Source organism: Tiliqua scincoides, chromosome 9, assembly GCF_035046505.1.
Source record: "Tiliqua scincoides isolate rTilSci1 chromosome 9, rTilSci1.hap2, whole genome shotgun sequence".
In the NCBI taxonomy this organism is placed as follows: Eukaryota; Metazoa; Chordata; class Lepidosauria; order Squamata; family Scincidae; genus Tiliqua; species Tiliqua scincoides.
Window position 1 is genome coordinate 31,484,306 of NC_089829.1, and position 144,179 is coordinate 31,628,484.

Here is a 144,179-nt window from a genome sequence, read left to right on the forward strand (position 1 = left end):
GAGGAGTGGGGAGAGCACAGAACAGACCAGCAATCCCCCCTTTTTTTTTCCTCTTCAGAAATCTGATGCTGAAGTTGACTTTGAACCAACCAGACATAACACCCAAACCATGATTTCTCTCTTCTTCCTCTTTCTTCCCTGACTTCCTTTGCTGCAAATCTAGGGTTTGCCATGAGATTCAAACTAGGCAAACTATGGTTTGCACAAACCATAATTTGCTTGCAAACCAGAACTGAAAACCTCAATTAGACTGCAATTCTGGTTGGGAGGCAAATGATAGTTTGTTCAATTTAGATGAAATGACAAATTACAGTTTGCCACAGACCAAGCACTCCAGGAGGAAATGGGATGTGTGAAGGGAGGAGAAACGAGGAAAGAGATTGCCTAGCCCTAAGGCCTGGATGTGATGGTCAAAGCTATTAGATCCTAACCAGGCTGTTGTCTAGGCCAGGGGAAGGCAAACCACGGCTCAGGGGCCATTTGCGGCCCTCGGGTACTCCCAATCGGGCCTACAGGCAGCCCCCAGTCTCCAAGGTCTCTTTAGCGCATCGGAAAGTGTTAGAGCCCTCAGTGGCTCGCAACTGCCTGTCACGACCACTTTATGTGAGCTGCACGTTGCTAGGGTGTACAAGGGGGTGGGCCACACCAGGTGACACACGCGGGGGGTTGACACTATTACTGACCAAAATTTTTTAAATCTTTGAATATTTTCAAATAATACCATCATGTTATATCATTCAATACATAATTTCAGGCAGAATGCAATGAAACAAACCATGTTGAAATATCTCTATTCTATCAAAGTTATAGCCCAAAAAACAGTGGGTTGGGCAATGGAGCATCACCATGCCCACCTCCCAGGGCATTGCCTGGCCAACTGCACAGGAGGAGGTCCATCATGGAGATGATACGCTGGCCTCCTACACCAGGTGACACAAACCCTAGAAACACCACTGGTAGTGCCTAACTAGTTTTTATCCAAAACTTCCAGAAAGCTGAAGCATGCTTGTTTTCTGAATTAAAACAGAAGGGACACACTATTTTTATGTTCCAAAGAATTGGCTTTCAGCAAGTATAAGCATGATCTGCTGCAGAGCACGGTCTGTGGGCTTAGCCTATAACCACCTTGCTGAAGATGGGCAGCAACACCTGGATGGGTGACTGCCTGGGAACTCTTTGTTGGGAGGGAATAAGGGGCAGGAGGTGCGATCTGCTGGTTGAGCTTTTGCCTTGCCTGAAAAGCTATGCAGGATCAGTTTGGGTCTCGCCTTGGATGGGTGGCCAAAAGTCACTAGCAGGAGTGGAAGAATGTGGAGGAGTGTAGAATGTGGGGGAGTTTGTTGGCAAGAAAATGGATCACATCTTGAGAACCAGCCTGGGGACATCTTTTAAAGCTGCCTGCACACAAGAGCTGTGCAGCCAGGACAACAATTGCACTATGAAAGGAAACACCCAGAGAAATGGAGGGTTCTATGAGTGTTTGCATAGAATAACACTTGCAATAAACCCCATTTCAAAAAAAGTCTCCTTTCCATTGCTGTCACTGCCCAGAATGACTTCAGAGGTGAGGGGGAGGGGCCACTTACATGACGAGTTGAGTTGTCCGCACAACTTACTGTTTTGTGTCTGTCTGTTGTCCCCTCCCCCCCCCCCAGGAATGCCACTGGACTCACCTAACAGCCTGATCACTTTGGGTGCCCTCTTTTGCAACTTTTCCAGCTCCACAATATCCTTCCTGGAGTGTGACAAAAGAACGTAGCACTCAAAATGTGGAAGCGCCATAGACTTATGCAGAGGCAATACAATGTTTGCAGTCTTGTTCTTGATCCCTTTCCTAGTGACCCCTAGCATGGAATTTACCTTCTTCACAGCTACTGCACATCGGGTTGACATTTTCACTGAGCACTGCCCAAACATCTCTTTCCTGGTTTGTCACTGACAGTTTACGCCCCAATGTGTGCATCACTTTACACTTATTGACACTGAAGCACATTTGCCATTTGACTGCCCATTCACCAGTCTGGAAATATCCTATTGGAACTCTGAATAGTTCGGTGTCATCAGCAAACTTGGCCACCTCACTATTTACCTCTAACTCCAGATCATTTATCACCAAGTTAAAAAGCACCAGTCCCAATACAACTCCACTCCTTACTTCCCTCTGCTATGAACATTTCCCATTTATTCCTGCACCTTCCTTTCTGTTCTTTAAAGGTTATCAAACTATACAAGGACCCGTACTCTCATTCCCTCTTATCCCCTGCTAGGTTTACTCAAGAGCCTTTAATGAGGGACTTGGTCAAAGCTTTTTAAAAATCCAAGTATAAAATGTAAACTAGGTTGCCTCTATCCATGTGTCTCATGACATAGTAGAGACTTACTATCAAACAAGGGACAGAGGGGATATAATTTTTAATTAATTAATTTAACTGTCCAATCCTATGCGTATCTACGCAGAAGTAAGTCTCATCTGTTTCACTAGGACTGACTCCCAAGTAAGTGTGTATATGATTGTAGCCTAACTTTCCCTATTTCTAGGATTTGTAGAACCTTGTAAAACAAACCAGGAAGATAGTCCAATCCGGAGCTGCCTGGCACACGAGGTTGCCATGGTGCCAAAATGGCTGCTGCAGTATCCAGCGCGCAACCAGGCCGCCACCGGCAGCTCCTTGAGGGCAGGAGGGGACTTTAGTCCCCTTCCCGTGGGTAAGGCAAGCAGCCCCGCAATGGGGTTACTCGATTCTACGGCAGCTCTGAAGCTGCCGCAGAATCAGAGTGTCCCATGTCGGACTGTGCAATTTGACACGGGGCTCAGGATCCAGTGGAACCGAGCTCCACTGGTCCCACCCTCCTCTAGCCCCATTCCTTCCCCCCGCCATGCCTCCTCCCTGCCTTCTGCCTGCCCTTTCCTCAACTCCCCCACCCTGGAGCACCTCCTCCCCACTTCTTCCCACACCCTCCCTCACCTCTCTGCCACTAGGCAGTCCTAGAGTCCAACCTCTGGGTAGCAGAACGCTGGCCCAGCACTGTAGCTGGCCCAGTGCAGGCTCATGCTGGACTAGCCCTGGCGCCGGGATTGCGATAAGGGCTTGCAAACGTGCCTTACGGCATGATTGCAACGGTGCATGCCAGCAGTGGGCCAGTGCGCAGGGCTCTGGATTGGGCCCTAAATGAGGTAAAAATGAACAAACAAAACACAAAACTAGAGACCATCAGTCAGACATCCACAAGCTCATTCAAAGCAATAAATAAATTTGCTCTTAAACATCTTTGAAGCCACTATGGTCCAAAATACCTCATCTTCTTGAATGCCTTATGTGGCCTTTATTTTCCCAAAAGCACATAACTACTCTTGATCTAAGGCCTTCCCAGAGAGAAACAACACCACGTGCTAACAGTCCATGACTGATCATCTTCTTTGGCCAGTGTCATGAATATGTACAGTTTAGGCCTAGTAACATGTAAAGCCTGAACCAAGCTAAAACAGTAACACAGAAGTGGCTTGCAATCCTAGCTGCTAAGAATTTACAACTCAATGGAAGGTGATTATGTAGCACCTAGGCAGCCAGAAAGACACCCATCAAGGATGGAATGCAGCTGTAGATCTCCAGGGGGGAGGGAAGAGCTGAGAGGGCGAGCTTCCAGCCCCACTTCCGGAGGACAGGTCTTTTGGTCTTTGTCTCTTGGTGAGATAGGTGGTGGGTGCACATCCTGCCCCGCCAGGACCATGTGGCCCATAGGTAACTGGCCTGAGGATCTACAAAAGAAGCTGACCCAGGTGAGAGTCAGAGAATAACAGCCAGTTAGCTTTGTTGTTTTATGCTGATATGTTTCCTAGAAGTTTTTATGCCTCTAGCATTTGCTGCCTTTGTAACTTTTTGTAACCCTATGTACTTAATAAAGTAAAATCCTTTTACCATGTTGGTTCATTGTCTGTTGGGGACAAAGGTTCAGAATCCTGCCTAGCCGTTCAGCAAGCTACCAAAAATCCTCATTGTGGACTAGAAACTTGAGGACTGAGACTTTAAGTAAAGAAAGTGCTCAGTGCCTACAAGGGATATAGTTAAGCCTAGAGTGTCTCGGTGTCCCTGGACTGAGGCACTGGTTCTTACAGGGTGGTGGCACTACTACCGAACAGGGATCTTTGAGGGCTCTAGTGTTCAGAACCAACAACTCTGAGCACCCAAAACCCTGGGAGTGTGAGACCAAGTATACAACAGCCAGTTAGAAAGTTAGTGAACATTCAATGAGATCACAGAAGGTCAGCCAATAGCTAGTGGGGGTTCACAATCTGGCAAGTAGGAAGACAGCTTGCAGCCTAAGATGACATGCTTTTCTTCACTTCTGTGGAACCCTCCACCATTAACAACCAACTCAAAAACAAAACCACGGGGGTGGATCTTGGTGGGTGGGCTATAGAACCGAGTTGTTGACTTGGCTTTTGCAAACTTTTTTTTAAATAAAAGGTCTTGAAGACCAAAACCTTTACAATGGTCATCAACATCTTTCTATGGATCCTTACTTTTGGAACTTTTTGGTAAAGATATTGCTATAAAAAGAAGCACTCAGTGTTGCGATCCTGAACTCAGTGAGGCTTAGTTATGAGTAAACATGCATTATCAAGCTACCAGGTGATCTTGGTATTGATTCCATTGAAATCTCTGGGTCTGTAGGGCTCAAAGAGAATAGGCCAAAGCCAAAATGGTTCATTGTGCCCAAAAAGCAATGGAGAGCCAGCACAGCCTTTGAACACTGATGTAATGTCTTCTCTGAAATCAACAGCAGGCTGCCATTTTCTAGAAGCTTCTAAACAGTCACCGATCAAGCTCAACCGAAACACTAAGCTCACATGGCACAGTTGACATTTTGTGCAACATTAAGCGTCTTTCTAAAGCCACTCGCCGCTGTTTCCAGCGGTGAGAAAGAGAGCGCGCAGACTGCGCCAATGACACCGGCAGCACTTATTTGTGCGCAGAAGACGAACCGAAGCATTTGGAGGAGGCGTATAAACAGCCAGGCCCCTTCATCTAGACAAGAAAGGTGTTCTGCCTCAGATCGAGTGCCACTTCGAATAAATACAACCACTGTCAAATGTCAGCAACATCTGAGGGCGACATCGTTTGGTGTGGCGCCGCAGACAGAGACGGGGGTAAGGGTGCCTTCAAAAAAAAAAAAAAACAGCCCCTAAAATCAAAATTGAGACCTCATTATTAGCACCACTACTGGCAAGATAAGTGGTGAACATCACCCCTGCCTTTCTTGCTATGCACACAGGCCAATAATTATGCAAGAGACACTTTCTTAAGATGTTAAGGAGCAAAGGAAAAGAGGAGGCTTATTGTTTTTCCACTTGCCTTTCTTCATACAAGGTTAGGGGTTCTTTGGGTCAAAATATTCTGCCTCAGCATCTCTCTCTCTCTCTCCCCCCCCCCAGCCCGCTTCAGTCCTTCTAGAAAAAAAACACCCAGAGCCATAATTTGTCTTAGAATTTCTTTTGAAACGCTACAAGAAAGCCTAACTATTGCTCTTTTCCCTCTGTTTCTTATTCCGGCAATCCCTTTATCTGGCTTTCATTTCCAGGCCCGCTTGGCCTCTTTTGTAGGGGAGACTTCAGGGAGCCCAGTCACTTTCGCAGGCCCTGTGATGTTCGCGAAGATTAAAAAGGAGCTTTGAAGCTTTAACAGTGCTCTGTAAGCCCCGTTGGTACAGGACCTCAGAAAGACCCAAGCCATCTGGCAAACTGACATAAAGACAAACTAAAGTGATTGAAACAGTTTCTTCAAAGGAACAATGGCCGGCTGGCAGGTTTGTTGATTTGGGTTTTTGTCTTTCATGTGTCACCCTCAAAAAGTCGCAAGAACACCTAGGCAATCGCAGACCGGAGAAAGGATTGGTGCAATCTGCTGCCACGGTCTTCTCATACCAGAAGTGGAGGGGGGGGGGAAAGAGGGACTCCAAGTCACCAAAGCAATTGGGGGAACACTAATGAATTTAACCCGAGGCCATCTGTTTAGTATTTATATAATTAAACACTTCGTTTGGAATTTCTGGAGCCTTTGCTGAGAGGAGCTGCTCTTCCTTGTTTACAAATCTGGATTTTTAACCATTTCAGCTGGCCCACGCACATGTGAGCAACACGCAAGGGGAAGGGAGGGGATTGGGGAAGGGGAGAAAGGGAAGCAATTCCATCAGAGTGCAGCACGATTTGCAGATAAAAGCCATCACTGGGTTCCTAATTGCTATTGTCTCATTTTAACAAACCAGCAACACAATTGTGTCAAAATCAGAAAGAAATATGTCCTCACAACATCATATTTCAATGATTGATGTTTTTTTTAAATAAAATAAAATAAAAATAACCAGAAAAGAAATCAAAAAGAGAGAAGGAAAAGAGAGACGCTGTGATCTGCGACTGCATTAAGTTCTTTTGTTGTTTTCCCAGGGTGATGTCAAACATTTCTAGAGAGAGAGGAAATATTAAAAGACGGATTTACATATTATTGATACTGTCAATCTGTGCTCCAGGGATCCCATGTGATAGTAGCTAAAAGTAGGAGCTGGGAAGGAAATACTGAAATGCAGTATCATTAGTAGGGTGCCACAGAGTGGGTGAGCTTCATGGCAGAGTTGCACTGGTTGGGCAACTGACTTCTGAGCAAATGTGTTTAGGCTTGGACTGAAAGCTTCCCTGGATTCTTGACACCCTGCAAAAAAGGTCACTGTCTCCCAAGGCCAGGAAACTCACTCAAAAAAAGCCCATTGAATCCCACCCCTTGGCAATAATCCTGCCCCTTCCAGGGGTTCTGCAAAGCCTGCTAGCAATATAAGGCTGCTGCTTCCGAACATATTCAATAAAAGATTCTGTGGCACTGGGAACCCAGCCAGTCTAGGACTCGCCTGTGATTGCCATTCCATGGATAAAGCTTCAGGCAGTGGAACTGCACACTGTTTCACCTGGGCTTTGCACCTCAGCATCCAGCAAGTAAAGGAAACCGTTTAGCACACGGTACTGACTACTCAGATAGGAAGAATGCATGTGCATACACTCTACTCCCACGCATGGGGTAAAAGGAATGTGGAGTAGGGATTAGCATATTTGGTGCTCAGCTCACCCAAATACCATTTTCCTGCCCAAGGTGGTCTGGCCATAGCTGGCCAGTGTAGACGTCACCTGGGACTACCAGACCATCACCTGGGACCACCATCATGGGACAAGCTGGATTTGGAAGAAGAACCACCATCACCAAAAAGTGGTGACAGGAGAGAACAAATACTCCAGCACCAAACTTGGAAAAGTGGAGCCAAGGAAAGCAGGGGAGGCCACAGGATGGCAGGGAAGGCAAAGCAAAGAGAGCAGACCCTAGAACAGTGGTGGAGAAAGAAGGTGGCTTAACTCAGCAGTCCCTGTTGTTTGTTTATATACCACCTTTTTCATTCTTAGAATTGTCAGATTTTATGTAAGGCACTTGGCAAAGACCAGATAAGGGTCTTTACAATATTGTTCTATTCATATATAGCGGGGTCCCCAACCCGCGGGTCACAGACCAATACTGGTCTGTGGCCTGTTTGGAACAGGGCTGCAGCCTGGGCGCGGGGTAACCAGGTGTGAGGCAGCCAGGGGGAACGCAGCGTCTGCAGAGGAGACGTGGGGCACTCCAGGTGGCAATGGCGGCTCCCCGACCACCTCCTAACCCAGGGACAGGGCGGCCACACCAGGCGCAGATGCGGCGGTCAGCGTGCCTCCTTCACAGGAAGCAGGGGGCAGCTCAGAGGGACTGAGGGCACTTGCGCCAGGCCCCATGGACACTGGGAGTCCCAGACACTGCCTGGGGCCACTCCGTGCTCAATGGGGACAGGCCCTGGGGGTGGAACCTCTGTGGGGGTCGTGGGGCTGCCGCTGGGGTGCCAGGCGGCTTCCGCCTTGCTCTCTCACCTCCAGATGGGGGAGTGAGGGTGTGCAAACCCCAGCCAAGCCCACTGTGTGTCGCCAGCAGGGCAGCGGGGAAGGGGCAAGAGGAGGACCTCCACCCAGCCAGAGTGAGCTGAGAACAGGGCAGGAAGGCCACATGGACCCTGAGCGGAGTGGGCAGGAGGCCCCTCGGATCATCAAGGAGGCTGGAAGTCAGCCACAGAGGACACCCTTTTAAGCCTGCTCAGGGAGGAAATAGTGGGGCAAAGGGAACAGCCCTGTGTGATGACAAAAGGCAGACAGGAGGTGGGGCAGGCAGCCTAAGTGGAGGCTGCTCAGCCATGGACCCAGGGTCAAGACAGTTAGAGGGAGGAGGACCAGGGTGACATGAACCTCCTCCCCCTCATAGGGTCTGAGGCCATCCTTGCCAGGGTGCCTACCACAGGGGATACCCGCAACACTCCTCCCTTCCCAATTTGGGTAACTGCAACACCCACCAGCCCATCGCACCCTTCCAGGCCCTGCCCACTGGGGTTCCCCCCCCCCATCCATGGAAAAATTTTCTTCCACAAAACCAGTCCTTGGTGCCAAAAAGGTTGGGGACCACTTCAAGTAGTCTCCAGATGTTTCTCTTTCACAGTGTAGTCATCTTTCTGGGTGCAAAGCACGTGCCTTCAAGCTTCCGCAGACGGCAACAAATAACCTCAGACAGGAGCTCAAGTTGTTAGATTGACTTCTAAGCATTCCATTCTGCCCTCTCACCGCGGCACACCAGCAACTCCTTTCCCAGCAGCCTCTTGTTCTGCACTAGATGCAGTACAGACTGCACCAGCGCCACTACATCACAGCATGGGACTTTAGTTAGGTTTGGGCTCTTGACCTCCTTGAGTCTCTTGGTTGAGGAAAAGCACAAGCATTCGAAATGCCATTTTTGTGCTTCTGTATGGATGCAAAAAAAAGAGTGTGCAATTATCTAAGTTTCCACCATGCCAGTCGCAGAGAGCGACAAAGGAAATTGGTCTGACCTGCCGCGTAATGCCGTTGATGGAATTCTATACACGCAAAAGTCCTCGTTTGAACTTTTTCTCTCCAACAACAGAAAACAAGAGTTGCAACGGCTTAGAAAAATGTTCTGTCACTTTCGGTGTCAAAGAGAGGGGGAAAAATATTAAGCATGGAGCTGCTATCATTAGGATGAGGTGCTGAAGAGATTTCCTCTCTCATTTTCTCTCTTCCCATCGCTTTCATTTCATGCTCTCTTCTGATCTTGGTATCACTAGCAAAGCCGCCTCTCTCTGCCCTTTCCTGCTCCAGACTGCCCTCCTAGTCCTACAAATCAACACAACTAAGCTCTGAGATTGTCAGAGTACTTTGGGAGAGAGCAGCCTTCTTGCCATTCTCTTTTTTCTCCCTGCAGACAGCAAGATTTAACTTATGGCAATTGCTTTGTCACGCAAACAGGGGAAACTGCCTTCTCTCTTGGGCATGATGATAGGGGTAATAGAGAAACTGATCAAAAGGGGGCAGGAAAGGAGAAGAAATGTTGAGGGGAAAAATACCCTTGGCCCCTTTCCTCCTCAAACAGACCTGCAACGCACATTCAGGCATGGGGTTGAAAGATGTAGTTCCACAGTGGGAGTTTTGGGCTGCAATTGTTGCCAAGGCCAGAGGCAGGCACCTGCTGGATGAGAGCCAGGAATCAAGAATCAGTTGCATCACTAGGGATTGCGTCACCTGGTACAAGAATTCACTACATCACTCCCACAATGGACGTCCTCCTGTACCAAACCGTACAGAATAAATGACAAGATTATACGTACAGCCTAAATGCAGTGGCATCACTAGGGTTGGTGTCACCCCCATTAACTTTGATTGTTTATTTTAATATATAACGGTAAAGGTCACCCAACAAATCAGAAACCCACAAAAAACCAGTGGCTTAGTGACAACTTAATAAGAGTTCTAGTTTTAGCTCTGATGCATGGAAATGAGAGCACCTTATTGGTTCCCTGCTATGTCATAACAACACCTCATTGGCTCTTGGAACAATCAGTCTCATTGGTCAGTACAGTGTCAGGGACATCCACTTTTTGTTACATAAGGCAGCTGTGTTTTCTTTTTCTGGTTGACCATAACTTTTGATAGAATACAGATATCTAAATGGAATTTGTTTCATTGCATTCTTCATGAAATTCTACATCGAATGCTACATAACACAGGCCTACAAAACTGAAGGTCAGAAAAGTTTTTCCCAAACTTTATGGTGGTTTGACATGAATTTGGGGTACCGATTCCAAAAATGGCATCTGTTTTGCCCTATCATGTCTAGTTTTGGAGATATAGTATAGCCTCATTAGTGAATGGTTCAAGCAACTTGCACTAAAGAGGCTATGCCGTGTCTCCAAAACAAGATATGATAGGGCAAAATGGATGCCATTTTTGGAATCGGCACCCCAAATATGCCCAGGAATTGGTGTAACGTTAAAAGGAAGCAAAATGTGTGTTGGCCTGTGCAACATGACATTATTATTCTTTTTCAAAAATACCAAGATTTTATAATTTTGGGCATTTTGATTGCTTGCCATTCTACCATGGAGATATAAAGTCTATAATAAATGTTATTTATATCTCTAAGGGCACAATCCTAACCCCTTATGTCAGTGTTTTCCAGCACTGGCAATGCAGTGCCAATGGGATGTGTGCTGAATCCTGCAGTTGGGTGTCACTCAGGGAGGTCTCCTCAAAGTAAGGGAATGTTTGTTCCCTTATCTCAGAGCTGCATTGCCCTTATGTCAGTGCTAGAAAGCACTGAGATAAGGGGTTACTATTGTGCCCTAAGGCTGCAGTCCTATCCACACTTACCTGGGAGTAAACCCCATTGGGTATAATGGGACTTACTTTTGAGTTGATATGCATAGAACTGGACTGTAAGATTCTACAGACTTTGACTGTGAACATGGGGCCCCACAAAAAAATGTTTCCAATTGGGCCTTGCAGCCGTCCTGCCTTAGTAAGTTGCTCTGCAATAAGTACACAAAGTCTGTGGGCACTGCAACCATCTCAGAGATCAACAGGGGGCCCTGGGCTCTTGGCAGCTGTCCAAAAATGCTAATCCCCAATGCTGTCAGAAGCTTAATTTGCCAAATGTACAGTGATGATAACAGGCAATTCTGCAAGGTACTATGTACACTGATAGTGGGTGATAAATATAACAAAAATGATGAGGATGAAGGGTTAGGTGTAATTTGTCACACTCCCAACCCATAAAATTTAAATGAACAAAGTTCCTAGGTCTCGTAGTTTTGAGAACTTCTTGAAGAGGCAAGAGCTGTTGGTAGGAGATGCCCAGACATCAAACTTTCATTGGGTGGAATAATATACTTATTACTCTCACAGAGAGAGAGAGAGAGAGAGAGCACAGAGCTCTGAACAAGACAGTGAAATCACCCAGCCAGCTATTTTAATACAGCTAAGCTCAAGGTTATATGTGTAGGGGTGAAAAAATCTGCACCATTCCTATGGTGGGGAAGCGCATAATCCTTGAAAGTAGTTATTTCAAAAATGGCTTAAGGTCATGGTAAGTAACAAACTTAACATGAACTCCCAGCAGCGCAAATGCTGCAGCTAAAGAAACTAAAATTACTCTTGGATCTATAAACAGAGGTATAACAAACAGGAACCAGAGGAGCTGTGCTTTGCAGGGGATTAATGAGATCATTTGTGGAATTTATCGTGGACTCAATTTGGTAAGCCAGTTCAGTTTAAAAATTGTTTTTACAGGGCGGATTTGGGGTCTATATTTGTTAGCAGTGAGTTGGGGGAGTTTGACTGAGGATTGGCTCCCTAGGACAGAAACCACTAAAACTAAACATTACCCCAAACACATGGCTACCTCCATAAAAAGCAACTACATATTTAACTTCCTTGGGGCTGGCATCACTGAGCAGTTGCCAAGGGCCCACGGCTGATTCCTGCAGACTTCCCCATCGTTAGAGGATTCCCTGGTCGCTGGAGCAAGATGATGGGAGAGGCAGGAGGGGGTGGTGGGAGGGCAGAACAGAAGTGGGGAGGGGGCAAAACCGGGTGGAGGAGGACAGGAAGAGTGTCACATGGTGGGGAGGGGAGATGGGTGGATCGGGTCCCAGGAAGGGGTGGGATTGGCAGTGCCAGTACCACCAATATCCTAACCCCCTTCCTCTGCCCAATCCTGTGGCATGAGTCAACATGGACCTACAGCAGCAACATTACTGTCATAGGTCTGAGTAGACCCACCCATGCTATGGAGGTTTACAGCTGTTCCCTTACCTAGAGGAAACCTCCTGGACTGCTCCCACCGTAGGATGCATCGGTCGCCATTTTGGCACTGCTGCATAGACAGGTGACAGAGGGAATACGATTGGGTCCTTCGTTCAGTTTCTGCTGCTGTGGATTTTGTTTTGTCCTCTGCTGCAGTGGTTCCCAACCTTATTTCCACTTGCAAACCCCTTGCCAGTCCATTTCCATAAATTGTACCCTTCATGTTAGCAAAATGTTTGTAATTAATTAGTACTTGAAGTTATTTCAAATTAATATGTTTTCAACTACTGATCCATATCTGATAATACACAAATTGATGACCAGAAACTAGCAGTAGCTGGGGCGTTCACAGTCAGCTAGCTGCCTTCCTTCCTTCCTACTTTGCCAGCCCCATTTTCCACCATTATTCACATTTTTTCCCCAAATACCTCTGAAGTCCCTGGCAAGTATCCCTGGGAGTACATGTACCCCAGGTTGGGAACCACTGCTCTCCTACTTTGATGTGACTGTTTTGCTTTTGCTTTACTGCTCCATTTGTTCTCGTATCAGTTTCTGCTGTTTTAAAGTTTTTGTTGCTATTATTGTTTTGATTTTAACATGTTGGAAATCATTTTGGGCAACTCCTGGTGGGAGGCAAAAAGCAGGATTTAAATATTTTAAATAAATAAACAACATGTGTGTGTGAGGGGTGCTGATCCAGATCAAAACTAAGCAGAAGATGGGGGCAAGATCATGATGCTTCCTCTCCCCTCCCCCTGGCACATGTTATTTGTCCCTGGGGAAAAGTTTCCATTGGAGCAAGTTAATAAAGTAGTATTTTTATAATGAATAACAACAAAGAAGATACTGATTTTCCAAAAGGCGCTGTATAACAATGCAAGCCTATGCATGTCTGCTATGAAGTAAGGGCCAAATCCTATCCAACTTTCCAGTGCCAATGCAGCTGTGCCAATGGGGCGTGTGTTGCATCCCGCAAGGGGAGGGCAGTCATGGAGGCCTTCTCACGGTACGGGAATGTTTGTTTCCTTACTCTGGGACTGCATTGTGGCTGCATTAGTGCTTGAAAGTTACATAGAATTGGACCCTAAGAGCCCAATCCTAAGGGCTCGGGTGCCGGTGGTACAAGCGCACCGCCAGCGCTGGGTGTAGCAAACATGCTGTAATGCACATTTGTGATACCAGGCGAGGAGGAACGCCAGTCAGCATGGGGCCTCAGCACTGGGAGGATCCCAGCAAAGAGCGACTGGGGGGTAAGTAGCACCACATGATGGCAGTGCGGCTTTTGGGAGTGGAGAGGAGTCATTCCAGGGTGAGGGGAGGGTGGAATGAGGGAGGAACCGGCCCTGGAGGGGGTCGGACCAGTGGAGCCCTCCTCCGCCTGATCCTACCCCCACGATGGAATCCAAAGCTGACGCAGGTCTTCTCAAGTCTGCGCTGGGAAAATAGCTGGAGCAGACCTGAGTAGCCCCACTGTGGGACTGGATCTTTCCTCGGGGGAGCGGAAGAGATGAAAGTCCCCAGCAGCATCCCTGGTCTGCTGGATACATCTTGACACTGCTGTAACCAGCAGCATTCTCAGCATATTCAGTGGGGCTTGCTCTCAGATAAGTGCATAAGTTTGCAGCCTGAATGTCTTCAAATAAAGTACACATCCATGAATTTTCATGGGTCTCCATTTGTATATATTTGAGCCAGGCTATGTGGTTACTAGACAACCGTTGAAATGGGTGTGGTGTGTTTTCAGAGCTATTTCCAGAAACTGTACCATCTGTGGTGATTAATCCTCTCTAAAAGAAACTGACGTTCAAAGGAATTCACACTGTGGTGAAGCCTTACACATGTTCCAGTGTCAACGGCGAATTTCTCAAGCTTGGATTCCCCGCTGCTGATAAACTAACCAAGAACTGCACGTCAGGTTTCCAGACTAGCAAGCTGATGATCTTCCTGAGTTACTGATACGTATCCCTTTCGGTATATACAGACCATTACTGCATGTATGCCTGAAACACATTTTAGCCTCCACTTTAAAAAAGTCTTCCATAGACCAAAGTCTATAGCATGAAATCAAAAGCAGTCTATAACATGAAATCTATAAAGTCTACAGCAGCCATTTTCAACCACTGCACAGTGGCACATTGGTGTACTGCGAGTGGTCCACAGGTGTGCCACAGGAATTTGGGGAAAGGTCATTTATTAGTAGGACCAATGGGGGATGTAAGCCCCCTACTGGCAGCATGGTGTGCCTTGACAATTGTTAAAAACCTGATGGTGTGCCTTGACAATTTTAGTGCCTTGTCAGTGTGCTGTGAGATGAAAAAGGTTGAAAATCGCTGGTCTATAGCATGTAATGTAGACTGTGATTAAATTGTTTGGCGGGGAGGGGAGGACAAACTGTACTGCTGTCAGCTATTTCTTATTATTAAATGGATCATTGCACACTCCAATGTGGGGGAACGAGGGCAATCTGTTCTCAAGGAACTAAGGGTGCAATCCTATGCAAGCTTTCCTGGGAATAAGCCCCATTGAATAGAATGGAACTTACTTCTGAGTAAACATGCATAGGATTGGGCTTACTCCCCCCCCCCCAAACACACACTCTCTGGTGCAGCTACACCAAGAATGGGCATATCATAACCAGCAGAAGGGGGGGGGGATCAAGAGGCTTCAGAGATGAAATGAGATTTAAAACCCCTTACACTTCTGTAAGCAATGGATCTCCTTATACCTGTGCCAGCAAAACAGCTGGAATAAGTCCAAGGAGGGAAAGAGAGCAGGGAGGCCACAAAAGGTAAGGACCCAGCATGTGCCATTGCTGCCAGATCACCCTCTCTGCCCCCATTCCTCCCCCTGCCCAGTTTTGTCCCCGCACTGCCCCTGTTGCTGCCTTACCTGCTCCAGGGGATAGCTGGTGATCTGCTGGAGGCTTGAGAATGTTTCCATCTCATACAGCAGCACTCCCAAAATGGCTACCAATGGACTGCTGTGCGCTCTGTTGGATGATATTTTGCAACAGCAGAACTCACTAGGATTGGACTGTAATTTTCACTTCTTCTCTCCCCCCCCCCCAAAAAAAACTGCATTAAGTTCACAGCAAGGATGGGGAATCACTTTAAAGAGATGGGAAGGGACAACACTGCTGAGGTCAGAGCCAAACTACTGAACCAATAGAATCATATGGTTTGGGTCTTGCTGGACTATGCCATTTCATGCTACAAATTGGGAATTCTGTGCCTGAATGCTTCCCTATGTAACATGTATAGTGACAATGGAAGCTTTCAATCCATGGTTAGTGGCACTTCTGCAGAGGTGGAGGCTCTTGTTGGGACTGTGGTGTAAGAGGAAAGCCAAGAGTTGGCGCCCTGAGTTGCCGGGGTCCGGGGGCTATCAGAGCTCCCACTTCTGAGACCTGAGGACCTACCCAGTGCCCATCTGTGCATAGTGACAGCACAACTCTCTCAGCTAAGAGAGTCACACGATAGCTGGAAGTCTGGTTTATTGGGGAACAATTTCCTAAAGCAGAGGGTATCCAGCATGGCCTAAACATTGGTGATTTTAGAGCCGGCTTTAAGCCAGTTGGCCCAATTGCTCTCAATTAGGCCGTGCACCTAATCTAGTTTTGTCAAATACACACAACAACTCGTTGCAACGAATATTTTGCATTTTTTTCTAAACAAAAAAATTAATATTTTAACTACATCATTTCACAATCACTAGTGGTTTTATAACTATTTACTTTCCAAAGGTAATCTACACATTGTTGGTTTACTTGTGAGCTTACATGTATGCAATTTTATGTTAATTTTCTATTATTTTATATCCATTTGGTGCATTCACTCACATGTGCTTTTTGAGTATGCATTTTGATTGCTTTCCATTCTACCATACAGAAATAAAACCTATAATAAATTGGATTTCTATCTCTAAGATTCTACAGACCTTGGCTGTGAACCTGGGGCCCTGCAAAAAAATGTTTCCAGTTGGGCCCCACCGCTCTTAAGGCTGGCCCTGCTTCTTAGCAATCTTAGGAAGGCTTACATATAAGCGGGCAATGTTACCTTTTTTCATTTTTTCGAAGGACAAAAGTGCATGTGTACAAAGAAGTTTGCAATGCATTTCTCAGCATTTTTCCAGACAAATGTTTTGTCTTAATGAAGTATCAATCTTAGCTGTAAAGTATCTTTGGCTAAACTCAGAGCTAAAGGCTACGGAGACTCCCAAAAGACTGTGGTTCGAAAGGATCTTTCTTCCCTTTTTACTTAATAATCCAACAGTTTTGCCAAGCTCCTAGCAAATTCCAGCATTATTAAATAATCCAGCAAGTTACATTATCTGAAATAGAAATCCACATTTCATTAATGCAGAAATGCTGAACATGACAAGTCTTTTTTTCCTTTGCATATTACACCACCAAGTGGATAGAAGCACAAGGAGATATGAGGTCATTCACTGATGGCTTTCTCTAGGGGAGAGGAAGAACTATATGTTGAGGAAAGTGGATTATTTAAAAAAAAAAAAAGACCCAGATTCTAGCAGAAAAAACATTTTAAATTTGTTGGTCCACCTAAAATGTCTGGCTAATCACAAAGTAATAGATCTATTAAGAAATCAATTTGGCTTTATAAGTGGATTTTAGCATTGCTTATACTGTGATTTTTTTTAAATTTTATTTCAGGCTAATCCATCTCACGTACAACCCTCATCTCATCCATCTTATATATAACCTGTATATATATAAACACTGTGTGTATACACACACACACACACACACACACACACACACTCTGTGTGTGTGTGTGTGTGTATAGACAAATTGTATATAGAGAGACACACACATTGTATAGATACATTCCACCAACGCAGCCATATCAATGGGGCTGTGGGGGGGAGTCATGGAGGACTCCTCAAAGTAAGGGAATGTTTGTTCCCTTACGTTGGGGCTGCATTGGCACTGGAACGTTGATAATAATAATAATAATAATAATAATAATAATAATAATAATAATAATAATAATACACCTTTCTTGGTCTTTATTCAAGACTTTATTCAAGGCGGTTTACATAGGCAGGCTGATTAAATCCCCATAGGGATTTTTACAATTGAAAGAAGGTTCTATCTTTCAAGAACCACAACAGTCCAGGTGTTTCACTCTGATCTGGTTTCACATTCTGGCCTCCATCCTCCCACGCTCAGAGCAGATGGAATCGCTTGGCTTCAGCTTGTCAGCTGCTTCAAGGTCGCAAGGTGCCGGTGGCCTCGAACTGGTGACCTTGTGGATGTTATCTTCAGGCAGACGGAGGCTCTACCCTCTAGACCAGACCTCCTGCCCAGGTTGATTAGGATCGGGTCTTCATAGCACAGTCCAGACAGTCTTCTACCAGCACAGCAGTTCCTGGACCAGGTGAGGGTGTTGCAAACGTGCCATAGAGCACTTTGCAGCACCCAGAGAGTGAGCAACGGTGGTGGAGAGGCCTGCACTGCCCTGTTAATGCTGCATCCAGGTGGAGGTAAGGGACATGCCAGGCAGTGGAGGGAGAATGAAGCTGAGGCAGGGAGGGGGAGTTTCTGGACACAGGGTGGAATGGGGGCTGATGAGGCCCAGAGGGAGGTGGAATCGGCAGAGCAGGCTTTCGCCGTATCCTGTCCCACCTCCCTGACCTGAACACCTTACACAGGGTTGTTTGGACTTGCATCTGTTATTTAGCAGGCAGATCCAAGTAGCCCCACGGGGAAGGTTAGGGTGTTACTCAGTGTAAGTGGACAAGAATCCCCTTACCCACAAGGAGACCTCCAGCTAGCTCCCAACTACAGCTGAATACAGTGGAGGCCATGCAGCCCCGCTGAGCAAGCGCTAGTCAGGATTGGACTATCTGTCTCTTAACAATTCCATTGCATGCTCCACCCAAACCTTTAAGGCTGAAAAGTGGCTTGCTTGTTTGACCAGCCATGTGAGCGGCTACAGGAAGAAGCTCAAACAAAACTTTGTATGCTGTCCATTTCTTCTCCACGCCTCCTGTGCTCATTGCTTTGCAGGGGTGCAGTTTAACTGGTCCATTGTGTCATGAACTTCTTTTTTGTAGGCAAGAGCAAACTTCATCACATACAAGTCACATCCCCTACAAAATAGATTTTTTCCCCCTTGTGTGAGAATTGTGCACCTTCAAGCACCTCTAGTTGCTCAGAGATTTGTTGGTTTCATTACAAACTCTGTATAGATCAATAAACGCTTGTTCTTACCAAAAATCAATGTGTGATCTTAACCACCTCTCCTGTAAAGCTAAGTTGGATAGGAAAAAAATAATAATATAAAAGTGTGTAATACTTTGTTGTTACGGCATTCCGTGACAGTCAAGGTCTGAGCTTATGCTTGATGTCACCTACAGATATAATAGACATATAGAATTTTGCCTAGAGTGAATCCAGGTTTTCTTCATATGCAGTAGAGAAGCCACTGCATACAAACATTGAGCATTTCTGTTTGGATAAGTACTATAGTTAGCCATTGGCATGTACATTTGAGAGAGAGAGGGAGAGAGACCATGATATTATTGTTCTTGCATGAATTTTGGACCTCTTGAGTCTCCCGGTTAGAGAGAAAAGCAGCACAGAAATACTTTTCTAAATAAATAAACATTGCATTGGACACATTATTATTATCCTGTTAACATATAATGATATTGTAGGATGAAGGAATGATGCTCAAGCTGCAAATATGATAAAAGAAGGCAGAAGGAGTGAACTGATGGTTGAGTTGCTGGTACTGTATGAAGAGCTAAGCAAGAGACTCTGTGGTTGTATTTTTAGATGGGAGATAGAATGCCAGGCTGTGACAAGCTGGTTTTTGTTCTTTCTTAATTGCTTAAACAGCAATTAAACAACAGTGCAATAAATTAAAATTAATTGATGTCAACTTATGGTTGAGGCTGGCCCTCAAATATTTTTTATAGCTATTTGGCATAGTTTTTAATTTTCTTTTTCAATTGCTATAAATTTGTTTTATTGCATTCCACTTTAAGGGTCTGGACCTTTAAATGAAGTACCATGAAGTATCACAAATGAAATATGAAACAGAAGAAGAAAATACAGAACTCCAATGAAGAAAGCTACACTGGATTTTGATTTTCTTTATGGTCTTGATGGGACATGCCATGGACTTGAAAATTCACCACTGTAAGGGACACTCTTATCAATGATGGCGAATGGCCATTGAAAAATATAGGTTCCTTCCAAACGGCCATAGATATGCTATGCATTGAATTCCCACATGGCTTTTGTAGAATCACCCTTGCATGAATTTTCTTTGCAGATCACTTTGAGAACCAGTCTTGGCTGTAATGGCGTAAATATAAAAGGGTTAAAGTAGAAATAAATCCCACAAATAAAATTTTCATTTTAAAGTGTTACACAATGTAGCATAATTGGGTTGCAGCAGTGAAAACAACAGGCTTCCGTCATCTTGAAAACTAATTATAGCAATTATTTTTGTTACACACACACATTTATTGATTTTTATTTATTTTTCACATTTTTATACCTCCCTTCTACAAAAGAGCTCAGGGTGGTGTACATTTCCCTCCTTGCTTCCTCACAACAACCCTGTGAGGTATGCAAGGCTGAGACATAGTGACTGGTCCAAGGTCACTCAGGAAGCTTTGTGACTGAGTGGGGATTTGAACCCGGATATTTGAGGTCTAACTCCCAAATCATCTAACTACAACCATCTGGGCTTATTGTACTATATACATCAAATTTGGAGCTTTTATGCTACAAAAATTTAACATAAATTAGGGGAACCCAACCCTTGTTCTCTCATTAAGCCTCCCTCCTCAGATATGCAGATGTACAAAATACAGTCATCATTTATATATATATATGACTTGTGTGTGCATACACATGCACACATACACACTGTATTTATATACACACACACTGTATATATATGTAAAGGTATACATATATAGACACTGTATATAGAGAGAGACACACACTGTATATATATTATTATTAATATATATATTACACACACACACAAATGACAAATGAAAGCCTGAACTCTCCTGGACAGGGAGCCAGGATGTGCAGGTTCTGCTGCAGTAGCCCCTGGGAGCCGCTGGAGGGCGCGAAGAAGGCGTTCGCAGCGCCGCTCTTGCTTCCCACAGAGCTGTCTCGTTGACTGGAGACCTCTGCGCGGGAGAGTAACATAGAGCCAGGAAAGTCTGTAGAGCTGTGAAAGGGCTAGAGCGATTTAGAGCTAGGAAAGCGCTTAGAGTGACACCGTCGCGTGATATTCCGGGTTTTAAACGTTCCTTAGACTGACGCGAGATGCACTATTCTCGCCCGCGGGCCGCCCGGGGGACCTCCGCCGTTGCGCGCGGTGGGCGAGGAGGCCGCCCGGGGAGCGCCGCGCCCGGACGCAGGCAGGCTGCTCACTTCCGGCGGGGCGGGCGAGGCAAGATGGCGGCCGCGCCCGGGGCGGAAGCGACCTTCTGAGGGAGTTGTCGGTAGCTCTCGCTCGCTCTCTCAGTGCCGCGGCCGTGGGGCTCAGCGTCGGGGCGTCGGTTGGGGGCAGCGCTGGCCACGCGGAGGAGCGTGCGGGGGGCGCGGGGCCGCCCCCGCCTGGCCATGGGCAAGAAGCACAAGAAGCACAAGGCCGACAAGTTCCCCTATGAAGGTGCCTGGGGGGGGCGCGGCCACGCAGGCGGCTCGGTGACGTCAGAGAATGACGTCATCGTGCCCCCTGGCTCAGGGCCCTTAGTGGGCCCCAGTGCTTGTCTGGTGGGACCCCTTTGCTTCCCAGGAGCCTCCAGTAGGGGCAGGTGGAGATCTCCCCCTCCTCTCTACACAATTCAGCTCTCTGCCCCGAGGGGCTCCCAGTCCAGTCCAGTCTCCCTCAAAGGGCGCCCTAGAAGCCCCAGGGAGCCTCCTCCTCCTTTCATGAGCCCCTCACTGCTTTTCTCTGCTTCTCTCACTGAACTCAGGCAGCCTCCCCACTCTGTGGATGGTCTCTGCCCCGAGGGGCTTCCAGTCCAGTCGAGCCTCTTGCAAGGTGCTCCCCTAGAAGCCCCAGGGAGCCTCCTCTTTCCCTGCTTCAGGGCCTTTCATGGGCCCCTCACTGCTTGCCTCTTCTTCTCTCACTGAATTCAGGTGGCTTCCCCACTGTGTAGAAGGACAGGTCTCTGCCCCGAGGGGCTGCCAGTCCACACACTTTGAGAGGGCAGATGCTCTCAAAGTGTGCTCCTAGAAACCCCAGGGTGCCTCGGGTTCCTTCCCTGTTTCAGGGCGCAGTACATTGTGCAGAATGGCAATACAGGTCCCTGCCCCAGGGGTCTTACAGTCTGGGTCAGACTCTTTCAAAATGTGCCCCTAGCAGCCCCGGGGAGCATCTGTTTCTTTCCCTTTTTTAGGGCCTTTGGTGCCCCCCCCCCAATTGTTTGCCTCTTTTTTTCTCTCAATAACCCCAAGTGGTGTCCCCACTGTGCTCTGTGCAGAATGACTGGTCTTTGCCCAGAGGAGCTTCCAGTCTTGGTCAGCATCTCTCAAAGTGTGCTCCTAGAAACCCCAGGGAGTCTCTTTCTCTTTCTCAGGGCCTTTAGTGGGCCCCTCATTGCTTGTCTGTGAGGTCCCCTTTTCCTCCCAAGGTGCATCCAATGTGGGCATGTAGAGATCGCTCCCCTCTCCCACTGTGCTTTGTGCAGAATGGCAATACAGATCTCTGCCCTGTAGCTGAGCAAAGAGCTTATGTAACATATGTGGTTTGCACTCTTCAAGAAAATTCCATCTCGCCTTTCTAACAAGATATCTTTACGCATGTACTAGACCAGTGGTTCGCACACATTTAGAACCAGGACCCACTTTTTAGAATGAGAATCTGTCAGGACCCACCGGAAGTGACATCATCAAGCAGGAAAATTGTTAACAATCCTAGGCTGCAATACTACCCACACTTACCCAGGAGTAAGCCCCATTGACTATCATTATTAAAAGAATATACATAACAGCTTGTTAAAAGTACAGGTCTGTAACATTTACCCAAACATAGTCATATTCCATGGTAGCCTCAAGTCTAATATATTAAAAATAAAATATTGAAATGAATGGGGACCCACCTGAAATTGGCTCGCGACCCACTTAGTGAGTTCTGACTCACAGTTTGAGAAACACTGTACTAGACAATGTAACATTGCTGTTGTATGTATTTTTGCTGCAACATTGCTGTTGCAGTCACACCTGCAACGTGTGACTATTAGTCCAATCCTATGCATATCTATTCAGAAGCGTGCCCAATTGAGTTCAATGGGACTTACTCCCAGGTTAGCGTGTGTAGGGTTGCACCATAGTACTGTACTGTCTTCACTTCTGGGCATTGTATGTATTGGTGAGATAATATACGTGAAGTGCTTTGTGAGTTTGAAATACAGTATATCATTCCGGTTTGGGGGACCTTTAAGGTTCACAGCTATTCAGTTACCTACTGTGTTACACTTGTCGCGTATCTAACAACTTCCTTGTTTTGACCAGACTTTCAATGAGTGATACTGAAATACCTTCCTCTCGCGCATTCAGTTATTAACAGTGCTAAACTCTATGAAATTCAATGTATTAATGTGCATCTTTAACAGGCAGTACCATCAGTTTGAGCCATTAAAACCACCTACTGATTTTTACATTCCTTAACTGCGCACTGCAAATCTATTCATCGATTAAGAAATTAATTTTTAATTATTTATAAGCTAAAGTGAGTGGTGCACTCTTGCATTGAATTGATTGGTGTGTCCATTCCAACTTATTTCTAAAGCTTATCCTGATTTCCTATTCTGTTTGTTTCTTCAAGAATATGTGGAAAAACCTTTAAAGCTCGTTTTAAAAGTGGGAGGAAATGAAGTTGCTGAACTTTCTACTCAGAGCACAGTACATGATCCAACTCTGTATGATGACAAAAATGAACATGAAAAACACAAAGACAAGAAAAGGAAGAAGAGGAAAAAGGCTGAGAAGCTTGTTCCAGGGGAGGAAAAGGAAAAAAAAAAGAGAAAAGTAAAAGTAAGTTCTAGAGCAGTGTTTTTCTCTTTCAGATGGTGTGCTTCAGTGACCTCTGGCACAGTCACCTTGGGAACTCTTTCTTTACATTTTGATTAATTGCATAAATAGGGTTTCAGTACAGTATTATTAGATTCCATAAATATATTTGTGGCTTTGTGCATGAATTCTTGAATCTGTGTATGTGTAATAGCTGGCACCAATTGTATGGGGGGATTTTTTTAAAAACCTATAAAACATTTTAGTCAGTTTTCATTTCCATTCAAAAACCTTTATTGGCATGCATAATACTCATATAATACAAATAAAAGGAGAATCGGAATCAATGCTTGCCCATGACTATATGCTGAAAGCATCTGAATTAGATGTGCTCAATCTATATCGCCTCTTAATAATTAAGTTATATATTTAGCAACTTTTTTGGTTAACTCCTTATTTACTCCCCTCAGCAAATAACAGATTTTATCCTTCTCCTTCCAGCCCAAAGAATTAGAAAGGATCAGATCTAGATGGTGTAAGCAAAGATCCCGATACCAATCACACTGAAGTAACATATGATACATAGATTCAGTAGCACCTACAGTACATTCACACTCTCTGACTTTGCCAGCTGATCCACTGAACCTGCCCGCAAAACATTAGAGGGAAGAACATTATATCTAGCCAGTGTAAAGGCCCGGAGATCTTGGGGATGCGCAGGGAAGCATGGATAGTCTGGCTCCTACCAAAAGAAATTGGGAGCTGGAAATAAAGAGGAGAGTAAACACTATGGGCCCCATTCATATTAAACTTGTCTCTCTGCATCCTGAATGCCAGTTCTCAAGATTCTAAACGCTTGGGCCAAAGGTAAGGAGACCAGCAAATCCACTGAAAGCGCTAATGTCTGAATTTTTCTAATAAAGAGTAATAATCCTGGTGAGAATAAGGAGTCAGATAAAATTCCTTTGAGCAGAACATCCTGATCCAATTGAAAACATGCTCTGAGCTAAAACTCAAATAATCGTATCCAAGCCAACATTTCCAACCTTTGCTGACCCACTTCAATGCAAAGGGTCTCATAAGAGGGTGGAAAGACAAAAAATCTTGTATAAAAAAGCCACCTGCACCTGCTCCACTGAGTTGTTGAAAGCTGACATCCAAATTGGGTTGCCTTATAAAAGAGTTGTGCAGTGGCTTTTGCATTAAAAATCTGTAATGCAGCTGGAATATATGCATTACCGCATGCGCTGAAAAAATGGGAGATGTCCTGAACAGACAGCTTTGCTGAAGTAACCATTGTGTTGTGATACATGACCTAAGAATGTCTGTAATTAAAAAAATGCCCAAATATTTAAATTCCTTTATCTGCTGTATGCTATTGCTTTTAAAACGCCAAGAGGAAAACTTCCAAGACTTTCCATGTTTTAGTCAATTAGTTTGTTTGCCCAAAAGGTAGCATCTACCTATTCCATTCATTATTTATCCAACTTGTAACCAGTACAAGAATGCAACCCCTTTCATGAACTAGTTGGATCAGAATCATTGTATTCCTTAAGTATTATGTCTCTCTTTAAAGTCCTGAAGTAGTGTGCCTTCCAGTAGGGGGAGTCAGTGGGTAAGAATAGATTTGTAGCATTCTGTGTGGCTCCCTAAAATAATTTCCCTAATTATTTTTTTTCTCTTCCTTGAGTAATTAGCAGTCAGAACTTGGCAGCTACTTTTAAGGATTCTTCACTGATCAATTTTACTTATTGTTCACATTCTCAGGAGGAGAAAAAGAAACGAGATAGGGATCGTGGTGAAAATGAAGGAGAAAGAGACTTGAAGTGTCCAACTCCTGTACGTCTGGAACTGCCACACGAAAAACCCCTGGCAAGCAGTTTGGCGAAACAAGAAGGTAATAATAATGATTTAAAACATAATCCTATGTGTGTCTACTCAGAAGTAAACCCCATTGAGTTCAATGGGACTTATTTCCAGGTACGTGTGTATAGGATTGCAGTCTTAACATACTTATTTTTTTTGTCAGCCTCTCAGAGCAGACAACAAAATTACAGTAAGAAGCACAAATATTCTGCAATAGAGCTAGCAGTATATAGTACCAGCAGCCATGACAGTTCCTCATTCGCTTCACCACTGAGATCTAATTGCGTAGAATCTGAAAACTGTTTGTTTGCTTGTGTCTGTTTTTGTTTTGTAAATTAAAATCTATTGTAAATTCTGGTATCTAAGACAAAAGAAGTTAATGTTTACAACCAAGTGACAAACACAGTGAGCTACTGTAGAGACTGGACATGCCTTAGACACTTACCCGTCTCTGGTCTTTCAGGAAGAGCTCCCTGGCAGACTTCCTAGAGACCATAACTTGTGAAGAGGCCTTGTTCCCTCAGTAACACCTAATGCTCATGTCAAAGTGTTAAATCTAGTTAGCCGATAAGTCTTTCCGCTGAGCAGATATGACAGAGTTAGGCTGGCTCCCGCCCCACCATAGCCAGCAAGATCTGGGGGAAAGAAAAGGAGAGAGAAATTATAGTCTGTCAAAACAAGAGCTCTGACAAATTCCTCTTTCACTGTGCAAGTCTGGAACTGAGAGTACCTCCTCCTGCAGGAAGAGGCAAAGCTCTTGAGATTTCTTATAGGCCTGCCTGGTTCAAACAGGAGGACTAACTAACTCAGGTAACCTGTCACTAATGGAGGTGTCATAAAGGTTAACAGGCGGAAGTGGCTTGGTATGTATGCTACTTCGCGTGTAAGATGATATATTAGTATTTCATATGGAAGCGCGCATTTAGGATTTTTTGGGTATTTGCTTAAGTGTTTGTGTGAGATGTTCTTCAATTTCTCTCATTTTGTTTGGCCTAGAAGTGGAGCAGACCCCACTTCAAGAAGCTCTGAACCAACTCATGAGACAACTACAAAGGTGAGTTCCCTGCATGTTTAGTGCTGGTGGTCAGAACAGCTAAGTGGTTTAGTGTACTAGATTAAGCTGGTCCCAAGACATGCTCTGAGGCAAATGATCCAGCCCCCTTTCTGAGGCCAAGCAGATCCAAGTCTGGTCAGTGCTTGGGTGGCTGCCTGCCTCAGAAATTCCCTGAACGCTGCCTTCAGTTCCATGGTGGAAGAATAGTGGCACATCAGTGTAATAAATAAACAAAAGCTGTTTGCCAAGTAGTCCTAAAAATGTTTACTTGGAAGTACAGGTTGGCCCTTGGTATCTGCAGGGGATGTGCTCCTGCCCCCCCCCCCGAAGATACCAAAACCTGCGGATAATGGAATCTGTGGGCAGGCCATCAGAGGACCTCTGGATGCAACTGGAATTTTCTTCCAGTTGTGTCTGTAGGTGTTCTGAGGCCAAAGAAGCCACACTACTCAGAAAGCCAACCAAAAGGCACTTCTGTCACACCCAGGAGGTCAGGTGGGGCCTCCAGCACAGGTTTGTAACCCACGCTGAGCCAAATCCACAGGTTTGGGATGTGCAGATAAAAAGGGTCCACTTGTAAGTCCTATTTCCCTCAGTAGGTTTTAGTGCCAGTAACAGTGCATAGGATTGCAGCCTTGTTCTTCTTTCTGAACTGAGGGTGTGTGGACGTTGTGCTGGTGTGCTAGAATAAGCAATTACACAGAGTGGCAAACAAGTGCATATTGGAACTGTGCCCTCAGCATAAAGGGGATGGCTAAACATACATCCCGATTACCTTTGTTCAATATTAGTTTTGACTTTTACAAATCCTGGAAAATTACTGGTATCTGGGCCTGTGATTCATAAACCACCTGCAGTTTTTATTGAGCCTCAATGTGAATGAGTGGTTTGTGGTCTGTGGTTTATCCTGCTTCAGAGGAATTTGGTGTCTTTTAATAGGAAGGACCTGTCAGTAGTATTCTCTTTCCAAATCCATGTAATCATCATATGACTGCCAGCAGAATAGACTAAGTATGGCAAGCATTGCAGCAAAGTTAATATAGATAATATTGCAATGTGTGTCAGGCTAAGCATTAAATAGGCAATAGCTGAAGAAGGGAAGCAAAGATCCATTTTGACCACTCCAGCTCTACGCTTCTTTGGTGACTGGGGCCAAAATCAGCATCTGCCTTTCAAATTAGTGCAGGATGGTGTGATTTGTGGCTGAAGATAAGGACTTTTCCTTTGCAACATGAAGGTATGCTGGAAAGAGAGGAGGAATGGATTTTAGTTTACACTTGATGAGATTTAGGCTACTGGGTGTGCCCCTTCTCTATCTATTCTGCATCTTGTCCATTTTAGGAATGCTGTTACTTTTGTCTTAGGAGCTCTCATCTGAGCAGTACCTTGTATGCATGCAGGGGCTTTGGGCAGTCAGTTTTCCCCGTTGCCGATATTGCATACCTTTGTGTTTTGAAAGAGAGGCAGAAAAATGTGATCACCGTGGTTTGTCTTGGAAATGACAAGCACATTTTAACAATAAAACACTGGCCATTGGGTCCTTTTTTGGTGGCAATGGAAAGGGCTGCTTCCAGGCAGCACCTCTGCAACTTGAAAGAAGAGCGAGCTTGCGGTGGGCCAGCTATCTCTTGTTTCAGTTCAGTTCTGTGGTTGCTTTCAAGTTGGACTCTTCCCTCTTGTTTAATACTATGCTCTGTCTGTTCTTTGTTATAAAAATGAAATGTAAAAGGCTCTTCTTTTCATTTCTTCACAGAAAGGATCCAAGTGCTTTCTTTTCATTTCCTGTGACTGACTTTATTGCTCCTGGCTACTCCATGATCATTAAACACCCAATGGATTTTAGTACCATGAAAGAAAAGATCAAGAACAATGGTTACCAGTCCATCGAAGAACTGAAGGTGCTTTTAATTTGTATTTTAACTGCAGAGGGGAGGACTGAACATTGACACTTGCTGGTACTTGCAATTCCATTGTGCAGGTTTTTTCAATTTTATTCATTTTGAGGCTGAACTTTCATAGTTATGAACACACAGAATCAAAAACTGGCACATCTGGCTTGAAGAGTGTTTTCTACTCACTTTCTTTAGATAAAGTGATTCTTTTGTGCCTGTCTTCAGGAGATGCTTTTTAACATGGACTTGTAAGATGTTAGTGATCAGTATGTCTGTTGCGGGAGGGGCGGAACTGAATGGTTGAAATGTGTTTTAATAATACTGGTATCTTGGAGCATCAGGTAAACATCTTCCTAGAGAATGTGTTTAGAATTGTGTTTTATAGTGACAAAATGATTTAAAGGGAACTGTCGGAAAGAAGCCATGCCATACAAGGCAATGGTAAGGTCTCATTCTCTCACCTTGCCGTGATAGGGGTTTTGCCTTCTCAAATAAAATAGTTGTTTTAGATAACAAATTAAGCATTTTTAAAAATCCAAACCTTATGGGTTAAAAATATGCAGCTCATCTCTTGCCTACTATTTGGCATTGCATTTCAAAATTCCTCTCCATCCCTCCCTCTATTTGTAGATTGTAAATAGAAGACTATAAGACCTATCTCGTTCCTTTTTTTCTGCTTCCAACCTGAAATACAACCCTGTGATCTCCTGGGAAAGCTGTCTGTATTGAGCTTCGCTTTCACTTGTATGTTAATATTATGTATCTGGTTGTCAGATGTCTGTCATAAGGATCTTTGGCCTTAGACAAAATCTGTCTTCTCTAACATATGTCAGCTGCTGGCCTGGTATACTGCAAGCTCATATCTAAGGAATGGGGCAGGAAGCAACACCTGGAGGCTTATGCCACACATAAGAGGCAGCATGGATTCAGCACTGGTGTCTCCCATCCCCTCTTTTCTAACAATAGGGAGACAGGGCAGCTGCTCAGCAGTCAAGCTCCTGCTTTGATGCAGAAGGTTTGAGGTTCATTTCCCGATATCTCCAGGAAAGGCCCTTGCCTACAGCCATGGAGACCCACTGTCAGTCAGGGTAGACAATACCGAGCTAGATGAATCAGTGGTTTAGCTCAACAGAAGAGAGCCTCATATGTTCAAATTCTTTTCTCCATCTTTGTCTTTTGCTTTTAGTAACAAGCAGCACTGTCTTTGGAGCAGGGATAAGAGAGGGACTATTGAGACTGAAGACAGGACAGGGATGTGGTGATGATGTACATTTTCTTATCTGTGTATACGCACAAACATACACTGCATTTGAGCTTTTGATGTGGCAGGCAGCATCTCTGAGTTGCAACATGGCACTCGTTGCTAAGAAATTGGAGGAGAGCTTGCCCGTGACTAGTGACTGACATCTTCCCTCATGATGTGGGAGGCTGCATTTAGCAGTATTCCATCATGTCAGAGTTCTGCTTGGTTATCTTCTTGCTCAGCTGTTTGTGCACCATTCAGATTTCCACACCTGTTTCATATAAAGTGAGATACATATTAGAATCTGCCATTTGTGAATACTATTGAGACAAGTTGTTAATTTCTTTAGTTAGTACATATGTTGGACAATAGGTGTTTTTTTAAAAAAAGCTGTTACAAGAAACAGTCCTATTCGTGTGTCTTGGTTTTTCTGTTGATTCAGGACAACTTCAAACTGATGTGCACCAATGCCATGATCTATAACAAACCGGAGACCATTTATTATAAGGCTGCAAAAAAGCTGCTGCACTCAGGACTGAAAATACTAAGTCAGGTAATAGACACGGTTGAGAGGGGAAAAAAACTGTTCCAGTGTAGCTTGAGGGATTTGTGTTTTGTTCTAAGCTTCCACCAAAACTTTTTGAAATCCTGTCTGTTCTTCTTAAAAAGAAAAAGGGGAAGTCCTTATTTTGATTTCTATGGGGAGAGGCTGTAACTCAGTGATAGCCCAATCCTAAGCTGCCTGGCATGTAGGGCTGCCACAGCGCCGAAAATGGCTGCCACGGCATCCTGAGCGCAACCAGGCAGCTGCTGGTGGCTCCTTGGAGAAAGAGGACATTCGTCCCCTTCCCCTGTTTAAGGAAGTAGCTCCACAATGGAGCTACTCGATTCTGTGGCAGCTCTGGAGCTGTCGCAGAATCAAAACATTCCATCTTGGGCCACGAGGCCCCACATGGAGCTCAGGATCCAGTGGAGCTGAGCTCCACCAGTCCCGCCCCACTCCCTCTCCCATCATGCCTCCTCCCCACCCTCCTCCACTGCCTCTACACTGCCCGGTGGTTCGGGCGACTGCCGAACAGTGGAGCACTGAGGAAAAGCAAACGGGCTTTATGGCACATTTGCAACAGTGCACACTGGTGGTGAGCTGGCGTGTACTGTTTAGGATTGGGCTCTGAGAGAGCACACATTTGGTATTCCAGCGGTTCCAAGTTCAATCCCTGACACCTCCACCAGTGAAGGTATGGGGAGACTTCTAGCGGAAATTATGGAGGGCTGCTGGTTTACTTGCTTACTTGACTTCAATTGATTTTGCCTCCAAGAATCCCTAAAACCGCTTTTTACAATATTCAGTTAGTGCAGAATTGAGCAATTGCTTGGGGATAAAGGCTTCAAGCCTTGCTGCCTTCTCTCCCCTCAACACTGCCTTTCCCCTTCTTTTTCCAAAAGCTCCTTGTACTTTCTCCTTGAAACTAAAAGGAAGGTGTTTAAATCACAGACTAGAAGTGTGACCATGTTTCGGGGGCAGAAGTGATCAAGTTCTTTTTAAAATGTGGTTTGTTTTTGTTAGGAAAGAATTCAGAGCCTGAAGCAGAGTATAGACTTTATGGCAGACCTTCAGAAAAGCAGAAAGCAGAAAGATAAAGCAGATCTACAGTCTGGTGGAGAAGATGACGACGGTGTTTTGAAAGATGCAGGCTCCACAGAAGCAGACCTCAGAGTCTTTAAAACTCCCAGCAAAGAACACAAGAAGTAATTACTCTGCAAGGGGCTGCGTGTTTCTTTTTATTTTAACAACACTGAATGTAGCGATAATCACTAGCTTAGGTCTCTTTAAAAGAGGGTTGGATCGATTCATGAAAGAAGAACAGAGGTCTGTCAAGGGCTATTTGCCAGGATGGCTACATGGCAGTTCTTTAGACAGGTAGTTCTGCTGAATATCTGTTACTGGAGAGGAGACAGCAGCAGAAAAGGGCTGTTGCTTTCATTTCCAGAGACCTCTGGTTGGTCACTGTGGGCAAAAGGGTGCTGGGATAGGTGGACCTTTGGTCTGATCTTCTCTTCTTTAAATGGTTATAACCTAAAGAACTTTCTGGAACTGATACACCCCAAAATCAGATTGTTTGGAAATACCTTGGAATTCAAGCACTCTTTCTTTGCTAGAACTGCCAATGGACAAAATTCTGGAGGATTGAAAAGGAAGTACAAGTCCTCACTTAAAGTCACTTCATTTTTAAGTTGTTTCATTATAAAGTTGATGAGAAAAAGAATTGATTCCCAACTGGGGCTGCTGCTTGGGTGGAGTTTGCCCATTCTGTATTGCACTCATTTAAAAGCAGTTTTTGCATAGGTGCTGTTAAAACGTTTTCATGCCCTTAAGTACACTGGATGAGAGCAATATTGCGTGTACGTTAAATTTTGTTTAACAATTTTTTTTGTTCAGAAAAGACAAGGATCTCCTTGAAGAAAAAATAAGGAACAGCAACTTAGAAAGGGAACAGGAGCTGATTGAACGCATCATTAGAGAATCGGGAGGAAAATTAACAAAGCGACCTGCGAATGCACAGGTAAAGAGGCACCTGCCCATCGCCCTGGAAAGCCGTGGGTGGCATTTCATGTGAATAAAGCAGTTCTTGATTTGAAGTTCATGCTGATGAATGTTGTTAATAAATCCAGATCATGTCTCCCCATATCCATTGAGGGAAGCTACGAGCAAAACAGTCTGTTTAAAGTATGTCTGGAAGTCTCCTAGTCACTTTGTAGGCTGTGCAAAAGAGACTCATTTTAATGGCTTGGTGTTGATTTCAGTGTGAGTTTGAAAGAAGAAAACCGGATGGCACAACCACCCTGGGACTTATCAATCCAGCCGAAAATAACGCAGCAGGTATTATGTGCAATGAACAACTTAATCTTTCCTCTTGGTGTGTGTGTTAGTGACAGATTTCCGCATCCTGTAGGGGCATTGCAGGCCTCTTGAGGCTGTGCCAAGCTCCTTTAGAAAGGGGGAAAACCTTCATTAAAACTCCCGTGGAGCACCTGGCAGTTTCTGATCTGTGCTTGAGTTAAACGGGTCCCTGATTGAGCAATTAATCAAGTAGAGCACCAAATGGCTTGTTCTTCATTAGAACTCGGAGGATGCCTCCGACGCATCCTCAGCATCACCTGGCAGGACAAAGTTCCAAACAACACAGTCCTGGAACGTGCTGGAATCCCTAGCATGTATTCACTGCTGAAACAGAGACGCCTGCGTTGGCTCGGTCATGTTGTGAGAATGGATGATGGCCGGATCCCAAAGGATCTCCTCTATGGAGAACTCGTGCAAGGAAAGCGCCCTACAGGTAGACCACAGCTGCGATACAAGGACATCTGCAAGAGGGATCTGAAGGCCTTAGGGATGGACCTCAACAAGTGGGAAACCCTGGCCTCTGAGCGGCCCGCTTGGAGGCAGGCTGTGCAGCATGGCCTTTCCCAGTTTGAAGAGACACTTGGCCAACAGTCTGAGGCTAAGAGGCAAAGAAGGAAGGCCCATAGCCAGGGAGACAGACCAGGGACAGACTGCACTTGCTCCCGGTGTGGAAGGGATTGTCACTCCCGGATTGGCCTTTTCAGCCACACTAGACGCTGTGCCAGAACCACCTTTCAGAGCGCAATACCATAGTCTTTCGAGACTGAAGGTTGCCAATATATTAGAACTCGGTTTGATTCAGGGAATAGTAACCTAAAATCTTGTAACATTCCAATTCTAGTTTTCTGTGGATACCTTGCTGAAGTATTTGCAGACTTATTCATGGTGTAGCTTAGTGGCGGAGCTCATCCTTGCATGCAAAAGATTCCAGGTGCTATCCTTGGCATCTTCTGCTGAAAGGACATTGGATAGCAAGGCTAAGAGAGAGGTCAGCCTGAGAAACTGAGGAGCTGCTGCTTGTCAGAGAGGACTGTACTGGACTAGATACACTGATTCAAACCAGTGGGTTTCATTCACTAGGATGCTGGGGGCCTCGGAGCAACGTCCTCCCACTGCCCCCTGCTGGTTGGGCACTGCTGCTTAGTGCTACTAAGGGTTCAAGGTTTCACAGGCCTGTGAAACTGAGGATCAGAAAAACCTAGAAAAACTTTTTTTTTAAATTTATGGTTGTTTTATATAAACTTAGGGTGCTGATTCCAAAAAAGGCATCAGTTTTGCTATATCTAGTTTCGCAGATACAGCATAGCTTTTTAGTGAATTGTCCCTCACAGGGAAGCTACTTGAACCATTCACTAACAGAGCTATGTTATATCTTCAAAACGAGACATGATAGGGCAGAACTTATGCTATTTTTTGAATTGACACCCCAAATAAACCCAGGAATAGGTCTAACTTTTAAGACAGCAAAATGTGTATTGGCCTGTATTATCGGTCTAGCCATGCAGGACTTCTGATAAGTGTGGTTCTTCGATCATTACCCATCCTGGCCAATTCCTGTCACCACTCCTGGGCAGCTTCTGATTATGATAACTGGAAATTATATCCTAAGTCCTGCCTTTGGCAGTTAGTCCTGCCTAAGTCTCATTGGTTTTGATGAGATGTGGTCATGAGTAACTAAACTTATTATATGGTCTAAGATGAATTAATTCTGATTCTTGTCACTTATAGTTCAAATTACTATTAGACTAGTTCTTGTTCAGTATTTAAATGAATGAAAAAAGTTGGAAAATTCTATTCTGAGGCTGGGTCTTAATGACTTGTAGCCAAACCAAGAACTAAGATGCTTCTAAGAAAAAATGGGTTTGTACACACAAAGGCTTGAGAAAAACCCTATGAATGCTGCGGGACGGAAATGTTTACATACACTGAGATTCCTTTGAAAAGAAAGAACCTTGTGAGTCGCATAACTGTTCCTTGTTCGTGTCTTATTCCCTTGGGTGGCAGAACTAGGTCACGGCTCTGCAAAGCTGGGGGTGACTGCCGGGAGGCTTCAGTCAGGTGTAAATACGCTGCAAGGGTTCAAAGAGGACAAAAGAAACAAAGTTACTCCCGGTAAGTAGTGCTGCTGCGGAGAAAAAATAAACAAACAAATGAAATCAAGCAAGCAAGTAAAAGTGGGCATGAGGATTGTTCCTTTTGTACTGTATTTTACACACACAAGTGCATTTATTCATAGTGCAACCCAGTTTAAAATAGATATTCTTATATTATGTATCTTTTGTAATAAGCTATACCCTGAACATATTAACAGCTTTGCACATTCAGTGCTTAAAATTCAACTGAGGGCCCGATCCTATCCAACTTTCCAACACTGATGAAACCGCGTCAACAAGGCATGTGTTGCATCCTTCAGTGGGATAATGGTCACGGAGTCTTCTTCAGTGTAAGGGAACATTTGTTCCCTTACCTTGGGTCTGCATTGCCGCTGCATTAGCACTGGAAGGTTGGATAGGATTGGGCCAGACTGCAGTTCTGTGCCCACTTCTGTATGAGTACGTTTCAGAGTAATCAAAGGACTTTAGATTCAAATAAATGGATACCGCATAAGCTGACCGTCCTGCATTTATGAAAGCTGAGTATAATCAGAAGATATAGTCTGATCTTTGCTAATGTGTTAAGTGAGACTAAACACTTTCTGAGTTACAGAAATCTGTGTACCCTGTATTCAAAAGCATAAACAAATGATTGATGACTCTTTAAGTTATCTGTGCTGTGTCAGAGTCGTGATTTCACTAACGTTTAAATGCTCAGGCATGAGCTTGGATATTTGTGCACTGTTAAACTAATTCTGATTTGCAGAAGCATATCCTTCCTTGAGATTGGGCCTTGTATTCTGGTTAAATCCAGTTGAGATGCCATTAACAAAAGTGGCTGTTTGAATGGATCAGGAGCTACTGAATGTAGCTCAGGTATGGTAGGATGCCCAGTCCCATGACCTTTTATGCAAGGCAAAAATGGGTAGGATCACGTGACCCAGCGCTGACAAACAAGGTCCTGCCACCTGTACTGGTGTGACATTGTGACCTCGAACTTGAGTATTACCTGAAGAATTGGACCTATGGCAGAGTAGAACAGATGCATGCTGCAATTGCACAATATCCAGGACCCTGTAGTAGATAGAGGAGGGTTTCTTCACCACGGCCAGGGCAGAAACAGTTTAAAACACTTCTAGGTTTTAGACACAACTAGAAACAGTCTTCCAATGAACAATGCCTGCGAAGAAAGAATCTGTTTTTCAAAGTTCTGCTGGTGGCATTGGAACATTATTTCTAAGCATTTTGAATGTGATATTCTGCCTCCTGCATAGAGACTACTGCCTGCTATTCTTTTTCCATTAGTGATGTACTTGAACTATGGGCCATTCAGCTCTTACGCTCCAGCTTACGATTCCACCTTTGCAAATATCAGCAAGGATGATTCGGATTTAATTTACTCCACTTATGGGGAAGATTCTAATCCAGGGAATTTTAAGTAAGTATTCAGCAAGCAAACAGGCCTGCTTCTCTTTTGGATGCTGGTGGCTTGGTTGAACTGAAAATGTATTTTGGAACTTTTTCATCTGGGGAAAAGAGTACTTGTTTTCCTGTAGCTAGCACTTCCACTAGCATAGGAGAACAGACAGTTAATCCAGGATTTTGTCTGCTTGTTTTTGACTAGTGACATTGAGAGAGGAAGAATTTTGTTTGATCACATTCTTTGCATGCCACCAAATCTAAATCTTTAGTTTTTCATGTTCTTTCTGAAGTAACACAAGTTTCTCAGTTGTTTGTTTTTACGTTTCATTCAACAGATGTGTGTAAACGCACACACATAGGAACAAGGGAAATATTTTGGCTTTCCTTTGTAAGAATTCTGCATATCAATCAGTCTTTTTCTTTTTCCTTTGCCGCTGTTGCTCTGATCGATTCCCTTAGTGGCTAACTTTGGTGAGAAAGTGGTTTTGGGGTCAGGGAACAGGCTGTAGTCATCAGCCTAAACTTTGTTGGGGGAGACTGTGGCTAAGAATGGTAGAGTCCTCATCTTCACTGACTGCAGACTGCACAAAAGGCCTTTTGATGCTGAAGATCCTGAATCAGCAGTTGTAAAGGGTTCAATCAGATCTGATCATGTTTGGACTTTTTTTTTCTTTTTTCAAGGATTAGATTCATGCTGCTAGAGCTCTGAATCTGGTTGCCTGGAGACCATTTTCTGGTTGTCAACAGCAGCAGGTGACCTATAAATGACACGTGTGATGTAAACATTAAGAACTATTAAAGAAGCCTTGCATCCTTTGAGGAAGCTAGATTACCTTGCAGCAGAAGCAGGGTCTTCTCTGCAACAGAAGAAGCGACCCCAGTGTCGTGGAGCTCTCTATTGAGGGATCTGTGCAGCCCTCTCATTGCTAGTTTTCCAGAAGTGAGGAAAAAAAAAATTTGTTTGAGTTTCCCTTTAAAAATTAATTGCTTTGGTTTTTTCCCTTGTCCTTACATGTATCTCTACTGTGATACTTTCTTATATTATGGATTTTGGTCAGATTTATTTGGTGTATTTTAATTTGTATCTTACTGGGTGTTCTTTTTGTTTTTGTTTTTACTTTGTAAGGAGACCATTTACCAAAGATTAACTAACTTTCTTTTTCATTGTTCCTTAGCATTAATGAGTTTTTGGCAAAGTCTCAAGACTACCCATATGTCATGGCTGACAGCTTGTTGGATGTCTTGACCCAAGGAGGGCATTCTCGCTCGCTCAGAGAACTAGAGATGGTGAGACTACTTGTGAGTTATTGGCTGCAAATGGCAAGGTGAAAATTACAGGGCTCATAACATAATGAGGAAGGACATTCTGGATCCATCATCTGACTCTAAGTCAGTTTCTTTTGTTCAATTTTTTTTCCTTTTTAACATGTTGTAACTAATGAGGGCATCTGGAAACCAATCATGTTTAGGCTTCCTTTTGTTCTGTTAAATGAGCTAGTTGCAGAGTAGGGATGGAAGGGGGACTTTCCAGCTATGGTTGGAAAAGGTTTAAACCTGCTATCGATGTCAATTCATTCTGTTTGCTCCTTCCGAAAGCAGATCTTGGAAGGAGCTCTTCTATAGAGAATGCCTTGCCTGTCATTTTTCCATCAGTTATGTAAAAAGTTGTGATCATAAACTTGGTAAGAAAAAAAATATAATGACTCTCAAGTTTCACTGGATCTACACTAGTATAGTGGTTTAGTTTCTTCACTGAATTGAGAATTTAAATGAAAATCTACCCACTGTAGACTACCAACTACCGTTACCTGGTGTTTACGCTAACTTACCAGACCTTTGCGTAGGCAGCTTCCCAGATGACTACCTTTGAATGTACCCTTCGGATAAGCATTGACTTGCCTCCCTTGACTTCTGCTGGGGTGCTACAGACAACCAACTTGTTGTATGATTCTGTGCATGCTGGGGCCAAACTCTGCTTGATTTCTTATCATTGAAAAGCAGCCTTCTGGCACCACTTCGTTACTTCTGCTTAACAGGGTGGCCAAACCGTGACTTGCAAGCCACATGTGGCTCTTGCACATGCACTGTGTGGCTCACAGAAATATGTTGGCTGCAGTGGCATTCCCAGAGGGGGGGCACAGTGCTAGGTTTTGCAGGGCACCTCTACGTGCTGTGTTAGCTGCCCCTCCCACTTGCTTTCAGAGCCATTCCAGGTGGTGAGAGCAACCTGGAGAAGATGCCTCCACTTCCCTTTTGCCGCCTAGAATGGCTCCAAAGGCAAGGGGGAGGAACCACTTACACAGCACATTGAGGTGCCTGCAAAACTTAGCACTGTAACCCCCCTACGCTACTGGAGGAACTATGCTCTTGTGAAGGAAGAGGGGGAAAATGGATCCATATCAGTGACACAACAACCCACTTTGCCTGAGTCCATAATAGTTGTTCCATTGAACCTTTTTATGGATAAAATCCAGTGTTTTGACATGTCCTAACCGCACCTGTTCCTTTACCAGATGCAGCCAGCAGAGGAGGCTGAAGGGTTGCGTGAAAGGGCAGACACAACAAAAGACATAGAGGTAAATATTCTGTGGAAGACTTTCTAAACTTGGGAACTACTGAAAGTGTCCAATGCAAGCAAGTTTACAGAGATGTGTTCTGTTGGACTGACTTTGTCTTCAAGCAAAAAGGCTTATGTGAAAGTGGCCAACTAGGATGTAACATACAGCATTGGGGATAATGTTTCAGCTCTGGGGATAATCTTCCACGTGTAGAAAACAAAAACTGGCCAAGTATGCATGCCTTATTCTGTCCTTAATTGCAGCAGCTAGGATTTTCCAAAACCTGCAATAAAATGGACAGTTTGTAGTGTGCAGGTGTTTTGTTTTAATGCCTTAGAGCTTTGCAAGTTCAGACGTTGTGCTTTCTATATTCTTACTAAGTTGTTGTAAGGAGAAGAACATTTCACATAAGAAAGTACTGCTGAGTCTGTTCATAGACCATCAGATTTCACTGGTGAAGGAGTGAGATTTTGGAAACTGGTTTTCAGGGCCACACTCTTCAAACATGAGGCACAAACATGTTGGTGAAATATCCATCTGATAGTGTTTTATGATCTACTTATTAACCCATTTTTGCCCAGCCCATAGGTGTACACATTTGTTCCCTGTTGCGTATATGCAATGTTGAGCAAAAAGGGTTTAAAGAGTAATAGAGAACCTTAAGGTAGTATTTAAATGATGCATGCTGTTCTTGTATACCTTGATTTGTAGTAAAGTTGGAAAACACATACTTAACATACAGTTGTAAAATTGTCTTTTATATTGTGATGCAAAAAGGAGCTTGGCCAACGTATGTCAAAGAACCGCAAGTGGCTCACGAGCCGTGGCTTGGCCAGCCCTGGTATATGTTCTTGCTCAGTCTTTAAACATGTATTTGCTGCTCTGCATAGATCATGGAAACTGATGCAACCTGCCAGTTGGACTCTTCCCTTACTAAGGAAAGGCTGACAGCACTGAGAGCAGTAACCAATTTTGGGATCCAGGCAGAGGAGTTTGACTCTGAAGGTGAGTGTGGAATTAACGTGGAAAGGTGCTGTTTGTCATGGTCTCTTAGCACATTCCAGCCCAATTGAGCTTTGCCATATTACATATGCTGAAGTATGGACAATTGTCCGCATCTTCTCTTTAAACAGAAGCAGAAGTCTTTCAGAGAAAACTTGATGAAACCACAAAATTACTCAGGGAGCTCCAAGATGCTCAGAATGAACGCCTGAGTACGAAACCTCCTCCAAATATGATTTGCCTTTTGGGCCCATCTTATAAAGAGATGCACTTGGGTGAGTTCACACAGCTCATGACATCTTTAATAAACCATACCTTTCAAGGACCTTCTGAGGCAGTCTCAAAGTATGCATTAGAAATGAGGGCTTGGAATGACTTGTGTATGCAACTTAAACCTTTGTCAAGGTGTAGTTGTGAACAATGCACCTTTTTTAACATATTCAGATTATGCTGCTAAGCACACACAAATAGAATCAGGTTTGTGTCTAAAATTCTGTAGTCAGTTTTTTGCAGAATAGCTTTCTGACTACTTTTCTTTGGACAACAGGTAGCAGATTCTTTACATTGCATACTGTTGCTTTTGCTAACTTATCTTATGGGTGTTTTTCTCTGCCTGCCATCTAAAGCAAGTTTTCTAATAGGGGAGCCACTTTCTATTTTCAGTGAGACAAGCTAAGAGAACAAGAGCAGACCTGCTAGATCAGACCTCTTGCTGCTCTTAGAGGCCAACCAGATGCTTCTGTGAAGTCCCCAAGCAGGACTTCATGACTATAGCCCTCTTCGCCCTCCTGACTGGTACTCTAGGTACTAGACATTTCAGACTGGTTTGAATGATGCTTCAGCAGTTGAACTCTCACAGTTGTGGGATAAACAGACTACAAGTGCACACACCACTCAGTGGCCTGCTGGGGCTATTTACTGGGGGAGAAGGGAGTTTTGGCTGATCCACCTCCTACATCCACTTCTATTATTACATTTAAAGTAGTACTAGGGTCCATTTGGACAGCCGCTGCCCCTGCAGGGAAAGGTCAGCAGATAGAGCATTATTGAGCCAGTCCTATTTTTAGAGTGCTCATGTCTAATGACCAGCCCTAGACTAAGGCTGTAATCCTGTACCTACACTCCTGGTAGTAAACCCTGTTGAATACATGTTGGCAACCTTCAGTCTCGAAAAACTATGGTATCGCGCTCTGAAAGGTGGTTCTGGAACAGCATCTAGTGTGGCTGAAAAGGCCAATCCGGGAGTGACAATCCCTTCCACACTGGGAGCAAGTGCAGTCTGTCCCTGGTCTGTCTCCCTGGCTATGGGCCTTCCTTCATTGCCTCTTAGCCTCAGACTGTTGGCCAAGTGTCTCTTCAAACTGGAAGAGGCCATGCTGCACAGCCTGCCTCCAAGCGGGCCGCTCAGAGGCCAGGGTTTCCCACTTGTTGAGGTCCACCCCTAAGGCCTTCAGATCCCTCTTGCAGATGTCCTTGTATCGCAGCTGTGGTCTACCTGTAGGGCGCTTTCCTTGCACGAGTTCTCCATAGAGGAGATCCTTTGGGATCCAGCCATCATCCATGTTGAATACAATGGGGCTTAGTTCTGAGTGGGCATGCAAAGGATTGTACTATGTTAATCTCTTTTAAAAGTCATCTATGCAAAACTACAACCAGAGCAGTACTGAGGTTTATAACACAATCATGACAATTATTGTAACTTCTTTCCAGCGGAGAGAGTGACCAGTAATCTAAAAGAACTGGCACAGCAAGTAGCTCCTGGTGATATTGTGAGCACCTATGGAATCCGTAAAGCAATGGGGATTTCAGTCCCTCTTCCAGATGTCGTGGACAACTCAGTCGACTTAACAGATGGTGAGTAACTACCCTGCATATTTCGACACAGGACAACAGTCTAGAAACACTCAGAAAGGGCTTGCTCCTTTGATTATGGGTAATACAGCCTGCAAGCTAACATTTAAGACTACCAGCCACATAGGAGATTAACACTTTTCTGTCCTTTAAACTTGGCTTCTGGAATATGAGGCACAGAATACAGTAAATAGAACAACTTATAATGAATCCAATTTCACCATAGGTGGGCTCGATAACACTCAAGTTGCAGGCTTGCAGAGTGCTTCCCTAACATGCTGCAAAGCATCGTTGTGCCCCAGACTACCTAGTGGAAGCGATCCCAAGGCATTCAGGGGCATGACAAGAACAAGGAAGTGGGTTGCTGGTAGCCATACAATGTTCAGTTGCAGAGGATTTTTTCATTTTAAAGTTGGTCAGCAGTTCTCAGTGTTGAATGCAACAACTTCATAAGGATTTGCTGTAGCTAATATATACCATTGATTAAAATGCTTAATGCTTTTTTTGATACATCTGTTCAAATAGCCAGAAAACTAATCTACATTCATTGGTTTCTTTTAAAACAAAATAAGGTTAATCTTGTTTTAAATACTGTTTTGCAGATATACAAGAAACTTCAAAAGCAACCACTTTTGTTGAAAATGAATGTGAACCAGTTGGTACATGATGCTTCAACTGTTTAGTTATGACAGTGTTTTTTGAGATTTGTCCCAGTGCATGCATGTGCTCTTTGTATAGTTTGGTGTTGAGGATTGTCTGTGGAATATTTGAGTTCTTAATAAAATATTTTAAAAATCAAATTGGTCCTGTTCTATTGTAAGTGCTGACTACAGAATATTAAGCAAGGGTCACAATCTGTTTCCACATTTTATAATAGCCAAACCACTGTGCATAAATCACTCTTGCCTCCCTTCTGCAGAATCCTTTGAGCCATGCAGGATTGAGCCTTGCCAGAAAATTTTAAACATGACCTTACAAATACTTATTTTCCTTAAACCCTTTTAAGAACAAGCCAGAAGAAAATGGAAACAAACACTCTAAATTTTTAATCTTGGAAACTCAATATTAAAGTAACATAGATAAGGCAAATTACCTTGAATTGCTCAACAATGTGAACAGAAGCAATTAAGAAACATTAATGCTTTCATTTCACACTTAGTTTGGCAGCAGTTGTGGAATTTTTTATGGCAGCAACAGAAACTTAAAACAGTCTCAACTAATAGACTGCATGGGGCCCATATGTAAATCCTGCATTTTAGTTAAAAACATGTAACAATAAAATGGAAAGCAACATACTATAATTCACATTAACCTGTAGCTATTACCAAAAAATACAAATTGTGTACGCTTTGTTTTTAATACTACCTAGGACTATCCTATCTCTCACCTTTCCAGTGTGACCTACTCTTGTTCACCAAGACTTTTTAAGAAGGCCTAAATATCTACAGTAGGACCCACCACTAGATTTGTTCCTGTCATGATACAGAGGAACCTGGGCCTCCACGTAAGTTAATTACACAGTAATTATAATTATAACTAAATATAATGCAACAGAGGTGCATCCAAGACAGCGCATGTTGAAAAAACTGCAGTCAAGTGCCACTCCAAAAACAAAGAGTTAAAATCCTCTGATCTAAAGAAGATCTTGGAAGTGGTCTTATGGACTTTATTATCCAGAAAATTTAGCAAAAATATAGCAAAATTTATCCAGAAACAAGTGGTTTGACAATTGTGCTTTTGCACAGGGCTATCTAAAAATTTTACACAAATGTAGCACATGGGAGGGAGAAGCAAATATTTCAGTGCTTTTTATCATCTTTGGATTCCCTATCTGTATGTCACTTCAATGCAAAATAATTTGTTTCTCTTTCCTAGAATATGCCCAGGTAATTGTTTAAAACTATTCGGCAACTGTACTTCCTAGTCAATACAATTTGCTAGTACTCAAGATGAAGTCTTAAGCTTTTTCATGGGGCACATGAGAGAGGGATATGTCCGCTAGTCACTTTGTCAACGATTTGCAGCTTCCCCAACCCAGCATGACATTGTGGTTTGTTCCTGGTCACTGATGCATTACATCTGTCAGGCAAAGGCAGTTCACTCCAAGTTTTAAGGTGACCATCATAATGCATACCTGCCACTACGCTGGTTGCAAGTGCTGAAGATTGTATCCAAGGAGCCTTGAGAAAAAGTAACATAGTTAAAACTATTTTGCAACAGTTGCTCATTAGTTCCCTTGGAGCTATAATAGCAGCGTCTATAGCAAATTTCAGTTGCACAAGCAGGAACTAATTGGATTTAGTTTCACTTTTCTTGTGCTGTGTCTTAGTGGGAGGTGCCAAACAAACAGCTCTTTTGTGAGCAGAAGACACCTGTCCACATCATTTAAGCAGATAACTGAAAAGAACAAGCTATGTTGGATAATTATTAAAATGACAGAGTATAAGTGATTAAACCAATGTTGAAACCAATTTTGCCAGGGCTTCTCCTGTTCTGCTGATCAAACATAATCCGTGGTGGCTAGCACTCTCACTCTGTTGTGAGAAAGTGTTCCCACCCTCTGTTCTGAACTAATCCGCATTTCTCCTTAATTGATTATAGGCTGCCAACCCCAGGTTGCTCTGCATTAGTTAAGTTTAAAAACAAAAAAGCATAGTGTGAAAAAATACATGGACAACAGAACGTGAGGATGGAGAGATTTTCAAAGCTTCAACTAGTACTGGAAGCATAAGCCCATAGGCTGCCCATAATTGCTGTAGCAAGATACAAGATGTTCTAAGTTTGTCTCTTGGTAGATACGTTTATAGTCCAGTGAAATTAGCATTTTATCCAGACATTTAGAATAGAAAGTTAAAAATTGCAGGGTGTATGCATTTGGTAGCTGTGACATACACAAAGATCCTAGAGAGTATAAAATTGTTTCCAGAATTGTTCTTTGAGGTCTTCTGACCATTTTCAGTTCAAAAATGTCCCGTTCTGTTGATTTTTTAAAAATAGCAATGTGTGCTTTTAGCTCCTACTTTTTTTTCAAAATGGCAACTGTCACTTAAGTTGGATTTTTTTGCATTAGCATAAAATGTGGCCGATTGCACTGGACTGTTAGCTCCATTCTCTCAAAACCACATGAACCAGTCTGTAACATCTTAACAATGAGCAGGCTCACCAGTTTGAGAGAAAAGGCTTCATTTACTATACAAAAGCTTGCACAGTACTTTCCAGTCCAGTTCTACATGTCTTATTTCTTTAACACTATCACTCTACAGGCTGCTTTAGACAAACCAAACAAAAAAACAGAGGTCTATGTCCCTAGCAGCTCTCTATTAAGATAGAGAATGGAAATTCTGTTGAATGGCTTTTCGCTGCCATTGCCATAACATTACAGAATCATGCAGAACCTAATTCTTCTGCCAGGACCTTGTAAGAGCTTTCCTTGCTGGATCAGACCAAAGGCCCATCTAGTTCAGCCTCCCTGGACTACAATCAGGAGATGAATGGATATCTCTTTCCTGCTATAGTGGAAGCAGTTCACAGACAAGTGTGAGCAGGGTTACAAAGTGTGGCGTTCCATTCTTCGCACAAGAATCCACGCTTACACAAGCAATGCTGGCGTTTCTGTCACACTGCCATGAGGAATTGACACAGATGGTCATGTGACTCCTACTGAAGCACACACACACACAGTACAGCATCAGCAAAGAAGGGGAAACCCCGTCCAGGAGTTCCCACGAAGAGTGGAAGCACACTTGAGAACCAGCGCCACCAAATGTTTGCTCCCAAACTCGCGTAACAAACCTCGGAAAAACTTATCTGCATTAACTGGACAAAGTCACCCTTGCATACATTGTTTCTCTCTACTCAAGACTGCAAAAACAGTGGTCAAATAGGTAGGAGAGGTGGTGTAAGATCCAGCAGTGCGATGGAACTGCCACAAGAAACCAACCTTCTCAACCAACCTATAACAAAGAGGGTATAGAAAATAACTGGCAGTGCAACATTGCTGGTATTGAAAAAGTTATTACAGAGTCAAGTTGTGGCACAAATTAGGGAAGGGGTGATAGCTCAGTATTAAGACACATCCTTAGAGTGCAGCAGATCCCAAGTTCAACCCCTGGTGGCACTTCCACACTTAAGAGGATCTCAAGAAGCAGGGCCCCAATCCGGCTGTCTCCAGTCCCAGAGAATGTACATACTAAAGGTAGTGCTGTCCCTCAAACGGGTTCTCTCAAAGTCTGCATCTTTCCTTCTGCATTACAAAAATACCGTTAGCAGGTCCAACGAAGGACAAGACAGTAAGACTGTTTTAACACAGCAATTAACTTGACTGCAACTCCACAGAGACATGCACTAAAGGCATTTCAAGCCTTGCGCATGGCAGAGAAAGAAGAGTATAAGATCCATGGTTGAGGATTCCACAAACTCTCCTGGGGCAGGTGCAGCTGCAGATATCTTTGAAGAGCTTTCTTCTCTCTCTCTGGAGAAGTCAGTGGTACCATTCATAGTTCTTGTGCATTCCAAATAAGCTCCTTTCAGACAAGGAGGCAAAATGTTCAGGCTTCACGGAAGAGAAGTTGTTTTTTGTTCAAAAAACAAGACCCAAACCACATAAACTTTATGAGACAAATATTTGGAGTGAACCTCTCAGCAGAAGTCAGAGTGCTTGCACACAAAATAGGTAGTTAGTTCTCCCTTTCCCTTGACATTAATGAGTCCTCGGCATTCACAGGCATATCCAAGGCTCTCCAGTATTCGGCAGGTCTCTTCTGTAACCTGTGAGTGGAACAAAACAGTGAGAGTCCATTAGAAGATTCACAACCAGCATCTTATCTCTTGAGTTTGCCTGCTGTTTCTCAGCCACAGAGCCAGAAACTGCTTACAGATAAAAAGATTACAACGAATAAAACAAATTCTGTGTATGAAACCCTTCCCCCAATACAACAAAAAATGTCACAATGGCAGCAGCAAGGAACTAAAGAAATATTTCCACTTGTCGGTCACGTAAGTTACCAGCTGCACCTGCCTCCTCCCTCTCTGCAGTCCTGGAGGCAAAGGGAGCAAGGAGTGCAGTCAGACAACGGACCACCCAATGGCCAGTAGTCAAGGGAATGAGAAGTGATGGCGGGTGATGGGAACACAAGACCTGATGAGAACATGGGCCTTGGGGTCTGCAATCCAAGAACAACACTCACAATGAGAGGAGGAGCAATCACAATGCACATACAGTAGGTCCTAATCCCAGGCCTCAGAAAGCCTCCCAAACTCTTGCAAAAGGCACTTCTGGTTTGCTGGCATAGCCCCTGCCATCCCACAGTTTTTATCATCTGTGGGATTCAGTATCTGCGGGGGTTCCTGGAATGGATCCCCTGTGGATATCGGGGGCCCACTGAATTTCTCATTTTATGCAAGCGCCCTTCAAGACCAAAAGGCAGGATAGAAATCAAGCAAGAACCTACTCACTTTGGGCAGCCCTTTCTGAAGACTGGTTTTACAGCTCCAATCTATGCATGTCTGGGTCATCCACAGGACCTACTCGCAGGTAAGTGACTACAGGATTGCAGCTTTAATGTGTCATCTTTAAGATTTATTTAAAGAGTGAGCTGACCACATAGACCTCCTTGGGTACACAGAAAAGGCCCTGCACTTGGGAACCTTCAGGATACCCAGTGCCCAATGAATGAACCTCCTTAGAGGACCTTAAAGATGTGCGTGGGGCAGGAAGGGGGAAGCACTCCGCCATCCTCCAAGAGCATCACTAGTGTGCTTTCCTTCTAGAGTTTGGCCCCCAGTTTGGAGACTGCTGTGTCCAGGAAAAGCTCCGCCCGCCCCGGTAGATGCTCTGGGCAGTTGTATCTGTTGCCCAGTAGGCTTTGCATCAGAACGTCTGGGCGTATGTGACTTCCTGGAGTGTCCCTGTGCAGCAATTGAGCTGGGAAAGATGAGGTACCAAGGCAGAACAGTAAGCACCACTCATGGGGGGAAGGCTTTTTCCAAACTCCAGACCCAGCCTGCGGGCCAGGGTTTGGAGAGCCCTGTTCTAGAGGGACCCTTCAACATACGTTTTCATTACCTGTATTTTTCCCATTTCTCCTGTGCTTTCCATTCTGCTGGCAACATTGACAGTGTTACCCCAAATGTCATACTGGGGCTTGCGAGCACCGATCACACCAGCTATCACAGGCCCGTGGTTTATTCCTGTGTGAACAAGAAAGAAAACACTAAACCTCGCTTGGAGCTTGTGAGTCTTAATGCACAGAATGGAACTCCACACTATACACACCCTTGAAGAACAGTTATCCATGAATGTGAGCAGCTGACGTCATTCAAGCGCAGAAGAATACGGGTAGCAATTTATACACAGCGACGGCAGTGCAACACTTCTGGGGCAGCTATGAAGAAAACTCCCAAAAACTCCTTTTCAGGGCAGCAGAGCTCTGAGCTGCGAAGTTTCCCTTCTGTTTTGCTGAGCAGTTCAGAAGGAAAAAAGGAAGGAGTAGTTTTCTGCTAGATCAGGGCTTTCAAACATAAGGCCTGCAGGCCAGATGCGGCCCACAGAAGCTTTATTTGGCCCACGTGATAGTCGGGCTCTCCTGTATTTTGAAAATATGGTCAAGATTTGCTTATTTTCTCTTCTGTAATTTGCAGCTGAGTTCCTAGGTGAGAAAAATAGTGCACATTTCTGATCACCACCTAACGACATCATTTCCGGCCTCTACAGGTGCCATGAATGTTCTTCAGCCTGCTCAGTAAACTGGTAGGAATTTCATCACTCTTCCTCTCTCTTGCAGATTGGGTATAGCCAGAGGGAGGCCTCTGAAGGTGACATAACTCTACAGTTGACTCATGTTGACTCAAGTCAGTGGTTCCCAAACTTTTTTGACCGGAAACTTCCTTGACCAACTGGGCCATTGGCTGTGGCTCCCCATTAGGGCCACGATCCTATACATTGTATAGAGCAGTGGGTTTTAACAAGGATTCCACAGCTTCCCAGGAGCTACAGCTCACAGTTTGGGAACCACTGACAGGCTTAATAGCACCTTACTGGATGAGAACATGGGAAGAAGAAACACAGCAAAGTTCCTAAGATAGGCATGTTTGCTCCTTCCTTGTCTTTGGAGGGTGGGAAGCATCAAACTTACCAACTCGGAGGCGGAAATTATTGAAGGAATGCCTGTTGATGCCATCCAGTTTAGTCATCAGAGCCACTGCAAACTCAACCATGATGCCAATTTGGGCATGTTGCCTTTCTTGATCCTACAAGGAGATGGAAGGGACATGAATGCCTGTGTGTGAGATCACTGAGCAATACAAGTGAAACCAGCAGAAATCTAGGCTCAAGTCTCCAATAAAGCAGCAAAGAGATTTAACACAAAACAATAATTATGAGCTGGTATCACACCAGGTAACTTACCAGATTATTCTCTTGGCCAGGTATAACACAGAGTCCTGACGCCGCCATATATGTGCTCCCAATAGTTTTGATTTTTTCAACCCCACTGAATTTAGGCTTGAGCAGCAGCTGTTTGAAAGAGGAAGGAAGATGAATAAAGCTCAGAGTTTGTTGAGTCTCCGTTGCTCTGCAAGATTTTCCTGTGCTCCTTTAGCAGAGGGAAAGAGGCTCTACCTAGTCCGCAAAAGACCCATGTCTTTTAGTCACTTCAATATAATCAGTTCTTCCTCTGCATTTCGTACTCAGTACAGACATGGAGAAACAAAATTATACGCCATGGCCATGCTTGTGTAAGATCTGGCCCATGTTTCCAATGATGTTTCATGCCATGCGTGTATACACACCTGTTTGAAAGGGGCAGATGTGCACAGCATCACATGAAATAGACTCAGAACAACTGACATGCTTCCACCCTTGATAGTTTTACCAGTTTCCAAATGAGATTGTACAACTAAAGCAAAGCCTGCTATCCTGTAGGAATATGGAAATTAACTCTTTAAATTGAGATAAAATGGAGACTATTTTTATTATATAAAGAGCACCATCTGTGTACATAGTGCTTTATGAAAGGTGAAGAGACAGGTCCCTGGCTTACCAATTTATTTCAGCATTAGCTTTCATGAAGGTCTACATCATCCCAAGTCTGTAACTCAGGTCCACAAAAGCTGATGCTGAAATAACTAGTTAGTATTCTTGGGACTACAAGACCTTATCTATGCTGCACAGGTGACTCCTCTCCGTCATGTGAGGCTCTGCCAGGTATCCTACTGAGTGGGAAATGGAGGGGAGGCACACTGAGTATAGAGCACCTTGTGGTACTGCAGAAAACCCCAGGTCCAATTCCCAGTCATCTACTCCAGGTAGAACTAGGTAAAACCTCTGGTCGAAAAACTGGAGACTAGCACTAGTCAACACAGACAATACTAAGATGGACCAATGATCTTTTTTGTCATAAAGCAATATAATATGCTCTTTTAGAAGCTGTCAACCACCAAAGCTCTTCCCATCGGGAAGTAAGAAGCAGACTGTTTCACCAGCATCTGCATAAGTAGAGCTCTTTTTCAATGCAATGGAGGTCTGAGGTGCAACGGGAGGAAGAACCCTTTCTCTTGGCTTCTCAAGAGGAAAGACAGACCCCCCAGCATCCACACAAAGTACCTCGTCAAAATCGGCAATGATTTCGTTGAGCAGCCGGAGGCACTCCAGTCCTTCCTTGTTGACATCGCATTCCGTGTAGAACACCTTGAAGTCAGGTACTGAGGCAAACAGGACACAGACACAGTCATAGGATTGATGGTACCAATCCTGTAGGAAATGCAACAACAGTTTCACAGTATCACTGCTCACAACCATCATTTCTGCCTTGTCTCTGTCCCCCGCCCCCCCCCCCCCGCCCAGTGCAACGAACAAGACAACATGGCACTAAGTGCCATTACTTTTGCTGGATGGATAGGACATGCTGGATGTATTTGTCAGTGTTTTTGTATCTGCACTGGCTCCAAACTCAATTGAAGGGGCTTTCTTAAACAGGTAGGAGCTGGCTACCACAAAAACCACCTTCCCTTCCATTCCTTCTTCCTGAAGTGTGATCATCAGAAGTGCAGGAGACTGGACAAGAAGCACAGTCTTTCAGCAATGGCTATGATACTTTGTAATGCCCTCCCTGGGGAAAGACTGCCTGCCCCCATAATAACATACATACTGCCGGCTGGTTAAAACTTGTAGGAGGACTTCAAGGAAGATGGCTTGTTAAGACCTTTCTGTGGGCTGCAGTTATATCAGCTAGACCAGTGGTGTCCAAAATCTGCTGCAAGATCTCCCTCATCACCCCTCCTACTGGTACTCCCAGGCCTCGGGTCTCACAAAATCCTATGAGATCCAATATGGTAACACTCAAATCTTGCATGATTTGGTCACAGCCATCTTGGATCTCAAGAGATTTGGGTGCCACCATCTTGGATCCTGTGAGATTTTGCAAGACGGTGGTGCCTGGCTGAGCTCAGAAGAACAGCCTGCAGAGGTACCGTGACCCTGGTAAGTTTGGGAACCACTGGGCTACACTATTGATCATTTTATTCTATTTGCCTTAGCTTCCTGTTCAAGATGCTTTGGGATCCAGAATGGAGTAAAAATGGGATGTTAAAATAAATAATCATATCCTAGATGGCAGGGGCTTCTCAGTTATCTTTGTTCCCCAATGCACCGGGGATGCCACAGCATATGAGCTCTTTAAAAAATTAGCAGGCATCCAGCCACACTGAGCAAAATAAGAATCATGAATTGTCAAAGATCCTGTTCTGTACCTCATTTAATTTGTCCCCAATAAAATGAGCAGCAACGTGAGCGGGAAGAACATTTTCCAGCAGCAGCCTGTTGACATTCTCCATGGTTTCAAACTCTTCATGTTCTTTTTTAAATTTATTCTTTTGTAGGCAGTCCAGCCGGCAATAATAGTCTATCTGCAAACAAGCAAAGGAGTCATGGAATAGATCAACACATCATCAACCTGCAGTTACTTATCCTGTTGCTTTTGTAAACACTATAAACAGGAGATGGAGTTTTTTTACCAACTCTCTGGATGGGTTTATTACCTGCTTGCATTTATAGTATGCAATCAGTTGAATCATACTTGCACCCCATTATTTCTGTTCCTGAAACTATGGACTTTACCATGATTTTATTCTGAGGATCTTGGGCCTACAAAGTGGAATATAAGCATTTTAATTCAAACAAACGAACTATTGGTGTCTAAAACATGGCCTTGTCTAATTGAATGCCTCTGTGACAAAATTTTAACTAAGAGCAGGCAATTAAATTAAGAATCTGTGAGAATCTCAATAGTAACAGAAGGGGAATATGCTTCTTCATATATTTCCTGGGAATCTTCATAAGAGGCAGGTGGGGCTATAGATTCATTTTATGACACTCCACCCTTTTAAAGTGAGAATGTTACACACTCTCTTTAAAAAAAACTGATTGACGAGGTTCCGGCACACACTGGCAGTATTTGACGCGTTGGGGGCAGCCTCCAGTGACAGGAGGTCTTGGGCGAGCCATGCATCAAGACACTATTCCTCCTTCATAAGAACAAAGTTTAAACTCTATAACACGGGAGATCCAAATGAGAAGTGCAGGCGGGCATCTTTATCCATGGGGGTTCCATCCTGGAACCTAGCATTGATAGCTGAAAATGCGGATATGGGCGAAAGCAATTGCGGGGATATTGTCCCCGCAATCTGGACGCTCTGGAGGCAAGGGGAGCTCAGCTATCCTCTCCTCCAGAGGGGCTTCTAAGCCACGCAGAGGTTGCGGACATCTGCCCGTGGCCTTGGTGGGCCTCAAAATGGTTGTTTTTGGCCAAAACAATCACTTCCTATTTTCGACTGAAAACTGGAAATGACATTTTCCAGCCAAAAACAGCCATTCTAAGGCCTGCCAAGGCTGCAGGCAGACATCCACGGCCTCTGTGGGGCTCAGAAGCCCCTCTGGAGGCAAGTGCAGCTCCCCTTGCTTCTGGAAAGTGGGGGGCGCAGAAGGGGGCTGCCTGTTTCTGTCGATTCATGAAATCATGGATACGGGGTCTGCGGATACAGGGGGGGGCCCTATACTTGGAGGATTCAAACTTCCCTTGCAGACATTTCACACACATACACAGCAACATACACACACACACACCAGCATTTTTGGCATGAATGCAACATTATTACAATCTAATTTGCTCCCAAGTGCAACATTTCTATTTTAAACGGTACTTAATTATTTATCCTAAATCACTGCGCTGTGTTTCCCAAACGGCCTCAACAGTCATTAGGCACCGTCGTAATTATAAATAGAGTAGCAAGCATGAGCTGCGAGCACACGTGGGGCTTTCCACTGTAGGCAGCACATGGGAAGAAAGCCCCTTGCGTTCCGCGGAGTTGTACGAACCAAACTTATACATCAAACTACTCATCTAGCCCAGTATTGCCTACTTGACTGGGAACAACAGAAGTTCCCCATCACTCAGTCCTTTTAACTGGAGATGTCCAGGCTTGGACCTGGGGCCTTCTGCACACAATGTGCTCTATCACTGAGCTATTGGCCCTTTCTAGGCCACTGACTGCTTAGGCCTGGCCTACACATGAAACAGAATCAGGTGGCAGAATCCCAAGGCGATTCACTGTGCAATCCTAAACCCCCGCCCCAAGCTGGCGCAAGTCCCTTGAGTGGGCTCCAGAGTGTTGCAAATGTGACGTAAAGCACGTTCGCAGCTACTCAGGAGTAGGCTAGGCCAGCACATGGCCTATGTACAGAGAGGGTGAGTTTGAGACGGGGGCTGGAGAGAGTGGTGGGATGGCACGTTGGAGGTGGTGAGGGGGTATTTTGGACTAGGGAAAAAGGGGGAAATGGGAGACAAATTTGGCCAGGATGGGGGTGAGAGTGGCTGCAGCAACGCAGGCTGGATTCTAACCCCCAGCCCATCAGTTACCCCATAGGTCTGGCTGGTGCATGACACAGGGTATGGGGAATCCCAAGTAGGAAGATGTCATTTTTTAGTAACCCCCTGCCCCCCCATTTAAAAGGCTCCCTGCAAATAAAGCACTAGCACATCAAGGAGGATCTAATACAAACCACTCTGTACTGTGCTCATTTTCTATTTGCAGGGAAATTGTTTCCACAGGAGAAGCATTCAATAATTCAATATCCCACCTATACTCGGAAATTTATTTTGTAATACATTTTTTTATTCCAACATACTTTCCAGGAGCTCAGAACGGCTTACGTGGTTGATGCCCCAGCCACACATTTTTTCCTAACAACCCTGCAAAGATGAGCAAGGCTGAGAGGCTGTGAGTGGTTTAAGGGGACCCAGTGAGCTTCAGTGACCCAGTGGCTAGGAATTAAAAATCAGAATTCCCGACTTCTAGTCTAACCGCTACACCATATGGTTGCTCCCAAGTTTCAGCCACTTCATGTCGCTGGATGGATACATGAGGCTCTGCAAATAAGGGCTGTTCAGACATAAAACTAACCATGTATTTGCGAGAACAGTAACAGTTTCCATACCTGCTTGGAGAGTAGTACCAGAGTAATATAAAAGAGGGCCAGATACAGGTTGGTCATTATGTGTGGATCTTTCATAAAAAACCTAAATTTGAAAACAGAACAACATGTGAGTAAAACCTGTGAGATACACGTTTAGCAAGTTAAAAATGCTTAAGACTCTTGTTCCTTTCTGGAGGCAATATGGGACTTACTAACAAGGGTTGCCACAGGATGTGGTGATGGCATCTGGCCTAGATGCCTTTAAAATGAGATTAGGCAAATATCTCGAGGAAAAGTCCATCAACGAGTCACGTTATGAGCCATGATGGATATGTGCAACCTCCTGATTTTAGAAGCAGGCTACCTCAGAATGCCAGAGGCAAGGGAGCACACCAGGATCTGGGTCTCTTGTGTGCTCCCTGTGGCACCTGGTGGGCCACTGTGAGATACAGGATAGGACTGAACCCTTTATTAATTAAATTACATTAAATTTTTCCAGCAGCTGGTGGGGAAAACAAAAATAGACCATGAAAATATATCAGAGCTGATAAGGGTTTGGTTAGGAGGCTGATTTGTCTCCTATACTAGGAGATGCACAGATCAGGCCTATGAATGCCTACTCAGAAGTAAGTCCCACTAGAATCAATGGGGCTTACTCCCAGGATAGGATTGGGCTGGAAATCACTTCATCAATGGCTGACAAGTATTCCCTCCAAATAGCAAGATTCATCACTTTAAAAATACAACCTCTACTCTTCAGTCAAACAACAAGATTTATAAATCACTTTAAAAACTGTTCCCTTTTTCTGCTCTTGGCCAAGTAAAGTGTGTGCTTGTCTCTCCTCCCCCCCCCCTTTGCCAACTGCATGGAAACAACTTTAAGAGCCCTGGTGACTGGTCAAATAGGAAGCATTTTATTTGGGGAGGGGGGAGGGAAGAAAGCAGGACGGTTTGGAGATCAAAAGGGGAGAGTGGAAGAGGGAGGGGGTTGAAAAGAGAGATTTCACTTTGATGAGAAGCAATCTTCTGCTTTAAAAAAAAAACGCAGAAGACGGAGGGGCTCACATTCTGCCCAGGAAAGGTGGTATGACTGTATCGCTGTGAGAGGACTTCCTGCGCTCCCCCCCCCCCGTGCGTTTGTGGTGCGTCCCCAGGGAGCTGAGCCTCACAGTTTGAACAACACTGGCTTATGTGCTTCATGCCCCAGACACACATTTTCTCCTAACAACCCTGCAAAGATGAGTAAGGCTGAAATATCAAGATAATAATGTTCTCACATCTTACAATTTGCTGGAACGATAATAGCATTGCAACTTACGTGACATACCCTGAACTTTTAAAAGCACTATAAAAATGCTTTCCCCTGGGGAAAATTTCCCCTGGGGGCTGGGGCTAAGAATAGGCCCTCAGTTTGGCTGTACTTGTCGTAAGAGGCGACTAAACAGCCACCGGGTAGATGGGACTCGTCAGCCTAGGAAGGCAGCTCATCTAAGAGAAGGAAACTCTGACCTCAAACCTCCACTGCCTTGTGGCTACATCCAGTTCTGGAAAAGGCTTCAGGAGTCAACCTCGAGGCAAAATCAGGAGCCGGAGTCCCTTAGGCAGTTCATGGCTGAACACAGTCACGTTCTGGCAACTCCTGCGACGCCGCTGGAACCAACCGTATTGGCTTCTGCCTTTCCATTGGACCATTCCAGCGACGTGGAGAGGGGGGATTTGCTGCATGGGTAACAGCCTATCCTCCATACCTTCTTTACCCAGGCTTCGCGCACTGGAGAGGACACTCCAACTTCGCCATACGGCGTCGGCACAACACGGGAAGCAGCAGTTTACCGGTTATAAGTCTTTGCTCGATTGGCGTAGAGCATGACGCCAGGGGCTGCTTCCGACGGTGGGAGAGATCATTGCATCTCATTGGGCAGCTACCGCCCGCCTTAAGCTGGGCAGTCCCCAGCCAGTAAGGTGTTGCCTCGCCACGGTCCGTTAACCTCATGGGGTGCGTGGGGTTTAGGGTGAAAACCGACAAGCGGATCGACAACTCTGCACCATGCAACAGAAAACAGAAAACTACTGCCCTAAAGCTGGGCACCTGGAACGTTAGGACAATGACACCTGGCTTCTCTGATGACCTGCAAGAAATAGACGACGCACGCAAAACAGCTGTCATCGACATGGAGCTGAGCAGACTGCAGATGGACATCGTCGCCCTTCAAGAGACTAGGCTGCCAGATTCCGGATCTGTCAAGGAGAGAAATTTCTCATTTTTCTGGCAGGGAAAACCACCAAACGAAACCAGGGAACATGGCGTTGGCTTTGCGGTCAGAAATACCCTGCTGAAATCCATCATCCCACCTACTGTGGGAAGTGAAAGAATTTTGTCCCTGCAGCTCCAGTCATCAGCAGGACCTATCACTCTCATCAGTGCTTATGCACCGACTCTGTCGTCTCCAGCAGAAGCCAAAGACAAATTCTATGATGACCTGGCCACCACTGTCAAGAAAATCCCTGTAAAAGAGCCATTGTTCATCCTCGGCGATTTCAATGCTAGAGTTGGTGCTGATAACAGTTCATGGCCCACTTGCTTAGGTCAGTTTGGCACTGGGAGGATGAACGAAAATGGCCAACGCCTGCTAGAGTTTTGCTGTCATCACGGTCTCTGTGTCAGCAACACGTTCTTCAACACAAAGCCCCAACATAGAGTCTCTTGGAGACATCCAAGATCAAAGCACTGGCACCAGCTCGACCTGATCCTCACCAGACGCTCCAGCCTTCCCAGCATCAAGATCACACGCAGTTATCATGGTGCTGCCTGCGACACTGACCACTCCCTGGTGTGCAGCAGAGTGAAACTGCAAACAAAGCGACTGTATCACACGAAAAAGGAAGGAAGACCTCGCATTGATACCAGCAAGACCCGGGATCAGAGAAAAGTGGAGGAATTTGCACAAGCGCTTGAGGAATCTCTTCCAGGCCCGGCCGACGCAAACGCATCCAACAGATGGGAACATTTCAAGAATACCGTTTACAACACCGCCTTGTCCATATTCGGCAAGAAGACCAACAAGGCGGCAGACTGGTTTGAAGCCCACTCTGAGGAGTTGACACCAGTCATTGAGGAAAAGAGGAGAGCTCAAGCAGCATACAAGGTCTGTCCCAGTGAGCGCAACCTGCAGGTCCTCCGAACTGCTCGCAGCAAAGTCCAACAGACTGCCAGGAGATGTGCTAACGACTACTGGCTCCAGCTCTGTTCCGAGATACAGATAGCAGCTGACACGGGCAACATCAAGGGGATGTACGATGGTATCAAGCAGGCCCTAGGTCCAACACAGAAGAAAATTGCCCCTCTGAAGTCTGCCACAGGCGAGGTCATCCAGGATCGGGCGCAGCAGATGGAACGCTGGGTGCAGCACTACTCTGAGCTATATTCCAGAGAAAATGTAGTCACCGAAGAAGCACTGAACAACATTGAGTGCCTGCCTGTGATGGAAGAGCTTGACAGTGAACCAACCCTAGAAGAACTTCACGTGGCCCTGGACTCCCTTGCCTTTGGCAAGGCACCTGGAAAAGACAGCATCCCTGCTGAAGTCCTAAAATGCTGCAAAGAGATCATCGTCACTGAGCTGCATGAAATCCTCTGTCTCTGCTGGAGAGAAGGTGGAGTACCTCAAGACATGAGGGATGCAAACATCATCACGCTGTACAAGAACAAAGGTGACAGGGGTGACTGCAACAACTACCGCGGCATCTCTCTCCTTAGCGTTGTAGGAAAGCTGTTTGCCCGAGTTGTACTAAAGAGGCTCCAGGTACTTGCAGAGAGCGTCTATCCAGAATCGCAGTGTGGATTCCGAGCCAACAGGTCCACCACTGATATGGTATTCTCCCTTAGACAACTGCAGGAGAAATGCAGGGAACAACGACAGCCACTCTTTATAGCCTTCATAGATCTCACAAAGGCTTTCGACCTGGTCAGCAGAGACGGCCTCTTCAAGATTCTCCCCAAGATTGGATGTCCACCCAGGCTCCTCAGCATCATCAGATCCTTCCACAAGGACATGAAGGGCACTGTTGTCTTCGATGGCTCCACATCAGACCCTTTTGACATCCGAAGCGGAGTGAAGCAGGGCTGTGTTCTTGCACCAACCTTGTTTGGGATTTTCTTCGCTGTCCTGCTGAAGCAGGCCTTTGGAACTGCAACAGAAGGCATCTATCTCCGGATCAGATCAGACGGAAAGCTCTTCAACCTCTCCAGACTGAGAGCAAAATCCAAAGTCCAGCTGAAATGTCTGCGTGACTTCCTCTTTGCCGACGATGCAGCTGTCACTACCCACTCTGCCAAAGATCTCCAGCAGCTCATGGATAGTTTTAGCAAGGCCTGCCAAGATTTTGGACTGACAATCAGCCTGAAGAAAACACAGGTCATGGTTCAGGATGTGGACTCACCTCCCTGCATTACAATCTCTGAGCATGAACTGGAGGTTGTCCATGACTTTGTGTACCTTGGCTCAACGATCTCCGACACTCATTCTCTCGATGCCGAGCTAAACAGGCGCATCGGTAAAGCAGCTACCACGTTTTCCAGACTCACAAAGAGAGTCTGGTCCAACAAGAAGCTGACGGAACATACCAAGATCCAGGTCTACAGAGCTTGCGTCCTGAGTACACTTCTGTACTGCAGCGAGTCATGGACTCTTCGCCCACAACAGGAGAGGAAACTGAGCGCTTTCCACATGCGCTGCCTCCGACGCATCCTCGGCATCACCTGGCAGGACAAAGTTCCAAACAACACAGTCCTGGAACGTGCTGGAATCCCTAGCATGTATTCACTGCTGAAACAGAGACGCCTGCGTTGGCTTGGTCATGTCGTGAGAATGGATGATGGCCGGATCCCAAAGGATCTCCTCTATGGAGAACTCGTGCAAGGAAAGCGCCCTACAGGTAGACCACAGCTGCGATATAAGGACATCTGCAAGAGGGATCTGAAGGCCTTAGGGATGGACCTCAACAAGTGGGAAACCCTGGCCTCTGAGCGGCCCGCTTGGAGGCAGGCTGTGCAGAATGGCCTTTCCCAGTTTGAAGAGACACTTTGCCAACAGTCTGAGGCTAAGAGGCAAAGAAGGAAGGCCCATAGCCAGGGAGACAGACCAGGGACAGACTGCACTTGCTCCCGGTGTGGAAGGGATTGTCACTCCCGGATTGGCCTTTTCAGCCACACTAGACGCTGTGCCAGAACCACCTTTCAGAGCGCGATACCATAGTCTTTCGAGACTGAAGGTTGCCAATATACTAATAAAAATGCTAAATGTTATATGGTCATGTAAACTGCCTCCCTCCCATCCAGAGGAAAAGAAATCTGCATTTGTGGCACTGACTAAGATAACACAGCCGCTCTCAACTTTTGGGTCAGTTTACTACATTCCCAAGTTTTACTTCAGAAAAGTGGTGGGACTCCAAAAGGGTCTCAGAGGAAGAACCAATTCATTTATTGTAATGTCTTTTTGGGCTCCTAAAAGGCACACAGGTTCCTGTAAAGAAAGGGGCCTGTATGATAGAAGTGGATGGGGTAAATAGCAGATACCTGAGTGGAAGGTGGAGGAGAAAAATAGCAGATACCAATGTTACTGAATAGATTTAGAACATAAAAAGAGCCCTTCTGGATCAGGCCAAAGGCTCTTCTAGACCAGCATTCCCACAGTACCCCCCATTGCCTCTGATAATACATAAGAAGGAGATGAAAGCATCCTTGCCATTGCAATTAGCATTCAGAGGCATCCCGTCACTGAACTGGCAAGCAGCATCACAGTTCAGCCACTGATTTGGGAAGACACGGTCTCCAGAGCTTGGAAAGCAGGAATCACAATTTCCAGAAGGGATAGAAGGAGGAATTATAAAGAAATTGACAAGGGCAGATTGTTTCTCAAAACAAGGGGAAGGAAGGGCTTGTGTCATTTACTGCAGGGACGTCAAAGGACATGCAAAAAGTGCCCATGGCATTAGCACAACCACGATCTACACAATGCCTGCCAACACAATCTTTTCATTTCTCAGAAGGTTTCCTGAAGCCATTTTCAATCATCACTGGGTTTCGAAATGATGGGGTCTGTTCTAAACTTTTCTTCTTCTTAAAAGGGTCACTTCCTGACATTGCAAATCCACCATTACAATGAGCTTACCATGAGTTTACACATTGTGTTACTCTTGGAAAAATGGATACGGTACCTTTCTTTGGTACTGCTGTCATTGCTGTGGTTAGCCTTCCAAGGCAGGCACATATTAAATACAATGAAATATCCAACAACAGCCCCCGACAAAAGCATCAGCTTCAGTTCAAAGCTCATCCGAAGAAAGACAGAGCAGGCGATGAACCCCAGGAGGCAGCAGTAAGTATAATACTAGAACAGAAGAGTTAACAAACCAGACTGAACAAACTGCTTTGTACATGCCTACAAACAGGAGTTAATGTTAACAAGCTGCACATAGAGGTGTCTATAGAATCTACTTCAGTTAGATTCCTCTCCAGATTCTACTTTACTGGATAGGATTACCAGAGGGAAGTTCAACATGTTGGAATCTGCAATTCGCTCAAAGGCATTATTTCCAAAACTTAGTGGAAACTTTCAAGTAAGAGCTGTAGGTAATCACCTGCTTCCAGCCTACACTGCCCAGCAACTGGTATTCACTGGTTTATCATAATTAGAAGGATTCAGATCCCACTTTTCCTGCAAATGCAGGCCTAGGGAAGCTGGCCAAAAAGAAAAAACAAAAACAAAAGAATCTGCAACCTGGAGATTCCATTTAGTGGTGACTACAAGTCATTGAGAGAACTGTTCCATGCAAATGTGTCTAATCCCTTTTTGAAACCATCCAAATCAGTAGTGGTCACCACATCTTGTGGTGGTAAATTCCACCATTAAATTATACCTGGGTCTCCTGCCAGTCCATTTCTGCCTAGCCTCACCCCTAGTCTCAGTAAAATTAGCTTTGTACTCACCGAGACAATGAGAGAAGTACTCTCTTTGATGCTGTAATTGTGTGCAGTCTAAATGGAAAAAAAAATATTAGAAGTATGTAAGAATGTTGGCTTTTCAAAAAATTTTTTACATGTCACACTCAGAACAGGAATAGAGCCTTCTACATCACTTGTTCCCAGCCTGTGGTCTATGGACCACAGGTGGTCCTCAAGACCCTGACAAGTGGTCCGCAAGGTCTCAGGGGAAAAAAAATCACCTTTGATCACTTCTAGTGTCTCACTGAGCAAGAAATCTCCCATGGACCACCAGAGTGAGCAGAGAATGGACCACCTGCAGCCACAGGTACTGAAGTGTCAGCTGTCGCTGAGGGCAGAATTATCCATTCTCTTTGATAGTTTCTGGGTGAGCACTCAGGAGATGGACTCCCAGAAAGGGCTGAGATCAGACTGCCCAAAGCTGCCTGTGGTCCACAACAATGCCAATTTTTGCCTCAATGGTCCACAGGCTCCTATAGGTTTGGAACCACTATTCTACATAGTAAGGGTTCCAACCCCCTGCAGGCCCCTTTTCGGTGAGGAACAAGCCACCCACTCCAGGTAAGAAAAGCCAGGATGGTGTAGTGCAGTGTTTCTCAAACTGTGGGTCGGGACCCACTAAGTGGGTCACGAGCCAATTTCAGGTGGGTCCCTGCTCATTTCAATATTTTATTTTTAATATACTAGGCTTGATGGCTTGTGACTGCTTTTGGGGAAATGTTACAGATCTGAACAGGCTATATGCTTTTAACAGACTATATGCTTTTAACAAAGGTAGTCAATGGGGCTTACTCCTGGGTAAGTGTGGGTAGGATTGCAACCTAAGATTATTTAAAAATCTCCTGCTTGATGAAGTCACTTCTGGTGGGTCCTGACATATTCTCATTCTAAAAAGTGGGTCCTGGTGCTAAAAGTTTGAGAACCACTGGTGTAGTGGTTTGGGAGTTGGACTTAGACCTAAAAGACCCAGAATCAAGTTCCAGCTCAGCAATGAAGCTTCCTGGGAGCCCTTTGGCCACTCACTGTCTCTCAGCCTCACCTATTGCACAAGGTTGTTGTGAGGACAAAAGGAGGGAAGGAACCATGTGCACCACCCTGAGCTCCTTGGAGGAAGAGTGGTAGAAAAATGTGAAAATAAGGCAGATTTTGTCCTCCCGTCAATACTAATCTAAAGTGCACACTCCACTTGTTCCTAGAGCAGCTATTTTCAACTACTGTGCCATGGCACATTGGTGTGCCGCAAACAGTCTGCAGGTATGCTGCAGGAGTTTGGGGAAATCATATATTAGTAGGGCCACTGGGGGTGTGAGCCTCCGGCTGGCAGTAAAATGTGCACTGTCAATTGTCAATTATCAAAAAACTGATAGTGTGCCCTGAAAATTTTAGTGCCTTATCAGTGTGCCATGAGATGAAAACAGTTGAAAATCACTGCCCTAGAGCAACAAATAGCAACCATTTGCTTACAAAGGAAAGAGGAGTTCCCAGAGAACACCAAAGGCTCAACATTTTTCCCTCTGCAGTTCTTGAGGGAAGATTCCATAATGTGCTGTTCGATAGCAGGGTTTGCAAATTTTGTTTTCTGGAACCCGGTACAACCGGTCATATCTTGTGTTATTGCCCTGCTCTTCGAACATTGCACAGTACTTTTTTAGATCCAATTTTGTCGGTCCTTTCTGGTTCACCCGATGATCTCTCGTGCTCCCTTCTGGAAGATACCTCTGGGGCTATCACAGATTTAGTCGCCGACTATTTGCTAGCTGTTATAAGGAAACTATCTTCATGCGTCCCATCATTTTAATTTTTTTTATGCTGTGGACAGAACCCTGTTGTATAGTCTGTGTTTTCTGTGTTGTTATTAACTGTTTTGATGCCAATAAAGGTTCTTGAAATTGAACACCAAAGAGACAGTAGTCATGCCTTCTCCTTCTCCACCATCTGCACAGCCCCATCTTGGACTCCAAAAGTTGGTTACACTGGAATGTGGCTGAATGTTGGCATTTCAGGGCATAGTTTCATTCACCCAAGTGACAGTGATGGGAACCAGCATATCCGGTGATCAAATCCCATTCAGAATTACCGAGAGCCAACCAGATTGCAAAAGATGAACAAATGGATTTTCTACTTTCTTAGAAAAATGCATTTAATACAGATATCAGTATGCTTTGCCCTGCTGATAAAATACCTCCAGGTACACATTGGGTGATCTGGATTAGAAAAACCGTGCAAGCTGGAAAGGAGTTTTAAAACCCTCTCCATCAGGACCACACTCCTAATTCAAAGCTTCCAATCTCCTCATGGCTGAGTTTGCCTCCTTTAAAACAACCCAGAAAAATCAGACCATACATCTTCTACCAATCTCATCTACTTTGGCCCAGAAAGTCAGATAAAAAGAATTCCCCCACTTTTGTGCTCTTTTTCTCATGCCATCTTCCTCTTAAATAAGTTCTGAACATTTATGGAAAACATGTGGCTTTATAGCCCTGTTACTCACCTTGTTGGAAGAATTACCAGTATCTGGTACAGTGTGGTTTCCATTGGGCTGGCACAGTGACTAATTAAGAATATTTGACACCAGTTAATGAACACAGAGGTGGGGATTCAAATACATAACATTGTTTCAAAGCACAATTGAGTCTTGGTTAAGGATATTAACTGCTAGTGGGAGGGGGAATCCAGAAAAAATTCAAGATAACCAAAATGTTTTCTGGGGTTGTTTTTTCCTAACATCAAGAAAAGGGAAAAGCAGGAAGAACTGCAATTAAATACACTTATGCAGCATTGTCTCTGCAAGACAGGCAGCATACTTAACATGATTCTAAAACTCTGTGTGTTTGAGCTGCTGTCTCACTTGATTTCAGAACAATAAAGCAGAGTAGCAGGTACATATATTAGCAAAAGGCTACTGAGGGGTGTGTTGGCAAGCCGCACACTCAACTAACACAAGTTCAAGCCCAGATGATAAAGTCTTCCTTTTATTTACTGCTATGCGGATTACTTCTATTTCCAGCATTTACTGTACTTCCAGCTGTTCCAAATCATATAAAACCAGGGGTGTCAAACATAAGACCTGCAGAATAATATGACCCGCATAAGTTTTTTACCTGGCCCCTGTGATAATTGGGCTCTTCCTTATCTTGAAAATATGATCAAGTTTAGCATATTTTCTCTTCTGTCAAGCTAATGAGTTCCTGAGAAAAAGAGAGCTTATTTCTGGTCATCACCTGCTTAATGATGTCATTTCTTGCTCAATGGCATCACTTCCAGCACTTAGCAGGATCTAATCCGCCCACTGGATGAAACAAGTTTGACATCCCTGGAATAAACTAACCATTTTTGCACTATATTCTCACCGCCATCCCCCCAAAAAGTCTAAATCTTTTTTTCCCAGAAAAAAATACAAGACTATCGCAACCCCCATGGCTCCCAAATCTCTTGGGTTCCTGCTTCAGACTACTAACTCACCAAGTAAACATGAGAATTTCCACAGGGACGAAGAAAGTTGCCTGGCACCAAGTGAGACCCTAGGTTCAGATAGCTCAATAGTATAGTCAACACTGACTGACAGTCACTCTTCAGGGCTTCAAGCAGGTGGTCTTTCACAACCCTACCTGAAGACACGGGGGGGGGGGCTTGAACTTGGGACCTTCTGCATGCAAAGTTTATGTTTTGCCACTGAGCTACAGCCTTCAGTGCATTTTGTAAAAAAAGGTTCAAGGTCACACCCAGAGGTCAGACAGAGTCAACACAAACTTCCTATTGAACAAAAAAGATTACCAGGTTGAAAACAGCTATGATTAGCAACGAGCCAATCGCAATGACAGCCAGCGGGAGCCTCACAAACGGCATTGTCTCCACTTTGTGAGAAAGCATGCGGAGATAACGTGCTGGGGGCCAGCGCTTCGAACAGCATCTCTGCAAAGAGAAGACAAGGTATCAGCACAACCTGCCAATGCACAGGCATCCTTACTCTTTCCATCAACTGCTTATGGCCAACAGAAATGTGCACGTTGTTTTCATTTATGAGAGGCCCACAATTTTGAAATGAGAGGGAATTTTTGCAGGGTAGACAGTGCTGAGCTAAATGGATCCACAGGAGCAGCATTGTGCGCTCATGCGAGTCTCTGCTTGTGGTCTGAAGTGGTCTAGTTCAGGCATTCCAGCGGGCTCTCCTTATCCATGGGCTTGGTATACGTGTGGAAGTTGACCCCTCAGGTGAAGGACCTCAGAGGACCTCTTAGACATGACTGAAAGGCACTTCCGTTTCTGTTTGCAAAGCAGAAGAGCCTTTCAGTTGCATCTGGGAGGCTTGGAGGAGGCCACGTGTGACCTGTGGAGCCCCAGGTAAGTAACTGCCGTGTGGGGCCCTTCATTGATTTTATTATCTGCAGGATTCAGTATCCACAGGGAGTCCTGGAAAAGATCCCCTGTGGATACCAAGGTGCCCACTGTATATTTAAGGCATATGAAAGAACTCTCAGGCAATCAGTTTCACCAGCTTTTAGCCTCTCAGATAGAAGTCTTGAATTCTAGCAGTTTCCAAAATGTTGCTCTGAACAGGAGCAAATCCCACATGCATTCTTGCACAGAGAGAGAGCACAAAACAGAACCATGAATTGCCAGCAGAGAATGTCACAATTGCTCCTGTCAATGAACATGCACGAATGGCACGTGGGTGGAAATAAGTAAATCCCACCCCCAAAATGACACCATAATTAGCCCTCTGCTTCAGCAATCCCAGAAACAACATCCAGGATCCAAGCAATGAAGAAGCAAGCTCGATGAGCCCATGGGGGTGGGGCTTTAATCTTGTTTATCTCAAACACCATTCTGCCACCCACCCCCACCCCCCACCCAACAAATGCCTTCATGCTTTTCTGATTTGGGGGGAAATGGTCCAACACAATTTGAATAGCCCCCAGTGGTTCCCAAACTTTTTCAACCAGTACTTCCCTTGACCTACTGGGCCATTGGCTATGGCTCTCCATGAGTGCTACAATCCTATAAATGGATAGGGCTGGTTAATTTTTCACAAGGATTCTGCAGCTCCCCTGGCTGGTTTCTGCAGCTCCCTGGGGAGCCACAGCTCACAGTTTGGGAACCAGTGGCCTATACTTGTCTATACTGCAAAGAAAATAAGTTTCAAAAACTCTAATAGGCTAGCGCATGCCTTGTATACACAGCAAGTGCACAGCACTTCAGCCCTAGTCCAAAGACCTTAAGAATGAATAGTATGTGAACATATGAAATTACTGTATACAAGGTCAGAGAATAGGTTTCTCTAGGTCAGTGCTGCCACTACACTCATTGGTAGAGGCTAACCAGGACTCCAAGGCAAGGGTCTTTTCTCATTTCCAGAGACTGAATCAAGGGTTTTCGTGCAGGCAAAGCATGAGCTGGGCCACTGAACTACAGCGCTACCCTCATGTTAAAAGTGCAGAGTTGTTGTTTTTTAATCTGATCAGTAGTACATTTATACAGATCTATAAAGCTACGCTGCCCCCCACCGTATCCATGGGGAATAAGTTCCTGCTGCTACTGCAGGTACTCAAAACCAAAGATACCAGAAAACCGGACTCAAATTCCCCCCCCCCCCATCACGTGCATGACTCACCTCTCTTCATTTGCAAAAGGAAGATTTTGCTTGGAAAAGAAAGCAATGAGGACCTAGAATTGTAGCTGCTAAGAATGCTAGAGGAGGCAACAGTGCAAATGCTAACAGGAGTCAGACAGCAGAAGAAGCAGGCAGGCAGTGAGAATGCTCTTCCCGTTAGCATCCTCACTGTTGCCTCTTCTAGTGTTCCTCTAGCAGCTACAAATCTACGTTCTCAACGCCTGCTTCCTTTTCCAAAGGATTCCAAAGCAAAAGGAAGAAAAAACTTCCTTTTGCAAAGCATTTGCAAATGAAGAGAAGTGAGTCATGAGCACAATGGGGGGGGGGGATTTGAGAACCACAGATAAGTGGAACCAAAGATATATGGGACACAGGGGGATGTCTGTATACAGGTTTAAGCTCAAAAAAAATGTGAACCAACTAGTCACCATCTAACATGCACTTATTTATACATTGGGAGGGGGGAACCATGTGTATTTTGGTTCGATTCTTACTCACCCAACAGTTATCAGCAAAACACACACACAATATAAGCCCCATGATGATGGCGACAGTCCCAAAAGAAATTCCTAATTGTGCATTTCTGGAAGAGATAAAGGAAGAGGGAGACTTAGAGAGGAGAGGCAAAGTGTTAAGGCGAAAACACTTTCCACAGTTTAGCAGTCATGGATTCTTGGGGGAAGCATGTTCCTTTTTGCAGAAAGTTGCAGGCAGCTTTGCATTCAAAGGTAAATGAGAAGCCATTTTTCAAAATATGAAATCTTAACAACTCAAAAACTATATTCAGAGAATTAAGTATTGCATTAAGCTGCTAGGAGCAAGAATGGTGCCCAGAATACCAAGAGGTAGTAACGGGGGGGGGGGGGGGGGTGTATCTGATTATTAGAAAGATTTGAGGTTTTGCACATAACAGGTTGAAAAAAGGAAAAGAGAAACACACTTACCTTGGCATTATGATGATCTGCACCAGAAACATGCACAGCAGAACAACACTGGCACAGGCAAAATAACCCCTTAGCTTTGGGATAGCTATTGTGCGATACTGGGGAGAGAGGGGGGAAAAAGGTGTCAGCACAGCTAACACAAATTTGATTTGCTCATAGGGACTAGAGAATTCTAGTGAATCACTTTACAAGGATCTTTGGATACATCCCACAAGTACCGATATGAATGTTGGACGTATGATATACAGAGAAATCAGGCACACCAAAGACAGAGTTTGGTCTCACAATACTACCAAGTCCTTTCTAGAAGGAAAGAAGGAAGGAAGGAAGGAAGGAAGGAAAATGCGAGGGCAGAGTGATGGAAAAAGAGGATATGGGAAAGAAAACATCAACATGCTCCATAGTTTTTTTGGTCATTGAACTGCTTTTTTTATTGTTGAGATGCCCAAAGTGTCCATTCCTGAGCAGAGGCACCATATAAATTTTTTAAAATGAAATAAAGTGGGTATTGTGCCTCTGATTGTGGGGTTCTCCTTGCCAGAAGAATGATATCAAGAGTTCTCTCTTGGTGATGACTCAATCTTTCAAAAGAAAAAGCCAAGAGCAAATCCCAGAAAACCAAGTGTGCACAGAGGATACCACATCACACCCTCTCACGGCCAACAGCTCCTTTCCCCAAACAAGCATCCGATTCGTCCTCTGGGGTGCTGATGGAAGCACCAAAGAGCAAGACTTAAGTAAGGAAGCTGACCTTCTATCACCACCACCCATGATTCTATGAACAGGAAGCCACAAAAAGTCCATGATGAACCGAGCTGAACTTGCTCCCCTTTGAAACTGCAAATCTAGAGTGAAATGTACTATCACCTCTATCCTTCTCTCACTTACCTCTTTTTCAAGCCCCTTTTCTACAAAAAATAGCAAAAATCCACATAGCCCACGGAAGTCCTCTGTTTTACCGCACCGGGGCCTGCATGGTAAAACAAAACAATGCTGTTAAGAGCCCACATTTTGAAGCAAGATACGCAGAATGAAACATCATGCTACAAAGTAAGAAAGAATAAGAATATACATGATAAGAATATACGTTTATAATAATAAGCATTTCTTTGTGCCAAATTCTTCATGTGTATCATCTTGATGGAATCTTGACTACCCTGTTAAGGTAAGCATTATAACTGTGCTGGAAGAGCTTGACAGTGAACCAACCCTAGAAGAACTTCACGTGGCCCTGGACTCCCTTGCCTTTGGCAAGGCACCTGGAAAAGACAGCATCCCTGCTGAAGTCCTAAAATGCTGCAAAGAGATCATCGTCACTGAGCTGCATGAAATCCTCTGTCTCTGCTGGAGAGAAGGTGAAGTACCTCAAGACATGAGGGATGCAAACATCATCACGCTGTACAAGAACAAAGGTGACAGGGGTGACTGCAACAACTACCGCGGCATCTCTCTCCTTAGCGTTGTAGGAAAGCTGTTTGCCCGAGTTGTACTAAAGAGGTTCCAGGTACTTGCAGAGAGCGTCTATCCAGAATCGCAGTGTGGATTCCGAGCCAACAGGTCCACCACTGATATGGTATTCTCCCTTAGACAACTGCAGGAGAAATGCAGGGAACAACGACAGCCACTCTTTATAGCCTTCATAGATCTCACAAAGGCTTTCGACCTGGTCAGCAGAGACGGCCTCTTCAAGATTCTCCCCAAGATTGGATGTCCACCCAGGCTCCTCAGCATCATCAGATCTTTCCACAAGGACATGAAGGGCACTGTTGTCTTCGATGGCTCCACATCAGACCCTTTTGACATCCGAAGCGGAGTGAAGCAGGGCTGTGTTCTTGCACCAACCTTGTTTGGGATTTTCTTTGCTGTCCTGCTGAAGCAGGCCTTTGGAACTGCAACAGAAGGCATCTATCTCCGGACCAGATCAGACGGAAAGCTCTTCAACCTCTCCAGACTGAGAGCAAAATCCAAAGTCCAGCTGAAATGTCTGCGTGACTTCCTCTTTGCCGACGATGCAGCTGTCACTACCCACTCTGCCAAAGATCTCCAGCAGCTCATGGATCGTTTTAGCAAGGCCTGCCAAGATTTTGGACTGACAATCAGCCTGAAGAAAACACAGGTCATGGTTCAGGATGTGGACTCACCTCCCTGCATTACAATCTCTGAGCATGAACTGGAGGTTGTCCATGACTTTGTGTACCTTGGCTCAACGATCTCCGACACTCATTCTCTCGATACCGAGCTAAACAAGCGCATCGGTAAAGCAGCTACCACGTTTTCCAGACTCACAAAGAGAGTCTGGTCCAACAAGAAGCTGACGGAACATACCAAGATCCAGGTCTACAGAGCTTGCGTCCTGAGTACACTTCTGTACTGCAGCGAGTCATGGACTCTTCGCTCACAACAGGAGAGGAAACTGAGCGCTTTCCACATGCGCTGCCTCCGACGCATCCTCGGCATCACCTGGCAGGACAAAGTTCCAAACAACACAGTCCTGGAACGTGCTGGAATCCCTAGCATGTATTCACTGCTGAAACAGAGACGCCTGCGTTGGCTTGGTCATGTCGTGAGAATGGATGATGGCCGGATCCCAAAGGATCTCCTCTATGGAGAACTCGTGCAAGGAAAGCGCCCTACAGGTAGACCACAGCTGCGATACAAGGACATCTGCAAGAGGGATCTGAAGGCCGTAGGGATGGACCTCAACAAGTGGGAAACCCTGGCCTCTGAGCGGCCCGCTTGGAGGCAGGCTGTGCAGCATGGCCTTTCCCAGTTTGAAGAGACACTTTGCCAACAGTCTGAGGTTAAGAGGCAAAGAAGGAAGGCCCATAGCCAGGGAGACAGACCAGGGACAGACTGCACTTGCTCCCAGTGTGGAAGGGATTGTCACTCTCGGATTGGCCTTTTCAGCCACACTAGACGCTGTGCCAGAACCACCTTTCAGAGCGCGATACCATAGTCTTTCGAGACTGAAGGTTGCCAATATAGCAATATATAACTCCCATATTGTAGATAGGAAGGTTGGAGTTGAAAGAGGGAGTGACTTGCCTAAGATCCATATACAATCAGTCCTCTTTATATGCTCATTTGTTCATCATCGTTATCCTCTAAAACTGTGCAGGTGCACTGGGGTGGGGCTTGGCTCAGCTACAAGCAGGTAGGCACAACAGAGGTTTCAGGAGGAGGTCAAGAGACAGTGGCTTCCTCACAAGCAGAAGGCAGCACCAGTGCCATACAGGGGGAAGAGGAAGAGACACCTATATACTAAACAACCAATGGGGGAGGGGGTTGTGGCAACTGTGTCCAGCCAACTGTACCCCTCGTTTCTTAGAAAGCTGGCTGGATTCTGTCAATTTTCCACATCAAACAGGCATTGGTATTGCTCCATGGAGAATTTTCGGATACATTTGTGTTCGCTTCTAGATTGGCCTCATCGTCTTGGGCGCCATTCTGGGGGCTCCAGCTGAACCTTCACAACCCTGGTGATGATGAGAGGCCTCTGGAAATCTATCTGAAGGCTGCTCTGGGGCTGAGGCAAGCAAGAAACAGGTGGAAGAGCTAAAAGGGTGAAGCAACCCCCTCCCTATCACTGAACTCTGAAGTTTTATTGTTGGGCTAGCAACTGTCAAAGAATTGAGGGATATCTAGCATGGAAGAGGAAACATCAAGTGCCAGAGATATTGAGGAGTCCTCACTATCACCTAGCCTCATAGACTTCAAAGTATGATTCAGGTTCACAAAGCTCATACAGTGTATGGTGAAGAGGGTCCCCTGGAACTTGACCCCATTTTCCCCACAGGCTCAATGCAGCATCTGCTAATTTGGTACCCAGTAGTTTTTCCAGAAACCTAACCTTAGCGGAGAACAAGAACTGACTGTAGTGAGTTTGTGGCAGAGATGAAAGTCTAAGTATGAAGATCCATATTCACAGCTCAGTCTCTTAACCACTAACACCAGATTTCAGATGAGTCTCAAGTTTAATGAACAATGCCCAGTTCACAACATGCACATAAACTCTCCTTATATCAGATATATAATATTATTTCTGGTTCCTAAGTACGAGAAGCATTTTTATAGATGGCCTGTGCCAGGATGGGGAAATACTGAGAGCCAGGTTGATGCTGTGGTTCTGGTGTTAGACTTAGACCTGGAAGATTCAGTTCAAATCCCTGCTCAGTCACAAAGCTTCCTGGGTGACCTTGGGTCAGTCACTATCTCTCAGGATTGTTATAAGAACAAAGAGAGGGAAGGAACCATGTATACTACCCTGAGCTCTTTGGATGAAGGGTGGTATTAAAATGTGAATAACAGATTTTCATCTGGGGTTGTTTTTTTGTTTTAAAGGGAACATGTGTCTGGATCTCTGCCAACTCTTATCTAGACAATTCCTGGTGCTCACACACTAGATACCAATTCTGATGGCAGATATTACACAATATATATATAACCAACAATCAATATAACACAGCAGATATCCTACATGTAAATTCCAAGGATTGTACTATATACTTATATAGTATTTTCCCTCCTCCACAGGCAGAGCAGATGTTTTTACAATTTTTTATTATTATTAACAGTACTTATATACCACTTTTCAACTAAAAGTTTACAAAGTGATTTACAAAAAAAAAATCAAATAAGCAATGGTTCCCTGCCCCAAAAGGGCTCACAATCTAAAAAGATGCAAAAGAACATCAGCAAACAGCCACTACAAAAGACACTGCTGGGGTGAGGAGGGCCAATTACTTTCCCCCTGCTAAACAAAAGAGGCATGCCTCCTTGAAAAAGTGCCTCTTACCCTGTTAGCATAAGTAACTGGGTTACCCCTGGGTAATCTAGCTTGATCCCCTGAATCTAATCCCACAAGTATCAACTCTCGAGTGTCAGTTTCCCCAGCTGAATATTAACAAGCAAATTCATTTTCCTGAACAGAGGAGCCCAGTTGGGAAGAGATCTTCCAAACTTGGGAGAGAACACTGCTGAAACTTTCATCAACCTGTATCTCTTCAAATTATTCTCTACTACATAAGACATCAAAGGCCAAAAAGAGTTACATGAGCACTTTCCTTCCTTAGCCTCTGCTGCAGGAATCTGAAGGAAATGCTCTCACCCTCAACTCATTTAATTTGCTAAATTCAGACACATGGTTAAGCGTCTGGAGTGCTAACTCTGCCATGTCAAAAAGGACATTTCTCAATTTCCTGTTTTTTCAGACTTTCATTTGTAGTTCTATTTTTACTTCTCCACTGCTGAAGCCAATGGGGGATTTCACAGCTCAACTGCAGCATAAAACCACAGCGGGTTGCATGCTTTCATACCATCACATCAATTTTGGGAGAGCACTGTCTCTCAAAGCTATGCAATGGCACTGGGCTTCCAAGACTTCATTCCAGGACCTGTTTTTCAAGGCTTAGGGTACAATCCTAACCAGGTCTACTCAGAAGTAAGTCCTGTGTTGTTCAATGGGGCCTACTCTCAGGAAAGTGTGGTTCAGATTGCAGCCTTAGCTTCAGAACCTGCATGCCACACTAAGGTCTGCCACTCAGCACTGAAATACCATAACCAGTCCACCTCCCTCCTCCCCACCCAAACAGAGACATGAAGGTTTCCATACAGGCTTCTAGCTTCATATTAGAGAAAATACCCAGGAGCAATTTTTCTCCTTCTCCCCATTCCCTTTCCATAGATGAGGGAAGTGGCTTTCTTACTTTGCTGAACTGAGGCCCTCAATGGTTGACAACATTTTATCGTTAATTTCTTCTTCCATCCTTCCCTTCTGAGAGGTATTTCTAAACAGACAGAAAATATATATATATTTATAGGGTCACAAGCTTTAATCCACAGATCAATTAAAAGCATTAGCAATCAACTAAGAGTTTTCTGCATTAATCAGGCAACAGTATTAAAAACATTACTTCTAAATACTTAAAAGAGCTGGTGGGAAGCCTGATCTTAACCATTCCTCTTTGACAATCAAGGAAACAATCAAGGAGAGATTTTAAGCTTTGGCTCTGCGGAGAAAAGCTCTTGGAATTGCCTTTTGGTTCAAGTTAAAAATGAAATTAGCAAGGAAATACCAAGTCACTCCATGGTTCAGAGTTCGCGAAACACACAGAAGGCAGTACGAGGAGAGAAAAGAAACTCACTTATAGTTTATAACTGAAGGAGGACACACTGGTTCTCGTCTAGGTCCTTGCAGACTAACATATGCACAGAAAAGAGAAGGAAGATGGGATGTAATGCAGCAGCTCTAGCGTGTTACAGACAGTAGCAATCATTCACTATACACGATGGTCAGCAATCTTCAGCGTGTTGTCAAAACACAAAAAACTGTCACTCCTTAAAAAAAAAATCTGAAAAAGCCCAGCAAGAGACTATTAAAGTGTAACTCATTCATTCAAACTAAAAGATATACTTTGTTAATTAACAAACCTGGAATACGGTTGCCACTTCTCCATTTTTCTACCCATGGGGCACAAAAAGTTAAGAATGTATTTAGCGTCCAGAGCAACTTTTGGCCAAGGGGCTTAAAGTACAGGAGAGGAGCAAAAAGGGCTGGGAAAATATTTCTTCTCCACTTGACCCTCGCACCTTGTCCAAAATTTGCACTTATCAGTTCCCTTTTTCCCAGGGGGCAGAGACAGAGAGAAAGGGAAAGAGAGATGGCTGAGAAGGAAAGGAGCAAAGAGGTCAGGACCCTGGTGTGCCCTCTTCAGCTGTCCTAATACCATTCGGTTTCCCAGCACTCGCACTCATGAGGCTCCACTTGGTTTCAAAGGCACCAAAGAAATGAGGAACCACACCAACATTTGGGTGGGGCTCTGAATAAGTCAAGCAACAGCAGAGGATGGAAGGAATAACACTGAGCAAACCAATCTCTCCTCCTTAGCCATCTACATGTCAAGATTGGAGTCCAGGCTCAACTAGTACTGTTTGATGTGGGGGAGTCAAGGCTCAACTAATCTACATTGTGGTTGCAATTGTGGCCAAGCAGCTACCTCTGAAAAATTCAGAAACCCTCCTCAAGTCATCTGTCCCCAGCATTCGTTATTCAGAGGTATCACAGGTTTGGACATGGGAGACTCCCTTAGTTAGCAAAGCTACTAGCCACTGACAGACCTATCTTCCAGAAACATTTCTGACAGTCCAGGGCTATGTGTGTCTACTCAGCAGCAAGCTTCATTCAATACAGTGGGCCCTAATCCTAAGTAAATGTGTATAGGATTGCAGCTTATACCTTTCTGAAGCTGTGTTTGGGTCTAATTAGATGTCACATGCAAATTAACAAATCATGCCTTGCTGATCATGCCTATTGGGAAAAAAACAGTTTCAGAAGGGGTGGTGGTGGTGGGAAGAGAAGAGGGCTTAACCCCTTCATTCTCTGCTGCCTTTCAACTGCATCTCTTTATCCTCCAAGCCACATACCTTTTCACCTGCAGAATGTTTTTTGTAAAGTTGGGAAAACCAAAAGATGACAACCCCACCACTACAGTGTGAGATGTTTGTAGATACATTCCAGAGAATGCTCCTCTACTAAAGAAAATACTCTGGAATCAAACAGAGCAAGGAAGAGAGAGAAGCATCAACAAGAGTTAATGCAAAGCAAATTCAAGCAACAAACATGCAATTCAACTGAGCTGAGGAGCTCTCTCACAGAAGTGAAAAACAGATGAGATTCTAAAGACCCCAGTGCCACAAAACTGATTCTGTGGCCCTCAACAGGGCAGCCCCAGTGTACCCAGCTTGCAAATAACTGCAGCTTGAAAAGCTTCGTCACTCAAGTGTCTGCAGACAGTATTGGCAGGCCAGTCAGGTCATGGGCATACAACCACATGTGTACGCCAACATGTGACACTGGCGCTCAGGAATTCGAGATGCTTTTCTCCACATTCCTCTTGTCATCACTATCCAAATATTTCCTACCACAGTTCACGCCCTCTTCATCAGGCCATTCTTGTGCCTTCCAAATTCTGCCTTCCAAATTCTCTGCCTTCCAAATTCAAGTCCAACACATTTCAGTTATGATATGAATGACTCACATTAGAAATGCACAATTCAGCTGTGCAGAGAGGTTTTTTAAGCTTAACGCTCCAATATTTTGGTTAACTACCTAACTGCAGATGTTGAAACGGAACCACTTCCCATCTGAACCTTCCTGTATGTTAGAACCTGTACGAGATGTTGCAGACCCTACTCTGTGTGCCCCCACCATCAGATGCTCAGTGACCAGCTATAGTCACTATAGGTAAAGTTTTCCCAACTTCTCCAAGACAGCAGCAGCAGCAAACCTGTGGAACTACCTCCCAAAGGATGTTTGGGACATCCAAGGAAAATTGTAGCTGTCACAAGAAGGCTGTTCTCTTCCAGAGAGCTTCTGGAGCTCACTGAACATCTGTTTTGATTACTGTTGAAAACCTCATACTGGTCTTTGTAGCTGTGCATGTTAACAATTTCATGTTTATGATGTATTTTACCTTTAAATATTTCTTGTAAGCCACCCTCAATCAATGCCGCCGAATCAATGACCAAAAGACAAGATTCACAGTACCAGTCCATGTCTAGGTACAGTTCAAAGTGGTGGATTAATTAATTTCAAAGCCCTAAATGGCTCAGATGCAAAAGGACTCCCTTGGTCAATGTGGTGTAGTGGTTAGAGCATTGGACTTGGATGAGGAACACCCACAGTCCAGTCCCCTCACAACCTGGCAGTTCAGTCACCATCTTACTCACAGGGCGGTTGTGAAAGCATAAGGAGGAGGACAAATTATGCACACTGCCTCGACTCCTTAGAGGAATTTAAATATTAAAAACAAAACAAATCACATTCCCCATGAACTGTCCCACCCACTAAAATCAAGCCAGGAGAGTGTTCTGCTTCTCCCATCTCCATTGGCAGTGGAACTGGTGAAAATGCATGAAAGGGTTTGCTCTACTGTAGTACTCAGAATGTAGAACTCCCTGCCACAAGGAATCCACTCAGTCTTCACTTTACCTGTCTTTGCTGCTTTTAGAAAACTCGAATGCTTAGCTGCCTTTATGAGTTGGTATTTCATTTACTGTCTCTCTGTTGCAGTTTAATGTCTTGATGTTTTCTGTAGCTTTATTCTTTTACAGACAGCGTTGTCACTGATGGTTTTAGGTCGTTTTGTTTTTGTTTTAAATGTACGCTGCCTTAAGTGCACGCTTCCCAAGTGCAAAAGCGGGACAGGAATTCCTTCAACAAATACATATTTCAGTTGATAAATACAAAGTAACAAGATGCAAACAGCATAGTAAAAAGATGCCACTTGCCTTTCTGAATTCCTCTGGCGATGAGCTAGATGCAGAGCTATCTCCTAGGCAAGAGGAAAGGGCAGGGAAGAACAACACCTTTTGTTTAAACATGTAAACAAAAAAACACAACAAGCCAAATATGTAGATTTGCTAGCGTAGTACAGAACAGACAGCCACACAACACCACCAGAAGACTACCTGTTCACTAGTTGGCCAGGTCTCTGCTTGGATAGTATACAGGGTGGGCAGGGTCAAGCAGCAGGATGAGGGGAGGGACCCCATATCATGTGCATTTGTAAAGAGACTGAATTTGTACTCCCGTAAACTGCTTACAGTCATCCCCCCATATCTGTGTCCTCTAATAGCCATGGATCCAGTTATCTGTGGATCCCCTGCACACACACCCCACAGCCATTACCTTCATTTATGTTGGTTACAGTCACACAAAGCAATTACGTACTTGCTTTAACCAGGTGCTATAAGCAGAAAACTTGTAGCAAGACAAGCGGGGGGGGGTAGCCTGCAACCAGAGGGGACGACTTAGTGGACGTTAACGAGGAACAAGAATTAGGAAGCAAGTTTGCTGAGTCATTCCCTCTAGATACAGGCTGTCCGCTTGTCTCGCTATAAGCTTTCAGCTTATAGTATCTGGTTAAAACATGTACATAACTCTTTTGTAGGACTGTAAACAACATAAACCAAGAAAATGGCTACAGGGGACAAAGAGACACACAAGCTGAGTAAACAAATATTTTCTTTTGTTTGTTTTAACTCTCCCAACATTCAATTTTAGTGGATGTCCCCTGGTTCTGGTGTTCTGTGAGAGTGTAAAGAGCAACTCTCTATCCACTTTATCCTTCCCCTACATAATTTTGTATGTCTCAATCATGTCCCCCCTCAGGAGCCTCTTTTCTAGGCTGAAGAGGCCCAAACACCATAGCCTTTCCTCATAAGGAAGGTGCCCCAGCCCAGTAATCATCTTAGTCGCTCTCTTTTGCACCTTTTCCATTTCTACTATGTCCTTTTTGAGATGTGGCGACCAGAACTGGACACAATACTCCAGGTGTGGCCTTACCATCGATTTGTACAATGGCATTATAATATTAGCCGTTTTGTTCTCAATACCTTTTCTAAAGATCCCAAGCATAGAATTGGCCTTCTTTACTGACGCCACACATTGGGTCGACACTTTCATCGACCTGTCCACCACCACCCCAAGACCTCTCTCCTGATCTGTCATAGACAGCTCAGAACCCATCAGCCTATATGTGAAGGCTATATTTCTGAAGGCATGAGAAAACACTTATATTCTAAAAAAGAGCATCACCTTCCTATGTCTCCTGTTTGGAGCAGAGGCCTCGCTGCTCACACTCTCTCTATGGTTCAGGTGAGCAAAAGGTCGAGCTGCTCCCCAAGACTCCAAGTATCGTGACATCCGGACTGAGGCCCTCATCTTCAGCCCATCTGGTGCTCTGGTTGGGGGTGGGTGATGGTTGGGGGCCCGCTGCTTGGACTAAGACCAGGGAAAAGAAAGAGAAAGCACACACACATTTTAGAGAACTCAATGGAACGCACCCTATGAACACTTGCAAGTATTCTATTGGGTAACAGTTTGGCGTCACTATTTTTTATGTTGGTATTTATTTTGTACCACCATTTACTGGAGACATTTAAGGCATCTCTCAACCAGGTTGAGATTAAATTAAAAAATTAAACCTACAATGTAACTAAATTATAAGCACACACAATCACCAGAACCACCAACCAGCCAACCTCACAGTATACAGTGTTCGCAATCTGTCAGCAGGTGCACATGTTCCTGGTTGCTACAGAAAATTCTGCTCTCGTCAGTTATGTGACTTTGCTTGCTCTGTGCTTCAGTGCTGTTCTCTATTGTGACAACAGGAGGCTGCCGTTTTGATCAGGTTTTGTGGTGCTGCTACTGCTGCTGCTTAAATACACGAATGTACAGTTCCATCTGTTGTAGACTTAAATTCAGCCATGCACCATCTTACTTTTAAACAGATGAAGCTGCCTCATACCATGTAAGGTCATCGGTCCACCTAACCCAGTATTAATGAGATCTAATCTCAAGAGACCTTTTCAATGCAGAAGTGCTTATTGCACTTGGGATTTTCCACATGCAAAACATCTGCTCTGCCAACAAGCTACTAACCCCATTTCCCATTGTAAACTAGTTATCCCTCGGTATCCATGGATCTAGTTATTGGTGGTCCTCTGCAATATAAGCACAAATTTATAGATGACAAGCAGGCAGGCAGCCTGCATGCGGGGGGCACACAAGCAGAATATTAACAGGCTTCCTGTTAACATTTGCTGAGTCACCCCCTCTAGAATGCAGGCTGCCTGCCTGCTTGTCATCCACAAGCTTCATGCCAATAGCAACCTGTAAAAACAAGAGACATTCATTCTTGACTGTACTGGTAAGAACAAAAACAAAGTTAATGGGTGCAGGGGAGGCATGGGATCCGCTGTTTCCGTATCTGAAGGGGGCCCTGGAAAGTATTCCTCATAGATATAGAAGGGGCACCGATATATTCTGCAAACTGGTTTGCAGAACCAACCTGATAGTAGGAAAGCATAACGCAGGAGAGGCATTAAGGCAGCCTAAAGGTCTCAGTCTGGTCTCTAGAACAGTTGTGGGTTACAAGCAACGTGCTTCAATTAGGGGGCTGAGCAGAGCAAACTGGATCACCGTGGAATGTCTTTTTCTTTTGCGAATCGTTTCTCCCCAGAATGCCAGTATAACTGCACTTAGACAGAACGTGGGAGGCATCGAGCCTATTCTTTTAATTACACACAGTTAAAGAACAGTCTTTTCTGGATACTTGCTGAAGTGCTCCTTGGAGACCAAACTCTAAAAGCCCATTGTTTCGTGGATCTGGGGTCCCTGGCAACTGAATACCTAATGCCTTTTAGCCTCATTATGTAGTTGCAGCTTCAGGGCTGCCCTCTCCTCCATTCCCAGACCGTGCCCCTATCTTTCCCCCATGCTTACTGCTTTCAGTGTCCCAATTTTCTCCCCTTGCACTAGTCTATGATTAAAACACGGAGCAAAGAAAAGATTAAGATGGCAATTATACAAAAGGAATTTTTAAAAGGATACATGATGGAACCAAATAAAACATGCAAGCTTGCTTACCTTATTTTGGTCTCACACACATGCACAGAGAAAGATTTTCAGATAGCAGAACTTGAAATAATCTTACTTAGGGTACAATCAGAAATCCCCCCCACACCCACACTCCTGTTTCCTCAGCTTTGTCAAATGACTATATACATGTACATGCATTAGATAACTGCTGATCAACATGAAGTTTAGCTTCACTCCCCATCAACTCTTTGGTTTCCCTGCTCCAGATCGTCTGCCTCCTCCGTCCAAAACTTCCTTCCTCCCAACAGCATGAGATTCTTTTCCTCTTTTGGTTTTATGGAATGTTTCCCCTCCACACACTCCCCCCCCCCCCACTTTCTCCATCTCTCCTCCTTTGCTCAACTTTAGCCCCCCTGGTCAGGGCTGGTTCCAAGTTTGAGGGAACCTTGGCAGGGTGCTTCCTGGTGGACTCCCTCCATCATGTGTGGCACACCCCAGGGTTCAAGGGGGGATTTAAATGGGCTCAATCACAGGGGAGTCTTCTTTGTTCACTGTGGCTGCAGTTCCCCCCCCCCCCCCACACACACACACACACTATGCCCTGGACTGCCACAACATCAGAGGTATTTTGGAAAGGAAGGGAAAGCAGGTAGGTCCAACCACCCCTTGGACACAGGAGGTTACGTCAGGTGTGGGCTCTGTCAGAGTCCCAAGAGCCACTTGAGGGCAACACATGCCAGTCCTTGCCTGTCTCCTCTGCCTCCCCCCAATCCATCCTCTGCCTATCCTTCTTGCTTTTGTAGATCATTGCTTCCTCATTTTTTCTCTTCAAACTTACTGTGTTCAGGTTTCCCAGCTCCTAGCTTTTTTTTGTTTTTTTTTAAACCATTTCTGCCCACCATTACATATACACAACAGGGATCAAATGTATACATCTCTGGGGTGGGCAAGAATAGGTTAACTTTCTGGGTTCCACTCCTATGATTGTAAGTCCATCACGGGTTACAAGCCATGATGAGTAAATGCAACCTCCTGATTTTTGAAGCAGGCTGCCTCAGATGCAAGGGACTGTGCAACAGGAGGCAATCTTGTCTTGTGCACTCCCATCTCGTGGGCCACTGTAAGATACAGGAAGCTGGACTAGATGGGCCTGTGGCCTGATCCAGCAGGGTTGTTCTTATGTCACGAGATTAATTTTCAAGCCCCCTTCACCCCCATTTCTGACTCCATTTCCTTAAGACAGCACATAGCTATGTACCCAGTTCCTGTGTGATGTTCATCAAGGCCAAGGTATTTTATTCCACTTCCCTGACAGATACGACACTGTTTGCAAACATTTTGTTGCTGAGAAGTTCGAATGTGACCTCACAGCACATAAATCATGGAAGGGGTCTCCTGGCAACACTCCGCTTTCAAACTGTGCAGAGACAGAGGGAGGTTGTGTAGGTTTGCCTGTGAGCACACCTGAGCATGTCTTATGGAAAGCACACCTACCCTTGGGTCAATCACCAAGTAGGTCTTAATATTCATGGCTTCGAGGTAGGGGTCTCGAAGGTGGCCATTCCCGTCTTCCACTTCGTAGGCTTTGCCTAGGTGATTGAGAGTCGCTTCAGTGATGTGTACACGGCTGGAGAGAGGGGAGAAAAAAGGCAGGAACACAAAAGACTTAAACACTTCCAGAAAGGTCACTGTAAGCGATTCATTTCCATATCAATGGTTCTTGTTGACATGCCTGTTCTTCTCTGAAGACTCTGCCTTGGCAGCCAACTCTAGGATCCTGGCAGCTGAATAGCTTTGCTTATTTGCAGTCTATCAAAGTACATTTGTTCACGGCATTCCTTTGTGACTGTGTACAGTGTCTATTTTTTTTTTTTTAATATCCAACTATATTACTTGCACAATTATCCATCCATGTTGGTATCCTTCAGTCTCGGAAGACTTTAGTATCGCGCTCTGAATGGTGGTTCTGAAACAGAGTGTCCTCTCCAGTGCGCAAAGCCTGGGCAAAGTAGGTATGGAGGATAGGCTGTTACCCATGCAGCAAATCCCCCCCTCTCCACATTGCTGAAATGTTCCAATGGAAAGGCAGAAGCCAATACGGTTGGTTCCAGAGGCGTCGCAGGAGTTGCCAGAACGTGACTGTGTTCAGCCACGAACTGCCTCAGGGACTCCGGCTCCTGATTTTGCCTCAAGGTTGACTCCTGAAGCCTTTTCCATAACTGGATGTAGCCACAAGGCAGTGGAGTTTTGGGATCAGAGTTTTCCTTCTCTCAGATGAGCTGCCTTCCCAGGCTAACGAGTCCCATCTACCCGGTGGCTGTTTAGTCGCCTCTTACGACAAGTACAGCCAAACTGAGGGCCTATTCTTATCCCCCAGCCCCCGGGGGAGCTTGCACAATTAAATATTATGGTTATAGGTGAAAGCGAGGAAAATTGAGTAAAGGCTGCAAAATAGAAAACTTCCTTCTACCATCAAACACAGCTCATTATCAACTCAAAAGTTCTTCAGTTTTATGCAACAATTTTCCAAGTGTGCCAAGTTCTTCACATGTATTATCTTGAGGTTATCCTAACCAACAATCATGCAAGGGGAGTATTATTATTAAGCTTGTACTGCAGATGGAAAGACTGAGAGGAAGTGGCTTGCCTAGGCCCACTGAGTGAATTCATGGCAGAGGTGATACCTGAACAGAGGTGATACCTGTTCTGATATTTTAGAGCAAACAAAAGAAATTTTTTTTAAACTTAAGAACATAAGAACAGCCCCACTGGATCAGGCCATAGGCCCATCTAGTCCAGCTTCCTGTATCTCACAGCGGCCCACCTAATGCCCCAGGGAGCACACCAGATAACAAGAGACCTCATCCTGGTGCCCTCCCTTGCATCTGGCCTTCTGACATCGCCCATTTCTAAAATCAGGAGGTTGCGCACACACAAGTAGAATTAATTTGTGGAACTCCTTGCCACAGGATGTGGTGATCACACCTGGCCTAGATGCCTTTAAAGGACAATTGGACAGATTTATGGAGGAAAATTCCATCACAGGTATAATAAGCCATAATAAGCATACCTCCTAGTTCTAAAAGTAGGCTACCTCAGAATGCCAGATGCAAGGTGACAAAAGGATGCAGGTGTCCTGTGTGCTCCCTGAGGCAACCTGGTGGGTCATTGTGAGCTACAGTAAGCTAGATGAGCCTTTGGCCTGACCCAGCAGGGCTCTTATGAACTGGGGAGTCCCATTTGCAGCTCCTTCAGTTTCTTAGCCACTTCACCATAACAGCTCCATTATGGCACCAACTCTGACTTGTAGTTGCTCTCCAGGTTTTCAGAGCTGGATCTTTCCCAGCCCAACCTGGAAATTTCAAGGACTGAACCTGGATTCTTCTGCATGAAACACACATGCTATATCAAAGAGCTCCATCCCCAGACTACACCATCACATGGAAGCATATAATGAACCTGAGGGCTGCGCTTAAGTGCTCATGCTGTTTTCAAGGACAACTGACAAATGTGCCAAGAGGTCCATCAACATTAGCTCACGTTTATTCAGAAAACACTCTACCCGCTTAGAACTACTTGCTGAATGCCACTTAAACACAAGCTGGAAGTTCTCAAGAGCAACATATGTACCTATTACACAGTACACAACCAGCCAAGAGTTTCTTGGCTGGATAGTATCACTGAGCTTCTCAGGCTGTGTTTGGAAATAAATGAAATCATAATACACTGTGCTTAGGAAAACACACACACACACACACACACACACACACACACACACTCCTTCCTTCTTTTAAACTAGAAACTCTTAATATGGGGTCCATGGGTTGTGTGGGTATTCATGTGCATTTTTCTGGGAAGGGGGGGGTCTCAGCTTTCATCAGATTCTCAAAAAGGTCTATGACCAACAGGCTGCAATCCTATGCTTGCTTACCTGGGAGTAAGTACCACTGAACTAAATGGGACTTACTGCTGATTATTAGGTATTGTGACACACAGTTTGGGAACCCCTGAATTAGACTGTTGATATAAAGGAAGGCTGGGGGAAAACAAGGAATGGGTTCAGTGTGATAGGACTGTGAGCTAAATCTGGTACTGAAAACAAATGCCTAGGCCCAGCACATCCTCAGGTGTACCTTAATTCTGCCCCTGTGTCACTATTTTGCACCTGACACTGTAAAAGGAGATCCCACAAGCCTGAAGTCTGCACATTTCAGTCTAATAGCCACAGATACCTAAGGCAAGAAAAGAATCCCTTAGTGTATGTAGTTATGATACACATTACTCAATGTTTGCCTATACTGCTGTCAGAATCCCCTCCCCAATAAAAAGCATCATTTTATCCACTTGGTTCCCTGTGAATTAGAACATCTGTAAAAAGCTCAGAGTGACACACGATAACAAATGCTCAGTTCCTCCAACACCACAAACCAAGCAGGTGACCAAGCTGTGGCAGGACTTACACAGAACACAGCGCTTCCGGCACCTTCGGGGAAACCGATAAGCTCAGGTACAGACAAGGAATAATCTATCCAGTTGAGGCCATAAAAGTGACTGAGAATACACCACCTGGCTGCCTCTATATAGTTTAAGGTCACTGCAATATCTTTGCCACGCTTACCAACAAGCTTTGCCAAAGTCAACAACTGAGCTGCATATATATAGCAAGTCCCCACTTAAAGTTGTCAATAGGTTCTTGCAAACTGCAATTTTAAGCGAAATGTCTTTTAACGAAACCAGTTTTACCTGGAGCTGATTGTTATACATAAACAAGAGTTAAGTTTCTACAGCATATTTCTGGAGAGATTTCTTGGAGACAAACTGAGGTTTGCAATACTTGGGCTTCGCCCAATTTAAATGTTGTTGCAAAGTATAGTGAACAAGAAAGTAAGGAAGATAATCTGAACATGGGAGGGAAGGAAGGAGACCATGACACATATGAGGCACGAGTTCAACAGCCAAACCATAGTTTACCTTGACCATCTGAACTGGGCCCATGACAACGACATTTAGTACCATGATACAGTTTCCATTATCCAATAGTTTGGATGCTTCCACATTTCCATTATCCATAATCAAAACAGTGCGATTCTGGTTTATTTCATATGACAACCTCATGAAAATCATGACAAGAAGAGAGAGAAAGAGAGCTTACCCAGGAACTCCTGCAGATTCCATACGGTTAGCTAAGGACGCATCGTGAGACCAAACATCGTACTGCCATTTCCGAAGCCCAATCACCCCGCTGTGTACATTCCCGGAATGAATGCCAACCCTCATGTTGATGTCCACTCCTGTGGCTTCTCTCACTTGTCTATGAAACAAAATCAGGAGATGATAAGAAGGCATCCAGTTTTTCATCTTTATGCCTGCAAGTCATTCTAGTGTTTACTTTTTTCTACTTACTGCAAAATGAATGAAAATACAAGTGCAGTTCTAATCGCACGACAGTGAACGGCAAAACAAGAGTGAAAGAGTTGGATACTGGTGAGAAGTCTGAAGTTGAAACCTGGGTTCAAGCTTACTGGGCAAGCCTGGGCCAGTTACTATGCTCTAGGTCTCAACAAGGTGCTTAACCTGCATTTGAGTTATACAGGATCAGACAGAAGGTGATGGCCCAGAGAATTGGATGCTCCACTCTACAAATAAGTACAGGAATTAGATGTCATGGCAAAGGGTAGCTCAGTGGTAGGACGTGTGCTTTAGATGCAGAGGTTCCCAGGTTCAGTCTCCACGTAAGGAAGAAAAAGAGTCCTGTTGAAACCTGGGTGATGCTACCAGCCTTGATGCTACCAATCTCTTTTGACAATCCTGAGCTATTTGGCCTGACTCAGCATCCTATGTTTAAAGGGTTACACCAGCAGTTCCCATACTTACCATAGTCACAGTGCCCTATAGTCATGGCACGCTGTCACGGTGCTGCCACTTCCCAGCTCTCCTAGGCGTCACCATCTTGAATCACGTGAGATCACACACTATTCCAGAAGGTGGCATCCAGAAGAGCTAGTTAGGTTGCTGGGGCCATCCCATCCCCCCGCAAATTCACCACAGCACCCTCAGGCATCGTAGCTTGGGAACCACTGGGTTACTTGCCTAGCCTTCTATTATGCTAGTTTACCATGTAGAAGAAATTCTAAAGTAGCATTTTAAAACACATACTTTATAGCTTCACACATGTCCAGCCCCATTTTCACACAGTTCTTGGCATGTACTGGCAAGGAAACAGGTAAGCCCGAGACACAATAATAACAGTCTCCCAAGATTTTTATCCTCATGCATTCATTTTCCTGCAAAACAAAAGCAGCATGGGAGTCATCAGAAAGACTGTAAATACAAATTAACAATAATCTATCTTTAAGCTACACAAATCACATGTTTCACTGTGTGGAGCAAACAGATTAGTCACTGTCCTGACTAGACAAGAAGTCTAGTTTTGACTAGACCAGACGACACTAGTTTTGAATGTGAGTTTTCCATCTCACATTCCAAGGATCTTCATGGCTCCTTGAAGAATCTCTCATAAGCTTCCAAAAAAGAAAAATGATTGACAAGCATGCCTGAAAGACAATTGTTGGCTTTCACCAATTTCTCCTGTAATGGGCACCTGGAAGAGAGTTAAATCTTGAAGGTAGGTCGATGTTGACAATCAATAGGGAAAGCACTGGGTAATTTCTGAGCTGCAGTACAACTTTAAAAAAACAAAACACTGCAAGACGATCATTTCCGCCTCCTCCAATGAACACAAAGTTTTAACAAGTAATGCACAAGCATTACATGAGAAACAGGAAGAAATCAGAAAGGGAGACTGAACTTTAAGCAATTATATGCAGTTATGCTATTTTAGCCTAAGTTGTTTCAGTACATTGAGTGATTCAATTCTACCGCGTCCATCAAGACTTAATTAAGTTACCTTCCCTTAGCTTCTTTGCCTTAATGAGATATAGTTCAATGACAAAGTACTTTTAGCCCATAATTCCCTCATCATTAGCATTCATAATTTTGCAATTGGAAGTGGTCGGAAATAGAACCTTCTATAAATAAAGGCAGGCATGCTCATATACAAAGTATGGAAAGCCCACATACTAAATACAATGAACATTTTCAGATCCTTCCTCTTTGGAAAGATGTGGAAGCTTCTTTAGTACTTGAACAATGCATTGTGAGGGAGGCTGGCCTAGACCTCCTGGGACCTGAGGCAGTGTACTCCCCCCTTACTCGCTGTTGAATCATTTGCCATCACTCCCTCTCCTCCCTACATTAAAAGAGGAAGAGGAGAACACAACTTAGAGGAAGCGCTGTTCCTATCTTCCTTTTCACACAGGGAGGGCAACCCCCATCAATCAACCACCTGAGACAAGTTTTTCTTGGTCTCAAAGCTGGGCCAGCCCTCCGTGAAAGAATTTCTGTTGCTAACCTATATACAGTGGCTCCCAAACTTACCAGGGTCACGACACCCCCCCCCCCAGTTTCCTCAGCCAAGCACCACCATCTCATGAAGATTTCTCATGAAATCTCACAAGATCCAAGATGGGGGAGCCCAAATTTCATGAGATCCAAGACGGTGGTACCCACAGGAACAGGTAGGAGGGGCCAGCAGGGATATCCCCCTACGCCCCTGTGAGTGTTCTATGACACCCTAAGGCAACACACAATTTGGGAATCCCTGCTATATAATTGGTTTCATATATTTTACAAATTAGAGGATTTTTTTTTTAATGTGATGGCATGTAACTTTTTAAATTTTACAAATACAAAGCAAAGTAAGGAACAATCTATGCTTGGCTTGGATAGCCAAGCCATAACTAGGCTGTTGGGTGCACAGGTTTCCTCCTTCCCTCAATCACTCTACTTTCTTCCCTGATTTGTGAAAACTCTTGTTTGTCACCATATCCAAAATTTAAAGCTCACTGATGGTGCTTGCCATTCAAGCCAAAACTGAAAACCAAAGATGGAAATGGGTTTCCAACTCAGATCTGAAGGGCAAACCATAATTTATCAATTCTGATCCAAAAGCAAAACGCTTTGCCCAAACTAGGAAATCCAGGTCAGAATCTGCATATAAGAACACAAGGCTCAGAGCTAACAGTCAAATCAGGTTTGGCTATGAATGTTCAAACCAGCCCAGAGTGTCTTCACTCTGGCTAACTGGGCTCAGTTTATCAGTGCTTGAACGGGCCATAAACTCAAATCGTCTCTAAAATTAAGATTTTTATGTAATGAGCACAAGTTTCTCCTTGATAAATATGACAAACACATTACTCACCTTTGCAATTTGATCAAATTTGCCAAAAAGTTCATTCAGCATCACCACCAGCTCTTTGGGAGAGCAGTCACTTGCCAAGCGAGTAAAGCCTACAATATCTGCATACAGGATACTGAACAGGAACAAAATATGCAATCAGACATTCATCTTCATTTCCTACTACAGAGGTCTGGGACTTTGTTGAGAATTCCCTTACTTTCCTTCTTCCCTTCACTGAAAGGACACCACTGTTTATGACAGTACAGGCATCTTCCAGTATCTGTGGGGTTTCAGGTTTTCAATCAGTGCTTGAAACTCTGGTTAGAAGGCAATTTGCTAACCTTGGTTTGGTATTAACCCAAGTGCAGATGCAATGCTAATCAAATTACAGTACAGATGCAATGCAGATTGTGGTTAACCTGGAAGAGGAGAAGTGGTGTGAGAGGGAGATGTTGCATCTGAAATAGGTCGCTGCCAACTTAGCACATGGCTGCCACTTTGTTTGGAAAACACAAATGGCAGAGCATCAGGATGAGTACAGCAGGAAGGGCTATTAGAACCAGTAAAAACTGGATGGTATCTCTAGGGTGCTGTCACCATTTTACAGGAGCCATGAAGGGTTAATGCTACTCACCTAACATTCCGATGCCGTCTCATATACAGGCTGTGGAAGTTGTTGTCGTGCTTTTTCCCATCACTGGGTTCTTTTAGGCGTTCAATAATGGCTAGTTTCATTTCCATGGAGATATGGGCTGGCAGTATCGACAAAAGCAAGCTTTCCTAAGAAGAAAGGGGAAGGTTTTTTTGAGAAATGCCAAAACGCAAAACGCACGCTCACCAATGTCACAAAAACACATGTGTCAATATGTGTGGGAAGGGAAGGATCAGCATTGGAAAGAGTGAACTCCGAAGCTGCGGAAATGATGCTCCAATGCTCAGCCAAGAACACTGTCCAAGGCAATGTAAACAATACTGAATTATACGGCCCAGTGGCCTGTCCCAGCAACTCAGAAGCGTGCCCACCTGCACTTGTTTTAAAAGAATCCCTGAACGGGTTCACTCACCTGTTGCCTCTTTTCAATCTTCAACTTCATTTGGACCTGGATGCATTTTAAAGTGTATCGGTACAAATCCCACGACGCATCCTGCATTTGATGCTTGTGAAATGCGCCCATCAAGTTACCGCAAAGGAAGATCAAAGCATTGGCAATCACCTGAGGATCACAAAGGAAATGGCCCAAATATCACAAACATTGTGATCTCCTCATCTTGTGTGACAGAGCAAACTGTTTTCACTTCCCCAGCATCCGAGACACACACTGGCCCAGGTTTCATTTTCGAGGAGCAGCCTCAAACATGCAAACTTCCCTCTGCCACTTCCTCCACAAGGGATCAGAAACCGCCTTGGGCCACATTTAGCTGCAGGGTGCCCTCTGGTTTGCCACAAGCCAGGATAGAAAACTCCTCCCCTACATGCAGACTATGAGAACGAGGCTGCCTGGCTCTTAAAGGGAAACCATGATTTGTTGTTACCTCGGAATACAGCCACAGACAGAGCCAGTTCATAAAGGAAGTGCATGTGATCTTTTAAATGATCTTGCAAGAAGCAAGATGCCCTGAGAAATACAAAGCCCTAGCAAAATGACTCCGGGCAGAGACTTCTTACAATGACAAAATTACACAGGCCAACACACATTTTGCTTCCTTAAACGTTACAGCAATTCCTGGGTATGTCTGGGGTACCGATTCCAAAAATGGCATCCATTTTGCCCTATCACGTCTAGTTTTGGAGACATGGCTTAGCCTCTTTACTGAATGGTTCAAGAAGCTTCCTCACGAGGAAGCTGCTTGAATCATTCACTAATGAGGCTATACTATATCTCCAAAACTAGGAAAGGGTAAAACGGATGCCATTTTTGGAATTGGAACCCCAAATTCATATCAAACCACCATAAATTTTGGGAGAAACTTTTCTGATCCTCAATTTTGTAGGCCTTTGTTATTTGTCAGAGTCAAGTCCTAGTAAGGAAGGCATTTTGCACGCAGAAAGCAAGCAATGAAGAAAGTTACACTCATCAGTGCCAGCACCCCAAACAAACATACTCAAACATAAGAACAATAGGTGATATAAATATTTCTATTATGCAACATAAATATTTACAATAAAAAACCTGAGGTGGCCAACAATACTGTAAAATACAATATCCATAAAATACAGGCAACCCCCATTATTTGTACATCCGGTATCTGTGGATCTAGTTATCTGTGGCTCCTTGAGCCCATTACCTTGGTTTATTTTCATTACAGTTCTGTGAAGCAATAATGTGTCTTTCTTTAACCTAAAGCTATAAAGCAGAAAACTTATAGCAAAACAAGGAGGCAGGCAGCCTGCAGCCCAGAGACTAAGAGCAATCTTAACAAGAAGCAGGAACTTAACAATGGTTCTTAGTCTCCATTCTAGCCTGCAGGCTGCCTGCTTCGTTGTCTTGCTGTAAGTTTTCTGCTTTATAGTGTTAAGTTAAAGCAAGATACATCATTGCTTCACACAATTGTAATGAAGATAAACCAAGGTAGTGGGTGCAGGGAACAACAGAGATAAAGTTTCCCATTATCTGCTGTTTCCAATACCTGCGGGGGTGGGGGGGAGAAACATATCCCCCACGAACGCTGGGGAACATCTGTACAATAAATCAATACAATAAAACAGCAAGCAAGCAAGAATCAGCAATCATAACAGTGAAAAGGCATGTGGGAATAAGATGAGGCATCTGGTGGGCCACTGTGAGATACAGGAAGTTGGACTAGATGGGATTTTGGCCTGATCCAGAGGGGCTTTTCTTATGTCCTTATGTAATCTCACACAGTGAAAGCCTTTAAAGGTCATCAAGTACACCATGAATTGTGCCTGAAAACAAACCAGCATCATCAACACAGAGTCAAGTCATCTAGCCCCTAGGATCACACGGGCCACCACGTTCTACACTTACGATGCAACACATTCATGTCATAACATCGCTTTGTGGGGAGGTCTTCTGTATTGATCCAACACAAACAGTACAATCAGAACAGCCTGCTCAGCATGAGATGTTCATTTTTTTCCAATGTCTGCAGCACTACAATTTTTCATCCTATTTGAACCTGAAACTAAGAACTCTCCATTTGTCTGGCAGTCCATGCAAAGTTTATTTATCTTTTTAACAAGTTCTTTCTAACAAAGGGCGTGCTTGCTCTGAAACTTCAATACAAGTGCAACAGTCATTTTAAAAAACTGCGCAGGAGGATGTGTTTGCTCTGTTGAAAGGTAATTGAGGGAAAAATTAATGAATGTATAAGCAAGTATTTACTTTAGTGAAGTGTTTGAGGGTGAAAATGTCGCTTGGAAAAAGGGCATGATTTAATAAGCAATATTAGCAAACTGAAGCAACAAGCCAGCCTAAGGAAATTAACTCATCAAGTGCATTTGTTCCAATAAAGATCCAATATGTACATTATCTCAAAGACCAAAAACAGAAATTGCATCTTTAAATAACTTTAGCAGGTTCAATTTCTTTCCATACACATGTCTATGGGGAGCATTAGAATCAGAAAACAGGAAGGTTCCATCTTTCTGCAAAACGTGCCCCTTTGCAACCCAGAAGAGAAGCAGACCGGAAAAGACACAGAGGATTGTGGGTGGGCTGCTAATTAGACAGATTTCACTTGGAATATCCAGGCTACAAAACTCACAGTACTGAGAGCTGCAGTGTTTTGAATGTAACAGCTTCAGGTGACCCAGGTATAGCTAAGGGTAGACTGCTAAGATAGCTAAGGGCAAGGAACGTACCCTAAAATCTTGATAGTTTGATTCAGGTGGGATTTTTTGCTTGCAATCCATACCTGAAAAACATCATGGAGACGAGAAGATACTTTCTTACAGATCAAAAGTTTCAAAAGAAAGTGGGGGGAAATTGAGGCTTTCCTTGAAGTATACAATGGGCTCACTGTATCCGTGAATTTGGGACCCACAGATTTCATTATCTGCAGGTTCCCAAACCAGCAGGTTGGACCCACATGGAACCTCCAGAGAGGACCAGAACTGCACTCTGGTCACCTCAGGAAGATGTTCTGAGGGCCAGGGAGGCTGTTCTGAGGGCCACGGCCTCTCCAGCCTTCAGAGGGCCTAAGAAGGTCACTTGTGGTTTTACAGAAAAACCAGAAGTGATGTTTTAAGGCCCTAAAAGGCTTTCAGAGGGTCAGGCTTTTCTGTAAAACTCAAAGTAACATTCTAAGGTTTCTCAAAGGTCTTGTGAGGGCCAGGGACGACATACACAGCCTTCCCAGCCCTCAGAACATCCTCTAGAGGTGACTGGAGCTCAGTGGGTTTTTCATTATCCATGGGTCTCCTGGAATGGAATCTCCACGGATCGTGCAGGAGACCCTGTACTATTTAACTCCTTTCAAGAGACATCCTCTTTGGGGCTTTCTGCTTTGCATCTATCCTGTCCATGGGTAGCACAATGTGTCTGAATTGTGCTGATTGAGGGAGGAAGTTCCTACCTTTAAGGCAGTGGTTTGGAACATGGTGCTGACTATAGTGCATCTGGAGAAGGCTGAAATTAACAATAAACTGTAAAGATAGATGAACACAGTTTGTGAACAACATTCCCCAATGGTGTTGCTTTGTAGAGAAAGTATGAAACACAGGGAAGAGTTTTTCTCTCTCCATTGACAATCAGCGGATGATACAATCCTCTGCCTTGCAAATTTACAGAACCAATTCCTTGTTAACACAAGTGTTTCCAAAGTCACTTGGGTTCAATTTAGAGATCACGCCAACTGAGGTCTTCACTGATGTAATTCAGAACTCAGGATGTGGTCAGAGTATGCAAAACATACAGACAAATCATGATTTAGAACTGTTAGTGTGGTTTTGTTTCCCTTCATCTCAGACTCTCCTTCATAAAGGTCACCCATGCCTTCTAAGTGACCTGACTGAGGCAGAACAATGGCCATAACTATGTTCTATCAATCCATACATCATGCCAAGCCATCATTAAGCTTCCCTTACACATCACTGAGTTAGCTAGCACAAGCCATCGTTCTCTAACCCACTTCAAACCATGGTTTCCGACTCTGGTTTTGCCAGCCAACAGGAAAGTGTAGTTTGTTCAAATCAGATATTACACTGAACCATAGTTAAGTTTCCTTACCAAGAAAACAGTGTGAAATCTAAAACTGAGCCTAAACATACAACTTCTTGTCCACTGTTAACATTCAGCAAAAAAAGATATAACTCTGAGAGCCAAGTAAGGAAGATAGAGTATTGTCAAGAGAAGTCTGCTATACTATGAAACAATTACAGTTTAGAATAAATAAAAACCTACAAGCACATATATTAGCTTATTCTAAGTGCCATGCACCCGCCCTTTTTGCGCTGCAGGGGTGATGTCTACAGACTTAATGTTGAGTCAATTTGTGGTTACTAACAACTAGAAAGGAATACATTTTAACTGTATTTGATCTTGAATCTCCTCTAAATCCCCAGATGACTACACAATGAGCTGGAAAAAACTTTTTAAGCAAACAAATGAGTACATGCATTTGGTGGGTTGATGATGTATTTGGGTTTATTTTTATTTATTTTTTAATCACACCACTCTCCCAAGTTGGAATTCAGCCCAAAACAGAAGGCTTAATTCAGACACTGTTCACTCCCATAGCCAAACCAGTAAGCCTACAGACAGAATGGGTTCTGAGCTGTCTGTGACAAATAAGGAGAGAGATCTTGGGGTGGTGGTGGACAGGTCGATGAAAGTGTCGACCCAATGTGCGGCGGCAGTAAAGAAGGCCAATTCTATGCGTGGGATCTTTAGAAAAGGTATTGAGAACAAAACGGCTAATATTATAATGCCATTGTACAAATCGATGGTAAGGCCACACCTGGAGTATTGTGTCCAGTTCTGGTCGCCACATCTCAAAAAGGACATAGTGGAAATGGAAAAGGTGCAAAAGAGAGCGACTAAGATGATTACAGGGCTGGGGCACCTTCCTGATGAGGAAAGGCTACGGCGTTTAGGCCTCTTCAGCCTAGAAAAGAGATGCCTGAGGGGGGACATGATTGAGACATACAAAATTATGCATGGGAATGATAAAGCGGATAGAGAGATGCTCTTTACACTCTCACAAAACACCAGAACCAGGGGACATCCACTCAAATTGAGTGTTGGGAAGGTTAGGACAGACAAAAGAAAATATTTCTTTACTCAGCATGTGGTCGGTCTGCAGAACTCCTTGCTGCAGGATGTGGTGACGGCATCTGGCCTGGATGCCTTTAAAAGGGGATTGGACAAGTTTCTGGAGGAAAAATGCATTATGGGTTACAAGCCATGATGTGTATGTGCAACCTCCTGATTTTAGAAATGGGCTACGTCAGAATGCCAGATGCAAGGGAGGGCACCAGGATGCAGGTCTCTTATTATCTGGTGTGCTCCCTGGGGCATTTGGTGGGCTGCTGTGAGATACAGGAAGCTGGACTAGATGGGCCTATGGCCTGATCCAGTGGCGCTGTTCTTATGTTCTTAATTTAACACTGAACCGGGCCACACTCCAGGGTACTTACTGTTTAATTGCAAATTCTACTTCCTTTAAAGAGCTCAGGGTAGCATACGTGACCCTTGCTTTTATTCTCACAATGATCCTACAAGATAGGCTAGACTAGCAACCGTTGCAAGGTCACCTGTTAAGGCTTGTCATTAAGCAAGAACTAGAACCAACACTGTCATCATTACACCACCCTGGTCTCATACATACAGGTATGTATGAGATGCATACAAGTATGCATCTACAGATCTAGGATCTTAGGACACACACACACAGGACCAGCACAATTGTGAGGTTCCACAAAGTACAAGTGCATTTGTTGCTTTCTGCGTGGCACAACATGGGCACTTGCCGTTTCCAATTCACTGGCTTTGCAAACCTGGAAGCATTCTTTGCAGGAGCCAGAAAGAATCTTGGACACACTCCCCAAGCAGTTAAAGAAATATGAGTAAGGGCATAAAGGGGGGGGGGTATTTTGTGCTCACAGTTTAACAATTTGGGTACAATCTCCAGAACACTTAAGCAGGCACCTGCTGAACTGCACCCACTAAAATTAATTCTCTGCAGCCACAAGCTAATCGTTTAAAAAAAAAAAAAAAGCTGAGCTGTGGGGAAGGGAATGCACAAACCTGAATTTGTATCAAGTTCCTTAACTAGAAGCAAATGTTTGCTGCAGGGAAAAGCCAGAGAACTCTTTTTGAGCCCTAGATTTTGTGCTAAATTCCAGAGAAAAATATTTGGCTGTTTGTGAAAAGGGGTGGGTGTGTTCCTAAACAACTTGGAAAAAGGAAAAAATACATTCCCTTGGTTTTATAACAATGAATAATATGCACTGATTTCCCTTTGCCAGTGGATTTTCACAACTGCTTGGCAGGCACTCAAAGTAGAGCCATGCAGCCTTTGAAACCTGATAAACAGCCTCCCTGTAAAGGAGAAAAGCCATCTTGAGTAGGGTGATCGTGTCTCCTTGAGTGAGGCAACTCACTTTCTTCCCACAGTTGAATGCCTTTGGATGGAGCGATGCCAATGATATCAGACTCATTTTTGGGGAGCACTGTCTTCATTTTAAATGCTCCCTCGTCACCTTAGACAGCATCACCCTACATTTCAGTCACCTCAAGAAAAAGGTTTCATAACTGTAGCTTTTTAAAAACCTGCTTGACTGAATATAGATGCTCAGAGCTGCTCTGCAAGATGTTGTGGGTAACACAAAAAGTTGGCCAAACTACACATTACGCAGGAAACCGGAATTTCCTTGGAACCAGTTGTGCTTTGGGAGGGGAATGTTTTACATTTTCCCTAATCTAAGATCCTTTGCACAGAAGCCATCATTAGCCTCCAAAGGGGAAATAATCCTAGTACTCTCCCCCTCCCCCAGGACTAACAACAGTTTCACGAAGGAGCATTTAGTTTAACAAAACGCAAGCAGGAGCGGGAAACAGGGAAAACTTCCTGCCCCTAAAGCGTAGCCATTCCAATCAAGTTTAGATTGGAATCCTCAGAACAAATAAAATTATTTTATTAAAAATAAACCAAAAAGAAGATTCAATCACAAATGCAACTCCATATAAGGCACTTTCCAGGACAGGGGTCTTCCAATTACAGCCCGGGGGCCACATCTAGCCCACCACAAGATTTTATCTAGCCCTCAGCAACCTTTTTTTTTGTCAGAGCATTTGCTAATTTTTGACATTTTCATTATATATAATTTCTCAGTATAACCACATCATTGTCTCTTTGTAACTGTCACATTTATCTTTTGTTCAGAATCATATCATGCTGATTGCAAAAAAGATCCAAGTAAAACTTATTCATTCATTTAAAATTTTATTCCTTCATTCATAAAACTGGATTTTTTTAGCCTGCAAAAATGTGTAAAATACACAATGTGGCCATCGTATTGAAAAGTTTGGAGACCCCTGTTCTAGGAGACTGAGTTGGAACTGGGACTACCCTGGTTCAAATCTTGTCTCTGCTATGAGTTCATTAGGTAACATTAAGCATCCGCCCCTTTCCAGCCTCAGTCTTCCCCATCTGCAAAATGGAGATAATACTTTCACCTTAAAATATTCTTATAAAAATTATATTTACTGACAAGGCCTTGACCCTTTTGCTACAAAGAGGAAGGTAGGATATAAATGTTTTTAAATAAATACACATATATATTTATAGCATGTTTTACATTCAGAAAGCATTGCATAAATGTTACATATTACTATTTACAATGTGTTGTCAAATTAATTGGAGGCACTTTTTTCATTCAACCAAAAGGTTTTCAAATCAATTTTATCAACAAAATGATCTTCTCCGTACAATTATATAGAGAAACTTTACCGGATTGAGAAGTGATATTTTATCACCACCCGCTCTGACGATGCTCAGGATTACAACATGGGATAGTGCTGAAACACTGCTGATGATCACCGCATCCCTCATTCCCAAAGGTAACATGGTATAAGTGGTGAAGATGATGAACAGAAAGAAGGGCACCTGGAAAAAAAGCAAGGAGATGATGGATCTTTTTTGAGGGCCCAAGGAAAATAAACTACTGATCTATTTTGTACCTTTTTATAAAGTTGCCTGTCTCAAGAGCACGGATGCCAAATCAGCCACACCTATATGTTCTTATTGCCCATTGCCATCAGTTTTTCCTTCTCTCTACGTTCACCATTACAAAACATTTCTCTCTGAAGGCACACCCAGATTTTCAACACTTGCTGGTGCACCAAGTTATTCATAACCCAAGCACAATTACTTGCTTAAACTTCATGTCATAAATGAATAATTTCCCACCCTGCAGAGATTAACCATACATGACCCTTTGCACAATGAGCCCTGATTAGGGAAAATTTTTGTTTTTATAGACTGAGGGAAAAGGCCATAGCTCAGATTGCCTGTTTTACATTTAGAAGGTTCTAGCCAAATCCCTGGAATATCCAGGGATGCCAAGCTTATCCTTGGCAGTGGCATCACTAGGAGGGTGCAGGGGGTGCAGACCGCACTGGGTGACATGCACGAGAGGGGGGTGACACCACTACTGGCCAAAAAAATTTAAAATATTGGTACTTTTGAATAATACCATCATGTTATGTATTGCTTGATGCATAATTTCATGCAGAATGCAATGAAACAAACCACATTGTAATATGTCTATTCTATCAAATGTTATAAAAGCAAAAAAACCAGTGGGACAGGGCAATGGTGCATCACCACACCCACCACCTGGGTGTTGACCCGTCCACTGCATGGGACGAAGTTCATCATAGGGGTGGTGCACTGGCCTCCCACACCAGGTGATGTAAACCCTAGTGACGCCACTGCTCCTTGACGCCTGATTCTTTCTATAAGGAACGGTTAAAAGAAACCTGAAGAAGACCAAGGGGAAGTAGTCAAGTATCTGAAGTGCTGAGTATGGAAGAAGGCAACAAAGAAGAGGAATTTCTCTCTCTTCCTGAGGGCAGAACTAGAAACAGTGGACTGAAACGACAGGCAAGTACAGTGGATTTAGGCTAGACATGAGGTGTTCTTAACTGTAAAACCTGTCCACACTGGACCAGTCTGCTCAAGCAGAATTGGGCTCTGCCTTGCTACAGGTTTTCAAGCAGAGGTTGGACAACCACCTGTCAGGGATGCTGTAGCAGAAGCCTAGAGTGAGCAGGGGATTGGACTAGATGGCCTCCAAGGCTACTTCCCATTCTAATATTCTATTATTCTATCTTGCTAGACCCCTACCTCAAACCCTGGAGAGCCACCTTCAGTCAACGTCAGCAGTGAGCTAGACAGGCCAATGGTCTCAATGGTTTCAAGTGTTCAAAAATTAGTTTATATAAAAGCAGGAAAGGTAAATATAGAGATATTGAGAGCTATAGGGGAAACAGGCTTAGAGCAGTCTGCTTAGCTATGAAATTAACTCGGTGACAATTGGTCAGTCACTGTATTTAAAGCTCAACCTACATCACAGAGTGGAGGACAGCAGCTAAGACCACATCCACGGCCCCAAACTCATTAGAGCAGTAGTTCCCAAATTCCTTCAGGCGAGGGACTATGGCAGCGACACAATCCTCAGGATTGTGCCACTGCTAGGGACAGAAGGGGGCATTTTACTTATCTACAGTCAGTGCCAGCCTCTGGGGGATGCGGGGAACCCCACTGGCACCTCCACAGGGCTCCCCAAGCCTTATTGAAAAGTGATCCAAAACTACTTCCAGTTTCACAATCGAAAACCAAAAGTGGGTTCCAATTGCTATTTCTAGTCATTCTGAAGCTTTGGGAGCCCTGTGGAGACATCCCAGAGTCCGGCACTGCTGTAGGTGAGTAAAAAAAATCCCCTTCTGTCCCAGCAGTGGCATGATCATGGGGATCACGTCATCCCTCTGCCCCTTAAGGGGCCATGGCCGAGTGCTTCCCTGGCTGATGGGTCACGACCTACCAGTTTGGGAACCCCTGCCTTCGAGGAAGGACAGGAAACTAGACTGAAAGTAAATACCTGCTCCCATGCCGCAAGTTGAGGAGTACTTCCCTTGTCAAAAATTGATACATATCCTATGGCAAGCAAGCAGACCCAAATCACAGCTGCAAAGAGCTTCAGTCGGCACCAGAAGAAGAATTCGATGTAAGCCAGGACATACATCACTATAAAAATCACAAGAGCCACGCTGACTGTGATAATGAAGGCAAGATGTTCAAGTGGCAGCACCTGTTTAAAGGCAAAGCAAAATATTATCCAGCTCAGAGTTGAATGCACACTTGTTCTTTAATAACTTCTGAATGCAATCTCAGGACCACCCGGACTTTCAAACCATCGGAATGTCACGGACCTTTACCTGTTAAAACAAGCAGTGTTTAAGGCAACATATACATGGCTGTATTTAGCACTTTAATACATGGAATCCGAAAGATGCTATCCAAATGCATTTTTTTAAAGAAAGAATTTTTTATTCCTAATGCTAGAGAGGCCATCTCTGGCCAATATGACCTCAAAACACTCTGAAGTCACATGTTCCTGGCCCACCATTTCTTTGGTTGACTGACTGCCGACCAAAGTTGGTTAAAAACTGATTAAAACCAGCAGATTGCTGGTTAAAAGGCTGGGGTTGCCTCAATAGCCGTTAATGGCAGCTGGGAATCTCTGCTCTGAAACATAGTACTGAACTGAGAGACGGTGATCCTTCCTCCCTCCAGCCAAGGTGGGTGGGACAGAAGCCCTATCCCACAGAGAGCAACAAATGCGCAGCACTTGCCTCACCTCCCATATTTTTCTGCAGACAGATGCTGAACACAGGAAGAGCTTCTCCCCACAACTGCTACCCTGGGGCAAGCGCTCAAATAGAGATAACAGCAGAATTCTGAGCATTGGCTGAGGCAACTGCCAAGGTGCAAAACCTTCTTCTCTGATGTGGGGTAGCAGATTTTCTACCGTGGAGCATCTCTATTCAGAGTTCTGCAAACCGCAGATCAGCCTGATTATTGGTGAATCCAACCCAACCTGACTGTTGGTGGATCGCGAAACTGAAACAAGCTGATAGCTGACAAGGAAAATGTAGAGCCCTATGAAAAGTGAAACTGAGTCACATGCACCCATTTACTAGTAAACATGCCTCAGCTCCTATCAAAAGTCAGGCAAGGGGGAATGCAAAGGTCACCAGAAAGGTCCTGATCTAATGAACATGGAGCTCAACAAATGCTCCAGAAGGCAGTCCCATCCTTATCATAGTAAAAAAGGTTTGAGCAGCTGGTAAGGTGAGACTTTTTTTTTTTAGTCTGGTAAAGCTAGGTGGGACCCAACAGAGTGTTGTTTTAAAAAGTGGGTCCTGGTGCTAAAAAGTTTGGATACTCTAGGTAAAATTCTAAATAAAGCAAATATGATAAAGACACCATGCATCTCCATTGTTCTCTCATCCAAAGGATACCTAGTCTGATAGTGCAACCCCTCTGTATAGCAAGACTTTGTACTGGCCTTGGAGAGATGAGTCTCACACTCTGCCAACCTTTAGAACAGCCATTTTCAACCTTTTTCAGTTCACGGCACACTGACAAGGCACTAAAATTGTCAAGGCACACTAAAGTTTTTTTACTTACATTAAATTACTACATTACAATTAATCTTAAATTAATAAAATTAATACAAATAAATCATTACATGATTAAAAGTTCACAAGCAGCTAGGAAAGGGAAGTATATGTGGTTTCTGAAAAGGAGGAAAAAATGTTTTGAAGTCATTGAAAACATTGAAAAATGTAGAGAAGAGGAGAGAGAAGTACCAATTGCCTGCTTGCGTATTTGAGAAAAAAGAGTGCAACCAAAAGCCCAATCCTATGCATGTCTACTCTGAAGTAAGCCCCATTACAGTCAATGGGCTTACTCCCAGGAAAATGTGGGTGGGATTGCAGCCCCAGAGCACAATCCTATGCATGCCTGCTTTAGAAGTAAGCCCCACTGTAGTCAATGAGGCTTACTCCCAGGAAAATGTGGCTGGGATTGCAGCCCCAGAGCCCAATCCTATGCATGCCTGCTCAGAAGTAAGCCCCATTGTAGTCAATGGGCTTACTCCCAGGAAAGTGTGGATGGGATTGCAGCCCCAGATTCCAATCCTATGCATGTCTACTCTGAAGTAAGCCCCATTACAGTCAATGGGCTTACTCCCAGGAAAATGTGGGTGGGATTGCAGCCCCAGAGCACAATCCTATGCATGCCTGCTTTAGAAGTAAGCCCCACTGTAGTCAATGAGGCTTACTCCCAGGAAAATGTGGCTGGGATTGCAGCCCCAGAGCCCAATCCTATGCATGCCTGCTCAGAAGTAAGCCCCATTGTAGTCAATGGGCTTACTCCCAGGAAAGTGTGGATAGGATTGTGGCCCAGCGCCCTTCCTCCAAAAGCCCCAAAGTGCAGGGAGGGTCACTTTGGAGAGTTGAAGGCAAACTGGCAAGGAAAAGGGACTTTCAAGGACCCTTTTCAGCCAGGCAGTCCTTAGGTTCGGGGTCTCAGCAGGCTCGATCACGATTTACCTGCTTGCCCACCTCTGGCTCCCTCTTCTTCCTCACTCAGCAGCTCCATCTCCTGGCTCCTCCAGTCTTCTCTGGTAATCCAATCAGCAGGCAGGCAGGCAACAACTGCCTTCTGCCCAACCCTATACATGTCTACTCAGAAGCCCCATAATAGCCAATGGGGCTTACTCCCAGGAAAGTGAGGGTAAGGTTGCAGCCTGAGTCGTGCACAGCAGCAGGAGCAAGCTCCAAGTGGACTCCTCAGCTGCTGTCTGGGATGCAAAGCAGCCTCGACCAGCCCCTTCACTGGCTGCTCCCTTCCTTGTGCTGCTTCTCCCGCAGGCGGGCGTGCTGCTGCCTCCCTCCTCTGATCCTGTGGCACAGCTGAGGCAGCCTCGCGGCACAGCGGTTGAAAACCACTGCTTTAGAACTCCACATCAAGGCCAGCCATTGACTTCACAGTCCTCCTGATCCAGTAGAGGAAGCAAACAGATGGAGCAAAGGAGATGAGGGCTGGCCTTCTGCACTGCAGCCAAGAAAGAAGCACAAGATTTTGTGCTCCATTGCCAGCGCGACTCTAAAAGTTATTATACAAATCAAGGCCCTGCACAAATATTCTGCTGTTGAGAGAGATAGCGTAACGTAGCAGTTAAAGCATCAAGACGAGGAACCAGGAGGCCCCAGGTTCAAATCCCTACCCAGCCATGAATCCTCCCAGTGGACTTTGGCTCAGTCACAGCCTCTCATTCTCACCTATCATACAGAGTGGTTGCACAAATAAAACAGGGGACATGGACAGGAACTCTTTACGCTGCCCCAAAGTAACTGAAGGAAGGGTGGAACAGAAACATAATTTTCTGTTAACAAATCCTTCCCACGGAGGGCCACATAAAATTAGGTCACATTTAGATTTAAGCCTTAGGCTGCAATCCTAACCACACTTTCCTGAGAGTAAGCCCCACTGAACAAATAGGACTTACTTCTGAGTAGACCTGGCTAGGACTGTGCCCATAAAATCGGATTCTAAAGTTGCTTTAAAATATGCAGCACCTCAGTGATGTCTGTCCCGGCATATCAACCAGATCCCACCCCCTAGCTTCCTACTTTGATTTAAGTTCCTTTAAGAGAACAAGCAGAGCTGTAAAGCAAAGGTGTTTCTTAAGCCTCTAATGCAACCGGTTACTATATATTTCCGTGCAAAGCGTGTCCAGACTTTGCTTCAGTGCTACAGAAGCAAAGGCAGCAATATATACTCACTTCCTTGCAGGCAAAGACCACAACCAGCGTGGCACAGTAGAGGACCACGATGAAGAGCAAGAAGAGAAGGAGAGGATGCTGCTGGCTTGCATAGCGGTACTTCTCATACAGCGGGTCTGTTATCTTACAGTCTTCATTTTCACTAAAAAAATATTTGCCTTTTGCTGGCATCTTAGTGCTGGTTGCTCTCTGCAGACCTCCCTCACAGCAGACAAGAGACAGACCCGCGCTGTTCCCGGGAGCGACCAATGTGCTGTCTTCTGGCAGTCAAGTAGCCGTCGGGTCTGCCTTGTTTGGCCACATCGGTAAACTCAGGCTCTGTGTCGACTCTCCTCTTATACGCATTAAGTCCAGATCTCAGCATAAATTGTACGGGAAGCGCCCTCCTCCTCCGCCACTTCGCAGCCATGTGCTACTCATCAACAGTTCCACGCATGTTTTCTTCCCCCCCCCCCCCAGATTTGATTGCCGTTTGTGCTGCTGATGGGAGGCTGTTTCTATTTTGCCACATTCAGTCGAATGTCTTTCAGAAGCTGTCAGCAATTCCCTTAGATTAGCGCTTCGTAGGACAAGCTGGAGAGACAGAGACAGACACACACATCAGGTTTTTTTTCAAAGACTTCAGTGTAGCAGGTGTGCCTTTTGTCTATGAAGAAGTGTATGTTCTTCAGACCCAAGGTAAATATTATTTAACAAGAACAAAAACAACCCCACCCCTCTTCTCCCAGAAGCATGAGTCACAACAATCCCTTCCACACTGTATGCTCCTCTGATGGCAACAAAATATTGTTACAATGTGGTTTCCAAAAGGGCTATTACTAGGCAGTTACCTTCCTTCAATATGCAATAAAAGTCGAAGTACTGTTCATGCATCCCACAATCGCCCGGGACCCAAGTGCATCGTTAAGGCTGCAATCCTATGCGCGCTTACACAGTGGACTTACTTCCAAGCAAATAGGTAGAGCAGTGGCTCCCAAAAGTACCTGGGTTACGACGCTCCCGAAGCCTCTTCTTCCCAGCTCAGCTGGCCACCACCATCGCGGATCTCCCGAGATCCAAGGTGGCAGCACCCAAATCTAGCAAGATTTCACTAGATCCAAGATGGCAGCGCCCAAATGATGTGAGATGGTAGCACTTGGGAGAACAAGGAGGACAGGCCACCGGGGACATTTCACAGCACCCCTGTGAATGTGCCGTGACCACACCTCAGGAACTGCTGAGGTAGATGACTGCCTATTAAGTATAGCGCTGAATGGGACAGTCACTCAACAAAGGATATCTTAATCGGTTTTGTTCGTAGGCCCATGTAGGAAAAGGTCCACATGTACAAGGCATACAGGCAGGAATGGGAAAGACCTTGGGGGCACAGGTGCCTTTCAGGCTCCCCTGAGTTCTGTTTTTTTGCATTTCAGACTGTAGAAGCCCACGGAACAGCTATTTATAGTGAAGCAAGACTACAGCAGCCTGTACAGAGAGGGACCGAAGTTGGTGGAATACTATGCGTTTAGTCATTAAGTCGTGCCTGACTCTTTGTGACCCCATAGACCACAACACAGGACCACAGCATGCCAGGCCCCCGGTCTTCCACTAATTTCCAGAGTTTGTCCAAATTCCAAATTCATTTTCATGTCCAAATTCATGATCATTGCTTCGGTGACACTATCTAACCATCTCAGCCTCTGCTGCGATACTATGACATTGTATTAAGGCAAAGTCCTTTAGACCTTCGGCAATAACTGCCTTGATCTTCTGACAATGCCCTGTTTGGGTTACCTGAAACCTCACTGTCAGCATCATACTTGAAAAGATGAAAGCAAGAACACCCTGGCATCTGCCTTTGGGGGGAAACAAACACCCACAAATCTTGCTCGATTCCAGCTCCTCCACCTGGCCACATTTCTATGCAATTCCACCCACTGGTTTGGAAACCAGTTGCAGGCAACAGTAAATCATTAAGCAGACCAATTAATCTGCTAATGGCGGGTTTGGAAATGTGGGTTCCGCTTTTCATAGCTGATGGAATGGTTGAGCATTGTTCATGCACAAATGACAATTCAGGCACACTCGAGTTATTCCCTGCACATTCAGGAGTGCCAAGGCATACCTAGAGATCCCTTGACCTTTAAAAGGCTCCTACAGTCGGTTCAATGGAGGCATAGCTCAGTGTGTGCTGGAACGCCATGTTCACATTGCCAGGCATTTAAGGTTGGTTTTTTCAAACCATTATATTTGTCTGTGCTACCTTCAAGAAAGCCTCTACCGGTCAACAAGAATGGAACGTTCGTTTTTCACATTTTATATCATGTCAGAAGATCCAAGGAGCTCAGGGTGGCCTGGGGGGGGAGGGGGGCTTGGATGCCAGGCTGCAGGGAGGTTTCCAAGAGGCTGCCCCAAGATGGCCACAGGGTGACCCTGGCCGCAGCCACAATTTGGCTAGCAGTGGCTGCAGATGCCCACAAGAGAAGCGTATTTATTGGTATGATTATATATATATACCAAGTTATATATAAATGCACAAACTTATAAAGTTAATGTGTATATGTGGGCATGTGCGAAAGTGCGCATGCATGGATATACACAGAGTTCAAGAAAATGTTCACAAAAATATGTAAACTCCAGGTGCCAAATGACCTTGACACGCATAGCAGGCTGGTGCGCATGGTTCCTTCCCTCCTTTCTGTACTAGGTGAGGCTGAGAGGTAAGGACTGGCCCAAGGTCACCCAGGAAGCTTCACGGCTGAGCAGGGATTTGAACCTGCATCTTCCAGGAAATCGCTCCAGCACTAGAGTCCTGTTGAGGCCCTGGATGTCAGCGATGTTGAACCAGTTGGAAGTAAACCTCACTCATCAACACGACCCACAAAGTTGCCGTATACAGAATGGGTCAGTCTAGTTCAGTATTGACCACTCTGGCTGGCAAGGGGTCTCTGGGGTGTCCAACAGGAGATTTTTCCTAACTCGACAAGGAAATGCCTAGGACTGTAGCTGGGATTTCAGAGCAAGAGATCTAACACAAGCTAAGACACACACACACACACCCGCCCACCTAGGCAATCCTTCCCCTTCACAAGCTGTAATTATAAGTAAGGTTTGAAGCAAACCAACATTCTATCATTATCTTGGGAAACCAATGCAGCGCAGAAGTTGGCCATGCACTGAGGGCGAGTGATACAAAGCAGTTGAGCCTTAGCAACTTTGTCTCTTCCCATCACCCAAAGCCAACCACACTGCTGGGCAAAATGAGGCATGACATTCCACAACACCTTTCCAGCGAGGGCACAAAACACATCTGGCATTTGACTGATGGGTTGATACCTGCCCTCTGTAACCATCTTTTGCTTCTGGCCCTCCCTCTGGTCCTCCAGAAGTTTCATTGTTGTTGTTTTTTTAAAAATTAATGATTTTACTCACTGTTTGCATACAGTAATTATGGAAGCTTGCAAGCTGCCTTGGGCATTTGTTCCAGCATGGGAAAGGCGGATATGTACAAATAAGTGCCAGGCTTTCTTCACCAAGCCATAGTTGCGATCACCTCTATAAGAGACCACCCTTCCTCGCCTTCATCCCACTTCCTTCCTGAAAGCAGAAGAGGAAAGCATACAGCTCAGCCATTTGCCCATGCTGAGCTAAGGCTTCCAGGACTCTTATGGCACGTGGTCAAAATTTGCACACCAGCCTCACCAGGCTGGTGGCAAGGATGGTGACCAAAATTGGGCAGGACTGTTGGGGCAACTTCTTCACTTATTACTTTTTTTTATTTAAACTGTACGGAAAGTGCCACTATGTGCAAAGGTTAATGTTGATTCCATTCTAGTCATAAGTGAACAAAGGCTGCCATCCTATGCACACTTCTGGGAATAAGCCCCATGGTAGGACTTACTTCTGAGTAACCACGCATAGGATGGTGCTAAAAATGCCTTCAGGATAGTCCTGCAGATACAATAACACTCTTTTCCTAAGTTGATAAAAGAACATTGCAATGCAGCTCTCCCCACTGCCCTCTATCTGTCTCGAGTGTTTGAGAAGGGAGGAAAAAGATGACTTTCTATTAAAATCCAAAAGCAGATGTTGTAACTGAAATAAATTCTGTTCCTTCTACAGCAACACACAACCTGGGTCTCAACAGCAACAACTCAGCTTGTATTGGCTAACCGTCCCCACCTGGAAGAGAGTGGAGGCAAAAGAGAAATACTCAATAATTCAGATCAATTGATTTACCAGCAATTAATTATTCTGGCAACACAGGTAAAAGCCACTTTCCAGGCTACGGCCACCCTTGTCAATCGAGTACTTTCTCCCCACCGTGCACCCCCCACCCAACACCTCTCACTTGCCAGACAAGAAAATACAATGCCCTGCAAGGTTTTAATTTGATTTTCAGTGCAGATCTAAATCCATTTGTCACACCAAATATTTCTCTAGATCTAAGTAACCAGCTTCTATATGACTCATGCTGAATGTGACCCTCTGTGACTCCCTTGCATAAGGCCACCTGGGTCATTCACCCATTTAGCAGGTGGGTATCTTAGGGACGAGTAGTGAATGTTCTCAATTTCAGGCATGGAGACCTGTGGCTGGAAACACTGGCTCCTTGCAACTGTCCAGTGACTTGGGTTGCCAACTAGCTTTGGACCAAGACTTCAAAGTCCACAAAAATCACACAGAATCATAAACAGCCCAATCCTAACCAGCGCTGGTACAGCAGGGCCGCGTGGTCCATGCCGCGGCCAGTGATGGGAAGGAGCAGGCTGGAGGTCTCCGCAGGGTAAGGGAACTTGTCAAGCTCCAGCCTGCATAATGGTGCTATGTGGATCTCCACCAGCTAAAACGTTGGCGCAAGTCTAAGAAGCTACACGTTGGGCTTTCAAGCCTGGGAGAGGGAACAGGATATGGCATAACCCTGCATAGCCTATCTTGCCCCTCCTCCCGGGCCTGAACCCCCTCCCTTGCGCCATCCACTGGGAGCTTACTCAATTGAGTTTACATCTGGATTCCGTGCTGGTGCAGGACTTCACACACCAGCACAGCCTACTGACCAGGTGCCGCAAACATGTTTTACAGTATGATTTCAACAACCTAGCCTGGTGCTGCAGTAAGAGCCACTGCACTGGTGTAAGGTAAGATTAGAGTTGCACCAAAAATATCACCCTTTTCATATCAAACTGCCTTCCAAGTCTGTTTGGATAACTTTGTAACCCTAGAGAGTTGCTCCCAGTCAGACAGGAAATTTCCTTTTGGGAGATGTTGGGGACTGAACCCAACACCTGCCTCATGCACAGCGGGTGCTTCGTCACTGAGCTAAGGCTCCTTCCCAAATGTTTGCACTGTACACATGGAGCCACTTTCCAGCTGCAAAGCACAAGCATACAGGAAATGTGGAAAGATGATTACAGGTCAACAGGGAACCGAGATTGAATTACCCAAGTGTTGGTGTAGATGACATCACTAGAGGGAGACCAGTTCAAATTAAGAAGGCATTCATGGGTATTTTGCACCACTGTTCCAAATCAGTCCAGGAAAACAGAACAAAATAATTGCTCTGTACTGGAGTGTCCCACTCTTGAGAGTAGACAATGAGGCTTTACGCTTTATTACTTAAAGGCCTTGCTCATTGTCACAAGGCTAGCAAAAACAGCATTTCTCTCTCTAGTCAAGACAAAGGTTGGTGCTAACCATAAAGCTCTATAAGGAGAGATCAAAGCAGATGACAGTCTTATAATCTTGGAGCACATCAGCGAAACAAACAAAAAACCAGCAGCTGAACAACAAATACAGTGGGTCCTCAGAATTCTCAGGGGATCCGTTCCAAGACCACTTCCCCCGGGGACACTGAAATCCACAGAAGCTTGAATTCACGGCGGCTACGATCGCAAAGACTCAATTACCTACCTCCAGAGATCACACTGGCCTCTCTGCTTCCTCCAAAAGCCTCCGTGACCAGAAATGACTTCAAGTTTGCACCCACGACTTCTGGTTGCATCCAGGAGATGCTCTGAGGCATCTCAGGCCAAGGGGGCCTCCCCACGCCTCAGAACACTTCCTAGACGTGACCAGAAGTCATGAACGTGAACCAGAAGTCATTTCCAGTCGTGTCCAGGAGACCTTCTGAGGCACAGGCTCAGAGCCCAATCCTTAGCTCACACCAACGGCGCTGAGTATCACAAATGTGCCATAAAGCATACTCGTGGCCCTCAGCACCGATGTTATCCCAGCGCCGGTGGATCACCGGTGCTCCGTGGCTCAGTGGTCGCACAGACCGCTGGGTGGCAGAGAAGTGAGTGGAGACATGGGGGGGAGTAAGAAGGAGGTGTTCTGGGGCAGGGGAGGGTAAGGAGGAGGCGTGCCAGGGATAGGGAGCTGGGCGGGAGTCAGGCAGGACAGGTGGAGCTCCCTCTCCACCAGATCTTGAGACTCAATTTTGGTCCGCGGGCCCAACACAGAGGCTCTTGATTCTACATCGACTCAAGGGTTACCATAGAATCAAGTAGCACCATTTGGGGCTACCTGCCTTACCCAGGCGAAGGGGACAAAAGTCCCCTTCTCCCAAGGAGCCGCTGGTGGCTGCCCTGTTGCGTGCAGGATGCCACAGCAGTCAGGCCACAATGGGCAGCTCAGGATTGGTCTGTCAGTCACCACGAATGCCAAGCCTGCAGATAAGGCGGGCCCACTGTAGCAGCAAGCAAACAACATGTATCAGTGTCTCCAAATCTCTTCAAGGAAGCTCTTTTTGTATGGTGTCACTGTTCAAAACAGCAGTGAGACACATTTTACCACAGCGAATGGTACAGGCGCACTTCGGTTCATACCCAGCGATGCTGGCCTGAAATAACCTGAAAAACACTCTGGTGAAACCCAACTATTAAGGTCCTGCTGAACTATACACAGTTAAGGCTGCTGTGCATAAGCTTCACACTTCAGAAGGAAAACCATTCCACCCGCTCACTTCACAATTTGTTCCAGACAAGAACAATATGACTTTCGTAACACTGATTTTCATAAGCAGGCTCGCTCCAGGGTGCGATGAAGGCTAACACAACTGTGTGGGAGTCTGCTGGAAATTTGTGCCTTTCCAAGCTCAAGACGTATGATTAGTTCATGATCACCAGGCTCCTTCATTATGCCTGGTGGATAGATTTTTCCCAGCCAACGCTAGCTTGCAACTGATCTTACCCACTGCCTAAATCAATACCCCAATTATTCCTTTAGGTTTCCAGTGACCTATTAAAAAAAATTGCCTCTTTTCAAAACGCAGTGCCCTGAAGCTTTTCATTGTAGATGCTGTCACCCAGTCCTTGCCTCAGAAGTGTAGAAGGGACCTGAAGTGTAGAAGGGACCTGAAGTCCACCGTGAGATGAAGGGGTAAAGGTACCCCTTCAGGTAAAGGTAAAGCAAGGGGTAAAGGTAGACTTTGAGTGTTGGGCGGGTTAGTACAGACAACAGAAAATATTTCTTTACTCAGCGTGTGGTCGGTCTGTGGAACTCCTTGCCACAGGATGTGGTGCTGGCGTCTAGCCTAGACACCTTTAAAAGGGGATTGGACGAGTTTCTGGAGGAAAAATCCATTATGGGGTACAAGCCATGATGTGTATGCGCAACCTCCTGATTTTAGAAATGGGTTAAGTCAGAATGCCAGATGTAGGGGAGGGCACCAGGATGAAGTCTCTTGTTATCTGGTGTGCTCCCTGGGGCATTTGGTGGGCCGCTGTGAGATACAGGAAGCTGGACTAGATGGGCCTATGGCCTGATCCAGTGGGGCTGTTCTTATGTTCTTATGTTCTTACCCTGAAATTGGGTCTAGGAAGACCAGGTTGGGGGGGAGAACTTTGGGGGGGATACAAACCATCACCACAACTGAACATTGATGGTAGCTCAAAGTTTTCACAATAAGCACCTCTAATGACGTGTTTCCTTGTTAAGGGGGTCTGTCCTTGTTATTGCTACCTCCTAGCAAGCAGTGCTAAGAAGCCTCTGGGCCCAATCGTCCAAGTCCCCTACAGCCAACATTTCCAGTTTCAGTCTTGGGGTGCCTGCATTCTTTTTTACAAGACTCTCAAGGTCCAGCGTGTTTATTTATTATATTATTTATATACTGCCTTGCTCACAGACAAAACGGATGTATTGCTCTCCCTTGCAATACCGGGTAGATGGGACTCGTCAGCCTAGGAAGGCAGCTCATCTAAGAGAAGGAAACTCTGACCTCAAACCTCCACTGCCTTGTGGCTACATCCAGTTGTGGAAAAGGCTTCAGGAGTCAACCTCAAGGCAAAATCAGGAGCCGGAGTCCCTGAGGCAGTTCATGGCTGAACACAGTCACGTTCTGGCAACTCCTGCGACGCCGCTGGAACCAACCGTATTGGCCTCTGCCTTTCCATTGGACCATTCCAGTGACATGGAGAGGGGGGATTTGCTGCATGGGTAACAGCCTATCCTCCATACCTTCTTTACCCAGGCTTCGCACACTGGAGAGGACACTCCAACTTCGCCATACGGCATCGGCACAACACGGGAAGCAGCAGTTTACCGGTTATAAGTCTTTGCTCGATTGGTGTAGAGCATGACGCCAGGGGCTGCTTCCGACGGTGGGAGAGATCATTGCATCTCATTGGGCAGCTACCGCCCGCCTTAAGCTGGGCAGTCCCCAGCCAGTAAGGTGTTGCCTCGCCACGGTCCGTTAACCTCATGGGGTGCGTGGGGTTTAGGGTGAAAACAACTTAGGATCAACAACTCTGCACCATGCAACAGAAAACAGAAAACTCCTGCCCTAAAGCTGGGCACCTGGAACGTTAGGACAATGACACCTGGCTTCTCTGATGACCTGCAAGAAATAGAAGACGCACGCAAAACAGCTGTCATCGACATGGAGCTGAGCAGACTGCAGATGGACATCGTCACCCTTCAAGAGACTAGGCTGCCAGATTCCGGATCTGTCAAGGAGAGAAATTTCTCTTTTTTCTGGCAGGGAAAACCACCAAACGAAACCAGGGAACATGGCGTTGGCTTTGCGGTCAGAAATACCCTGCTGAAATCCATCATCCCACTTACTGTGGGAAGTGAAAAAATTTTGTCCCTGCAGCTCCAGTCATCAGCAGGACCTGTCACTCTCATCAGTGCTTATGCACCGACTCTGTTGTCTCCAGTAGAAGCCAAAGAGAAATTCTATGATGACCTGGCCACCACTGTCAAGAAAATCCCTGTAAAAGAGCCATTGTTCATCCTCGCTGATTTCAATGCTAGAGTTGGTGCTGATAACAGTTCATGGCCCACTTGCTTAGGTCAGTTTGGCACTGGGAGGATGAACGAAAATGGCCAACGCCTGCTAGAGTTTTGCTGTCATCACGGTCTCTGTGTCAGCAACACGTTCTTCAACACAAAGCCCCAACATAGAGTCTCTTGGAGACATCCAAGATCAAAGCACTAGCACCTGCTCGACCTGATCCTCACCAGACGCTCCAGCCTTCCCAGCATCAAGATCACACGCAGTTATCATGGTGCTGCCTGCGACACTGACCACTCCCTGGTGTGCAGCAGAGTGAAACTGCGAACAAAGCGACTGTACCACACGAAAAAGGAAGGAAGACCTCGCATTGATACCAGCAAGACCCGGGATCAGAGAAAAGTGGAGGAATTTGCACAAGCGCTTGAGGAATCTCTTCCAGGCCCGGCCGACGCAAACGCATCCGACAGATGGGAACATTTCAAAAATACCGTTTACAACACCGCCTTGTTCATATTTGGCAAGAAGACCAACAAGGCGGCAGACTGGTTTGAAGCCCACTCTGAGGAGTTGACACCAGTCATTGAGGAAAAGAGGAGAGCTCAAGCAGCATACAAGGCCTGTCCCAGTGAGCGCAACCTGCAGGTCCTCCGAACTGCTCGCAGCAAAGTCCAACAGACTGCCAGGAGATGTGCTAACGACTACTGGCTCCAGCTCTATTCCGAGATACAGATAGCAGCTGACACGGGCAACATCAAGGGGATGTATGACGGTATCAAGCAGGCCCTAGGTCCAACACAGAGGAAAATTGCCCCTCTGAAGTCTGCAGCAGGCGAGGTCATCCAGGATCGGGCGCAGCAGATGGAACGCTGGGTGCAGCACTACTCTGAGCTATATTCCAGAGAAAATGTAGTCACCGAAGAAGCACTGAACAACATTGAGTGCCTGCCTGTGCTGGAAGAGCTTGACAGTGAACCAACCCTAGAAGAACTTCACGTGGCCCTGGACTCCCTTGCCTTTGGCAAGGCACCTGGAAAAGACAGCATCCCTGCTGAAGTCCTAAAATGCTGCAAAGAGATCATCGTCACTGAGCTGCATGAAATCCTCTGTCTCTGCTGGAGAGAAGGTGGAGTACCTCAAGACATGAGGGATGCAAACATCATCACGCTGTACAAGAACAAAGGTGACGGGGTGACTGCAACAACTACCGCGGCATCTCTCTCCTTAGCGTTGTAGGAAAGCTGTTTGCCCGAGTTGTACTAAAGAGGCTCCAGGTACTTGCAGAGAGCGTCTATCCAGAATCGCAGTATGGATTCTGAGCCAACAGGTCCACCACCGATATGGTATTCTCCCTTAGACAACTGCAGGAGAAATGCAGGGAACGACAGCCACTCTTTATAGCCTTCATAGATCTCACAAAGGCTTTCGACCTGGTCAGCAGAGACGGCCTCTTCAAGATTCTCCCCAAGATCGGATGTCCACCCAGGCTCCTCAGCATCATCAGATCTTTCCACAAGGACATGAAGGGCACTGTTGTCTTTGATGGCTCCACATCAGACCCTTTTGACATCCAAAGCGGAGTGAAGCAGGGCTGTGTTCTTGCGCCAACCTTGTTTGGGATTTTCTTCGCTGTCCTGCTGAAGCAGGCCTTTGGAACTGCAACAGAAGGCATCTATCTCCAGACCAGATCAGACGGAAAGCTCTTCAACCTCTCCAGACTGAGAGCAAAATCCAAAGTCCAGCTGAAACGTCTGCGTGACTTCCTCTTTGCCGACGATGCAGCTGTCACTACCCACTCTGCCAAAGATCTCCAGCAGCTCATGGATCGTTTTAGCAAGGCCTGCCAAGATTTTGGACTGACAATCAGCCTGAAGAAAACACAGGTCATGGTTCAGGATGTGGACTCACCTCCCTGCATTACAATCTCTGCGCATGAACTGGAGGTTGTCCATGACTTTGTGTACCTTGGCTCAACGATCTCCGACACTCTTTCTCTCGATACCAAGCTAAACAAGCGCATCGGTAAAGCAGCTACCACGTTTTCCAGACTCACAAAGAGAGTCTGGTCCAACAAGAAGCTGACAGAACATACCAAGATTCAGGTCTACAGAGCTTGCGTCCTGAGTACACTTCTGTACTGCAGCGAGTCATGGACTCTTCGCTCACAACAGGAGAGGAAACTGAACGCTTTCCACATGCGCTGCCTCCGACGCATCCTTGGCATCACCTGGCAGGACAAAGTTCCAAACAACACAGTCCTGGAACGTGCTGGAATCCCTAGCATGTATTCACTGCTGAAACAGAGACACCTGCGTCGGCTCAGTCATGTCGTGAGAATGGATGATGGCCGGATCCCAAAGGATCTCCTCTATGGAGATCTCGTGCAAGGAAAGAGCCCTACAGGTAGACCACAGCTGTGATACAAGGACATCTGCAAGAGGGATCTGAAGGCCTTAGGGATGGACCTCAACAAGTGGGAAACCCTGGCCTCTGAGCGGCCCGCTTGGGGGCAGGCTGTGCAGCATGGCCTTTCCCAGTTTGAAGAGACACTTGGCCAACAGTCTGAGGCTAAGAGGCAAAGAAGGAAGGCCCATAGCCAGGGAGACAGACCAGGACAGACCAGGGACAGACTGCACTTGCTCTGTGAAGGGATTGTCACTCCCAGATTGGCCTTTTCAGCCACACTAGACGCTGTGCCAGAACCACCTTTCAGAGTGCGATACCATAGTCTTTCGAGACTGAAGGTTGCCAATACATGCTCACAGACAAATGTCAGACTCAAGGTGGTTTACATAGGCAAGCTGACCATAACTCCCCTCCCTGTTTGTCCGCCCAATGGAGTTTCTACAAGTTTTATTCTATGAAAGAAACTTCACATAACCCTCCATTTCTCCAGATGTTTTCCCTTCTTGGTGAAGCTGTCATCCTGGCTGCACAGCTCTTGTGCTTTCCACGCTCCTACAGGCAGCTGCAAAACAGACCTCAGGTTGGTTCTCAGGATGTTATCCATCTCTAGCCAGTGGCTTCCAGTCTCCCATCCAAGGTGAGACCTGAGCTGATTCTGCTTAGCTTTTTCAGGGAAGCCAGCAGCTCTACCTCCAGATCACACTTCCGGCATCCAGAGACTCTGTTAACAGCTAAAGCAGTGGTTCCCAAACCTTTTTGACTGGCAGCTCCCTTGATCTCACCACATGTCACTGCCTCACAGGGTTGTTGCAAGAATAAAAGAGAAAGGGAGAGAAGCATGTAAATCACCTTGAGTTGGTTGGAGAAAGAGTGGGATATGAATTTTAAGAAGTGATCATTTAATTGTATGACTTGCAAGGCTTGTGAGCAGTTCAGCAAGAAGCTCCTGCACACTTTTCCTGAATGTTAGCATAAGCAAAAGAACTAGAGACATCTATATGTCTGGAGGCAGGAGGTCTGGTCTAGAGGGTAGAGCCTCCGTTTAGCCAAAGATAACATCAGAAGGTCGCCAGTTCGAGGACACAGGCAGCTCCCTGGACAGCTGAGAACTGCAAGACCTTGAAGCAGCTGACAAAGCCGATCTGATAGATTCCACCTGCTCTTGGTGTGAGCAAGAAGCATCTTGGTTGCCCTCCATGTGAGAGATGGAGCTGCTTGTCAGCCTACGTGGGAGAACTGGAGACCAGAAGTGAGACCAAACCAGGAAGATCCATTCTGAAACGTTGTTGGTTGTTGAAAGAGAGAACCTCTATGATTGTAAAAATCCCCTTGAGGGATTTAGAAACACCTGCCTATGTAAACTGCCTTGAATAAAGTCAGAGGAGTAATCCGATGACCAGAAAGGTGGCATATAAATACCTCGTTATTATTATTATTATTATTATTATATTTTTAAGCTGAACAGCTAAAGAACTGCTGTCCTATGGGGTATTATTCACAGGCATCAAGTTGCTAATGGTTTCATGTATTCAAATGTTTACCAGCATGGTGGGGTGAGAAGCTGCTCTTTTATCGTCCTGCCCCTGGCACTCAGTGACTTGAGCAGCCTTCTGCCTTGGAAGATTAAATCTCTTCACTGACAGTAGGTCAATACAGGCTGGTGTCTGGTACACAAACTTTTTTCAAGTTGTATTTGTTTTAATCACTACCACCTCGGGGCATTTATAGTCAATCAGCCTTAATATGGGCAACTGGCCTATCTGATAAGCAGTCTAATGATTCCCTGCACTGAACCGGAAGCGAAGAATTTCCTCCTGGGGGCAGAGCCAAAGGAGGTGTGAAAGTTTTCACCACTCAAAGCCAAAAAGATCTAGTTAACTTCTCTTTTTGCTTTGCAGGGTTTAATTTTCAGCAGGCAGTCGCAGTTCCAGAGTCGCTTATAAGATGCCCACAGTCTCATTCGCCCTTAGCCATATCCATCCCCTGCTGGGAGCAAAAATAATAAATCACATTTCTATAGTTCTTCTGGAGTGTGCAAAAGACTTCACATGTAAGGAAAACACCAAGGTCAGGCAACAATCCTACAACTGTCAGTGTTTCTCAAACTGTGGGTCGGGACCCACTAGATGGGCCTGGACCCACTAGATGAGCTGCAAGCCAATTTCAGGTGAGTCTCATTCATTTCACCCTAACCCCTGCTAATTGGGTAAGAGGCACTTTTTCAAGTGGGTGCTCCTTTTTTTAGCAGGGGGAGAGTAACTGGCCCACCTCACCCCAGCACTGTCTGTTCTAGTGACTGTCTGCTGGTGTTCTTTTGCATCTTTTTAGATTGTGAGCCCTTTTGGGACAGGGAGCCATTTAGTTATTTGATTTTTCTCTGTAAACCGCTGTGTGAACTTTTAGTTGAAAAGCGGTATATAAATATTGTTAATAATAATAATAATTTCAAGGTGTATTTTATTTTTAGTATAATAGACTTGATACCACCATGTTATGTAACTGCATTTGGGGAATGGTGACAGTTGTTTAATACAGGCTATTGTGTATATTCTTTTAACAATGACGGTCAATGGCGCTTACTCCCGGGCAAGTGTAATAGGATTGCAGCCTTTGAGATGTTTAGGGAATTTTGTTTAAAACAGATCAGCAACTGCTTGGGAAGGTTAGGAGGGTTCTTTTTTTAAAGTAAATTTTTAAGCTTATACTTATTGTAAACTTAGTTTACTTACTTACTAATTAATTTAGTTTGATTTTGTCATATGGGAGTGTCAAAAATTTTTCTGCTTGATGATGTCACTTCCGACCGTGACATCACTTCCAGGTTAATGACATCTCTTCTGATGGGACCCGACAGATTGTTATTCTAAAAAGTGGGTCCTGTTGCTAAAACGTTTGAGAGCCACTGCTTATAACATAAGTATTATTATCCCCCATATTGCAGCTGGATAGCTGAGGCTGACAGATAGCAGCTTGCCTACAGCAACCTCATGAGTTCACAACAGAAGCAAGACCCAAATTGGAGAAAGCTTAATTTGCAGTTTAGTCTCTCAGCAGCTGGACAACCACTGTTGGTTCATTTTGAATACAGTGGGCCATTGGTAGCTAAGGGGATCCGTTCCAGAATTCCCCACGGATATCAAATTTCATGAAAAATGGAATCCACAGTGGGCTTATGTGGCACCACAATTCCCTTACCTTGGAGCCATGCGCAGCCTCCCCACACCACTTCTGGTCGCATCCAGGAGGTCCTCTGAGGCTTTCCAGTTGCGAACTCAGTATCTGCAGATGTTCAAATCCATGGATGCTGGGCCCGCAAATAAGGAAGGCCCACTGTTTATGTCGAACACCACTTTTGCAGGTGGACACATATCATGCAGATCTGTTATTTGTAACACACTGACAGCCTTAAAAAGAGAGATGCACAGACCCTTTTTGTCATCTGTAGCAGTTTATTACCGGCTACTGGCAACCCACCTTAAGCTGCAGTAAACACTATCCAATTTTACCAGTTTGGCTAGCAACGCTTAAAGCACAGGGGCCTACGATTCTCCTTGTGACAGCAAGCATTGCTTCATTCTCTGGCAATAGCGAGAGCCCCAGCCTCTCTCCCCAACTCGGAGCTGAAGCAGGGCAGATTCAGTGTTTGTGTTTGGGGGGGGGGGACCATGATCACTACCAACTCCAGAGCCCAGGTCAACCAGGAGGGTAGACCTGGGCTCCTGATTTAACTTATGGCCTCCATGGCCAAGGTTCACTGGCTCAAGGTGGCACATGGGTTCCTGCCTGGACTTGGAGCCCAGATCTATTGGGTGGGTAGACCTGGGCTCCCATTCCAGACAATCTTGCTGACACCCTGCCCAGTGGGTGTTCCCCTGGTGCTCGATTTTGCTCCCAAGCCCGGCAGGCGCCCTTCCCTGCTGGCAGACAGTTGGGACACACACACACCCATGGCCCCCCTTGGATCTGCTCCGGAGCTAAAGTGAGGATCATCCCACAGTGGCAATGCATAGTGCGGTGATTCATTTTGCTTATTTATTTTTCACATTTTTATACTGCTCTTCCTCCAAGGATCTCAGGGTGGTGTGTATGGTTCCTCCCCTCCTTCCGTCCTCACAAGGACCCTGTGAGGTAGGTCAGGCGGAGAGAGAGTGAATAACCTAAGGTCACCCAGGAAGCTTCATGGATAAGCGAGGATTTGAACCTGGGTCTTCCAGGTCTAAGTCCAACTCCCAAACCACTGCACAATCCTCATCTCCCATCCCCAAGCTAGAGAGACAAAGAGGGGTTGCTGTTTTGGTGACAGGCTAATGAGAACACACCAGGAACTCCAACACTAAGACAAGACCCAGCCTTCCCCAAGTCTGGAGTTCAAAATTGGCAGAGATTATCCTTGCTGTCGTACTCGACTTCTGAAGGCCAGCACTACTGCAGGGACAATTCATTCCCAAATTTGGAATTGGGGAACGAACCAGGGGATTGTCTCCAACTGTACATAAAGATACAGCATGAGGAAACAAGCAAGGTCCTCGTGGTCACATTTTTGGGCTTGGCTAGCAAAGGCCACCTAACACTTAGGGAGTTCTGGGAGATTTCATCTCGCAACTGAAATCCACTTGTAGCCACAAGTATTACCCATTCTCATAATACCATTTGGCAAATCACAATGAAGAAAAGAGGGTCAGGGAGGCCTCAGAAATGAATCTGACCCAAAACAAAAGCAATTCTACCAGGAAGCCCCACATGCTGGGGGCAAGGACACAGTTGGCTTTAATTTACAGCTTTTATACTGAGCTGCTGGTAAGTGAATATGCAACTATCAAACTCCAATTGATTATTTTCTTTCCAACCATTAGGCAGCCTCAAGCTAATCAGCTGTGCTCAGCATTATGTGGCCTGCAATTTTATTCCAATAATGAGCACAATAAAAAGAAAAGACTACCTGTTGAACACTCTTTACAGTCCTTGATCATTTGGATTTTTAAATCCTTTAAAAAAAAATGGGAAGGGAGACTGTGCTGCTAAGTAGCTTGTCATTGTAAACCCCAAATACTATTTTCTCGTCTAATAATTATTAATAATTTATTAATACTTGCCCTCACGACTTTGTCAACATCCCAATTCTGAGGCTTTAATCTACTTGTGACACTAAAAACCAATAGTTATTGTGCCATTGTCAATATGCTTTCATTAATCTCCAATTAATAGATATAACAGATACTTATAGTATCCTATACGACTTTAAGTCAAACATTTCTGTAGGCAATGAAGAATTTCGCACCAAAACAAACTGCCAAAACATTAACCTTATCATAAGCTTCCAAATCCTCTTATTTCTCCATCACTCCTCCATCCTATTGCCTCCAGATAAACTGAGATAAGGAATTCAGTATGACATCAATCTCTATTAAGCAAGCTCTTCCCACCATTCAACTGGGTGCAAGCAAAGAGCTATCTTCTTCAACAACTGGGCAAATGCAAACAAAAGCTCTTTCACACTAAACGTCATACTTAGAAAGGTCAAAAAAAGTACCTTAGCATGAAGTAGCTTTAAAGCTTGTATCCTATCTTTAAGTATCAAAAATCCCAGAAAGTTCAGTTTTGCCAGCAATAATGAACACTAAGAGATGGGGGAAAAGGAAGCTGAATATTATCTTTTAAAAATGTAACTATAACACTCAACAACTATGCAATTCAAACCATCTTACTCTCCAGCAGGGTCTTCCTGTATTGTCAGGGCAAGTCAACTCTTCCATTAGACTCACTTTCCCCATCTATAAAATGGGAACAACGATGTTATAAGGCCTTACAAAATCAAGGTTGAAAAGTGACCCTGCAAACTGAAAAAGTCGGGTCAGCTGAAAGACAGCAGAAGAAGAAAAAAGTATCGGTACATCATAAAAGCAAGAAACCATCATTTTGCGACAGCAAGCTAACAATTTTTTGTGAAAAACCTGATTTACCAAGTGCTTTTGCCCCTTGCTGCCAGCAAGCAGGAGAGTTCCAGAAAAATAAAGCAACACAAAAGCCTGTGTTTTTCAAGGCACTTTACAGTTTGAAAAGCACACAAACCCCTCCTGCACACAGCAATAACCACAGGCACCTATTTCCGTAGCAACAGTTTGCCGGGCCAATTTCATTCTGAGTGAAGAACATTTGATGAGTTGCATAACAAAGACCTGTGCCTACTAGCTGTTCCACACTCCCCCCAAAACATTTATCTGGTATTGACATGGCTGCCCCAATTAAAGAATTTTTTTTTTATATTTTTCATAATTAGACATATATGTTGCACAAAACACACTCACTTCTGAACACTTTTTAAAATTAAGCTTCAATTAAGCAGTTGAGTCAACCACATGCTCTTTCCCCACTTATCCTAGCCTCCTTCTCTTTCCCTTTCCTCTCCTGTGTACGTCTAGACCAGGCGTGTCAAATTTAAAGTCCATGGGCCGAATGCAGCCCCCGGAAGCTCGTATTTATCTGGCTCCCATTTTAATAAGCTCACCCAGCTTAATAATTGGGCTCTCTCATATTTTGAAAACGTGAACAACATTTGCACTTTTCTTCTGTCATTTCCAGCTAGTGAGCTTCTACGCGAGAATAAAATGCTTATTTCTGGCCACCATCTGCTTCATGATGTCATTTTCTGTTTAATGACGTCACATTCCGGCCCTCGGCAGGCACCGCGAATGCTAACTTCGGCCCCGTGTACGAAAAAAGTTTGACATCTCTGGTCTAAACTGTCAGCCCCTCAGAGCAAGAGCCTGCCCCATTCCTCTGTGCAAAATCCCACATAAACCGATGGAACTTCCACACGGGTTCCCAAAGAGTGTTTCGCACACTGGAGTATCACAAGGCACTCACCAGAGTGTCACGGAAGGCCCACTACCTGGCAGCAAGGCCGTCGTGCAAGCCTACAAACAGCAGCAGGAAGCTCAGCACAGCAGGCAGGGCTGCTGCACACGGTTTTTGTGCTCTTGAAAAACCTTCCTGCCCAACCTGACCTCCTTATCGCTATTTTTAAGCTCACATTCGGCTTCTACCCCGGAAGCAACGGCAATGACATCATCATGCAATCCCCTGAACGACAGAGACTAGCATGGGTCTCCTTGGTTCTGCACCCACTAAATAATGAGCACAGATCCAAGTAGACCCATTGGGGCCATAAGGGCTCGACACCCTTATTCAGCCAGGGACACCAGTAGAGATTTTCTCCATTTTACCATACCTCCATTTTTTCCTGCAAGGAGGACCTGCGCCAGCCACCCTGGGGGCAGGATTAAGCGGCTCCTGTGTGGCCCTGGCTGCATGCCAGGTGCTCTTATGTACAGCACACCCTTGAACTACAAAATTAAAAGTCAAACTCAAATGTATATCTACATATTTCTCCCACTTTTAAGGAAGATCAGTTCTTTGCAAATCCCAGTAAGATTATTTGGATGCTTTCTTAGTAACTTATTTGTTTTTTGCTTTCTTGTGTCAGGCTACACTAATAATCCGTTGATAAAGCATACCTTAACAGCACAACATTTCAGTCTGAGGCAGGTGATGATTGAGCTTTGATATAGGAAGGAGGGGAAAGCTGAATGAAATAACCACTAGGAAAAAGTTTTGACTACTAGAAGCCTCCAGCCAAGGAGGAATTGTCTGATTAGTTCAAGTTAATCAGTTAATCAAGTTAATTCACATTTTTTTATACTGCCCTTCCTCCAAGGAGATCAGAGTGGTGTACATGGTTCCTTCTTCCTTGTGCCCTTACAACAACCCTGTGAGGCAGATGAGGCTGAGGGAGAGTGACTGGCCCCAGGTCACCCAGGAAGCTCCATGGCTGAGCAGGGATTTGAATCTGGATCTACCAAGTCTAAGTCCAACTCCCAAACGATGACAGCATCCTGAAAAATGATTTTGGGACAGGAGAAGATACACAGCTGGCAGAGTTCCCCTACCTAGTCCTGTTCAGTTTCTTGACTTCCCTTCCCAAAAATCCCTAGCTCTCCAAACTTGTCTCAGCTCCTTGCCAAGAGGGTACAGCCCCTTCTATCTCTGGAGCCTGGAAGCAGTTTGCCCCAGTCCCACTTCATCCTTGGTCCCTTCTCTGTTCCTGCACTGAACAGCTTACTTTTGCTAGAAAGGAGCCAGAAACATATGCCTTTTCACTCTGGCTTACCCCAACTGCTTCCCTTTAAAGGCTTCCCAATTAAAGGCTTCCCTTTAATCTTCCTTCCCTTCCACCCCTCACATGTCTGCAATTTGGTAAGATTATAAACTGTGCAGTAGAACCTGCTTTATTTACACTGTAGACCAAGGGTGTCAAACTCATTTCATACAGAGGGCCGAAGTTAGCATTCAGGGCTCTTGCTGAGGGCCGGAAGTGACGTCATTAAGCAGAAAGTGACATCATTAAGCAGCTAATGGCCAGAAGCCAGACCTTGTTCTCATATAGAAACTCATTAACTGCAAATGACAGAAGAGAAAATATGCAAATATTGATCATATTTCAAGATCTAGGAAAGCCCAATTTTCAAGTGGGCTGCCATTTCAGCAGTAACACCTCAGCAGCTGAGAGCCTGAGGGTCGGATAAAAAGCTTCTGGGGGCCGCAACCAGCCCCCAGGCCTTATGTTTAACACCCCTGCTGTAGACGGTGCTGTCATGAATATGTGTAGTTTAGGCCTAGTAGCACTGCAAAGCCTGAACCAAAGTAACCCAGTAACATAGAAGTGGCTTGCATCCTAGTTGCAAGGAATTTACAGCTCATGGAAGATGATAAATGTAGCACCTCAGTAGCCAGAGAGGTGCCCAGGAGTCTCCAGTGGGGAGGAGGAGAACTAGGAGGACTAGCATCCAGCCCCACTTTGAGAAGATTCTGGCCCCAAGATTTCTGATTGGGCAGTTTGAAATGAGTAAGAGTCACCCCATCCTGTTGGTTGAGAAGTACAAGAACAGAGCCGGGGGGGGGGGGGTCTTGGCCTTTTGTCTTTGTCTTCATCTTTGGTCTTTGTCTCTTGGTGGAAAAGGTGGTGGGTGCACATCCTGCCCCGCCAAGACCATGTGGCCTCATAGGTAACTGAGGATCTACAAAAGAAGCTGACCCAGGTGAGAGTTAGGAAATAATAGAGATAGCCAGTTAGCTTTATTATTTTATGCTGATATGTTTCCTAGAAGTTTTTATGCCTCTAGCATTTGCTGCCTTTTGTAACTTTTTGTAACCCTATGTACTTAATAAAGTAAAAATCCTTTTACCATGTTGGTTCATTGTCTGTTGGGGACAAAGGTTCAGAATCCTGCCTAGCCGTTCAGCAAGCTACCAAAAATCCTCATTGTGGACTAGTAACTTGAGGACTGAGACTTTAAGTAAAGAAAGTGCTCAGTGCCTACAAGGGATATAGTTAAGCCTAGAGAGTCTCAGTATCCCTGGACTGAGACACTGGCTCTTACAGGGTGGTGGCAGTACTACCGAACAGAGATCTTTGAGGGCTCTAGGGTTCAGAATCAACAACTCTGAGCACCCAAAACCCTGGGAGTGTGACGAAGTATACGACAGGTGCCCAATCATTTTCAGTGCTTTCGTATCGAACGGAAATGCACCCCTGCCATTTGCAGGTAGCAAACCTGGAGGGAGACCCTTTTCAGATATCCCAGTAGCACTCCTCCTGGCAGTGGAAGATCACCATCATCCCCAGACCCCCCCCCCCAGGAATGATGCTACATGACCTGCTACAGTTTTAAGTGGGGTTTCTGGGAAACAGAACTGGTGGACCCCAGTTACCAACAGAAGTGCTGCTGGCAGAGGTGTTAAAAAAAAACAAAAACCAAGCAGCAGTGAAAAAAGGTAAACTGAAAGAGCAACTCTGGCCTCTTGCTGTGCTTTCCCACCTGCCCCAGAATTCGAGTGAACATTTTGCCTCCCCGTGCCTCAGAGGTCCTCCAGGAGGCCTTAGAAAGGCACTTTGGGTTTTCTTGAAAACTGGAAGTGCCTTTCTAAGGCATACAGGAAGACTTCTAAGGCTCCAACTCCACCTCAGGATCCACTCTTGGGGTTCAAGTTGGCACCCCCTCAAGGTATGGTACCTGGGGCAATGACCCCCCCTTTAGCTACACCACTGGATTCAGCACCACTTTATGGACACCTCACATTTTTGCCAGGCCTAGCACAAGGCCTCCCAAAACTGCAAGGCAACATGCCAAAAGCCACCCCAATCAGGCACCACACTAGGTGCTGTTGCTCCTCTTCCCCAAGACACATTTGCTTTGCCACTTGTGCTATTCTCCTCTTTCTTCCCAGTTGACGCCCATCTACCTGTACCTGGCCAGAGCCACCCAAACAAGAAGACAGGTACAACCTGTCCTCCGATACAGAAGACAGGTTCCTGTAGGAGAAGAAAGGCCTGTAAAAATCATAATCCCAAATCATTTAGGACTGTAAAGGTTTAGACCAGCACCTTGAATGAAACTGAGAATGCAATGGAAAGTCATGCACATATGTCCACAAACAGGTTTCCAGGATCAATTCAAGGGGCTAGACTTAATCTTTAAAGCCCTAAACAGCTTGCGTACTTGAGGATACAAGACTCTATATTAGATACACACAGGCACACCTGGCCACTGAAGATAACACTTCATGCTCCTAACAAACAGCTCTAGGCCACCATAGAGGATGCTGCAATAAATCTGTTCATCTTTAAGATGCTATAAGACTATTTTTTCAAGCTAACAGTGACAACTGTGGAGAAGATATGATATTGATGTACATATGGAAGACACACAAAGAAATACACACATAGAACCTTGTGAAGAGCCCTACTGGATCAGGCCAAGGGCCCAACTAATCCAGCTTCCTGTATCTCACAGTGGCCCACCAAATCCTCGAAGAAGCACATATATCAACTATGGACACAATCATTTCCAATTATGACTATATATCAAATTTCTGCCTTCCTCTTTCGTCCAATTTCATCCAACCTTCCACAACATTTCGTCAGGGTTCCTATGTTCATTTGCCTTTTATTTAGGTTTCGCATGCATTCACGTGTGTTATATAGTTACTTACATTTTCCACCAGCCAAAATAAATCTGCAAGCTAAAGAAGGTTCTGCTTTGACATTCATCCATATTTGACTTTCATCCATGCTCTGGTCCCTAACCAGAGGAAAGCGCAAGGTATTGCTGCAATCTAGGTTAATTTGCATTACATTAAACTAGTTAATGTGCCTTGTGTCAATCTGAATACACAAAATAATATTTTCTCTCTTCTGCAATAGCAAAATTTAAGCAAATGTTACTCAAGAGGTGCACAAAAAGGCTACATCCCAGCAAACAGAACAAATGCAACTCTTAAGCCTCCCCCCCCCCAAACTCAAAATAGATGCGGCCACTAATTCCAAGTCCATTTCCAGCCTCAGGGTAAAGTGCTGTGCCAATTCATTGCTTTTCTAAAGTGTAATTAGGTGGCTTAAGCAAATGCAGAAAAGGGGTATTTCTTTTCTTCTTATTCCTCCCTCGATGATGTAATCTCAGTAGCAATGCCAGCTGTAACAGATGAATGTTGATTCAGTGATAAGGTAGGAAATTAAGTGCAAGCTCTCCATTCAAAGGCAGGCCTAAAGTGGAAGCACCCAGGGCGGGAGACAACCAGACTTTTCCTCCAAGAGAGCAGAGCTACCAAACCATTAAGTCTGAACTGAACTAAGAGACAAACACCTTAAGCCAAAGCTGAACAATTGAGAAGAAGCAAAAATTTTCTTTTACAGCTTCTCCCTGTACAGTCCTCCCTTTCTATACACGGGGAATTTCTTCCAGGACCCCCCACAGATATGCGAATCCATAGCTACATGAATCTGTGGCCACTTCTGGTTTGACTAGCAAGCCTCCACTGGTCTCAAAAGGCCTCCCGGAGGTCTCAGAAAGCAAACCGGAAGTGGCTTTCAAGCATGCCCACAAGAAGTCAGGTTACAACCCCAAAATCCCACCATTAATGTTAACCTGATTGCAAATGGCAACTTTCTCACTCAACTCTGCAGAGTAAAACTTGCTCTCAGGACATTTAACCTAGAAGTGATGTCATGGCCAGAAGCGACATCATCAATCAGGAAAAATTTTAACACCCCCCCCATATGACAAAAATCAAATTAAGTAAAAGCTTATAATAAATATAACCCTACCAAGCAGCTGTTGATCAGTACTTTTAAAGATTTTCCAAACACCCCTACAGCTGCAATCCTATCCATGCTTACCTGGGAGTAAGCCCCATTGGCACAGGCCTACAAAATTGAGAGTCAGAAAAGTTTTTCCCAAACATTATGGTGGTTTGATAGGAATTTGGGGTGTCGATTCCAAAAATGGCATCCGTTTTGTCCTATCACGTCTAGTTTTGGAAATATAGCAAAGCCTCATTAGTGAATGGTTCAAGCGGCTTCCTCAAGAGGAAGCAATGGTGTAGGCTTCCTCATGAGGAAGCTGCTTGATCCATTCACTAAAGAGGCTACGCCGTGTCTCCAAAACTAGACGTGATAGGGCAAAACAGATGCCATTTTTGGAATCGGCACCCCAAATATACCCAGGAATTGGTGTAATGTTTAAGCAAGCAAAATGTGTGTTGGCCTGTGATCATTGTTAAAAGCATATACATGCAGGAGGGCAGGAGGTCTGGTCTAGAGGGTTGAGCCTCCATTTGCCTGAAGATAACATTCGAAGGTCGCCAGTTCAAAGCTACCTGCACCGTGCGACAAGCTGAGCCGAGTTATTCCATCTGCTCTGAGCGTGGGAGAATGGAGGCCTGAATGTGCGGCCAGATCAAGAACGAAACATCTGAATGTTGTGGTTTCTTGAAAGATAGAACCTTGCAAATTGTAAAAATCCCTACGGGGATTTAAATTGCCTGCCCATGTAAACCTCCTTGAATAAAGTCCGAGGAGAAATCTGAGGACCTAGAAAGGCGGTATAGAAATACCTGTAGTATTATTAGAAATACCTGTATTATTCATATACATTGTAGCCTGTTAAAAGTACAAATCTGTCACGTTTCCCCAAATGTAGTCACATACCATGGTAGCATCAAGGGTAATATATTAAAAATGAAATATGCATTGAAAAGCATGGGGACCTACCTGAAATTGGCTCACGACACACCGAGTGGGTCCCGACCCACAGTTTGAGAAACGCTGCTCTAGATTGTAAAGATATCTAGTCCACCCTATCTCCCAAAGGTTCAGAACTGGTAACATTATAATAAAATCACTGTCTATCTTACTTCCTCTAAAATGGTTTAATTCATTTCTCCTAAGGATAGAAGAATCATACACAACCACTCAATTGAGCAATTACACCGGAACAAGTACAACTGCATTCTTAATTGCACATACAATGCAAGATGGCTATCAGACTTTGAAAGGATGAATAGCTCAGGGCCATTAGTAATCAAACACCAAGACTTTTACAGTTTGATCTCCTCTCCCTTGGCCGTGAACACACTGGAGCACACTCACAGATATTCACTGTCCCTGGTTGTTTACAATCCACCATGAGCTGCAACAGTGTATAATATATAGCGGCCCACCCTATCTGCAAGCTCAGCAACCATGGATTTGATGCCAAGCCTGCAGCCTGGGGGTCTCAGAAGACCTCCCGGACACAGCTTCCAGTTGAGTCTGAGAGGCTTCTGAGGAGGCAAGAAGGCCATGTGGAAGCTCCAGCATGCAACCCCCAGGTAAGTTATTGTGGCGCCACACCAGGCCCTCTTGCAGATTCAATTATCCATGGATTTCGGTATCGGTGGAGGGCCCTGGAACAAGCCCCCTCCTTGGATACCAAAGGCCCATTGTACAAATGTGCAACCAAGTGGAAGATGTTAGGACAAGGACTAGTTGGTACAGCCAACAGCATACATGCGATCACCTCCAGAACACAGATGTACATGTCCCATCTTCAGTGTATGTGAGAAAGTCACTGTGACCATCAAACACAAGGCAGAAGAGATAATGATATTTTTCCAACCAGAGATTTGCACGCATGATACCACACAATACACATTTGTCAGCAAAGCTACTTTGCCACTGCTGAAACACAAACTTACTGAAGATCCCACATTAGTCCCCTTGGGGCAGTGGAGTTTCCACCTTCTAATCCTCAGGCTAAACTGGAGAAGGGGGGTCTCTCTTCACCCTGTAATGTCCAGCTTGGGCTGCTATGGGGATCTCTTGTGCTCTTCTCTGCATGGACAGCCCATCCTACACACACTTACCAGGGAGTAAGCACCATTGAACTCAACAGAACTTACCTCTGCTCTGAGTAGACACACACGATTACGCCCTAAGATTTCTTTAGTCAAGTACCAGCCACACTGACAGAGCCATAAAAATCTGCCACTGATTACAAACAAAATAATGTGTTGTATACCCTGAAGACTTGGATTAGGGCTAGATATAAACCCAGTGAATAAACTCTCAATAAGGTAGCCATGTTAAGTCTACTGTAGCAAACACAACCTCGAGTCTTTTTGGCATCTTCTTGTTGGCATCCCTCAGTCTTGGAAGACTATGGTATCACGCTCTGAATAGTGTTCTGGAACTGAGTGTCCTCTCCAGTGCGCGAAGCTGGGTAAAGTAGTTGTGGAGGATAGACTGTTACCCATGCAGCAAATCCCCCCTCTCCACGTCGCTGAAATGGTCCAAAGGAAAGGCAGAAGCCAATACAGTTGGTTCCAGCGGCGTCGCAGGAGTTGCCAGAACATGACTGTGTTCAGCCATGAACTGCCTCAGGGACTCTGGCTCCGAATTTTGCCTCGAGGTTGACTCCTGAAGCCTTTTCCATAACTGGATGTAGCCACAAGGCAGTGGAGGTTTGGGATCAGAGTTTTCCTTCTCTCAGATGAGCTGCCTTTCCAGGCTAATGAGTCCCATCTACCCTTGTCATCTTAAAGATTAACAAATTCAGGCTATAATAAAATTGTTAGTCTTAAGGCAGAAATTTTCAACCACTGTGCCGCGGTACATTGGAGTGACCCCGAATAGTCCATAGGTGTGCCATGGGAGTTTGAGGGAGGGTCATTTATTAATAGGGCCATTGGGGGATGTGAGTCACCCATGGGTAGTTCAGTGTACCTTGTCAACTATCAAAAAACGGATGGCGTGCTTTCACAATTTTAGCACCTTGTCAGTGTGGCATGAGACGAAAAAGGTTGAAAATTCCTGCTTTAAGGTGTCGCAAGACTCTCTGTTGCATTCGCTAATAAAGGAAAAATATGAGAACCGCTACTATCCAAGAATTATTCAATATACGGTGAGTACTTTGTATCCACAGGGTATCTGTTCCAAGACCTGTTTCCAAATTCTGCGGAAAACGAACCCGTGGGAGACACAGAGCCACTATTATTTACCTGGGGCTGCGCCTGGCGCTCTGGAAGTTGCATGGGGCCTCCCTGCACCTCAGAAGGTCACCCTGGACGCAACTAGAAAACACTTCTGGTTTCTAGTTGTATCCGAGAGCTGTTCTAAGGTACTTCCGGTCCTCTGAGGTCTTCCAGACACGGGCTCAGCATCCACAGATACTGAGACCATAGATAAGGAGGGTCCACTGGATATTCAAGCTAAACAAAATTTCCAGTCTCTCCTGTTTACTGAGATAGCAATCGACAAGATTACGTACAATGATGCTTGGCCCAGACTTTATCTTTTGCAGCCAAACAGCTGAACTAGCTTATAAAATAGTTTGCCTAACCTACAGGGATGACAGCCAAGTCAGGATTAAGGCTCTGTTTAAAAACAAATGTTTGAGATTAGTTGGATAAACCAGTTTGGCTACAACTTACAGTTTATAAAACACTTGTGGCAAACCCTGGCTAACAGAACTGACCCACATATCTTATGGCAGGGGTCTCTAAATTTTTTTGCCAAAGGCCGCATCAAATATCTGGCAAATATCTGGCACTGTATGTGCCCCATACAGTAAGGCAATTTGGTGGCTGGATAAGGCAGGCCTACCAGACTACTGCTGCGTGTAAGCAAATGTAAGCATCCCTGTCAGACAATAGGGCAAGGGCCAATCAGAGAAAAGTGCTGAGTCATTGCACAGAACAAGGAGAAAAGCTTGGGAAAAGCTGATGCACTCCCCACCCAGGATGATGCAATGACATTCCTCAGTGATGAGGTCATGGCCTTTCCCATTGGCTGACAGGAGTATAAATGTCCAACAAGCACACTCCACTGTGTGAGTTGTAGGAGTGAGTTGCTGCACGAATCTCTGCTGGACTGATACCTGATTTGCTGACTTTTTGGACCGTTTGCTAGACTGCCTCTGCTTGCTGATTTCTGGAACTGCCTTCTGCTTGTAAATACTGCCTGTAAATAGACTCTGGTGTTGGTACTTCCCTGGGTCTTGCCTCCTTTTTTTTGGCGTTCTTCCCTGCGCTCTGAGCACCACACATTGCAGCTGCCGGTTTGCACTTCTGCTATCTCTGTGTTTTGCCCAATTATCTCTAACAGTGTCAAGGGCTGGGGGAAAAAATTAAATATAAAATTTGAATGAAACTTAGATGAATGAATAAATGAGTGGGTTCAAATGTCCAGGACTTCTCCAAGAGTGAACACAGCTCAAGAAATAAAGCGCACACACTTAAATGGACCCCCATTCCCCCACCCCACAAGCACAACTCAGGTTGTGTTTGGTCAACTGGGCCAGAGGCTCTCAGGGGATCAAAGGCCAGCCACGGGTCGGATAGAGGCTCGCCATGGGCCGCATCTGGCCCCCAGGCCGGGGTTTGGAGACCCCTGTCTTATGGGAATGGCGGAAGTGTAGGCTTTCTCTGAAGAGAGACTTGAAACACTAATGGAACAGAAAGCCTTCCTTTCAATCTGTTTTATCATTATCATCGTTATTCTCTACAGCAGTAGTTCTCAAACTTTTTAGCATTGAGACCCACTTTTTAGAATGACAATCTGTTGGGACCCACCAGAAGTGATGTCATTAACCTGGAAGTGATGTCATGGCAGAAGTGACATCATCAGGCAGGAAAAATTTTAACACCACCCCATGCGACAAAAATCAAATATAATTAAGCAAAAGTTTACAATAAGTTTTAAAAATGTATTTAAAATAAAGAACTCTCCTAAACCCCCCCCAAGCAGTTGCTGATCCGTTTAAAAAAAAATTCCCCAAACATCCCAAAAGCTACAATCCCATCCACACTTAGCCAGAAGTAAGCCCCATTGACTATCACGGTAAAAAGCATCAACATAGTAGCCTGTTAAAAGTACGGATCTGCCACATTTCCCCATACGCAGTCACATACCATGGTAGCATCAAGTCTAAGATACTGAAAATAAAACACACATTTAAATGAATGGGGACCCACCTGAATTTGGCTCGCGACCCACCTAGTGGTTCTGATCCACAGTAGGAGAAACACTGCTCTACAGCAATTTTTTTAGTTGCTTTTTTTTTAAAGTTGCTCTTTGTTGGTCTCAAAAAAAACTCTCCCAGAGACTTCAACTCAATTTTAAAGACAATGAGAGATACTGAGCATTCACTCCTGCATGACATGTCTTCTCCCCATGAGAAGCACAACTCTGTGCACCACCCTGTCTCTCTCCTTTGAGCATGGACAGCCACGCAATAGAACATTTCAAAAAGCAACACACCAAGCAAGGAATTACCCAAAAAATACCCCAAGGCAACTCACAACTTTTGGAAGTCAAACTCATCAGTTGTATGAAAACAAGAAGTCACTAAGTTCAAGTGGGCTAAACAAGGATATGGAAATCCAAAGAACAGATCCCATTTGCGTAATTTAGGGGTGTAAAAGGCAAACTCAGACGCACCCTAACCCTAACATGACAAAACAAGAAAGGATGGAGCAAAGAAACAGGACGAAATAATGATGGGGGAAATGCAACAGCAGAAGGACAGAAAAAAGTATTTGAATTTTTTTTTAAAGAGACATACCAGTAAATGAATTTAATACTTTGGATAAACTTGCAATTTATCTTTGATGCAGACATGTTTTTGTGATTTTGTATGGCATCTAATCTTCCATGATTATTCTACTGGTAGGTTCACTGCATATGTGACATCAAATCCAACCAGAGTGAAATGGTGTATATGAAGGCAGCTGAAACTCAGCTTTAACTCAGGGCCCAATCCTATCCAGTTTTCCAGCACTGATGCAGCCATGCTAATAGGGTGTGAACTGCATCCTGCAGTGGGGGGGGGGGCAATCACAGAGCCTCCTGAAGGTAAGGGAATATTTGTTCCTTTGCCTTGGGGTTGCACTCCAGCTACATTGGTGATGAAAACTTGGATAAGATTGGGCTTTCAATGCGTCTGATGGAAAATAGCAGATTCCGCTTTAGACTGTAACACCAGAACCAGGGCAAAGCCATTAAAATTATTGGAAGGGTTAGGACAGACAAAAGAAAATATTTATTTACTCAGCGTGTAGTTAGTCTGTGGAACTCCTTGCCACAGGATGTGGAGGTGGCATCTGACCTGGATGCCTTTAAAAGGGGATTGGACAAATTTCTGGAGAAAAAGTCCAACACAGGTTACAAGCCATGATGTGTATGTGCAACCTCCTGTTTTTAGAATAGGTTGTCTCTGAATGCCAGATGCAAGGGAGGGCACCTGGATACAGGTCTCCTGTTGTCCTGTGTGCTCCCTGAGGTACCTGGTGGGCCACAGTGAGATACAGGAAGCTGGACTAGATGGGACTTTGGCCTGATCCACCAGGGCTCTTCTTATGTTCTTAGGACTTAAAGACATCCACATGACTTTTAGAAAGCATTTTAAAGTAGGTTTGGTTTTTTTAAGAAACATGGAAGACAATTGCATGTTTTTAAGAAATCAATACTTGAAAAGTGGTATATAAATACTGTTAATAATAACTACAGGTTTTTTTTAATCTACCCTGTGCAAACACATGCTTTCTAAGCACCATCAGTCATACCTGTGACTGCCTTTGTGAAGCACAGTTAATCATACCTCCCTAGAGAACACAGCTCTGCCATAAAGGGAGATGACAGTACATAGACCACAATGGGTTTCACAAATGTTCCAACCAGTCCTGAGACAGAAGCAAGGGGAAGAGGCAGTGCTTCAAGCAAGCATGCACTCTTTACCTCCCTTGCAAAACAGAAGGGTTGTTACTTCCTGTCTCACTTCAACACAAAGCATGCTTTTTAAGTTGGGTTGCCACAAAATAAGATGTCTGAGTATAACATAACTCACCAAAAAGACCCTATTTCTAGTTGCTATCCCCCTCACCTCTGCTGGTGGCAGCACTTCAGAAGGGCCCCCTCTGATGACCTGAAAGGACGGGTAGGATAACAGTATATTGGGCTCAACCTTCCATCTAGGGTCACAGTGTAGACCAGTGATTTTCAACTTTTTTCATCTCATGGCACACAGACAAGGCCTTAAAATTGTGAAGGCATACCATCTGGTTTTTGACAATTGACAAGGCAAACTATGCTGTTGGTGGGGGGCTCACATCCCCCTACGGCTCTGCTAATAAATGACCCTCCCCCAAACTCCTGCAGCACACCAGTTTGCCTCGGCACAGTAGTTGAAAATAGTTGGTGTAGACTGGTAAGCTTGGCTTTCCTCCATTCCTCATATATAGGATTGACAACTGTAACTCTTCTCACTCTGCCATATTTGGTCCCTTGATGAAGATCCCAAGAATGCACTTCTACTTGATCTCCAGCAGTTCCTGAAATTAGTATGTCACATCGGTACTTCTTCTGACCTCAAGCAAATCGTGCTTTCCTTCCTTTTGTTCCTGCTCGTTATTAGCACGCAGCTGCTTGTGTGGGCATGTGCCAAATAGAGACTCTTTCTGAATGGCCAAAAAGAAGAAAGGGAGTGGGGGGGGGGAAGAGAGAGTGTGCATGCAATAGTTAACTCTGCTGCTTCCAACGCATGTCTAGGCACCATTTGAACAAGCAAAAACACATGCTGGATAGGGTGGTATTTGAGTGCAAAGTAACCTGGAAGTCGCATACATCAATTTGAGATTAAGGAAAAAATAAAAGCAATCCCCAATATTTGGCACTTATCTAAGTCTCTCAGAGGTCATTCTTATTATATGTGCCACATTATCAATAGCTCTTTCAGTGAAGGAATATGAATGCCATATGTAAAAGGGGAAGCCTTCAGTCACAATTACAAAATAATCTGGATTTTGCCATTTTCTTTCACACAGACAAGAGACACCTACAGTTGACACACAAAATTAAAAAATGCCCAGTTTGAAAGATGCAGATAAACACAAAAGATGGGGGGAGCCCATCTCCTCCAAAACACACCACTGATTCTGCGCACCGACACAAGAGAAAGCAAAGCCCCACGTTGAAAAAGTCCATCTTCTGCCTCCCTGTCTTGCTGGTACCTTTTTTAAAAAAAAAAAATCACTAATCCTGAAGCAGTCATATTTGGGGATACCTGGTGAGATTTGTAAGCCCATGGGGTAGTGACTTGCCATTGCTAATTTCATATTTGTACCATGCCATTTAATAAATAACGAATTATTACTGAGTGCAATGCAGTGCAATGCAATGCCTGTGTGTTTTTCCTGGGTTCAGTGGGTTCAATTTGTGCATAAAATTACAGCCATAGTTTTTTTTTTTTCCATTCCAGTCTTAAATGCAGCAGTTGGAATTCTTACACTTGTACAAAATGACTGGGTTGTAACAGCTCTGCAGCCTGATTGGGACAATTTGCCTTGGCTTATTGCTCCACAGCGAAAATGGGGAAGGTGAAGTTGCAATGGTCCAAGGAGCTCTCATGCTGCTAAAAGAACAACAGCCTGATCAATGGGCTTAAGCAGGCCTCTCTATAACAGCTCTCAAGTCTTCCAAGGTTCGATGACAACCTTGTTTTTTTTTAAACACACACCTTGCTCACAGCTCAAGCTCCAACTCTACTAAGCTACATAATTTCTTAGATTTCACATCACAAAGCTGCTACTTTTCACAACAAATCATTCCTAGCACAAGATTTACATCTGATTATTTTTTATTAAAAAAAAAAACTTCCTTTATGAAAAGACCAGATGCCACCCCCTGCATGCACTTCTAAGGTTGCTGATGCTTCTTCTAGGCTTCCCATCACCTGAATTCTAAGTTCATTCACATGCAAAGGAAACATATTCTTAAAATAAAGACTTATTGAATAACCGCAAAATGCCTGTTTTCACAAAATGAAGGCTGCAATCCTAAACATGCTTCTTCAGGAATAAGCCCCATTCCTCTCAATAGGGCTGACCTGTAAGTAAACACATGCAGTATTAAGTTGCATGCTTGTTCTAAACCACAGCACATCTACATCAATGGTAAAACTCCCACTGAAGTTAGTGGTTTGCCACTACAAAACACTACATCCCATTAAGAGAAACCAGTTTGTAAAACAATTCATGCATCCTGGTTATTGTCGCCAGACAGATTCCGGTATCTTTTCCAGACCACAAGGGAAAATAATTAATGGCATAACATGAAATGCCATAAGACTTTCCAGTTGCCACATGTAAAACTAACACAGCCAGGACTGCAAATCCTTTGCCATTTCCTAGCAATGCTTTCAATGACTGGAGGGTACGTTTATGGGGAAGTGCAAGTAAAGATTCTAAAAACGTAACTCTGCTTGTGGTTAAGACAGCTTCCTGGCAGTCATGCAAGATGCACTGTTCATTGCATTACTTCTCCCCTCCCCTCCTTTGGCCAGAAATCCATAGAAGCCAATAGGCAGTTGGGGGGGGGGGGGAGCACAGAAAGAGTAGAGAAAAGAAATCAACCACTAAGGCTCATTAGATCTTCTCATGCACTACAAGGCACTTTTTTCAAATGTCTAGACATTTATCTCTCTTGTTGAAATAACTGCCGCACAGAATGCTTTAGTGTTGTTTTTTTTCCCCAATAAGTGAAAAATGCCTTGGGGCGGAAATCTACATGACCAGAGTCCCATTGGAGGAGTCAGCAACTGAAAACCTCTGAATCAAATCCTCCCTGAACCAGAACACGTAAGCATGGGGGAGAGATAAGGGGGAAAGAGTAAGAAACTGGGAAGAAAACTGAATTAGGGAATGAATCACCCAGCACTTCTGTTGTAGCTGAGCAACAATCGGAAGAAAACCCCCCAGTTTATTTAATATATTTTTACCCTACCCTCCCCCCCTCACTAACATGGGAGCCCAAGTTCCAAATTAAACACCATTAAACTGTCCTGGCTCTCCAAAAGAACAAGGTTCTAGCCCTCACAGATCAACCTGAAAATGTGAAATCTAAGAAGCATAAGGGCAGACTCTATCAGAGGCTAAAAATCAAAAAGATTGGCAGTGACTCTGTTATCCACGGTTTCCAGTCCCTCCCCAGGAGAGTCAAAAATTTATCAGTTCCCCTTTTGCCTTCCTCCCCATCAAGACCCAACAAAACTGGTAAACTGAATGAGGAAGTAAAAATAATTCATCTGCAGAAATTAAACTCTTGATCTGTTTTGCTCACACCAGGATTTTTACCACCACCACCACCCCACCCACCCATCCCAAGTCCCTCCAGGATGTATCAAAGTTTTAACTCTCAGCTCCATGAAAGGAACAAAAAACTGTTCAAAACTACACATTAAACCCAAGCAGTAGTATGATGCCAGCTTACTTGGGAGCAAGCCCCACTGAACTCAGCAGAGCTGACATCCAAGCAAACAGGCCAAGAGAAGGAATTCCCTTAAGCTCTCCATTGTGAGACAGTACAAAAAGACAAACAGTATCTCCCATCAACTATAAAGCCAGCTGAAGCAAAGATAAAAGAGAACCAGCTGGAGTAATTTATTCAGACTTTCAATAGGCCTTTGACAATCTCCTTGCAATTAGCTACTGAAGAAACTAAAGCAAGCAGCCAGGGAAGTAAAACATTCTCTGAACTGAAAGGGGGTGGGGAAACCACACCCCATATGAGCTTAGAAGCAAAGGCAAATGTTATCGTCATCAGTCTGACAGTTCAAAATTTCATATCTGAGCCAAAGATGATTAAATGTCTACTAAACACAACAGAAATTGGTTTGCAACGCTCAACCAGCAAGGCATAGAAGATGCCATCAGGGTCAACAGGCACACCACTATTTTTTCAAGTTATGAACGTGTCACTCAACATGCTAGTCTCCAAGTGAGGGGACTCTGATCCACTGGATCCTTTCCCAAACAAATCAGGTAATAAAACAACAAACTGTGCTCTGTGAATTGGCACTGATTTAGGACAATAGAAGGGCAGTAAAACCCTTAGTAACCTTATAAACTGGGCAAAAAGGCACCTTTCAAAGTGGCATCCTCTTATACTTAAGTAGGTGGAGAGCATCTACCCCTCTTTACCTCAGCATGATGTCTTTTTTAGTAGCTGTTGCTGGTGACTCTTCTGTATTATTTTTTAGATTGCGAGCTCTTTGGGGACAAGGAACCATTTACTGATTTATTTTACTATGTAAACCACTTTGTGAACTACTCCTGTTGAAAAGTGGTATACTATAGTCTTAATAACAATCGCAATAACAACAACAGAGTCAAGGGCACTGCATTCCTGAATCAGCCCTCAAGGGTTAGCTTGATTGCAGCAGACTCTGGGACAATTCACACAGTCAAAATCATCTCCAAAGCTATCTCCAAGGCCTCTTCCAGACAAGGTGTTCAGGATGGTAGGCACTCCATGAGCTCATGCTATTTTTAATGGAGTGCTCATACAACATCCATACCCAACCAACTACAGTTGTTCACCTCTGGTTTTTCCATGCCAGGGTTATTACATTTTTAGTGGGGAAAATCCAGTGCTAAATCTTAGAGCAATACAGAAGCATATGAAACATAAATACAGTGCTTAAAAGCCCTGAGGAACTGGTTTTTCAAGGTTGTTTGACAGGCACACATGAGGCTGAAAGAAAGCTTCAGCTCACCAATCACAACAGAAAAGAGGCAGCTCTTGTGACACTTGGAGATCAGCATCACTGCAGGAAGACAGAACAACTAGACATAGTCCACCTGCCGGTGCTGACATGAACCAGCCAAGTGAACATCCATCTGAAGAGGACAACGTGCAACTACGGATGCCCAGGTTGAACATAAGCTACCCAATTACACAGACCAGGGACACCAGTATCTCTAGGTTTCTAAAAGTTAACTGCAAGGACATCTGGGTATGTACCAGCTTGGCTTTGCCAGAGGACACTACTATGTGTGGCCAAGTTCTCATCCACCTCCTCGGAATCAGAGACGTGCGGCGGATGCATCAGGAAGACCATGGAATAAATACCACTTAGGGAACAGTGAGCTTTAGATACAGTAGACCAGGGTATAATTTCACTTTTAAGTTTGCCTGTAATTATCTCCTTATATTCTTGCTAAGATCCACACCTGGGCACTGCCAGCACCCAAGCCATTTTCCTGTTTGTTTTATTCCTTTGTCCTTCTAGATTATTCCATCCAATCCCACCCACTTGTACTTTAAATACAATTTTTTTTAACCTTTTTAACCTTTTATCTGCCTCTGGTTGGTTGAACTCAACCAGAGTCTTACCCTCACCCACCCACCAAGCACCTAGGCTACATACCACAGCACAGATTAGGAAGAATCAGGCATATATCTGGGAGGGAGCCCCCCCCTCTCTGAATTTGCCCTCATGGTAGTAGTAGCATCTACCAACTTTGTCCCTGCATGGGGCAGACCTAGGGGAAAGAAACTGAGGCTCCAGCACCAGGGCTTCCCCTCCAATCACCACAGCATGGCTTTGATAAATCATCTATGTTTACAGCTGCAAATCCCCCAAACTACACCTTGGAATTTCTGCCCAAGCAAAAGTACACCTTTTCCACTCCATTGCTCTTTCATTTCCAGTTGGTTGGTCACCATTTATGGCAGTGGACAGACAGGCAATTGTTTTGTTTTCTGAGTGACATCATGTTACATTGGTTTGGCACTTACAACTTGGAGTGGCAATCAATAATTGGCTATTGTTGCCATTAACAATGATCACTGTTCCAACTTTTTTTTAAGAGAGAAAGGGGTGCATACCTAAATATAGCAGATGATAGCAAAAAGTGGGAAAAGGAAAGGTTTGGTCTACTGCAGCAATTTTCAATCAGTGTGCCGGAAATGGTCCACAGGTGTGCCGCGGGAGCTTGGGGGAGGGTCATTTATTAGTGGGGCCATTGGGGATGTTAACTCTTGCTGGTAGCATGGCATGCCTTGTCAATTGTGAAAAAACTGATGGTGTGCCCTGAAGGTTTTAGTGCCATAAGATGAAAATTGCCGGTCTGCTGTGCCTGACACCATAGAAGACCACAAAAGTCTGCAAGAGGTTGCAGAGCCAGCTAGAAGTGGCCTATAACACTTCAAATGACGAGAAACCATTTGTGAATGCTCCTCCATGTTCTTTTAAAAAAAAAATCCTGTAATTAGAGAACTAGCACATCAGAGAAATGGCCTCTGTCTTGCTACTTTTTTCTATTTGCTACTTTTTTCAATATAGGACATCATTAAAAAATGGGATAGTCTCCCTCCAGCTGGAAGTGGTACAGTCCTCTCTACCGCTTCAGAACACCACCGCCACATTCTCTGCTGCACACACAGGCCGCATCCATCGTGCTAACATCACCCGCTAAACGAGGCTTAATAGCCACCTTCGCAACTAGAAATAGCCTTCCGAAGACAAGCACGACTGAAGAAAATATACTTCCTATCAGATTTCGGTGCTGATTGAAATTCTCATGCTTGCTCGCTCTCTCTTTTTTTTTTTTTTTTTTTTTGCAATAAGTAATTATGAAACTTTATCCCACAAGGATGAGGCAACACTGTTTCGAGCTGCATATTCTCTGTCCTACTCTGAATAGGATGCTGTCAAGCTGACACTTTCCTTCTGTGGGATTGCTCATCCTTCGTTTAAAAGAGAAAAGGGTTTCTAATCACCTTAAGTATTACAACCCAATTTATTTTATTTTAAGAACATTTTAAAAATTGAAGACAATGCCCTAAAACAGGGAGAAGGGGATTTGTCCAGTTATCGGAACAGTGTCCACACTCTCTTAAGATATGTAATGCAAGAATAAAATCACTTTGCAGAAAATTAACACCCACCTGGGCCTAAACCAGATCTCCACAGTAACGTCTACTAAAAATGAAACTTGTTGTGAAGTTCGTGTTCACCAATTCCGTTTCCCCCACCCACACCCACACACTAACCCCATTGGTTGATGCCTACAAAAGGTGGGGAAAGCACTGAATATATGAGTACATGAAGTCACAACATCACATATTTCTTATTACTGGGGAGATTTAGGTGCTCTGCAGGGCTCTGCAGTCAAACGTTCCAGTTTAATCTCCGGGAGGGACTGAAAAAGACCCCATCTAAAACCCAGGAGAATTGCCGGCGGTTTGTGCAGAAAATGCGAAGCTAGACAAGACTGATAATCCAACTCAGCTTAAGGTTGCTTCAGTATAGATTATAGGTTGAAAAACCAGACCGCTGTAACTGCTGTTATGAAACAACTCTCCTTAGGGGAATCCATCCCACCTTTGGCTGGGTTCACAGAAGACACTGCAAGTGATATCTGTGAATTATGAGCGACATCATAACTCTACCACTTTTCTAGCCCCACTGAAGCTCTTCACACTATTGTCCATTCCTGTTGGTTCTACAGCCTAGAGCAGTGTTTCTCAACCAGTGGTACTTGTACCACTGATGGTACTTGAGGTGGTGTCCTGTGATACACACAGGACCCCCAAACCCCACCACCTGGCAGTGAGACCAGCTACACAATATAACAGCGGCAGGAGGCTCAGCTCAGTTGGCAGAGCTCCAGCATGCACTTTTCGAGTGCTCAAAAAAGCCCTCACATCTGAGCCTCTTACTGGTATTTATCATGTTGCGTCTTGCCTTCCAATCCAGAAGTAACTGGCAATGATGTCATAGCCAGTTTCTTCCGGTAATACTTCTAATAGGTGGACCATGCAAAGTGGTACGGTGGGGGGACAAACGTTGAGAAATGCTGCCCTAGAGCTCAGATCATGCAAGAACTTAAGGGTTCAACCCCAGTGAGGTGAGAATGCACACACCATTTTTGAAAGATTTACAGAACCACACAGACTAGGTGTTGTTATCTTGAAATCTGCAGCTGGATGGTCCAATTGAGTCAACACATGGGCAGAGTGCAATTACACCCACATTTCAAATTGAATGGGAAACAGCAGCAGCTAGGAGATCAAGGATGTGGAATGTGGGGCTTTTTGCAGATTATGATGAGGCAGGGAGTGGACAGAAACAGGACTTTGCCTATCATCCTACCAAAGCAGCTCACAAACTAATCTAGTTGAATGGGATCTAGAATTAGCCCATAGAGCACTGGTTCCCAAACTTTTTAGCACCAGGACCCACTTTTTTTAAACACTCTACTGGGACGCACCTAGGTTTACCAGACTTTTTAAAAAGGAGAACTAGAAAGAAATATTTTATTTATTTATAAGTAATAATAACCAGAAAAAAGACCCTCAAACAATTATCTCTATAATTACACAGGTTTGCAAACTGCAGGAGCTGAGCTCTTTGCAGGGTAATTAGCAGCTACAGTATCTGATTTTTGAATAGCCTCAGGGCTTAAGACAATTAGGGCCCAATCCTATCCAATTTTCCAGTGCCTGTGCTGCTGTACCAATGGGGTATGCACTGCTTCCTGTGTTGGGGAGGCAATCACAGAGGCCTCATTAAGGTATGGAAATGTTTGTTCCCTTACCTCAGGGCTGCATTGCGGCTGCACTAGTGCTAGAAAATTGGATAGGATTGGGCCCTTAGTTGTTTTACCTTTCCATCATCCTTTGAGGACCCACCAAAAATCAGGTCACGACACACAGTTTGGCAACCACTGCTAGCACAACCATCTCCACTAATTTGAGGTCTCTCACTCTGGGGCTGCAGTACATTATATAGAGCACCCTTTGTCCTGATGGCGTTACAGAAATACGAATACGTTAGAGCGAAAAGACAGGTTCTCACCTCAAGAAGCTTACCGTGTAGCTAGCTTAGCGGCACTACCACCACAAATACACATTATTTTCACCACATTTTCAGTCACAAAACCAGTAGGCTAAAATGGAGCAATGTGCAATGAAGTCTCAGGTTTCGAAACCGGTTCTGACAGGTATTACATCCTCTTCATACTGGTTTCCTGAATGAAGGTTAGTCTGCTGCTTGCCATATCTCCTGTGCTTATCATCATGACCTTATGAATCACTTGCGGGTGTGAAGCTTCTCTTTCATGGACAGTAATCCCACACATAAAGCAGTGTGCTGGTCATATGAGCATTATCACGCATAGTACATGCACAGGAAGCAGCAATCATAGTAGTTGCTCACAGAGGCATCACTGGGTTTGGTTCGCTCAGTGCAAGAGCTCATTGCATCACACCCATAATGGATCTCCTCCCGTACAGACCATACAGAATAAATTACAATATCATATGCACAGCCTAAATCCAGTTGCCTCACTAAAGTTGGTGTAATCCTCATTAACTTTATTTATTTATTTTTATATAAAATAGTACAGGTTACCCAACAAATCAGTAAACCAACAAAAAACCAGTGGACAATTTGATGACACTCCCAAAACTAAATAAGAGTCCTAGTATTAGCTCTGATACATTAAAATAAAAGCTGACTCATATTAACATCATATTGGTTCCCTACTGTGTCATAACACCAACTCTTTGGCTCTCAGAACAATCAGTCTTATTGGTCAGTACTGAGCTTTAAAAATACACTTTTTATTACATAAGGCAGCTGTGTTTTCTTTTTTCTGGTTATTTGTTCATAACTTTTGATACAATACATATATTTAAACGCAGTTTGTTTCATTGTATTCTGCATGAAATTCCACGTCGAATTATATGTAACACTATTAATCAAAAATAACAAGATTTCACAATTTTGACTACTAGTGGTGCCCACCCCCAAGTATGTCACCAGATGCAGTCAGAACCCCCCCCCCGAATCCCCCTAGCAATGCCACTGGTTGCTTAGTGTGTGTAGCCGTAGACCAAAGCGGATACTTGTGCTTTCTAGGAAAAACCTATGTACGTCCCAGACAACCCATGTCACCCCAGGGCTTGAGGCAGCACAATAATAATAATAATAATAATAATAATAATAATAATAATGGTATTTATATACCGCCTTTCTTGGTCGTCAGATTTCTCCTTAGACTTTAATTCAAGGCGGTTTACATAGGCAGGCTATACTAAATCCCAATAGGGATTTTTACAATTGAAGAAGGTTCTATCTTTCAAGAACCACAACATTTCAGGTGGATCTTTTACAATCTGGTATCACATTCTGGCCTCCATTTTCCTCCCACACAGGCTGACAGCGGCCAAAGAGCAGGTGGAATAACTCGGCTAGGCTTGTCAGCTGCTTCAAGGTCTTGCCTTTCATGGTGCCGGTGGCCTCGAACTGGCGACCTTCAGATGTTATCTTCAGGCAAACGGAGGCTCTACCCTCTAGACCAGACCTCCTGCCCAACAAAAGCTACTACCTCTTATGCAGCAGAACACCAGTCACCACCTCTGCCTTTCCACCTCCTTTTCTCACTCCCTGGATTTGTAAATGAAGAGAAGAGTGGAATAGAAGAGGAAGTGTGGATAAGGAGAATTTGTAGGCTAGAGCAGGGGTGTCCAAAGTTTTTGGCAGGAGGGCAACATCATCTCTCTGACACTGTGTCGGGGGCCGGGGGGGGGAAAGAATTAATTTACATTTAAAATTTGAATAAATTTACATAAGTTTACATAAATGAATATATTAAAGATGATCTTATATGAACGAGTGAAGGTCTTGCAATAGCTCAAGGCCTATAAAAGGCCTTGCACAAAGCAAGGCTGGCCTTTCCTTTGCTGCTGCTACTGCATCACAGACATGAAACAAGAAGCAGTGGAAGGAGCCCTCATCCTACAGCTCATGTGAGAGGTCAAACAGTCACAC

At 44.7% G+C, this 144,179-nt stretch overlaps 2 protein-coding genes across 3 annotated transcripts; one reads left to right on the top strand and one right to left on the bottom strand.

Annotated features, from left to right (window-relative positions):
• The first annotated feature begins 20,647 nt into the window (after positions 1 to 20,647).
• BRD7 (bromodomain containing 7) lies at positions 20,648 to 41,902 on the top strand. Its single transcript, XM_066637093.1, has 17 exons — positions 20,648 to 20,874; positions 23,035 to 23,243; positions 24,987 to 25,116; positions 26,082 to 26,139; positions 27,893 to 28,037; positions 29,717 to 29,827; positions 30,842 to 31,023; positions 31,715 to 31,838; positions 32,080 to 32,155; positions 34,181 to 34,288; positions 35,575 to 35,707; positions 36,867 to 36,978; positions 38,205 to 38,267; positions 39,140 to 39,254; positions 39,383 to 39,526; positions 40,962 to 41,105; positions 41,705 to 41,902. The coding sequence occupies exons 1-17, from the start codon at positions 20,826 to 20,828 to the stop codon at positions 41,767 to 41,769; spliced, it is 1,968 nt and encodes a 655-aa protein (XP_066493190.1). The 5' UTR covers positions 20,648 to 20,825; the 3' UTR covers positions 41,770 to 41,902.
• A 223-nt stretch (positions 41,903 to 42,125) lies between these two features.
• ADCY7 (adenylate cyclase 7) lies at positions 42,126 to 102,981 on the bottom strand. 2 transcript variants are annotated; one of them, XM_066637007.1, is made up of 26 exons: positions 102,573 to 102,981; positions 98,819 to 99,028; positions 96,667 to 96,822; positions 88,818 to 88,967; positions 88,388 to 88,533; positions 87,775 to 87,886; positions 85,671 to 85,798; positions 84,667 to 84,825; positions 81,009 to 81,141; positions 77,727 to 77,912; positions 76,418 to 76,461; positions 72,835 to 72,915; positions 68,018 to 68,099; positions 67,130 to 67,227; positions 66,684 to 66,768; positions 64,349 to 64,486; positions 63,066 to 63,125; positions 60,560 to 60,607; positions 59,788 to 59,960; positions 53,593 to 53,674; positions 50,850 to 51,005; positions 49,705 to 49,851; positions 48,508 to 48,615; positions 48,236 to 48,350; positions 47,167 to 47,291; positions 42,126 to 45,869 (listed from the first exon to the last, which is right to left on the bottom strand). In XM_066637007.1, the coding sequence occupies exons 1-26, from the start codon at positions 102,741 to 102,743 to the stop codon at positions 45,741 to 45,743; spliced, it is 3,222 nt and encodes a 1,073-aa protein (XP_066493104.1). In that variant the 5' UTR covers positions 102,744 to 102,981; the 3' UTR covers positions 42,126 to 45,740. The 2 variants fall into 2 exon arrangements, 1 of the variants encoding a protein (XP_066493104.1); XR_010794888.1 differs by lacking the exon at positions 42,126 to 45,869 and having other exon boundaries at positions 47,211 to 47,291; positions 49,705 to 49,802.
• Positions 102,982 to 144,179: the final 41,198 nt, after the last annotated feature.

Excerpts from the sequence above, each read along its gene's own strand:
- ADCY7 (XM_066637007.1), bottom strand. The coding sequence starts at position 102,743 with ATGCCAGCAAAAGGCAAATATTTTTTTAGTGAAAATGAAGACTGTAAG. Across the intron at positions 72,916-76,417 it reads CGCCAGAGGAATTCAGAAAG|AAATACCTCTCAGAAGGGAA; the intron begins GCAAGTGGCATC and ends CTGTCTGTTTAG. Across the intron at positions 66,769-67,129 it reads CAGATCATCATAATGCCAAG|AAATGCACAATTAGGAATTT; the intron begins GTAAGTGTGTTT and ends TATCTCTTCCAG.
- BRD7 (XM_066637093.1), top strand. The coding sequence starts at position 20,826 with ATGGGCAAGAAGCACAAGAAGCACAAGGCCGACAAGTTCCCCTATGAA. Across the intron at positions 31,024-31,714 it reads CCCAGCAAAGAACACAAGAA|AAAAGACAAGGATCTCCTTG; the intron begins GTAATTACTCTG and ends TTTTTTGTTCAG. Across the intron at positions 34,289-35,574 it reads AAGAAACAAAGTTACTCCCG|TGATGTACTTGAACTATGGG; the intron begins GTAAGTAGTGCT and ends TTTTTCCATTAG.